Consider the following 127373-nt stretch of genomic DNA (forward strand, 5'->3'; position numbering starts at 1 on the left):
ATAGGGCTTCAGGGAGAAACAGAACACAGATGAACCTCTAAAGAAGGAGAAAGCTCTCGCAGAAGACTTATTCTTCTCCTTTTATGAGGTACAAACAGAAAACCAGATAAAACATAACCACCCGGATTACAGACTACAGGGGGTTTTTCATCACTAGACTTTTATGACGTTTTATGAATGATCCTTAACACAGCAGTCTTCCTACTGAGTTACCAGGAAATCATTTCGATAATACGGTTAAGGGCTTCCCTGGTGGCGCAGTGGTTGAGAGTCCACCCGCCGATGCAGGGGACGCGGGTTCGTGCCCCGGTCCGGGAAGATCCCACATGCTGCGGAGCGGCTGGGCCTGCGAGCCGTGGCCGCTGAGCCTGCGCGTCCGGAGCCTGCACTCCGCAACGGCAGAGGCCGCAACAGGGAGAGGCCCGCGTACCGCAAAAAAAATAATACGGTTAAAAAGTTCACCCCATTGTAATATCCAGATCAAGAGACCATCCCTCTTCTTTATTTTATGTATATAGTAACACAATCACGTCTCTCCAGACTCATGCCCAGCTGAAACTTTGATTCTAATGAAGAGACAGGACAGGAAGGAAAATTCTGGTACCATTTATTTTTCTATGACAGAAATAAAGCTGTTTCACAGCTTGAAAGATACACCGTAATCATTGTGTATCACAATAACTGCATAATGCTAAAGCAAGTGATCTTCCCCAGAAAACAAAACTCTCTGTTTTCCCTATGACTCCTTCCCCACCCTCAACTCAAAAATTACCGTATAATAATGTCCACCGAAAGTCAGGAAGCTTCCGATGCTGCATGTCGCACGTAAGCGGTGTGATCCAGCACAGCAGGACAATGCCAGTCTCTGCTTCTGTGTCCTGCCTGTGCCCACAGGCCACCATGCTTTATAACTCTTCTTTAAAGCCTTTTCGTGTCTCCTGCCTGGCTCTGTCTTCCTCACTGGGTGCCAACCATGTGAAATAGACCTTCACGGGATCGATGTTCCAGTGCTTGTGGAACGATATGGGAACTTGGTGAGATAGGTAGTCCTTAGGGTAATCCACAGGCCGAGCCTGCAGGAAGAACAGAGAATCCCGCGCTCTCACTCATCGAAAACAATTGTGCTTCAGAATAGCATTTAAATGCGTGAAACGATTGCTCTCCTTCAATATCTGATGTTTGGTTATGGGAATCTAAAAGCAAGAAGGAAAATCTTTTCCACTAAAATCTTCCCTCTACGTGTAGGCTCTTTGTTTCTGCATCTCCAATTACTTTTGTATCCCCAGTGCATCGCTTTTTGCTTCTAGGTTCCACAGTCATGCCTCTGGGATATTCCTCAACCATGGTAATAAGTGTGAAAAGTTTTCCTTGGTAAGTCATTTAAGTTACTATTATGACTTCTGCAAAGAGGCAGAAAAACTTATTTCCCAGGTCTAAAGAAACTTTGGCCATACATGGTTGTGTGGCGAGGTGGGGCGAGGAATTTTGGGCGTTCCCACTGCCTGTCCGCTGCTCTAACTTGGAATTAGGCATGTGTCTTTCAGAGTAGGGAAAGCCTAGAAAAGGAAACACTTTGGAGACAAAGCAAATCAGTGGTGTTCTGGGTCTGCGAATGGGGGTGGGGAATGAGTGCAGATTCACACAAGGGAATTTGGGGGGCATATCCTAGTGTTTTAAAACCGGGTTTGTGGTTGCCTAGCTCTGGAAATTTGCTAAAATTTTTCAACGTACCATTCACACCATTACTGTGTGTGAATTGTGTATGGTATGTAAATCATACCTCAGGTACAGCTGTAAAAAAAAAAAAGTGTGTCTAAAATACAATCAATCTCCATTTGTTACACTGTTCAGTGTGCTGTAATCTTTACACATAAGAAGGTTTACATTTTGCCCAATTTCTGTCCCTCTCATGCAGTTTAAGCCAGCGCTCTTTCCGTGTGTACAGCTTCCCACCCTGCTCCGCCTCTGCTCCCAGGTCCTCGTTCCTCACACTGACCCTGCCTGTCTGGGATTTCCTTTTGGCATTCTGGGCACAGAGGTTGATTATAGACTTCTCAGCATCACAGATGCCTCTTTGTATGCATTTTACTCTTCTAGTTTTGTCTTGTTCTTTTCCATGACCTCATTTATCAGAAATGATTAGCACATTCTAATGCTTAATAATCCAGCTCGTCACTTGCAGAGGTGACTCCTGAGAGGCAATTAATCACTTCTGGAATCTGCATTAATAAAGGCAGAAATATTATGGATTTATTTTTTCCTGTGTTACATCTATTTGTATCTCCAACAGTTCATTTTTAAGTGTGAAAAACAAGCAACAATTTTAATATATTGCTGGACTCAGTTTGCTAATATTTTATTATGGACTTTTGCATCTATGTTCAAGAGTAACACTGGCCTGTCCTTTACTTCTGTAATGTACCATTTTAATTCGTTAACTTTTTAGCTTTTTTTTTTTTTTTTAGTGATTTTCTTAGTGCTTGCTCTAGGGAAACAATGTACATCTCTGACATTTTAGGTTAATGTTGGCCTCATAAACTGAGTTAGGAAGCATTCTTGCTTCTGTAATTCAACTTCATCAATGTATTAAGTTTAAATACATTTTCTATTTCTTCTTGAGAAATAGCCTTGCTTAAAAAGTGTTATCTAGAAATTTCTCCATTTCATTTATTTTTTTATTTTTCAATTCATCATTAAAAAAATTTTTTAGTAGCTTTATTGGAGTATAATTGCTTTACAATGCTGTGTTAGATTCTGCTGTATAACAAAGTGAATCAGCTATATGTATACATATATCCCCATACCCGCTCCCTTTTGAGCCTCCCTCCCACCCTCCCTATCCCACCCCTCTAGGTGGTCCCAAAGCACGGAGCTGATCTCCCTGTGCTATGCAGCAGCTTCCTACTAGCCATCCTTTTTACATTTGGTAGTGTATATATGTCAGTGCTACTCTCTCACTTCGTCCCATATTCCCCTTACCCTCCTGTGTCCTCAAGTCTGTTCTCTACATCTGTGTCTTTATTCCTGCCCTGCCGCTAGGTTCATCAGTACCGTTTTTTTAGATCGCATATATGTGCATTAGCATACAGTATTTGTTTTCTCTGACTTACTTCACTCTGTATGACAGACTCTAGGTCCATGCACCTCACTACAAATGACTCAATTTTGTTTCTTTTTATGGCTGAGTAATATTCCATTGTATATATGTGCCACATCTTCTTTACCCATTCGTCTTTTGATGGACATTTAGGTTGCTTCCACGTCCTGGCTATTGTAAATACTGCTGCAATGAACATTGTGGTACACATCTCTTTTTGAATTATGGTTTTCTCAGGGTATATGCCCAGTAGTGGGATTGCTGGGTCATATGGTAGTGCTATTTTCAGTTTTTTAAGGAACTCCCCCTACTGTCCTCCATAGTGGCTGTATCTATTTACATTCCCACCAACTGTGCAAGAGGGTTCCCTTTTCTCCACACCCTCTCCAACATTTATTGTTTGTAAATCTTTTGATGATGGCCATGCTGACGGGTGTGAGGCGATACCTCACTGTGGTTTTGATTTGCATTTCTCTAATGATTAGTGATGTTGAGCCTCTTTTCATGTGTTTGTTGGCAATCTGTATGTCTATTTTGGAGAAACGTCTATCTCTATTTCATTTAAATTGTCTAATTTGTTGGCATAATTGTGGTAGGGTATATAATGACGCCCCTCCTTCATTTCTGATTTTGGCAATTTTTGTCTTCTCTCTCTTTCTCTTGGTCAAGCTAGCTAAAGGTTTACCAGATTAGAGCTAATTTTTGGCTTAATTGATTTTCTCTATTTTTCTGTTTTCTATTTCATTGATTTGTGCTCTGATCTTTAGTATTTCTTTTATTCCACATAGTTCAGATTTGATATTCTTTTGCTTCTCAATGTAGAAACTTAGATTATTGATTTAATATCTTTATTCCTTTCTAACATGTTTAAAACTGTAAATTTCCTTCTAACCACTATATAGCTGCACTCAAAGTTTTTGATATGTTGTGTTTTCATTTTCATTCCATTGAAGGTATTTTCTAATTTTCCTTATGATTTATTTTTTGACCCATGGGTTATTTCAAAGTGTGTTGTTTAATTTCCAAATATTGGGGGAATTTCCCCAATTTTTTTTCTCGATTTTTAATTTCATTCCATCGTTCTGGGAGGTGAGTCTTGTTTTATGACTTAGCATATGGCCTATCCTGGAGAATGTTCTCTATACATTTGCAAAGAATGTTCATTCAGTTGTTGTCGGTGAAATACTTTATATGTGACAGGTCACGTAGTTAATACTTGTCTATTTCTCTTTTCAATTCTGTCCCTTTATGTTTCATGTAATTTGAAGATCTGTTGTTAGCTGTATATATACATTTATAATTGTTTTATTCTCTTGATGTATTGACCTTTGTCATGAAATGGCCCACTTCCTGTCTAGTAATATTTCGGTTCTTAAAATCTATTGTTTTTAATATTACTATAGCCACTCAAACTCTCTGTGATCAACTGTTTACACAGTATATCTTTATTTAAATTTTTAAATTGAAGTATAGTTAATTTACAATGTTGTGTTAGTTTCAGGTGTACAACAGCAAAGTGATTCAGATTATATATATATATATATATATAAAATCTGAATATATATATATAATATATATATTTTATATATATATATTCTTTCCATTATAGATTACAAGATACTGAATATAGTTCCCTGAGCTACATACAGTAGGTCGTTGTTGTTTACATATACACACTACTATATATAAAAGAAACACCAAACTCCTAATTTATCCCCCAACCCCCACTATCTCTTTTGGTAACTATGTCTGAGAGTCTGTTTCTGTTTTGTAAATAAGTTCATTTATATCATTTTTTTAGATTCCACATACAAGTAGTGTCATATGATTTTTGTCTTTATCGGACTTAATATGATAACCTCTAGGTCCATCCATGTTGCTGAAAATGGCATTATTTCCTTCTTTTCTGTGGCTCAGTAATATTCCATTGTGTATATATATCACATCTTCTTTATCCATTCCTCTGTTGATGGACATTTAGGTTGCTTCCCTGTCTTGGCTATTGTAAACAGTGCTGCAGTGAACATTCGGGTGCATGTATCTTTTCAAATCATGGTTTTCTCTGGATATATGCCCAGGAGTGGGACTGCAGGATCATATGGTAACTCTATATTTAGTTTTTTAAGGAACCTCCATATTGTCCTCCATAGTGGTTGCACCAATTTACATTCCTCTCTATGATCAACTGTTTGCATGGTATATCTTTTCCTTTTATATTCAACCTGTTTGTGTCTATGAATCTAAAGTATACTTGACTCTTATAGACAACATATAGACAAATCATGCTTTTTATCCAGTCTGACAATCTCTGCCCTTTGGGGTATTTAGTCCATTCATATTTAATGTAACACTTGATATAGCTGTATTTTCATTAGCCATTTGCCATGTTATATGCCATTGTTTTTGTTTTTTTGATACCTTGTTTTTATTTCCTTTTGCTATATACCAGGATGTGGTATTGCTGCAGCATATGGTCCTATATTTAATTTTTTGAGCAACCTCTACAGTTTTTCTGTAGTGTATATGCCATTTTTTAATACATCTTTTTTGTCCATCTGTTCCTCCTTTATTGCCCTTCTTTATTAAAATCTTTTAGTGTACATTTAAGTCTCTTTTAAAATATAGCTAAAACATCAAAAAAGTTACTTTCTTAAAGGTTTCTCTAGGGATAACATGTATCTTTAACTTATCAGGTTAATACTGACTTAACTCCAACAAAATTAACCTTGCCCCAATAAAGCTCCACTTCTTTCCCCTGCCTTTGTTCCATTGTCATCATATATATTGCATTTATCTATGTTATAAAGTCAACAATATAGAGTTATATTGTTTTAAACAATCTTGTGAAAGAAATAAAGAGAAAAATATCTGTATATATACACATCCATATATTTTATGTTCATACGCACATTTTTTCCTCTTATATACACACATATGTGTATATATACACACAAACACGTATATACGTAGTCTTTCCAGTGTACTTAATTCCTTCCTATATATTCCAGGTACCACACAGTGCCATTTTCTTTCAGCCCAGAGAATTTTCTTTAGTTTTTTTAAGGGAAGGTCTGTTAGCAAAGAATTCTCTCACTTTTTGTTTATCTCGGAATGTCTTTATTTCCACTTCCATTTGGGAAGGATAGTTTTACTGGATATAGAACTTCTGGTTAACTTTCTTTTTTTCTTTCTGCCTTCAGGCCTCTTAGTTCTAATGAGCAATCAGCCAGTAACATTTTAATTTCCATTTTCATTAGGTTTTTTGTTGCTTTTAAGACTTTCCCTTTGTCATCGTTTTTCAATGATTTGACTATAACATGTTCATGTGTGATTCTTTTCCTGATTATCCTACTTGGGCCTTGTTGAGTTTCTCAGATCAATAGATTGTTTCTCATTACATTTTTGAGAAAATGTATTTCTTCAAAAAAAATTGTTTTTGTCCCTTTCTCTCTCCCTTCTCTTTTTAAAAAGGACCCCCATTAAATGTATGTTGGTATACTTTGTTTTACCACTTGTCTTTGAGGCCGTGTTCATTTTTGTCCGGTCTTTTTTCTGTTCTTTGGATTAGGTAATTTCTATTGATTGGCCTTCAAATTTACTGATTGTTTCTTTTGCCATCTCAAATCTACTGTTATGTCCATTTAGATAATTTCTCATTTCTCTTATTGGGTTTTACAACTATAGAATTTTCATTTGGTTCTTTATCATAGTTTCTATCGTTCTATTAAGACTTGCCATTTGTTGAGTTAACGTAATCATATTTTCCTTTGACTAGTTTCCTTTAATTCTGTGAATATAGTTTTTTTTTTTTTATTAGCTGCTTTGAAGTCTTTGTCTGTCTGTCAAACCCAACATCTGGTCCCGTTCAGAGTCCGTTTCTGTTGATCAGAGTCCATTTCCGTTGACTACATTTTTCCCCTGAGTTCAGTGTTTCTTTGCATGTTTCACAGTAATTGATTGGAAACTGGTTATTTTAAAATAATGTATTATAGCAACTCACAAATCTGTTTACTACTCTTTTTTAAAAACTAATTTGCCTGAACTTACACTGTGGAATCTTTTTCCCTAGAGTGTGTGGCTGCTAGTTTCTCAAGTTTTAGCTCTTATTTTTATTCTTTAGGATGACTTTCTAGAAGTCACTCCTGTGCCTGAATAACTCAGTAGTTAGTTTGTAATATAGGCAGAGATTGTGCTCAAACGTCTCAAGCCCATAAAGCTTCAATCTGTGTGTGGACTGGAAAGGACGTTCAAAGCTTCAGTGGGTTTTCAAACATGCCTTAGCTTGTTAATTACTTTCATCCACGGTCCCATGTGCATGCACATAGTTTCCCAGTGGACCAGAGAATTGTAGCCAGCTTCTCTAGCCCTACTATGCTCTCTTATTTCCAGGGTATTAGGTATTAAACTTCTGACCAGTAATCCCTTCACCATAACTGAGACTGCAACCTCAGGCCAGTGAAGATGCAGGTTTTTCTTATTTGTTTCCTACCCAAATTTGACAATTTTAGCTGACATACCTGTGGGTTTTCATCTCTCCCACAAATCAAGTCCACCCCCTCTGATAGCAAACCTGTTGTTTTTTTTCCAGCCAGGCCCATACTGGTGAAACTACTGCTGCTCTCTCCAACCAAGCTTGGATGGAAGGTAGGTAGGGTGGGGGGGTTTCAGGCAGAAAGGCCTCAGACTTTGTTGCTCTTACCCAGAACTACAGTAGTTTTTCAGGAATTAATGCTTCTCAGTGCTTTTTGGTTGACTTCCAGATTCCTGAAAGTTATTTTGACAATTTTGTGCAGAGGATTCACTGACCATTGCACACTGCCGTACCCATTAGTAGCATATAATTTTGGAAGAGCAGAAAACGACATGCTCTAGATACTTTGTTTTTAACAGAGGGATACACTAGACATTCCTTGAGGCTGCCTTCTGAACCTGTGATCTCACAGTAACCTTCCCTGACTAACAGGAGAAGAAATGTGGCCCAGGCAACTTTGTATCTGAGCTTGTTTCCAGATGCCTGCTCTAACCTACCAGGAACCCTAGGTTTTCTCTCTTTTTAATATGAACAAATACACTGTTTGGACCAGTGTTCAAACATTACAAATGGAAAGTAATGTCCAAATCGGAGCAAACTCTCTTAAAAGAGGCTTAAGAATTGGAAGATAAAGCAGTGTCTGTTGGGGAGGATACATTTTGAGCATACTTTATGACTTTGGAAAGGTTTAAAATTTATTATGTGAATTAGAGAAATCAAGAGTTCTAAAGTATGGGAAACAACAATTGAAAAAAATTTTTTTAATTATCTTCAAAGGACTTCTTTTACATAAGGAGAAAAGAAGGAAGGAAAATAATCCTTATCATTTAGTAATGTATTCCTCCCTAAGTGAAAAAGGCTGCTATGAAAACCTAAGACCGAGTCTTCCCTGGTGGCGCAGTGGTTAAGAATCCGCCTGCCAACACAGGGGACACGGGTTCAACCCTGGCCCGGAAAGATCCCACATGCCGCGGAGCAACTAAGCCCATGCGCCGCAACTGCTGAAGCCCACAGGCCTCGAGCCTGTGCTCCTCAACAAGAAAAGCCACTGCGATGAGAAGCCCGCGCACCACGACGAAGAGTAGCCCCCGCTCGCCGCAATTACAGAAAGCCTGCGCGCAGCAACGAAGACCCAACTCAGCCAGAAATAAATAAATAAATAATAAAATAAATAAAAACCTAAGACTATGATAGTAACAATGATAAATTATTTCCCTTATACACCAACAGTTTTAATTACCCTTCCTTTCTGTGAGTGCAACATTATGAGAGAGAGGGTAAGAGAGAATAACTTGCTTTTCTAAGTCCTATAATACCACACATAGGCTCAAGGTTTTAAAACATGGCAAAGTGCCTTCTGACTAGTACCAGGAGGGAGGTTTCTCATACATTTCTTATTAAGGTCTATCTTTATCTTTCCTTGCAGTCCTCAAGAATGCAGAAATGGATTCTGCCTTTCTTGGTAATGCAAGCACTTTCTTTGCCTCCTTCAAGTGATCTCCTATAGTGCTATTTCTGTCACGCCCAACTCTCTATATGGCTATAATAGCGCTTGCTACTGGTTACTAAGTAAAGCATGAAGACTATATTTTCAATGTAAGGGAGGGCACTTAAAATACCTATGCATTCAAATTTCAAAAAGCTTTGATTTCTTAAAGGAGAGCGTTAAGTGAATGTGGGCTCTGGTTATTTTTAGTACAGATATATCTGCTATTATTCTTACAGCATCAGGATAGTCACTGATCAGAATACTCACTAACCCAATTCTTCAAAAAAGAAACTACTAAAATGATTGCAAAAGGATTCCCTTCTTACCCCACACTGCAGGATGGTGAAACTATTAGCACCAACCACCTCTGGTAAACATCATCTCTTCTATAACCCCCAGAGTATATGCTTGTTGAGATACTATACTGAAATTTAATTAGGTTTAGTCTGTCAGTTTAATAGCAACCAAAGGGGAGAAAGCCCATTAGACAGTGTAAGGACTGAGGACAGTGTAGAACTGTAAACACTTGGTGGCTAGCGGGACAACATTAGGTCAGTCCTGTATATTTTTAAATAGCATCTGATAATTTTTAAATACCATCCATTTTTTTTTTTTAACTCAAAGTAAAAAAAAGAACAGCTTTTACCTGAGCCTACAGGCAAGGATGCTGGCCAAACACCATTTCATGTTTTAGATGTTTCTGCGTTCCATCTTCATGCTGTACCTGGTACAGCATCAACCCTCTGCACGAAGAGGTCTGTTAAGGATTTCCCCCTGGAGCCTGTCCACACAGTTCTTAAGACTGCTTCCAGAAGAACAGGGGAGGGGAAAGTAGTAGTACCTTCAAGTGAGAAGAAGCAGCCCCCTCTCTCCCTCTGAGGTAGGAATAAAAACATTTTTCTCACCTGATGGAAGAGAGGGCTGTGTGTCACAGGGACTCCTAACCCACTGAAGCACATCCCCAGGACCATATCATCTGGAGCGTCATTGCTGTAGCAGCGACACTTGCTGGCGAGAAGTCTCCTGATTGCCTCTCTGCTGAAGACCATCCTGGGGGAAGCCAGAGCAGACAGAGAAGGCGGTTAGCTCCTCACAACCGGTAATCTCAATAAGGAGACAGAGTTCAGAGCCACATTTCTGATAAAGATGTTGACATCAGCAGTGTTTTATATTTGTTATTCTGAGGAAAATGTTTCTGTGTTTCTATGAAAGGAAAAGCATTTTTAAATATGTCTGCCTATCTAATAGGCAATTTTATTTCTTTATATATACCCTATACACTAACACTTGGCAGTGTTCTTTTTCTAGTATGTCACTGGAAAATTAGAATAATTCTTAAGTTTACACACTCTCGATGAGATCAGTAACAAAATCCGCCAACATTCCCAGCAGGTAGATGGGCCCAGAAATACTAGGTACCTCAGTTATACAGGTGACGACTGACAATGAGAGCAAATCTAATTGAAAAAAACCATGCATGGTCCAAGTGATTCCAGTCCACAGAAGCTTCCTTTAGGTAATTTCGAGAAAGAGGGGGAAAAAAAGAGAGAGAGAGGGAGAAAGAGATTGATTTGCCTCAAATAGTGCTAAGACGCTGCTTGACCAGATACGTTGGGTACTTTCTGGTGGAACTCACAGCCATCCCCACCTTTCTGTGCTCTCCTCAGCACTGCAGGAGGCTAGAAACTCTACAGTATTTTCCAGACTCCCTGGCCAGATGGGTCCTGGCTTCATCCTGACGACAAAGGGCCCAGTACTGGGGGAGGCCGTCTGCTTCTGGCTCTGGTGGTCTCTGCGGCAGAGACAGGTGATGGGGCGTGGGTAGCCACAGGCTCCAGCACAGCCGGCACGGGATGGCAGAGCGTCGGTGATGGTCCCAAAGCAGCCGTGACCTGGAGCCCATCCCAGGTCTGCCCCAGATGCAGTGCTGTTAACCCGAGAGTAGCAGCGGCCACAGCAACCCACACCAATAGGCCCCAGAAACCAGCACCCTTTGCTCCTTCAGCCTCAGAGGCAACAGTGCTTCCTATAGTTGCTGAGCTCTGGGGAAAGCCACCTGCTCCCTCTTATTCCTCTGGCCCTTTCCAATACATTTGTACCAAGTTCCTGCAATAAATTCTCCTCTTTTAAAAAATATAGACTGGTTTCTGCTTTCCCTTCTGGTCCTAGAGTAGTAATGGATCTTCTCATATCATGAATAACCCAATAGCTCATAGGGCTGATACGGTTCACAAGTTCATTCCCAATAAGCAACAACTTTCTTGACGGCAAAACTATCTAGAATTTATCCATATATTCCCATAGCCAAATACAGGGTCTCACATACAGTAAGCCCTTAGTAAAAGTCTAATGATCCAACAAGTGAGAACAAAGCTGCCTCTGCAGAGCTCTTCCCCGGGGAGGGAGAGTTCTATGAATCAGTCTAGTCGGGAAGGAAAGAGGACAGAGCACGTGAGCACGATCCCTGACGCACACATGTCGATTCCTGCTCAGCTGGGCTCACAGTTCAGTGCCATGTAACTAACACCAGCGACCACGGCTGGTGATGCAGCGACACGGAAGTCACTCCCTGCCCGTGCTGAGATGTCAGAAGACGGGATGGAATATGACCAAACAGGAGGAAAAAGAAGCTCTTTGTTTAAGGTGATACAAGGAAATATGACCGTACAAGAAGAAAAAAAAAAGTGCTTATGACCTATACGACAGGGAAAACTGCAAGTTTGAAAACTCACCGTAAAATGCCTCTCTCTTAAAAATCTAGTGTCCTTCAGTGACTCAGGGCCTCACACCTACGTGCCGAGCCAAATTCCTGCTCTACTGACCAATCCCAGGAAAGAGCCTGTGTGAGGGGACGTGTGTTCACCCTAAACAGACATTTCCCTTAAAGTGTCTGCCTGATGCCGTCAAGGAAAGTTTCACAGGTAACTAATTGTCCCAGTCACAGCGGGCATCTCGTCCTCTCAAACCCTATTTGAATAAAAATGCTTCTCTTCTGCCAGCATCCAGTAGAACAAAAAAGAAAAGGAAAGCCTTTCACTTTGGCCTGCTCTACCCACCCCCCCCACCCCCAAAAAGAAAAATTACCAGTTACAGCACAGTATGTCTGTTCTGCCAACTTTTAAATATTAAAAAGATGTTGATCAATAAAACCAAGAGCTGGTTCTTCGAAAGGGTAAACACAATTGACAAACCTCTGGTCAGGCTCACCAAGAAGAAAAGAGACAGAAACCCAATAAAAAGAAATGAAAAAGGAGAAATCTCAATCGATACTACAGAAATACAAATAACCATAAGGGAATACTATGAACAATTATATGCCAACAAATTTGACAACCTAGAAGAAATGGACAACTTTCTAGAAACACACAGCCTACCAAAACTGAATCAAGAAGAAACAGATAATTCGAACAGACCTATCACTAGAAGTGAAATAGAATCTGTAATAAAAAAATAAATAAATTAAAAAAAAACTCCCTACAACCAAAAGTCCAGGACAAGATAGCGTCATGGGCAAATTATACCAAACACGCAAATAACTTATACCGATCCTTCTCAAACTCTTCCAAAACATTGCAGAGGCGAGAACATTCCCAAAGACATTCTATGAAGCCACCATCACCGTGATACCAAAACCAGACAGACACCACCAGAAAAGAAAATTACAGGCCAGTATCTTTGATGAATATAGATGCAAAAATTCTCAACAAAATGTTAGCAAACTGAATCCAACAACACATAAAAAAGATCATAGGGCTTCCCTGGTGGCGCAGTGGTTGAGAGTCCGCCTGCCGATGCAGGGGACACAGGTTCGTGCCCCGGTCCGGGAAGATCCCACATGCTGCGGAGTGGCTGGGCCCGTGAGCCATGGCCACTGAGCCTGTGCATCCGGAGCCTGTGCTCCGCAACGGGAGAGGCCACAGCAGTGAGAGGCCCACAGACCGCAAAAAAAAAAAAAAAAAAAAAAAGATCATACACCATGACCAAGTGGGATTCATCCCAAGTTCACAAGGATGGTTCAACATATGCAAATTAATCAGTGTAATACACCACATAAACAAAAGAAAAGTAAAAAACCACACGATCATCTCACTAGATGCAGAAAAAGCATTTGACAGAATTCAACATCCATTCATGATAAAAGCTCTTAGCAAAGTGGGTATAAAGGGAACATATCTCAACATAATAAAAGCCATTTATGACAAACCCACAGCCAATATAATACTCAACAGTGAAAAGCTGAAAGCCTTCCTGCTAAAATCTGGAACAAGACAAGGATGTCCACTCTTACCACTTCTATTCAACATAGTATTGGAAGTCCCAGCCACAGCTATCAGACAAGAAAAAGAAATAAAAGGTATCCATATTGGAAGGGAAGAGGTAAAACTGTCACTATATGCAAAGGACATCATACCATATATAGAAAACCCTAAAGACTCCACACAAATACAGCTAGATCTAATAAATGAATTCAGCAAAGTAGCAGGATACAAGATTAACATTCAGAAATTGGTTGCATTTCTTTAACAATGAAATATCAGGAAGGGAATGTAAAAAAAAAAAAACAATACCTTTTAAAATCACACCAAAAAAATAAAATACCTGGGAATAAACCTGACCAAGAAGGTGAAAGACTTATATGCTGAGAATTATAAAACATTAATAAAGGAAATTAAAGAGGATTCAAAGAAATGGAAAGATATCCCATGCTCTTAGATTGGAAGAATTAGTATTGTTAAAATGGCAATACTGCTCAAAGCAATCAACAGATTTAATGTAATCCCTATCAAATTACCCATGACATTTTTCACAGAACTAGAACAAATAATCCAAAAATTTACATAAAACCAAAAAGAAAAAGAAAAAACCAGAAATGCCAAAGCAATCCTGAGGGGGAAAAAACAAACCAGGAGGTATAACTCTCCCAGGCTTCAGACAATACTACAAAGCTACAGTAATCAAAACAGTGTGGTATTGGTACAAAAACAGACATACGGATCAATGGAACAGAATAGCGAGCCCAGAAATAAACCCACACACCTACAGTCAATTAATCTTCAACAAAAGAGACAAGAATATAAAATGGGAAAAACATATGAAAATGTGTTTCCCAGTCTCTTCAGCAAGTGAAGCTGGGAAAGTTGGACAGCTGCATGTAAATCACTGAAGTTATTAGAACACACCCTCACACCATGCACACACACAAAAAACAAACCTCAAAATGGCTTAAAGACTTAAAACATAAGACATGACACCATAAAAGTCCTAGAAGAAAACATAGGCAAAATATTCTCTAACATATATCGCACCAGTGTTTTCTTAGGTCAGTCTCCCAAGGCAATAGAAATAAAAGCAAAAATAAACAAATGAGACCTAGTCAAACTTACAAGCTTTTGCACAACAAAGGAAACCTTAAAAAAAATGAAAAGACAACCTACAGAATGGGAGAAAATATTTGCAAATGACGCAACCGATAAGGGCTTAATCTCCAAAATATACAGACAGCTCACACAACTCAACAACAAAAAAACAACCCAATCGAAAAATGGACAGAAGACCTTAATAGACATTCCTCCAAAGAAGACATATAGATGGCCAGTAGGCACAGGAGAAGATGCTCAACGTCACTAACTATTAGAGAAATGCAAATCAAAACTACAAAACTACAAATCAAAACCTCACACTGGTCGGAATGGCCATCATTAAAAAGTCTACAAATAACAAATGCTGGAGAGGGTGTGGAGAAAAGGGAACCCTCTTACACTGTTGGTGTGAATGTAAATTCACACCGTGGAAAACAGTTATGGAAGTTCCTCAGAAACTTAAAAATAGAGTTACCATATGACCCAGCAGTCCTACTCCTGGGCATATACCCAGACAAAACTGTAATTCAAAAAGATACATGCCCCCCTATGTTCACAGCAGCACTATTCACAATAGCCAAGACATGGAAACAACTAAAATGCCCATCGACAGAGGAATGGATAAAGAAGATGTGGTACATATATACAATGGAATACTACTCAGCCATAAAAAAACACAAAATAATACCATTTGTAGCAACATGAATGCAACTAGAGATTATCATACTAAGTGAAGTCAGAAAAAGAAAGACAAATACCGTATGATATCACTTATATGTGGAATCTAAAATATGGAACAAATGAACCTATCTACAAAACAGAAACAGACTCACAGACATAGAGAATAGACTTGTGTTTGCCAAGGGGGCGGGGGGAAGGAGAGGGATGGACTGGGAGTTTGGGATTAGCAGATGCAAACTCTTATATTTAGAATGGCTAAACAACAAGGTCCTCCTGTATAGCACAGGAACTATATCCAGTCTCCTGGGATAAACCATAATGGAAAAGAATATAAAAAAAGAATGTATATATGTGTATAGCTGAGTCACTCTGCTGTACAGCAGAAATTAGCACAACACTGTAAATCAACTATACATCAATTAAAAAAAATTAAAAGAATGTTAATAAAAAACAGATGTTGAAAGGCTGTAAGACTAATAATATGACTTCCTTTAATATACAATATACTAATTTTAAAAATAAGAAAAACTGAAATGAGAGGCAGGGATTTGCCCAAGGGAATACCTGCAAATCAAGAACAGCCATGCAGCGTAGCAACAAACACACAAACACACACCACGTACAGAAGATAAACTGCATCGTCAGAAACGGGCCTGCCCCCCTGGACTCCTAGCAGATGAACGCGGGTCACGGCCGCCTCTTTGGGCAACACTGCCAGGGCCTCTTCATCCTGACCACAGCTTCCTACCCAAATATATGTAAGGAAGTATTTTCAAAAAAGAAAACAGTTATTGAACTAATTGTTATTGAACTAATAGTTATTGAACTAATCCTCCAAATACCCAAACTTTCAAGAAGTAAGCAACAAAGCGGAAAACAGACACTTGGATTCAAATAGTACAAAGGTCTCATTTTCCAAACAATACAGAGTACCTACACATAAATCCCTGGAGTCCACACTCCTGGGTTAGCACTGATGAGTGGGGCTGAAGAGGGGTGGTTTAAGGCAATGGTTTTCAAAAACCTATTTGACTATAACACAGTGAGAAAACAAGAAACAGTTCATATGCAACCATTTGTGTTTTGTATATGTGTGTGTATGTGTATAAAAACTGGAAAAATATCACATAACAATAATACTCTTACTACATGTGATGTACACGATATATCTGTTATTCTATTCCATTCTGAATTTCATTATTTTTAAATGATGGTATGATCCATTAATTGGTTTTACCATCCATTAGTTGATCCTGACTTGCTGATTAAAAAAAAAAGCTGATTCTTAAGCTAGATGACCAGAAAAGTCTCTTGTAATATTAGAGAAACTCTTATGTCTGCAGCTTTTATCAATGGTAGATATAAGACAATCTCATGAAGAATGTTTCTGCATCTTTGTAAAGTGCTGCTAAGAACAGAATATTACACTGGTCAATGTTATGTAAAGATTAGTACCAGTGTTCACGCATCTATTTATTCATTTATCCCTTGTATCCTGTAAAAAATGAGTCCCCATGCTAGGAAGGGGGAATGGAATGGGAAAGGAGACTCAGGTGCTGCCTTCAAATAATTCATAATCTGGGTGGAAAACAGAAAAGTAAATAGGCAATTAGATGATAATGGTTTGTATAATATGCTATGAAGGTATATTAGAAAGGCATCAAACCCAGATTTCAGGGGCTGGACTAGGCCGAAGGCTTCCAGGAATAAGTAACTGATAGCGCTATCAAGTCCAAATGAAGGAGGATTGGCCAGGTGACAGGCAGAAGGCGGGGGTGAGGGACAGTGCGGTGTACAGACCAGCAGACGCCATATCTGAGCGGAGGAGTTAAAAAAATAGTGCCTCTGAGGAACTGAAACAGGTTCAGCACAAATTCTTTTAAGATGAGGGTGCAGATAAATGAGGCTAAGAAGCTAGAACAGCGTCTGCCGAGATCACAAGAGGCCTGGTGAGCCTCAGCGAGGAATTTGGACTTACCGTTCTGACGGCAACGAGAGGTTATAAAAGGATGTGAAAGACTTTAACTCCCCTGGTAACACAAAGAAAAATCCAAATAAAATAAAAATCACATTAACCTATGGAACTGTTGAAGAGATGGATGACATGAAGCCTAGGTGCTTCCAGGGAGGAGCCCTTCCCGGGGGAGCCCTTCCCGGGGGAGCCGCAAGCGGGCAAAGTGGGTCTGGGGGCGGGAAGGCGGAAGGGAAGACCCGCTAGAGACTCCAGCTCCACGGCCTCAGGAGCGCACCCGGGACGCTGGGAATTAGGCCAACAAGAGGTGGTTAAAATTGAGCCCTGACCCAGATCAACGTGACTCTGGTTGAAATCTGAACGATTATCTCCCAGTCAGATGACAAAAGTAGGAAAGAGTTCGCACTCAAATCCACGGGAAGGCAGCGCAGGCCCCCGAGTAGGGGAGCGAGAGGACCAGGTGCTTTCAGAGAAGCCGTGTGACCGCGGCGCGGAGAACGACGACGAGCAGGGAGACCAGGCGGCTGTGGCCGTTCCTTCCGGGTTCAAAGGATTAGCACCTTCCTGCTACAAAACGTACAACCCCCGGTACAAAGAACAGGGCCCTTTACAAAAGGGGAAAGCTCTGGCTTAATGGGCACCGGCGCCTCACCCGGGAAACTAATGCATCACCATAAGCCTGCAAAGAGCTGGAACCTTTTTTTTTTTTTAACGAGGATGAGCTCAATACGCCTTGGCTTTACGCTTTAGTCTCTTCTCAAAGGCCTCTGTGGACCTCTGTCTTCTATTGCTAATGGAGGATCAACCTTAGCACTGGATCAGCAAAGATCAGTACTCCTGCCCAGGCCTGGTCATCACTAGGAAAGGGTCACCTCAGTAACAATGCTGCAGTCACCACTGAACGGGCCAGAGCAAACCAGAACTCCTGGAATACGACCCCGCAGTAGCAGTCCTGCAGCAGGAATGGTTCTAATCTAGGAGATCGCAAGGTAAGAATATAAAGTCCTAGCCTTCAGAAGTCTACAATCCAGTGCCCAGAATGTTGCTCAGCACATAGTGGACATTCAACAAAAACCTGCTGAATAAATTTAAATCACTATAGTGGATAACAAGACTCTCCCTAAATACCCCAATAGCAAAGACTATAGAAATAATAGAACCGACTGACTGCTCGATTGATTTACTCACATAAATCAAATCAAAAATCTTTCCCCATAAGAGATTAGGCAGATGCTTATTTAAAAGCAGTGATGTTTAACTGTTATTTAAACCCTATAAATCCCACACAAATATCACTTAATTGCTTAAGTCTAAACTTCTGTACCACTCTTTTCCCACATGTGATTTATAAGCACCGGGTAATTAAAAAGTCTAATGACTTATTTTCTGAAATTAATATCCAAAACTTTTTGCATTTAGACTATCAAAACTAACTGGCTTCCTAGAAGCACTCACGACTGAAGGGACATTTCTACCAAGTTCCCTGACATACATTTATATCTCTTATGTCTCTTCAAGGAGTAAAATATTCTTCACTGTGGGTTCTTTTTAATGTTCACTTTCCTATTATAGTAGCAGCTCCCACTGACAGAACACCTGCATATCCGTATAGATCCCATGGCCACAGACCCATCTCTGCATCCTGGAAGCGGAAGTGTAATGGCGTGAGTGTCTGCAGAAAGCCATGCTCATAGTTACCCTCCTCCTCCTGTGACGTAGCTGTAGCCGCCGGTGCCCAGGCCGTAGCCGTAACGCTCTCCCAGAAACACGGGTTCACTGGCGTCGTAACAGCTCAGCAGGTGCTGGAGCCTGGAGATGCTAAGGTTCCCAAGGGAATAGAAGCGATAATCACTTAATTCAAATGCATTTTCAGAGTAAATATTTCATGGTTCTTACAGCCCACTGGTTATATTATGCAATACAATATGGAAGTCATTTAGAGATGAAATTCAAGAGATTTACAGAAGAAAGATTTTTTTTAAAAAAGAAAAAAAATTGAACACTGTGCATTACTGGAAACAGGAGAGGAACTGAGAAACAAGGGCCTCCTCTCCAGTGTTACCAAGCCCCTGCCGGGCGTGGCTGCCTCGTGTGGGTGGGCAGGGCGGCAGGTGTCCTGGCTCACTTCCACCAGTCCTGCTCACCACTGAGCGTGAACTAATCATCACACCTTTTCAAGTGCACTTGGTATTTTAAAATCTTCTTCATGGCTAAAAAAGGAACTTTTGAAGTATAGATGAGGTCCATGTCAGGCAGGGAGCCAGCAGGTAGGGAAGAGTGTGTGAGCAGCAGAGCTTTCCAGGAAACCTTCAGATTATGATGCACCACTGTGCTTCAATGAGCTTCCCTAATCTACGCTCTTTTGTGTCTATTTGTTTATACCTCTGGCCCCTATGCTTCTTTGTCGTGTCTTGCAAAGGGCCTTGAGAATATCCATGAGCTGCTCAGAAGAATGCCAGCAACTATGGCTGCTGCAAGGATGAGAAAAAAAGATTTCATAGGAAAATAAAATCTATAAATATTTTGTTTTAAGTGGAGACAAAGGTTGATGTTAAGAAAGGCTAGTTTTCCCATGTTTTAAGAACTTCTGTCACTTCCAAATGCCCTGTAAAGTCCTTCTACCGTTTCTTCTAATTTAGAGCTTCTCAGGTCATACACACCAAATCCTAGCTTCCCTCATGTTATTAATCAGCGTGCTTGAAAAAAGTTTTTCCATGGCCGACCTTGGATTAAATACTTTTTATGCATGAAGGAAATTCCAGTGTTTCTCAAACCTGTGACTCATGAGCATCGTGCATCTCTAAGAGCTCGATATGTCAAGCATTTCTCTCAATTACTAATCATGAATTCTTTTCTCAAGAGCAACATTAACATCTAGAACACTGCTGCTCTGGAGTCTCATTTTTCCTGTCTTTGAGAGGTACAGGAAGGGCCGTCTTTTCCATCTGTGCTTATGCATCTTACACCCAGCTAATAAAGCTGACGCTGAAAGAGAAGAAAACAAATTTGATGTATGAAAAAAAATTGCTTACAAGTGCGGTGCTCAGAGTCTCCAAGTTGACTGATCAGGTTTATATCTGCCTAAAGGTCAAGGGCTCTGATAATGGTGACAGTTTCTAAGTGGCCAGAAAGTGTTTGAAAACTACCCTGTTTTTGACACAGAAGTTAAACATTCTAGGCTCCTAGTTTGGAATCAGTATTCAGGAAGTCATCTAATAAATACCTCTGCAGGGGAAAGCAAGGAAGGGTGTGGACACCTAGTAAATCACCATTCGGTCATGGAGAGACAAAGATCTCTAAGGGAATCGCAGCCTCTGCTTGGTAAAAAGCTCCCTAAAAACCTCAGAGCCCCTTCTAGCAAATGCGTGAAGAAATGAGAAGTATTTCCCTCCTTCCTGCATATTGTAAAATTATCAATTAAGCCATAAACCCTCAATTTCTGAGGTTAAAATAACTAGGATTTAACATCTCATCTGGGTTTCTTTTCCTGGTAACATTAACCGTTTCCATATTTGCAAGATCATATTAAAGCTGAAGAGGCATAAGCTGAGCCTGACAACGATTACAACACTTCATATTTGGTAGAAACTGGAAATGTGGCCAAAGCAGGCAGATCTCCAGTTCAATCCAAGGGAACTGGCCACCGAACCAGGAAAAGAACTTCATTTAACAATCTGTTACCGTTTCGGGCAACCTGAGGCACAGAAATGAACAGAAACAGTATGGAAATGTTCAAGTGCAATCAAAATTGCATTAATACATTTTAGTGCTTTATCATTCTCACTCAGTCTCTCTCTCTCTATATATATACACACACACACACACACATATCTGTATTATGCCCCTTCCCCCCAGACACACCAATGTGTATATTCTAAGAACAGTGAAAGTCAGCCACCTCAGAAACTACCACTGACACAAGTTTCTTAAAAAGTTAACACACCTGTTATATGTCCCAACCATTCTGCTCCTCAGTATTTCGCCGAGATAAATGAGAGCAGATGACTATACAAAGACACGTACACAAAGGTTCACAGCAGCCTTAATTATAATCCAGAACTATGAACAGTGACACAGTGCTTGTATCTAAGCTAACACCCATTTTCCAATTTTATCGACTGACCCAGTAACATTCTTTATAGCAATTTTTCCCTCCAATACAGGATGGAGCCCAGGATCCTTTACTGCATTTATTTATGATTCACTTTATTCTCCTTTAATCTGGAACAGTTCCTCAGCTTTTTGTCTTTCATGACATTGGTATTTTAAAATAATAAATGCCCCCACACCCCCCTTTTTAATAGACTGATCTTCATCTTGGGTTCGTCTGATGTCTCCTCATAATAAAGGCAAGGTTACACATTCCCAGGTGCAGTATTATATAAGTGATGTTGTCTGGCATGTGGTGTCCACCTGTCCTCCAGTGGGAGTATCTATTTTGATCACACAGTGCTGCCTGGTGTCTCCCCTGGACACTTAGTTTTCCCTTTGCCATTTCTCAGGCTCCAGGCAGACACTTTAACAACCAGCAAATATACTGGTCCTCATCAAAATTCACCCCGAGTTTCGCATCCATTAGTGATTCTTGCGTGAATCCATCTTTACTATGCTGCTTACAAAGAGATGACTTTTCCAGCTCCATCATCACTCCACATTTATCAGTCAGAACCCCTCGTTAACCTGCTAGCTAGAGCCCGCCTGTTACGGACTGAATTATGTCCACAACCAAAATATTCATATATTGAAGCCTTAATCGGGGATGTGGCCGTATTTTGAGATGGGGTCTATAAGGAGGTAATGAAGGTTAAATGAGGTCGTAACGGTAGGACCCTGCCGTGACAGAATTAGTCTTTATAAGAAGAGACACCAGAGGGCGCTCTCTCCATGGCACGCAAAGAAGAGGTCACGTGAGCACACACCAGGCCGGCGGCCACCTTCACACCAGGAGAAGATGCCTCAGAAACCTCCCATGTCAGCACCTTGATCTTTGACTTTTCCAGCCTCCAAAACTGTGAGAAATAAATTTGTGTTGTTTAAGCCACCCAGTCTGTCATATTTGTTATGGTGCCTGATCTGCCTCATTTACTTACTTACCTATTTCTTTATCATAAGCATGGACTCCCTGATTCCTAATTTTAATGGTTGCTAATCCATTACCGTCCTTAATCATACTGATGCTCTTGTCCCAGATTCCGCCAAAGAGAACCTTTCCAAGCTCACTTCTGTGTCCTCTTGACATGCACTTTTTTTTTTTTCTAAGCACTTCCTTACTCTCTGGTATAAAAAGGAATGTTCCAAATATCTTCTTGTATCTTCCTTGCCTCAGCCTTTAAATCAGTGATTTCTCTGAGACTGGTGCCTTTTCGTAGGAAAGTAGCAATATCAGTTCCGGTCGTTAGTTGCTCAGGGCTACGGGGGTATCTTTGCTTCTGGTCTTCTTTGGTGAGAAGGACTAGGAAGGTGTGTGTGTGTGTGCGTGCGTGCGTGACACACACACACTTTGGCAATCATGAGTCTCACAGAAATTATGAATTCTTGCAGACTTCACCACTTCCAATCTTCCAGCCCTACCTTAGGCCTCTTCCTTGACCTGGCCCGTCCCATATCCTCCCACAGTGAGCACCACGGTTCCCAACCAACACTTACCTACTCAGCCCCACAGTGTACCTAAAATGCCTTCAGAGTTGCTTCACCCACACGGCGACTGAAAACTCAGGAGCTGTCTGACATGCCCCCCTCCTCCCACCCCTGACTGAAGGTGTGTCTCTAAATCCTGTCTTCAGCTGTATTTGCATTAGTTATACTTTCCCTGTAGTGTGATTACGTTTTCATTTGAAATGCAGTTGGGTTCACTTGGTTCAGCTTTCTCCTCATCCTTGTTGATTTTTCTTGTCCTTACAGATTTATTTTATTTTTCAATAGGTAAAATATTAGCATGCTTCCCAAAGTCAAAACTAAACTAAGAGATAAACTCAGCAAAGGGTCACACACACCCCCCACTCCATCTACCCGATCCTCCTGTCCACCCGTTTGGAAACTACTTCATGGTTTTCTGGCTTACCTGTCCATTTGTCTTTTGTACAGGTAAGTCTACATGGGTATGTTTTATTTCCCCCTCTTTCTTCCATACAGAGAAGCAAACTAAATACATTCTTGTGCAGTTGGCTTTTTCCATGTAATGGTATCTTCTGGAAATCGCTCAATACAATTTGATTTTTTTTTTAAAGGAACCAAAATGTTGGTTCATTAGTTTGATCCTCTGCTTTTTTGACCTCTACCTCATTATTTCTGCATTTATCTTCATTATTATTTTCTTGTTTTCGGGGGGTTGACTTTGTGATTCTTTTCCTAACTTGTTGAGTTGGGAATTGAATTTGTTTATCTTTATTGTTCCCATTGGCTTGGCAAACCTTATCCATCCCTTTATTGTTAGACTGCTTGAATGATTATGTATCTTTCATATAAAGCATAGAGTTAGGGTTTGTTTTATGAGCCAATGTGAAAAGTTTGTTCTTTTATTAGGGGATTGAAACCCACTCACATTTTGTGATATGACTGATGTTTGATTTCAACACTACAATTATTTTAGGTTTGAATTATTATACATATTATACTATATGTACTGTGTTTCTTACTAACATTCTGGATATTAGAAAGTTTTCCTTTCCTGGTATTTATGTTCTATTTAACTTTTCATGTCTTACCATGCTTTTTCTCTTACTTGGTCTGTCAGTTTTACATCGGTATCCTTTGAATTCCATCCATTACCTGTACAATAGGCCATGATCTTATCCTATTGTCCTTTTTCCTTTTTTTTTTTTTAAGTTGAATACTTTGTCAGAACATATAACATTTACATACTGTTATTTACCCATGTCCCTACCCCCGTTGTGCTTTTAGTTCTACAAGTTAAATACATGAAATGCTCACCATCAGTCGTTTTACCCAAATTTCATCTTAGTTGCATGAACTTCTTTCCCTAATATCAATATATTCCTTAGGAAGGGCACGTGTGTACACTAGTCCCTGAGTTTATGTGCTGAGAACCTTTTCTGTAGCCTCAATATTGAAGAACATCTTAACTGCGTATAAAATCCGTGAGTCACAATTTCTTTGTTGAAAATGTTCCTCCACTGTTACCATATTTCTTATGTTATTTTGAGAAGTCTGACACCAGTCTAATCTTCTTGGTCTTCAGAGTATTTCATCACTTTGCCTAGAGACTCAGAGGACTTTATGATCAAAATCTAACAGTTTTACTAGGATATGTGAAGAAGCTGATGATCCCAGGTCAGTTTTCCCCGGGACCTACTAGGCCCTTTCAAGATATAAATTAAGGTCTTCTTTTATTTCTGGTAATTTACATATTATTTCTGTTCTTTTGATTTTCGTCCATCAGGGACTCCAATTATACATGTGTTAGATTTCACTGCTTCCTCCATTTCAAACACAGACACTGTAAATGTTACTTTGTTGGGTGCTAGATGTTTTGTGTTTCTATAAATATTCTTGAGGTCTGTTCTTGGATGCAGGTCAATTACTTAGAAACCGTTTGGTCTTTGAGGGTCTTGCTTTAGTATTTGTTAGGTATGACCAAAGCACTGCTTAGTCTAGGGTTAGCTATTTCCCACTATTAAAGCAAGACCCTTCTACAAACTCTACCCAATACCTGTGAATCAAGGGTTTTCCAGTCTGGCTGGTGGGAAGAGGTACCATACTCAGCCCTCTGAGAGTGGTGGGCACCACTCCCTCTAATCACTCTGGTTGGTTCTTTCTCCAGCCTCCAGGAGTTTCCTCATACATATGCACTGACTAAACTCTACTGAATACTTAGGGCGCCCCTCCACAGGTCTGCAGTGTTCTCTTCCTATGCAGCTCTCTCCTTTCCAGTGCTCTGTCCTGCAAACTCTAACGGCCTTGGTCTCCCCAGACTCTCAGCATCATCACTTCAACTCAAGGGCTCAGCTGGATTCCACCTGGGTTCCCCTCCCTGAGCAGGGACGTGGAAACTCTCTATGACAGTTAGCTGGGGCAGTCATAGGACTCACCTCATTTGCTTCATGTGTCTCACTGATGACTGTCGTTTGTTGCCTAATATCAGTGTCTTAAAAACACTTATTTCATATATTGTGTCCTTTTTGGGGGTTGTTTCAGATGGGAGGGTAAATCCAGTCCCTGTTACTCCATCTTGGCCAGCGGCAGAAGTACCCATCACCGTTTCTGACTATGAATATATGTAGAATTTAAAGCCACCCTAGGACAGGGACGACTCCTTACCTTATTAATGTGTCATCATCCACAATGACTAACCATGCTATTCTGTCATAGCTGTGATTCAAAAATCTTTCCAAAATGGCAAATGTCTTTCCACAATGACCTAGGAAAGGTGAGAAGAAAACTTACAATGCATTATTTTCCTTAAAATATATATAATTCACTTGGAAACATTATTTTAGTTTTAAAGTGTTGTAAGTAAAAGTGTAAACACTGACATGCACCGTAAGAATTTGAAATTTTAAAAATTATCCTTTTCCAATTTCCATAGACATAGTGAACCAGGAAGAACATTAGAGATCTTGAAATCAAAGGCATTCATTTCACACATGAGGGACTGAAGACCTAGAGAGATGAGGGGAATTACACAAGGTCAAGTACAGGTAGGACTAGTATCTTCACGCCAGACATACAAGAAAATTGTAAGCCTCGAAGAAATTACAGGAGCCTGGCCATCTTTCCTTAGATCTACTTATTCTGAAGGGAAATATTAGAACCTCAAGCATCACAACCTTAGGGAAACAATGGTGCAAAAGTACAGTATTACACCTTCAATTATTTATTTTGTAAATATTTGCTATTAAGTTTCTAATATGCCAGACATGGTGGCCAGTTCTCAGATGTCACTAAAGATACAGTACTGAGTAAGACAGAGGCACAGTCCCTTAGATGCCAACGGATATCGAAGCTTTAATGGAAAATGCTGGGGCCAGGGTAGCAATAGAGTGCTTGGGAAGAGAACTCAAGTCGATAAAAAAGAATAAGCCCCTCTCTTCAACAAAGTATTTGGTGACACGATAGAGAATAAACCACTTGATTTAACCTTTATTTTCCTTATTCTTGATCTCTTTATGTATTTTTAACCATTATAGTATGTATTTTTGAAAGCCACCTCAAATTCCTTTTGGATAAAGTAGACTACAAATGTGAGCAATAATAAGGTCAGACTAAAAATAAATTAAGAAATCAAGTAAGGAGTGCACCAACAAATACGTGATTATTATAGTCAAAGTCTAAACAGCAAGGTTACAGAAACAAACAAACAAAAAAATTCAAACAAAAATCATTTTTCCAAAACAGACAGACTTAGTGATATGTTTACTAACCTTGTCAGAATAATTGATAACTACAGGAATGACGTATCTGATCTACACTGTACTTTTATCAATCAGGGCATATGAGCAACACTACCATAAAATAATCAAGATAAATTATAGAAGAAGATAATCAACTCACTTTTTTTTTTTTCTTTCATAAAAGGGTTTGGAGAAACCAGAAAACTAAAGAAAAAACATGGCAGGAACACTGGATAAAAATTAAGATGAACAGGGCTTCCCTGGTGGCGCAGCGGTTGAGAGTCCGCCTGCCGATGCAGGGGACACGGGTTCGTGCCCCGGTCCGGGAGGATCCCACGTGCCGCGGAGCAGCTGGGCCCGTGAGCCATGGCCGCTGAGCCTGCGCGTCCGGAGCCTGTGCTCCGCAACGGAAGAGGCCACAGCAGTGAGAGGCCCGCGTACCACAAAAAAAAAAAAAAAATTAAGATGAACAAAGAGCATCTGAAGGTGAGGTGGCCAAATTTCTACTTCCATTTTTTTTGGAATAAAAAATGTTTTGAATTAGAAAGCCTGCAATCTGAAGAGAAAAGCAGGTATACTTCCAACAATTTACTAATTAAAATATTAATATATATGGATACATATATGAGCTTATACTACATATAGCCCATGTAGAATGTGGTTAAGTGCTCTCAGAAGTACAAACAAAATGCATCCTAGACCATAACAGACCATAAGCTTCAGGAGGATGGAAACGGTCAGCTTCATTCCTGCTTCCCTCAGTATCTACCAATGGCTGGCATGCAGCAGTTGGGTAACAGTCCTGGCTGGATAAATGGCTAAAATTAAATGAGGAGATGCTTTGTATGGGAAGATGATAAATTAACTCTGGACACCCCATTATGGCCACAGTGATCTATGAAGGTACAAAGAAATCTATTATTAAACTCTATAATAACTGTCATATGCATAATTGTCATGTGTGTCAATCATATCAGTAGGACCGACTGAAAACTTGTAAACTTTGTTAGCACTAAAAGCACTTAAACTGCAAGAATTCATCCACATCCATGGGTAAAGATGTGAGGGAAGGAAAGAAAGAAACTTACATGTGGCAAAAATTATACTATTTATAAAATATTTCATTTTTATCTTAATTTACTATATTTACAGAGTGGACATTTTGCCTTTTTTGTTTTTTTTTTTTTTTGGTGGTGGGATGGTGGGTCGCCGCATGGCTTGCCGGATCTTAGTTCCCCAACTAGGGATTGAACCCGGGCCACGGCAGTGAAAGCACAGAGTCCAAACCTGGACTCTGGTGGACCGCCAGGGAATTCCCCAGAATGGACATTTTTCAATAAGAGTCGTCAGAACTAAGGACTCACCTCTCTCTGTATTAGGAATTCCCAGATCCACCGTCGGAACAGAACTGTCTGCGTAATCGCTGTAGTATTCGATGTGACCTGCCTGCCCCGCCCAAGTCTGCTTTACGATGGGGACTGAAAAAATGAGAGAGGGGACCGTCACTGGCACGGGCATCTAGGAAGCCTGGAATCTCAAAGTGGCGGGATAACCACCTATAAAGGAAGGGAAGCATTACTTGTTCTTCTTCAGGTGTCTCAAGACTAAGAGCTTGCTTTCTACCCTAAGAAATGCCAACAGCACAGGAATAAAATCCCCTTCTTGAGGCATTTTCACATATACTCCAGAGCCAAGCACTTCTCATTGCTGGTGATAAATACACTGCCTCCATATAAGGATAAATTTTCTAGTCTGATTATACTGTTGTGTTTACATTAATTTTAACTTTAATTAGTTTTTCTCTTTTCCCAATAGGCTGCTTCATTTAAAATTCACAACTGGACTTCTTAAATGCTTTTGAGGGGGGGAAATATAATTACTCCTAAAGATTGGAATATTGTACGTGGTTGTAGCTGAGATGTAAGCTTGCCTCCCTCACGGTGGAGGGGGGACCTTTTCAAACTGCACATATCTCTGCCCGAAGATTCTTACAGGACCACCCAACCCTATAAAGGGCAGGACCCTACCCCTGAGAATCACTGCACATGATGGCTGACGTTACTGAGCTGCACTTTCGGAAAATGTGGAAAAATAAGATCGAGAACCGTTGCAGATTCTAAAACTCTATCATGAACAGATAAATTATTTTAATACAGTGAACACGAACAGCAGAAAACTCTCCTGGTTTTCTGCATTTTAGGGCGAGATGCTCAAAGGTAGCTGTGTCTCCGCACCTGACACAGAAATCTGCTTGATCACTGTTTGATATTAATTCACTTGACCAACTATCCCGGTAATTATTTTCTTCTGTACTTTTTTTAAGTTACTATCTGCATCTCTAAATTTTAGGAAGGGGTTTCTGCTGTTATTTTAATAGAAAAGATCATCATATCTAGATTTTATATTCTGTTGACTTAAGAATCTCAACTCTGATGAACCACATCTTCAGTTAATATTTTGAGACTTTATCAGATCACTTATCTTTCCCTTTTTCCCAATCTAAATAAAAATAAAATATGCAAAAACTACCCATGCAATGCCAAATTTAAGTGTCTAGCTATGTTAGTCAGCAAACTGGGAGAGAAACTCAGACAGCCCTTACACAGAAAATACAAAATTGCACCATTTTATAGTGCCATTATTGACCAGCTTTTAAAAAAGAAAAAGACCGATGAGTTCTGGACATTTGCTATAGTCATCACCAAATTGTGTATTTTAAGCCACTAAATATTATTTTTATACATTAAAATGCAATTCTTCTGCAATCATAAAAAGGCAGATATAAAGATTTCTCCATACCAGAATGGACAAAGATGCAGTAAATAACAGATAAGATCGCTGAGGGGGAAAAAAAAAGAAAAGAAATCCTTACTCTGTCCAAATTCCAGCACAACAAAAACCAACCTTGGCCCTGCAGTGGCAGTTTGCTTTGCATATAATAAGCAGGACTTACCCAGACAAGGCTCCCCGCAGCCTGCAGCCGCTAGTGGTCGCACTCTTGGGTAAAATGTCCTCCACTGCATAACGGGAAGAAGCTGTGAGGAAAGGCCGAGAATTCCCCTGGGTCCCAGCACCGGGGTCCTGCAAATTCTGCTTGCACTTTCCTCAGCCTTTAGCCTTCAGATTCTGTTTGCTCTAAGAGCTTTAATAAACAGGACAGGCATTTCTTCTCAATCCTCTAATTTGAATGAAGTTAAAATCAAAATCAAGTGCGAGTTAGCTCTTCACTACACCTAACTACTTGCTTCCAGTTTTCGTTTGAAACAGATGAAACAGAAATGTCACTAAAGGTAAGAATTACTGTTAGACTCAGTGCCCAACACCCCGCACAGGGCCGGGGACATAGTAGGTGCTCAATAAATAGCAGACTGAGGACTGGGTTTTGTCAGAATTCCAACAAAAGGCCAAGGGCTCTTTTTGGAACTAGTCTAAAGGAAGGTTTTATTCTTATCAACGATTCACCCTTTGGTACAAGACTGGTACCACCATTACCAATCATTTGAAAATAGACAAACCATTTCAACACAGTAACGTGTTCTGAGACTCTAACACCAAAAGCATCCAGCAGTGTATCATCTGTCCCCTTATCACTGTAACACCTGTGCATCTGTAAAGCAAGGCTGTCTCCTACAACAGCAGGTGAAGACTATTTGCAACCAGAGTTGATTCGAAACTACTTAAAACTTTAACAATATTGGTCTATTTTATTGTGACTGTCTGAATCCTAAATTGAATTCATTCTATTACTTATAATATATTTCATATTGTATTGAGGCACTAGATTCCTAAAGATATTAAACTTGGAGAAAATACTTCAATATAGTTATGTGATCTACTATCTCATTTTCAATACAGAGAAGCATACTTTCTCCCACATAATAAAACAATAGTGAATGCCTCTTTCCAGAATGTTTGCCACAAGATAATTTAAAATTGGGGCAAAGTAAAAACTGTACTATTTAAAAAAACCCTCTGCCCAGATGGCATACGTCTTCCACATGGCTTTAAAGCCTGGAAGCAGGAGATGCATCTCCCTAAGAGGCACAGAACACACTTTTACTCCCAGTGAACTGACGTGCGAAACTGACTACAAGTGAAAATGAACTGACGCTTGAGCCCTGTACAACATCTGCCACCCAATTGTGCATGATCGTTTTGAGTTAAGGAGTCTACTGTTTTCAATTAACAAACGCACCTTTTGTCTCAGTATGACCACAAAGTAAAGCCCTGGGTTCTCTTCTCTTCTCAGGGAGAGACTTAGCGACAGCACCAAGCGTGTGCTCTGATTCCCGGGTTTAGAGATGAGGCATCTGGAAGACGGAAGAGCCCCCCCTCCTGGCTGACCTAACACAGCAGTTCAGGGCAGTCTGGCCCGTCTTCATCTGTGCAGCAGCCAGGGGAGAACCAAACTCTCCTTAATGACTCATGCACTCACTTCATCTAACACGGGGTGTGGCCTGCTAGCCGGCTGCATTTTCATTCAAACCCTCATGTTTTCAATGAGCAGACTGCGCCATGGTACCTACCACACGGAACACGGCTACCACACACTCTTCAGAGTAAGTGTGTTCAGACCTAGAGGAAAGATCACTACAGTGAAGATAGCAAACAGGGATTTTTTTAATTCTGAAAGGAGTAAAGTGTTTCTTTTTAGGAGCTCAGGAAGCTGTGAAAAGGAACTAAAGGCTGAGCAAATGGTAATTTAACCTCTTTAATGAGAGAAGACCGCAGGAGGAGAAACACCTCAACCCACCGCGAACAGAAACGGTGGCTGCCACGTGGTATCTGAGACCCGCGTGGGAACCGCGTGGCAGGAGGACACAGAGAAAATCCGTAACATTCACTGACAGCTCATGTCACACAAAGAAAAACACATAACCCAGGAGGAAGTGATCAGGCGGAACATTAAACTCCAGAGATCTTTTCCTTGCTTAAACATAACTTCACATGCTGTGGCAGTTCATCACTTTATGTAATACCTTCAAAGTTTCTTTAAAACCCTACCAACTGCTTGCATGTCAGCCAGCACTGCTGTTCCAATGCTGTCAATATGTATTTCTTTCTTAAGCCAAAAGATAGAGTATATTTTTGCTAACTGTGTCCTAAGTTGCTTTATTTCATCTAAATCAGAATCAAGACACAAGCAGTTATCAAAACGCTTGTTTCACTGTTGGGAAAAAAAAAAATTACAAGATGTAAAATCATTTTTTCTAATTTTGGAACTTGGCTTTATTATCAATTTTTCCAAAAGAGTATGAAAAATGAGTTCACTGTATATGTCCCCTTGCCTTGACTACAGCCTTAAACAGAATGTTTCATCCCTCACCCTCGTCCCTGGAGGAGCCAGGAGTAGGGGCCATGGCTAGGGTCCACCTACGCTCGGAACCAAGGGCAGCGCACACACAGTGAGAGCCTGCCTCCGGAGAAGTCACTGACTGTGTAGCCAGCTCTCAACTCCTCACAGATAAATACAGTCTTGTCTGTGTTTATTTTTTCCTTCACTGTCATTTGGTTTTTGTAACTTCAAGTGTTTCTACCAGAGTGCATACAGAAAGAAACAAGAAAACAAACCCCCCCAGTCCGTGTATTCTGCTTGAATAAAGCAGTAATATGCGAGGACAAGATGGGAATCTGAATTCCCAGCTCAACGTATATTTGAAATCATCTGCGGGTTTGAATTCCTGGTGACCCCTCCTGCTACTGAAAATAAAAAGCCTCCTGCCACAGCTTCTGGCCGCGTCAAAACTGACCCTGAGCACAGCAGAGCATCAACACAGCTATCAAATACTATTTATCAAGCATTAGATTTATAATACATCCACAGAGAGTGCAGCACAGCTCTCTGTGGCAGAAAGAATTGGGGATTTGGAGCCAGAAACCCTGAGCCCCAGCTCCCCTGTTCAGTCTACAAGATGCCAAGCTATTTGTGTCTCAACCCAAAGGCAGCTTTCTCTATGATATCAAGCGAATAAAAATAATGACCACATTGCAAGGACTGTCCACATGAAATCAGATGATAGAATACATGTGAAAAACACACGAGAAAATGTAAAAAAAGATTAGCAGTCAGAAGCAGCTACTGTGGCGTTCTCACTGAAACTAAAATGATTCCTGGGTAATTCTCTGGGCCAGCTGGTGACTGGACTAGATTTCCAAAACGAGGAGCAGAGCCCACTGGCCCGGGCAGGTTTCACTTCCATCAAGCAGAATGGACCTCAGAGCCCCTAAAATCCTGCTGCCTAGACTATCTTTTCAAACAAACAGGTCCAAGTTTAAAAATGGCCTGTCACAGCAGCTCGGCTGTGACATCCGCAAAATACCTCTTAGGTCTCGGGCTGCAGTGATCCCAGGTGCAAATTAAGAGCTGGTTTTGGGAGGCTTGGTTCTAATGCTCCTAACAGGCTTCGAAGATTTTATCATTTTTAAAGAACTTCGACTCAAAATTCAAATAATAAAAGCATTTGATAGATACCTGAAAGGATTATCACAACCTTATGCAAAGTTAAGCAAGCAATAAACTAGATTATTATAAATGACATTAAAATTAGCAAACTTTTTTTTTTCATTTCTGAAGAACATGAAAACTACAACAGGGATGGTCCCTAATTTTAGGGCTTTACTGTCAACTTGAAAAATGTGTTTCTAAAGAGAAAATACTACCACCCCCATTCCTAACACTGATATTGTACTCCAAGTGCAGCTTCAAGATCAAGCAGATCAATCTGAGCACTTCTGCTTCCTGTTTTTAAAAAAAAAAAAAAAAAAAGCAGCTAGTTCATTTCCCTTGACACTTTTTTTTAATTTTAACATCTTTATTGAAGTATAATTGCTTTACAGTGGTGTGTTAGTTTCTGCTTTATAACAAAGTGAATCAGTTATACATGTGTTCCCATATCTCTTCCCTCTTGCGTCTCCCTCCCTCCCACGCTCGCTATCCCACCCCTCTAGGTGGACACAAAGCACCGAGCTGATCTCCCTGTGCTATGCGGCTGCTTCCCACTAGCTATCTATTTTACGTTTGGTAGTGTATATACGTCCGTGCCACTCTCTCACTTCGTCCCAGCTTACCTTCCCCCTCCCCATGTCAAGTCCATTCTCTACATCTGAGTCTTTATTCCTGTCCTGCCCCTAGGTTCTTCAGAAGTTTTTTTTTTTTTTTTAGATTCCATATATATGTGTTAGCATATGGTATTTGTTTTTCTCTTTCTGACTTACTTCTCTCTGTATGACAGTCTATAGGTCCATCCACCTCACTACAAATAACTCAATTTTGTTTCTTTTTATGGCTGAGTAATATTCCATTGTATATATGTGCCACATCTTCTTTATCCATTCACCTGTTGATGGACACTTAGATTGCTTCCATGTCCTGACTATTGTAAATAGTGCTGCAATGAATATTGTGGTACATGACTCTTTCTAAATTATGGTTTTCTCTGGGAATATGCCAGGTAGTGGGATTGCTGGTTTGTATGGTAGTTCTATTTTTAGTTTTTTAAGGAACTTTCATACTGTTCTCCATAGTGGTATCAATTTACCTTCCCACCAACAGTGCAAGAGGGTTCCCTTTTCTCCACACCCTCTCCAGCATTTATTGTTTGTAGATTTTTTAATGATGCCCATTCTGACTGGTTTGAGGAGATACCTCATTGTAGTTTTGATTTGCATTTCTCTAAGGATTAGTGATGTTGAGCATCCTTTCATGTGTTTGTTGGCAATCTGTATGTCTTCTTTGGAGAAATGTCTATTTAGCCCTTCTGCCTGTTTCTGGATTGGGTTGTTTGCTTTTTTGATATTGAGCTGCATGAGCTGCTTGTGGAGATTACTCCTTTGTCAGTTGCTTCATTTGCAAATATTTTCTCCCATTCTGAGGGTTGTCCTTTCGTCTTGTTTATGGTTTCCTTTGATGTGCAAAAGCTTTTAAGTTTCATTAGGTCCCATTTGTTTATTTTTGTTTTTATTCCCATTTCTCTAGGAGGTGGGTCAAAAAGGATCTTGCTGTGATTTATGTCATAGAGTGTTCTGTTTATGTTTTTCTCTAAGAGTTTTATAGTGTCTGGCCTTACATTTAGGTCTTTAATCCATTTTGAGTTTATTTTTGTGTATGGTGTTAGGGAGTGTTCTAATTTCATTCTTTTACATGTAGCTCTCCAGTTATCCCAACACCACTTACTGAAGAGGCTGTTTTTCCTCCATTGTATATGCTTGCCTCCTTTATCAAAGATACAGTGACCATATGTGCGTGGGTTTATCTCTGGGCCTTCTATCCTGTTCCATTGACCTATATTTCTGTTTCTGTGCCAGTACCATACTCTCTTGATTACTGTAGCTTTGCAGTACAGTCTGAAGTCCAGGAACCTGATTCCTGCAGCTCCGTTTTTCTTTCTCAAGATTGCTTTGGCTATGTGGGGTCTCTTGTGTTTCCATAAAATTTGTGAAATTTTTTGTTCTAGTTCTGTGAAAAATGCCAGTGGTAGTTTGATAGGGATTGCATTGAATCTGTAGATTGCTTTGGGTAGTAGAGTCATTTTCACAATGTTGATTCTTCCAATCCAAGAACATGGTATATCTCTCCATCTGTTTGTATCGTCTTTAATTTCTTTCATCAGTGTCTTACAGTTTTCTGCATACAGGTCTTTTGTCTCCTTAGGTAGGTTTATTCCTAGGAATTTTATTCTTTTTGTTGCAATGGTAAATGGGAGTGTTTCCTTAATTTCTCTTTCAGATTTTTCATCATTAGTGTATAGGAATGCAAGAGATTTCTGTGCATTAATTTTGTATCCTGCTACTTTACCAAATTCATTGATTAGCTCTAGTAGTTTTCTGCTAGCATCTTTAGGATTCTCTACGTATAATATCATGTCATCTGCAAACAGTGACAGTTTTACTTCTTCTTTTCGGATTTGGATTCCTTTAACTTCTTTTTCTTCTCTGATTGCTGTGGCTAAAACTTCCAAAACTATGTTGAATAATAGTGGTGAGAGGGGCAACCTGTCTTGTTCCTGATCTTAGTGGAAATGCTTTCAGTTTTCCACCATTGAGAACAATGTTGGCTGTGGGCTTGTCATAAATGGCCTTGAGGTAAGTTCCCTCTATGCCTATTTTCTGCAGGGTTTTTATCATAAATGGGTGTTGAATTTTGTCAAAAGCTTTCTCTGCATCTACTGAGATGATCATATGGTTTTTCTCCTTCAATTTGTTAATATGGTTTATCACATTGACTGATTTGCATATATTGAAGAATCCTTGCATTCCTGGGATAAACACCACTTGATCGTGGTGTGTGATCCTTTTAATGTGCTGTTGGGATTCTGTTTGCTAGCATTTTGTTGAGGATTTTTGTATCTATGTTCATTAGTGCTACTGGCCTGTAGTTTTCTTCTTTTGTGACATCTTTGTCTGGTTTTGGTATCAGGTTGATGGTCACCTCATAGAATGAGTTTGAGAGTGTTCCTCCCTCTGCTATATTTTGGAAGAGTTTGAGAAGGATAGGTGTTAGCTCTTCTTTAAATGTTTGATAGAATTCGCCTGTGAAGCCATCTGGTCCTGGGCTTTTGTTTGTTGGAAGATTTTTAATCAAAGTTTCAATTTCAGTGCTCATGATTGGTCTGTTTTTATCTTCTTTTTCTTCCTGGTTCAGTCTTGGAAGGTTGTGATTTTCTCAGAATTTGTCCATTTCTTCCAGGTTGTCCATTTTTGGCATATAGTTGCTTGTAGTAATCTCTCATGATCCTTTGTATTTCTGCAGTGCCTTCACACTTTTTTAATGAAAAGTATTTGTCAAAAACCATCCTACACTGCCAATGCAGGGGGCACGGGTTCAACCCCTGGTCCAGGAAGATCCCACACAATGTGGAGCAACTAAGCCCATGCACCACAATTACTGAGCCTGTGCTCTAGAGCCCACGAGCCACAACTAATCAGCCTGCACGCTGCAACTACCAAGCCCACGTGCCACAACTGCTGGAGCCTGCGTGCTCTAGGGCCCCTGTGCTGCAACTGCTGAGCCCGCATGCTGCAACTACTGAAGTCCGCATGACTAGAGCCCGTGCTCCACAAGAGAAGCCACTGCAATGAGTAGCCCGCACACCGCAACAAAGAGTAGCCCCCCTCGCAGCAACTAGAGAAAGCCCACACACAGCAACAAAGACCCAAAATGCAGCCAAAAATATATATATAAATAAATAAAAGAAACTTAAAAAAAAAAAATCCTTCAGAGCCCTTACAGATTATGAAAAAGACAAAAGAATATTAAATCTAGGTTAAATTTATGATAAATGAAATTTTTAAGTGCTATATTGATTTTTGATAGTATTTTAGGACTCATATAATGAATGTATATGTTTATTTAGGCTGATTTAATAGGACTTAGCATTTATCATGACTATTTTAGGTAACCATGAAGGTTTATAGTAAATGTACTTTAAAGATAGTGTTGACTATAACAAGATTTGAATTTATGTCAGTGTCTAAAACACTTTAATCCCAAATTATAATTTTCTTTTATTTGGAAAATATGATCCCCTTTAAAATATAATTTTTAAATATATTATCACATAAATTATATAAATGAACTCCCCACATAGCTCTAATCCCACAAAAAAAGACAGCTGGTTTAGAAATCTCTCCTCTATAAATATCACACACTTGGTGAAATTGAGTCTGTTCATGGAAAAAATTAAAATATGTGCTAAAATTAGAAAATGCAAAAGACTGTCTAACCTTCAATTTCAGAAAAGTGCTGCTTGAAATAAGGTGAAAAAAGAGATAAATTATGTATTTATATTTAAGGTAGGCTTTTTAAAAAATAGTATCATAATAACTTAGTAGAATCCTGAAATGAAGCCAACAATTTGAATAAAAACAACATTCATCTATCAATACATGCAGGATTTCCTTAAGAAGGAACCATTGCTTGTAAGGCACATTTTTCCTTTTCTCTATATATCTACATGTGAGCAAATACATATCCTTACTTAAAAGTTCTGACGTGTGCATTTGAAATAAATATAAAAAGAAGGAACAGTGTTAGAAAAACATTCTTTTTGGCATTCTGTTACCCTGAAATCCCCTCATACTCATACAGCTCAGAGACTGCACTTGGACATAACAGGACATTGTTTTGCAAAATGGACTGTTATTCACTAACTGTCTCCTAGATTGCCACAGCTGAGCTTTTCCATTTCCAATTTAAAATACTGCTCTAATCAGTCCTTAGAAGGGCTATGACCACTCATGTTGCAATACAAAATTGTCTTTTCTAATTGATCTTGGTGATTGAAGTGGTATGATGAAGAATACTGATTAAATAACTGCTTTTACTTCAATGACATATTTGTCATTGTCCCTTTTATTTAGGTTGAGTTTATATCTGGTTTGTACTGTTGTTTTAAAGGCAGTTTGCATTTTTAAAGTTCAATAAAAATGAATAACCCAAAACATACTTCTGTCACCATGAAATTTCTTGCATGTCTTTACTGCAACAAAAATATCCTTCTTCTTCACTGGATTTCCCTAAAAAAAGAAAAAAATATATATGCATACATGAGTCAATGTGTCTTAACTGCACATCTCACATGCTCTCAAGTTCAAATTCACCAATGTCAGGGACATCACACTTGTCGCCAGGATTAAGTTTTAGGGGAAAAAAGGGACTGTAGCTCCGCTGACCACAAAGCCTTTGCTCAGCCAGACCGGCCCCAGGATCCCGGGTCAGCATTTCCACTCTGTCACCTGGACGAGTGTCCTCAGCTCTCTAAACTTCCATCTGCTCATTTAGGGAATTAGGATGATAACCAACCACCCGTACGGCTGCTTTTATTACTACTATTTATTAAGCGCATCACAGGTACCCAGTAAATGTTGGCTACCTTCCCTTTCCTTTTTCCAGCTGGTGAAGATTTTTGTCAACGGGAGAGAGAAGTAGGGGGATGTTTTAGTGTAAAATAAGAGATGACTCCCTTCTGGGGGCCCAGCCTTACTTTGATGTTAAAGTATTTTTATGGCCCTTTATCGTCTACCCAAATCTAGGCAACAGCGATGTTCTGTCCTCTGCCAAAGGCAGGATAACTTCCAACACTTTGGAGGAGCCTGGAGCCCTGCCCTGGTTCCAGCCCAGGCCGATCACGCAGATGAAGGAGCTCACAGAGGGGCTTGCGGACAACCCACACCCAGGCCGTGGGCACTTCACGGAGGGAGCTGGGTTGGGCGGCGTGTTCTGGCCCCTTTATCGCTGTCTTAGCTCTGCAGTGATACTCAATCCTAATTCTGCATCATTTGGGACTGGTTTATAGCAACACGTAACTGCAGTTTTGTCATGTCACTCAAGGCACTAGGAGGTCAACCCCTCCAGCTTGTCCAGGAGAACATTAAAGAACAAGCAAGCGTAATGTCTAAAAAGACATCTCCCCCTCAGGAACTGTGCCAACAGTACAGATTCTCTCCCACTGTTGCAGTGTGTGTGTGTCTGTGTGTACGTGTATTCCTCTTTGAAAATGCAACGCACAGACTTCTGTATCAATGACTTGAAAATAACAGACAACATCTGAGGTAGTGAATATATTTTTCATTATGAGGAAGGACTGTTAACCACCCAGCTGAGTCCCGGGGTCTTCAGGCCCATCCTGGGGACTGGTCCAAGGGTCTACCCTAACAAGTAGGTTCAATCTAAAAGTTTTGCACAGTCTCAGGTGAGATCAAAGTGAGGTCACTGGCTGAGAAAGTAAAGGGGGTGGGCTCGAGGAGAAGGCTTAGGAATAACGGGCAATGTCTGAGATTGCCTTGCTAGGAAACAGAACAGGAATTCCAACAGCTACACGCTACATCTTCAACAAAAGCAATGCCTCCAGGCCACACCTCCGTAGCTCTCAGCGCCACTCTGCTCTCTTCCCTTGTGCAAAACAGGGTAATGACAGTGCTCACCTTATAGGGCCAGGATCCCCGAAACATGATATATAGTTCTCACGTGGCACATGGCAGATGTTGGGGTTTTTTAGGATGGAAAGCGCTAGGACAACATTGTGCACAGCATGTATGTTTTCCTTTGACACACGAGGAAGCTGTCCTTTTATTACTTACGCAAAGTGGTAGAAAAGAATGAAATGTGGTGGCACAGGAAGAGTCCGCCCCGTCTGTACAGAACTCAGGCACAGGAGTGAGGGGCGGTCCATCACCTCGGTCCCAGATGTAGAGAGCGATCTGTCACACAGGAAACTGGCATGAATGAAAGCTCTTAACCAGCACCACAGGTCCACAAAGGTATGAAACATCTCAAGGGCAAGCAGACCTGACCTTCTCTAGAGAATGCTAAATTGAACCGCATCAATATGTCAGCATTCAACAGTTTTTTGGTTTTTGTTTTTTTTTTTTTGCGGTACGCGGGCCTCTCACTGTTGTGGCCCCTCCCGTGCGGAGCACAGGCTCCAGACGCGCAGGCCCAGCGGCCATGGCCGACGGGCCCAGCCGCTCCGTGGCATGTGGGATCCTCCCAGACCGGGGCACGAACCCGCGTCCCCCGCTTCGGCAGGCGAACTCTCAACCACTGCGCCACCAGGGAAGCCCTTTGGGGTTTTCTTACTTACAAAAGGAGTAATTCCATGTGGAGCAATCTAATCTTTTATTAACCGTAAACAATTAATTAAGAATCAGTATTCTGACCTCCAAAAAATTCCACATTGTCATAAGCAACTTTAGGGAAGCTATTTCAGGGATTCTAAAACATCACAGAGAAAGATAAAAGGAAATATCATGACTCTGGTTTCCTGCAGGATGCTAATTACATACCCTGAAAAACCGACTGGCTGCAAATATCTAAAAATATCGAGATAAAATATTTTTCAAAGCATTTTAAATGTATTGCTAACTTGGCACAAAAATGTGGAGCTTATGAGGACAAAAATGGAAAGTGAGAACCTGAGGAAAAAGGCCACTGAGGGTAGTTTTCCCCAGTAGGTATCAGCTGGGCTCTGAGGATGCCAAGGTTCTGATGCACGTTAAGAGAATAAAGCCCATGACCTGCCCAAGGTGGGGCGTGTCTAACAGCAAAGCCCCAAAACTGGCACTAGATGGAGGGAAAAATCATCTCCAGATATCCTGAGATTAGGTAACCAAAGGCAGGCCTCCCTCATTTGTCACCTACGTGTTCCAGAAACACCTCGGAGTAATTTAAAGTGGCCCTAAGTCAGCCTGAGCCTCTAGCAGCCGGCAAAAACTAATGCAAATCCTTACTGAGGAGCCCACAACCTTAATATAGGATGGGGGACGGCCACAGTTCCCAAGGAACTAAAGTACTCAGAAAAGTCACAAAAAGTAGTACAAAGAGACGAGATGATGGGCAAGAGCCAGCAGACACAGCTTGCTCAGGCCCAGAAGACTTTGGGGATTGGAATGATCAAGCACAGAATAGAAAATGACTGTTTCATGTATTTTTATAAAGAAAAGAAAAACTTTAAAACATGAGCAAAATTTCTGAAAGACTGTACAAGAGAGCAAATTTGAAAAAGAAACGTCTAGAACTTGTAGATGTGAAAAAATACAATGCTTAGGGCTTCCCTGGTGGTGCAGTGGTTGAGAGTCCGCCTGCCAATGCAGGGGACACGGGTTCGTGCCCCGGTGCAGGAGGATCTCACATGCCGTGGAGCGGCTGGGCCCGTGAGCCATGGCCGCTGAGCCTGTGCGTCCGGAGCCTGTGCAAAAAAATGAACATTTTAATGGTGGGGATAAACAGCATATTAGACACAGCTGAATAAAAACTAGGGAACTAAAAGATGAAGTCCTCCAAGTTATTTGAAATGTAGCCCAGCTAGAAACAGAGATGGGGAATGTAGAAGAGAAGTTCAAACCTCTAGCATATATCTAAAGTTCCAGAAGGAGATAACAGAGGGGATGAGAAAACAGCTGAAAAGACAATGGCTGAGAATTTTTTTAAAATGTAATTTAAAAAAAAATAGGATTGCTTAACAATCCTATTATAGAAAGGCCCAATGAATTCTAAGCAGGATTAGAAAAAGAAGAGTCTGCACCTAGACATATATATACCATAGTGAAACTGCAGAACACCAAAGACAAAGAACAATCTTAAAGGCAGCCAGAGAAACGGCAGATTACTGACAATGGAACCATGTAAGAGTGGCGGTTGATTTCCTAACACAACAGCAGTAACAGAAGCCAGAGCACAGGGGAACAACAGTATTGTGATGAGAGAAAATGTCTCACAACCTAGAATTGTACACACAATGCAACTATGTCTCAAGAACAAAACTGAAATAATTATTTTTTTAATTACTTATAGTCCCTATATATTTATTTATTTATTTATGGCTGTGTTGGATCTTCGTTTCTGTGCAAGGGCTTTCTCTAGTTGTGGCAAGCGGGGGCCGCTCTTCATCGCGGTGCACGGGCCTCTCACTATCGCGGCCTCTCTTGTTGCGGAGCACAGGCTCCAGACGCGCAGGCTCAGTCGTTGTGGCTCACGGGCCCAGTTGCTCCGTGGCATGTGGGATCTTCCCAGACCAGGGCTCGAACCAGTGTCCCCTGCATTGGCAGGCAGATTCTCAACCACTGTGCCACCAGGGAAGCCCCTGAGATAATTTATAAGGAAAAACAAACAAACAAAAAAAAACAAAACGGAGAATTTGCCACCTCACTAAAAAGGAAATTCTGAAGGATGTACTTCAGGAAGAATAAAAATGATCCCCGTTGGCAGGTCCAAGAAGCAAAACAGAATAGTGAGCACAGACACGGCAAATACAGGGTTAAGCTAATACAAATCATTTAACTGTATAAAGTAAGGAAGGACAATATCTGAGTTGCGGGGTTGAAAAAAAAAAAAAGAACAAAAATACTGGACAAAAGAGCATAAAACCTGGGAGAGGGATAATCAGAGTTATTATGCTCAGGCCCTTAGATTTTTAGGCTATTGATTAATCAGCCACTTACTGTACATGTTAAAGTACAGTAAGTCCCCTGTATATGAACAAGTTCCGTTCCAAGAGCGAGTTTGTAAGTCCAATTTTTTCCTAGGTCCAACAAAGTTAGCCTAGGTGCCCAACTAACACAATCGGCCATATAGTACTGCACTGTAACAGGTTTATAATACGTTTGCATCTTTGAGAGTTCGCAACTTGAAGGTTCGTATGTAGGGGACTTACTGTATTTAAAACAACCATTAAGGAACAGACATTGAGAATGAACTTCAAAAATAACAGAGGAGGGAAAAAAATGGAATAAAAATTTTAAAACTCTAAAAGAAAGCAAGGAAATTTTCAAAAGAAAAAAATGGGAGACAAAGGATAAAATAAAGTGTTAGTAAGCATGAAAAATGTAAATGTAAATTTGCTATATGGTTTGAAGATAAAGATTGTCAAACTGGGAGAAAAAAACAAGCACGTCCTCTTTAAGAGAGATGCATCAGAAGAGGACACAAAAGAATTGAAAGAAAAAAATGAAAAACAGTGATGAAGCAAACACCAAAAGAAAGCTAGTATAGAAGTGTTCCTATCAACAAAATAAACGCTAAGGCAAAGAGCATTACTAGAGATAAAGATACATTTACGGAGAGGAGGTAACAATTCTAAACTTGTACGCATCTAATTAACATAGCCTCAGAGTATAAATAGCAAGAGTTGGCAGTTCCACAAAGAGACACTGTCACCACTATCATGGAAGATTTTCACATTCCTCCCTTAGTAAATGCCGGATCAAGCAGACAAAACGAAAGCAGGAAAAGGGAGAGAGGGAGGAAATAAAATATGTGAAAAGCACAATAGATTAACTGATTAATCTATTTGTTCTTTAGTAGACATAAAGAGAATATTACACCACCCCCAAATCAGAGCACATACATCCTTTTCTCCATTTATGAAAAGTGAACATGAACTAGGCCATTAAGCAAACCTAAAAATATTTCAAATGACTGTTATATAGACCCATCATACTAAGTTAGAAATCAATAACAACACACAAATATACTGAGTCACAATGAAAAATGTATTTTTTAAAGTCGGTCACCGTCAAAAAACAGTTTAAAAGCTTCTGCCCTAGAGAAACTCTTGTAGAGGATCATCATGACACACGTCAAAAATATTCATAGAACTGGTGACCGCAACAGCAAAACCCAGTCGCAGCCCGGAGGCCCACTACCAGCAGACTGGGCAAATACACTGTGGTGTGGTCCTGGGAGAGACAGTTATACAAAGTGACGACAGTTCATTAAAGCCACATATATCAACACGGATGACTTTCAAATTAGAACATTATTCAGGGTACAGTTCTGTTTATATAAAGGCCAGAAGGATGCAAAACTATGTATTATTCAGAGATACATTCATATGTGATCAAATATGAAGAAAAGGGGGCCAGGGAGAGAATTCAAGAAAGTTGTTGACTCTCGTTAGAACGAAGGGGGACCCTCCTGGAGAGATACTTACAGGTAGCCTCCAAGCAACTGATCAAGTTCAATCTCTTAAGCATAGATATTCTGACTGATCTTTATACCTTTCATGTATGTTAGAGGGTTTTTTGGTATGTTATTCAATGTTTCATAGACTCCCAAACCTGGGTATCTATACCTGAGCTGACTTTTCATTAAAAATATCTAGACAGGGCTTCCCTGGTGGCGCAGTGGTTGAGAGTCCGCCTGCCGATGCAGGGTACGCGGGTTCGTGCCCCGGTCCGGGAAGATCCCACATGCCGCGGAGCGGCTGGGCCCGTGAGCCATGGCCGCTGAGCCTGCGCATCCAGAGCCTGTGCTCCGCAACGGGGGAGGCCACAACAGTGAGAGGCCCGCGTACCGCAAAAAAAAAAAAATCTAGACAGACCCTGGCTTTCAACTAGTCATTCTTTCCCTTCTGTGGAAAAGAATGATTTTTAACATGAATATTTCTCCTCAAATAACCTATTTCATCATTTAGAAATACTCCCCAAATTAAAATCTTGTGAGTGCCCTTTTCGCTCCTGGCAGGCTACCAGCACTGCTGGACTGAGTCACGATTGGCCCCAATGTCCTAAAATACAGATTCCTACAGAGGGAAAGGCAAGTCTGTTTCAGGCAGTCAGATGTACGCATGAAGAGACCTTCTTGATGATGATTCAGGAGAGATTAATGGATTAAGGACGGGACGCCCGCCACCTGCCTCCAGGATGACTGGTCACAGATGTCTACTAAATGCCAGGGTGCTGGGGGACCAGCTGGCCCAATTCTGCTCCACAGGGTCCAGCACAAGAGACATGTCGAAGACATATGTGCAACCAAAGCACAAAAAAAGACCAGAGGTATTTTACTGACATTTTTGCATGTTTTTAAAAATCCATCTCTGGACCCATCCACCTAGCTTAAAAACAAAGGATGAAGGATCACAGACACAACTGTTTTCTCCACCGTTCCTTCTCCACCTACGTGACCAAAATGGGCTTAAAGAAGAAAGCCCTCACAGACGGTAGCATGTGCAATTTCCTTGTTGGGAAAATATGGATGTGAATGGCAGAGGGGATGCACCTTTCAGGGAACACAAGACACCTTTTGTATCAAAAGACACGAATTCTTGATTACGAAGACTTTGAACCAAACAAATCATGACCTACCTCATATTTTAAATCTATTGTAAAGTCGGATTTCAGGGACTCGCTCTTCAATCTCTTGGTAAGCCTAGAAAATAGAGACAATTTGAGTTTTTTGAAAAAAACCAAAAAAGCATCAAACAAGAAGAACACATTCTTGAGACTTTCTAATGTTTGAAAACAAATAAAAATATAAATTTTAAGACAAAAATAAGAGTTTAATTTCCTTGAGGCAAAGGACTGTGAAAACACAATTATTTGTGGACCAGGACCGAATGCAAGGCTTGTTGCAAACGTAGTGTTCGTTATTCAACATCTGGAAAATAACATAAAACACAATGCGATACAATACATGTCTTTTAAAAAGCCACCGAGTGTGCTGACTCCTGATAATCCTTGACTAAATAATGACAGAGAAAGAAAAGGAAAAGAAAAAAGCCTGCCTGATAGAGAAACAGAAGTTGCTACTTTTCAGTCTCCTACTTTTAATGACCCTATGAATTACAGTTTGTGGAGTTTCCTGGGGGAGAGAGCATGTGGTTTCGGGAAAGAATAACAGTTTCAAGTCATTTTCTTGCTTCAGAAAAGCCGTAATGGCTCTTTTCAACACAGAAGAGAGGCCCAGACCCCTGGGCCCCAGCTCTAGAGCCCCCCGCTCCCCAGAGTGCACCAACCTCCCCCGAAGCGCGCTCCTGGCCACACGGCGGCCCAGTTCGCCCCGACCCAACCTCTACCTGGCAGCCTTTTCTCCAAGACCAAATTCAAGGGTGTCCAGACCTGCCCACGAGAATAAATGGAAACTTCCTTTGCCCCCAGAGTGGGAAGCACAGCCCCATTCATCACACACGGCGAGCCCCCTGCGACCCCTCCTGCTCTGCACCCCAAACAGCGCCCACCGCCCGGGCCCAAACGAGCACTCGGTGAGCGATCTGAAGGGATGAGGGCACATCGCAATACATTCCTCCATTTCAGGCTGAGTGAGGTAGAACGACATGCTTACCAAGACCACGGAACTGCCACAGGCTTTACGTTTAGTACAGGGCTACAGACGGGACCCTCGTTTCAATGACGAACCTCCTAACAAATATTTTAACTACAAAGAAACAATGGTAATCTGAAAAGGAAAACTAGTAATCAGTTTCAAAAGTCCTCCCTGAGTTTTTAGCCTGGTTGAGCCACAGACATTTCTCTAAAAACTTATCTCTAATCGGAGGAAAGATGAAGGAGGACACAGGTTATGATTTACGTGTAGTCAGGAAGCACCGGCCTCACGGGTGACGGGAACGTGGCTCGATGGTACACAGCTCGGAAGGAAGCCCCATGGAACCTCTGCTACACTCCTGCTCAGTACCTGCCCGCCGGCTCAGGGGCAGGAGTGGGTGAGGACACTGCATAGAGAGACTGCATTCTCAGAACATTCCTGACGTATATTAAGAGAAAACTCTGCCCTGGTGTGGAATCTTGTCCAACTCCAACTCTGCTTGGCTGGAGCCAGTTTTCATGAATAAACTCTTTTAAGGTAACTTGGGGATTTGGACTCATGCCAAGTGCCTTCAAAACCTGAGCCAACTACATTCAGACACCAAACACACACACACAAAGAAAAGTCACACCTGGGCTCATCGCCACGGACGAGGAACACAGAACTGCGATCAGCATCCAATGGCACGTGACATCCACTGTCAGGTGGCCACGCTGCCCACACCCGTTCTTAAGAGACAATCAACACCTCTGAACTGTTACCCTAAACATGCTCTCTACTCTTCCTGACTTTTTAAGTTTCTTTCGCATTCAATTCTTGTACATTTTTCTCTGAGGGAAACTAAGAACAATGTGACAGCCACTGATAGAATCTCTTTAAGAGGAAAGAATCTCTTTAAGATGAACACTGACTGACTGAAAACAAATCAGTATGTACACTGACATCTGTAAGTGGCTACGTTTAGCAGCCTGTGGAATCTGCCAGAACCAGTGATGGTTACCTCAATATTACGAACGTCGCGTGGATGAGTCAGCCTCATGGGACACCTGGGGCCTAACCCAGTCACGTTGCAAACAAGTCCCAGTTCTAAAAGTGTGCAGGGGGGCATTCACCGGACTTAAAAGGCCAGTCCTAGTGGTGGGAACTAGGTTTCATTTTTCTATACACCAAGCAAGGGCTATACCCAAGGGCTTTTCAAACGCTAATTTCAGGAACCAACAATGCCAAAAAAAACAAGGCCAGAAATCCCAACTACTTTGCGAAAATATTTCTTCATTAAATATTCAGTTCCTGGCAAGAGAATTTGACATTCAGCTTTCCTGTTTTTAGAAGGCACTAAGTTATGTCCTGATAACACAGTTCTAATGACACAACCAGCTAGACCGGAAACTTGCAACAAATATAGGGCTCCTTCAACTCCATACCAGGGAAACTTCCTGACTCTTCTAGTCCCACGTGCGAGACAGTCAACAGAGCAAGATATTGCAGGACATCTAGGTAAGGTTTTCTGATGGAAAAACAACAGGGGAAACCAGTAACAGTGTTCTGTAGTAACACCTATTTGAAGAAACCATCTTACTGAAAATCAATGAGCGTTTCTCCAAAGATGCAAGTATTTTTTTTTTTTTTTTTTACTGATGCTATCGTGAGGAGATCACGTAGCTAGAGCACCGGGAAATGTTGGGCAGTGTTAATTCAACACTCACTGATGCGGGACTGCTAGCCCCAAAAATATTTTCGGTGAGAAAGTCTAAGAAAGTGAGTGTCATGAAGTGTCTTTAAGTAACCAGTTTTTCTGGTGACTTGAGCAGAAGAAATACTTGAGTAACTATAAATCGTTGCCCTACCTACCAAGTGAGCCATAAGTCAAGGAAAGGAGACACAGTGAATCGACGTTCCCGTAGTGGGCACTGTTGCTTACCCACATGATACAGAGCCTCTCCTTCCTTCCTCTAGGAGAATTCTGATTTTGATCAATTATTCAGGCCAAAAAAGGGGCTCCAGGGTCAGAGTTAGTTTGATCCCAACCGATGCACTGACGTTCTGGCAGCTGTTAACGGTGCAGAGGATGGTAGAGGCCTGAAGTTGTCCCAACTGACTTTAATTGGACAGGATCCACCTAGAGACTGGGGATAAGTACTTTCATTCCGTGGTTAGAGGCTGTCTCCTGCTGTACATAAATAAGAAGTTCGTAGTCCTTAACTGCCTTGAAAGCACAAAGCAAACCAGATTTAGGGTGAAATGATGCTGTGCACTAAGCCGGAGAGACAGAGAGATCCAGCCTCCCCTCAATAACATTGCTGGGCCCCTGCACCAAACCACCACCCACCTCCGCTTCCAGTTCCAGCAACAATGTTCCCTTCATCCACTCTGCATCCTTTGCTGCTGCTTGCATCTACACTGGGAAGGAGCACTTCCTACACTACATTGTAAGGAACTTTCAGATGTCAAGGGAGCAGTCCAGAAGTTTCAGCAACCACAAGTGACAACCACAAATGACAAAGTATCTACTACCTTGTATTACTACAATGGGCTAAAAAGCTTTTCAGGACTCCAAACCCTAGAAACAGGACACTTACTGTAAGAAATAAGAGAAACATTTTCATCTTTGCAGATATAAAAACCGCAACTGCACTATCAACTTTCCATTCCCTAAAGAACAAAAACTCACGATCTGAACTATTTAGGTTAAGAGGACTGTCAACAGCCATGCTTCTCCTGAATTACGGCTTATCTTCCCCTTTCACATTGAAAACTGCATGACTGTGATTCTCACACCAAGAGCTAGGTATGCCTCCTGCCCAGCCCACGTTTAAACGCGTCTACACGTCCACGCACATAACCAGTCATCACCCCAACCCGAGGCGTGCTGCTGATTCACTTCCTTACTGACAACCAGAGTCATGCCTAGAGCTCACAACAGTGGCCACACCTCCGGGTACAGAGTCCTGAGCACTCGTGGGCCCTCCCCCGGCCTCACAGTTGATCATTCGCCTCATTTTACAGGTGAGTAAGAGGAAGGGCAGAGCGGCTGAGCGTGAGTCTGAGGGGATGAGTAAGTGACGGAGCCTGTGTCCAGCTCCTGCCGCGGGTCTCCCTGCACCACCACCCGCTGCCTCTGCTGAAAAGTTCGCTCAGCTCCATCAGCTGCAAGACTCGGCGAAATAAAAGTTGATTCATACACGAGACGCAACGAAAAGCAAGTCTCATAAATTCTTACTTGTTTACCAGTGGGATACTAAGGGCCCAGCCAGCAGCGAAGTCTGGGTACTTAAAAACTGTAGGATTTTCGGAAAAGGCATAATGGTGAATTATTGTAGATTCTTCGTCATGTAATGCTTTTCCTAAAAACCATTCCTGTTAAATAAAGATATAAAATTTTTTTAAAAAGCCATTTCATGCACGACCAAAAACAAATTGGTATCATTAGTTTTAGTTAAATATCCTGGGTGATAGAGAATAAGCACAGATTATATATTTCTAAAGAATTTTCACAAAAATCTAATTATTACTCATGTGATATGAATATAGCATAATCTTGGTCTATAAAGAAAGTAATTTAAGATCAGATCATCAGGATGAACAAAATGCTAGTCGTCATTATACTATAAACACATAAAAGTGGTATTTTATAGAATATTCCTTATCAAAATACTATTAATGTGAAGAAAACAGTGTTCCTTTATGTCCCACCGAGGTTTGCAAAGAAGAATTTGAAAAATTCCTTCCAGAATCAGTGCCTATTTTATTCAGTCATTCAATTAACATTTATTATCAGTTAACATTTATCCCACGCCAGGTGGGAACAGAGCTTACACAATAGTGGGGAGACAGAAAGAAAGCAAGTAAATAAAGTAAGTTCAGATAGTGCTATGATGAAAATAAAAGAGTGACGGGTGACCCTGGAAAGAGAGAGAAACCTCTTAGGAAGTAACAGTTGAACGGAGATTAAATAACATCAAGGAACCAGCTAAGTACACATCTGGGGAAGAAGAGGTGAGGCAGTTAATACAAAGTCCCTGAGGTGGGAAAAAGCTTGATATATTCTAACAAAAAATGAGTGCAGTGTGGCTGGAATATGGGAAACATGGTATGAAAGAGAAGCAGGAGATAGACCAGGGTTCAGATGTCACAACAGAACAGCCTGGATCAGACCGACTCTCCCACCAAGAACAAGTATAAAAGCTGGAGAAATTCTTAGAGCAAATGACTGAGGGCATCAAAACACAACGAAGGCAAATAGGATGTGAGAGAGAAGGGGAGCCCACCCATGGGAGCCCCATAGTCACCTCCTTTCACCCTCAAGGAATCTGCTGATTACCCGAGCAGAGGACAGCGCACCACCAAGGGCAGCAGCTGGGGACTCGTGCCATCTGGCTGCACTGCAGAGACAGAGGCTGGAGCTGCAAGCTGCCGAGATGGTAGAGATTCAAGGGGATCCCACAGGCGTGAGCCCCAAATTCTGCCTGCAAGCTTGCCTCAACTCCTAGGCTGCACAAAAACCAAGGGAAAACACAAGAACCAAGTGGGAAACAGCAGTGAAGTGGCTAAAATCTGAGCAGAGACTTCAGCAGTAGTTCTGGGAGCCCAAGGCTGGAGGGCAGGGTCTGCCGGGGGAAAAGGGTCTAGAAGTAAGGGCAGTCTGTGGCTAGACCTACCCAGACAAGGTCTACAACCCAGAAGAATATTAAATGCACAAGACCAGACCAATAACAGAGGAAAATGAGAAACAGAGACTCGCAGATAAACCAGGTTTTGCAGTTTAAAAAATATATAATTAATATGAAAACAGACGAAAAGATGATGATTTTTACCAAAGAACTAGAATCTATAAACAAGAGTCAAATGGAAATCCTAAAACCAAATAATGCAATAACTCAAGTTAGGAATTCAAGAGAATATTAGACATAACAGAAGAGAGGATAGTGACCTGGAAGGTAAGTCAGTAAAAAATTTCCACATTTATGCACAAAAAAGAAAACAAAGAGGAACATACAGAAAAGAGCTTAGGGGCAACACGGAACACAGTGCAAGGTCTAAAATACATGATGCTCAAACTAAGCGAAGTAAGTCAGAAAGAGAAAGACAAATACCATATGATATCACTTGTATGTGGAATCTAAAGCATGGCACAAATGAACCTATCTACAGAACAGAAACAGACTCACAGACACAGAGAACAGACGTGGTTGCCAAGGGAGAGGCGGGGATGGAGAGGGATGGACTGGGAATTTGGGGTTGGTAGATGCAAACTATTACATTTGGAATGGATAAACAACAAGGTCTTACTGTAGAGCACCGGAACGATATCCAATCTCCTGGCATACCATAATGGAAAAGAAAACTTAAAAAAAGAATGTATGTATGTGTAAAACGGAGTCACTGTGCTGTACAGCAGAGATTGGTACAACATTGTAAATCAACTATACTTCAATAAAAAAATAAATTAACTACATGATGTTCAAAACCCAGAACAGGAAGAGACAGACAATGGAACTCAATCAACATTTGAAGAAACACAGGCTTAGAATCTTCTTAAAAACTGACACAAGTCATCAAGCCATAGATTCAAGAAGCTCTATAAACTCTAATCAAGAGACATATAAAGAAAACCACATAGTCAAATGCTGGTTGAAAAACCTAAGATAGAGAAAATCTTAAAAGTAATTTTGGGGGAGAGGTGTACACATTTCTTTCAAAGGAGCAAAAATAAGACATACAGTTAACTTTTCAACAAAAACAAGAGAAGTTAAAGAATGGAGCCTCTTTACAGGGATAGAAAATTACTGCTGACCTGGAGTGCGACACCTCATGAAACTATCTTAGGTGCAGTGGGAAACCACAGGAGGGTTTTGAGCAGGTGAACAAGAAGATCTGAATTACAGAGCTACTGGATTATTGGGATGGCGAGAACAGAAACCAGGAGGGCAGCTAGGATGCTTAAATCATGGTCCAGGAAAGAGATGACGGTAGCCTGGACCACAGTAATAGTATTCAACACAGCGGGAAGATAGATGAGAGGTGTATCCTGGAGGGAGACTCCACTAAATGTGCCAGCATGAGGCTGAGGGGAAAGAGGAATCGATCACCAGCCCCAGGTGTTTTCATATGAGCAACTCAACAGACAGTGATGCCATTTCTGAGATGCAGGAGACTGAAGATGGAAGAGGTTAAAAAGGGGCATGAAGAGTTCAGTTCTGAACAAGTTGAGTTTGAGGCTCCTGGTAGACAAGTAGGCGGCTGGACATAGGAGTAGGGAGCACATAACTCCCTCCCTCGGTTCCTTCACGCTTGGCTCAAATGTGACCTGATCTGTGAGATTTTTCCTGAACACCCTCTAAAGAAAAGTAAGCCCATCCCAATCTATCCTTCATCCCTCTTATTTTGCTTTATTTTTCTCCATAACACTTATTACCATCTGACACATTGTTTCACATTTGCCTGTCTCCCCTGCAAGAGACTATCCCCCCCTTGTGACCAGGGATGTTGTCTATTTTGCTCACTGCTGTATCCCAGGATACCTAAATGTCCCAGGTGCCCCTAGTTTTGTGTTAAATGATGCAGCCAGCCCGGGAGAGCTTTCAAAGGCAACTATGAAAGAAATGTCAGCAGATAATTTAAGTCAAGTACCCTAAGTTCTAAAAGTTTTGTATATTTTCTCTCTTACCCAACCATCACCCCCTCACTCCCTATCCCTTATCAGAAAATAAAAGCAGGAGGAATACAGTGCTGTCTTCCCAGGGCCCTCTTCTGCTCATGGCTGTGTTCCAAATACCTCCCAGAGTCTTAGTTTGGGTCAATTCAGCAACAAGTCATAAATGAACATACGTGAAAGCCAGTAACACAACTGTGTGTCCAGGTCCATAGTTCCGCCCGAGGATTTCTTCCTGACATTTTATGGATATATACCACTGGGCAAGAGAAGTGATTATAAGGCAAATAGCCTTGGCTTGAGATAGAATATTCAACATCTTTTTAAAAAATCAAACTACTAAACATTAACCAAGATGAAAATCATCACACTTAACACACCACGTAAATACAGCTTGTTTAAAGAAAATAAACACTTCAGTATACGTTAGCACCTTTCTCAATAATCTTTCACTATTATAATCTCCTGTTCCAAACATAAATTTATGCAGAACATGTTTTTATGTTTCAACAACTAGTAGCAGTGTTCGGCTATTATCTAGTATATAAGGTTGTTTTTCAATATTTTGGGGGGATTATACTGTCAACTACTCTAAGGGAGAAATTAATACAGATTCTGTGAAGAGACACTGCCCCATCTTTCTTATTAATTTTCTTAATGCCTTCTTAATAAAGACGATTACAATCAAGACAGACCGTAAAAGAATAACTCAACGTTCTATTAGTGTGTTAGAATTACTCTTTGCCAGCACTGTCTCACCTCTATTAAAAATTAAAGACATTTCAGCAAATATACACGTTAAAAGCATACTGTGGGGAAAAAACAGAAAGACTTCAATAAGATATAGAAATTTATAGAAATCACCTAGAAAGGCAATTTAACAAAGATTAATTACTTTAATGAAGATTAAAGTTTTTCATTTAAAATATTGTGTAACAGCATAAATCTGCATTAGTAAGAATGACAAAATGATATTGAAGGGAAAAAATGTCAGAATCCAACGAAGTAACTGATACTCTAACACATTATTATGAGTTTAATGTCGTTTATCTCTGTCAGTATCAAAGCCAGGTTTGTCTTATACGTTTTTCCTAAAATTTCACATGGTAGGGGGGAAAAAAAACACACTGGTTTGAGCTAACTTCAACATTATGTAATTTTTATTCCCAAATGCTAGTTTCAAAAGAAACAAAGCATCCTAGATTTTTTTTCACGTGGTACTGCTCACAAAAGAAGAAGAGAGCATCTCATTTCACCTCTGGCTCTGTACTTGCTTTGCATGAACTTGCTTTGAACTTATTTGTCATTCCAATTTTCATTAAAAAGTACAGTGAGTCACCATCTTCTGTACAGAATTAGAGCTATGGATAATGGAAAAAATAATCTCCAGGTGAAACGAACACTAGGAGGAGATCAAAACTCCTACATGCTAAAAAAGATCTGGAGTTTTTCTCAAGTCAAAGGCAAACATAAAAGCCTAACAAATGTTTTACATAAAATACGGCACCGAGCACACAGCTGCTGCTCAGCCGTCATCTGAAAAGACTAGATGAGACACGTTCATAATTCTTTTCTCCTTTGAAGGAATTATTCTTTTAACCTAACAACCTTCTCATTCAATTACATCTGTACTTTCCCAGAAATCAAATGCATGAAGAGAAATCAGAATGGGCCCTCCCAGCATTTAAAAAACATCAAGACCAGTGGTTTTATTATAGTGACAAACTTTCCAGCGTTTGAGAAATCAACCTAATGATCACTGTTGCCCAACTCTGTGTGTCCCCATCAACAAACCAAGTGGGCACCCAGAAGCCACGGCTCCTTTTCCACATCCTCCTTAAATCTGACTCACTTCTGGAGTGGGTGTCAGAACAGGGGTGGGGCAGGTGTCCAGTGATCCCAGAAAGGACCCAGTTCCGCTTATTCCGTGTTTAAAGAATTCTGTTAAGTTGATCAGGGTGCAGCCTGGGCTGCTGGAAGAGAACTGAACGGCCTGATTTCCTCTCCACAAAACTCCAGGGCTGCCTCTAAACCTCCAGAGACACTGAATGTAGTCCAGCAGGACAGCTGACTTACAGAGTTATTCAGTCGTATGCAAATATTTATTGACCACCTACTAAGTGTTAAACACTGCTCAGTGCTCAGACAGAACTTAGAGGTAAACAAGATCCAGCTGCAACATCGTATCTGCACAGGATAAAAATGTTAAAATATGAAAGTAGCGGTGAACTTCTCACCCAAGATGCATACTGTCTCACCCCGAGACCTTCTCAAATATTGTTCCCTCTGCTTAGAGCACTCTCTCCTATTAACTCCTACTCATCCCATGGACTCAGATTAAATGTCACTTCCTGTCATGACCTTCCCAGATTCGGTCTGATACCCTGCTGTGTGCTTCTAACAGCGCCCAATGTTTGCCTTAAACGTCTCCCTTTTAAAGGTAATTGCTTTTTTTTCCCTTAACATCTTTATTGGAGTATAATTGCTTTACAATGGTGTGTTAGTTTCTGCTTTATAACAAAGTGAATCAGTTATACATATACATATGTTCCCATATCTCTTCCCTCTTGCATCTCCCTCCCTCCCACGCTCCCTATCCCACCCCTCTAGGTGGTCACAAAGCACCAAGCTGATCTCCCTGTGCTATGAGGCTGCTTCCCACTAGCTACCTATTTTACCTTTGGTAGTATATATAAGTCCATGCCACTCTCTCACTTTGCCACAGCTTACCCTTCCCCCTCCCCATGTCCTCAAGTCCATTCTCTAGTAGGTCTGTGTCTTTATTCCCGTCTTGCCCCTAGGTTCTTCATGATCTTTTTTTTTTTTCCTTAGATTCCATATATATGTGTTAGCACACGGTATTTGTTTTTCTTTCTGACTTACTTCAGTCTGTAGGACAGACTCTAGGTCCATCCAACTCACTACAAATAACTCAATTTCGTTTCTTTTTATGGCTGAGTAATATTACATTGTATATCTTCTTTATCTACCACATCTACCACATCTTCTTTATCCATTCATCAAATGATGGACACTTACGTTGCTTCCATGTCCTGGCTATTGTAAATAGAGCTGCAATGAACATTCTGGTACATGACTCTTTTTGAATTATGGTTTTCTCAGGGTATATGCCCAGTAGTGGGATTGCTAGGTCGTATGGTAATTCTATTTGTAGTTTTTTAAGGAACCTCCATACTGTTCTCCATAGTGGCTGTATCAATATATATTCCCACCAGCAGTGCAAGAGGGTTCCCTCTTCTCCACACCTTCTCCAGCATTTATTGTTTCTAGATTTTTTGATGATGGCCATTCTGACAGGTGTGAGATGATATCTCATTGTAGTTCTGACTTGCATTTCTCTAATGATTAATTATGTTGAGCATTCTATCATGTGCTTGTTGGCAATCTGTATATCTTCTTTGGAGAAATGTCTATGTAGGTCTTCTGCCCATTTTTGAATTGGGTTGTTTGTTTTTTTGTTATTGAGCTGCATGAGCTGCTTGTAAATTTTGGAGATTAATCCTTTGTCAGTTGCTTCATTTGCAAATATTTTCTCCCATTCTGAGGGTTGTCTTTTGGTCTTGTTTATGGTTTCCTTTGCTGTGCGAAAGCTTTGAAGATTCATTAGGTCCCATTTGTTTATTTTTGTTTATTTTGTTTATTTTCCATTTCTCTAGGAGGTGGGTCAGAAAGGATCTTGCTGTGATTTATGTCATAGAGTGTTCTGCCTATGTTTTCCTCTAAGAGTTTGATAATGTCTGGCCTTACATTTAGGTCTTTAATCCATTTTGAGCTTATTTTTGTGTATGGTGTTAGGGAGTGATCTAATCTTATACTTTTACATGTACCTGTCCAGTTTTCCCAGCACCACTTATTGAAGAGGCTGTCTTTTCTCCACTGTATATTCTTGCCTCCTTTATCAAAGATAAGGTGACCATATGTGCGTGGGTTTATCTCTGGGCTTTCTATCCTGTTCCATTGATCTATATTCCTGTTTTTGTGCCAGTACCATACTGTCTTGATTACTGTAGCACTGTAGTATAGTCTGAAGTCAAGCAGTCTGATTCCTCCAGCTCCGTTTTTCGTTCTCAAGGTTGCTATGGCTATTTGGGGTCTTCTGTGTTTCCATAAAATTTGTGAAATTTTTTGTTCTAGTTCTCTGAAAAATGCCAGTGGTAGTTTGATAGGGATTGCACTGAATCTGTAGATTGCTTTGGGTAGTATAGTCATTTTCACAATGTTGATTCTTCCAATCCAAGAACATGGTATATCTCTCCATCTATTTGTATAATCTTTAATTTCTTTCATCAGTGTCTTACAGTTTTCTGAGTACAGGTCTGTCTACTTAGGTAAGTTTATTCCTAGATATTTTACTCTTTTTGTTGGAACGGTAAATGGGAGTGTTTCCTTAATTTCACTTTCAGATTTTTCATCACTAGTGTATAAGAATGCCAGAGATTTCTGTGAATTACTTTTGTATCCTGCTACCTTACCAAATTCATTGATTAGCTCTAGCACTTTTTGGTAGCATCTTTAGGATTCTCTATGTATAGTATCATGTCATCTGCAAACAGTGACAGCTTTACTTCTTCTTTTCCAATTTGGATTCCTTTTATTTCTTTTTCTTCTCTGATTGCTGTGGCTAAAATTTCCAAAACTATGTTGAATAATTGTGGTGAGAGTGGGCAACCTTGTCTTCTTCCTGATCTTACTGGAAATGGTTTCAGTTTTTCACCATTGAGTATGACGTTGGCTGTGGGTTTGTCATATATGGCCTTTATTATGTTAAGGAAAGTTCCCTCTATGCCTACTTTCTGCAGGGTTTTATCATAAATGAGTGTTGAATTTTGTCGAAAGCTTTTTCTGCATCTATTGTGATGATCATATGGTTTTTCTCCTTCAATTTGTTAATATGGTGTATCACATTGATTGATTTGCATATATTGAAAAATCCTTGCATTCCTGGGATAAACCCCACTTGATCATGGTGTATGATCCTTTTAATGTGCTGTTGGATTCTGTTTGCTAGTATTTTGTTGAGGATTTTTGCATCTATGTTCATCAGTGATACTGGCCTCTAGTTTTCTTTCTTTTTGACATCTCTGTCTGGTTTTGGTTTCAGGGTGATGGTGGCCTCGTAGAATGAATTTGGGAGTGTTCCTCCTTCTGCTATAGTTTGGAAGAGTTTGAGAAGGATAGGTGTTAGATCTTCTATAAATGTTTGATAGAATTCGCCTGTGAAGCCATCTGGTCCTGGGCTTTTGTTTGTTGGAAGATTTTTAATCACAGTTTCAATTTCAGTGTTTGTGACTGATCTGTTCATATTTTCTATTTCTTCCTGGTTCAGTCTCAGCAGGTTGTGCATTTCTAAGAATTTGTCCATTTCTTCCAGGTTGTCCATTTTATTGGCATAGAGTTGCTTGCAGTAATCTCTCATGATCCTTTGTATTTCTGCAGTGTCAGTTGTTACTTCTCCTTTCTCATTTCGAATTCTATTGATTTGAGTCTTCTCCCTTTTTCTGTTGATGAGTCTGGCTAATGGTTTATCAATTTTGTTTATCTTCTCAAAGAATCAGCTTTTAATTTTATTGATCTTTGCTACTGTTTCCTTCATTTCTTTTTCATTTATTTCTGATCTGATCTTTATGATTTCTTTCCTTCTGCTAACTTTGGGGTTTTTTTGTTCTTCTTTCTCTAATTGCTTTAGGTGCAAGGTTAGGTTATTTATTTGTGATGTTTCCTGTTTCTTAAGGTAGGACTGTATTGCTATAAACTTCCCTCTTAGAACTGCTTTTGCTGCATCCCATAGATTTTGGGTCTTTGTGTCTCCATTGTCATTTGTTTCTAGGTTTTTGATTTCCTCTTTGATTTCTTCAGTGATCACTTCATTATTAAGTAGTGTATTGTTTAGCCTCCATGTGTTTGTATTTTTTACAGGTCTTTTCCTGTAATTGATATCTAGTCTCATAGCATTGTGGTTGGAAAAGATACTTGATACAATTTCAGTTTTCTTAAATTTACCAAAGCTTGATTTGTGACTCAAGATATGATCTATCCTGGAGAATGTTCCATGAGCACTTGAGAAAAATGTGTATTCTGTTGTTTTTGGATGGAATGTCCTATAAATATCAATTAAGTCCATCTTGTTTAATGTATCATTTAAAGCTTGTGTTTCCTTATTTATTTTCATTTTGGATGATATGTCTTTTGGTGAAAGTGTGGTGTTAACGTTCCCTACTATTATTGTTACTGTCAATTTCCCCTTTTATGGCTGTTAGTGCTTGCCTTATGTATTGAGGTGATCCTATGTTGGGTGCATAAATATTTACAATTGTTATATCTTCTTCTTGGATTGATCCCTTGATCATTATGTAGTGGCCTTCTTTGTCTTTTCTAACAGTCTTTATTTTAAAGTCTATTTTGTCTGATGTAAGAATTGGTACTCCAGCTTTCTTTTGATTTCCATTTGCATGGAATATCTTTTTCCATCCCCTCACTTTCAGTCTGTATGTGTCCTTAGGTGTGAAGTGGGTCTCTTGTAGACAGCATATAGATGGGTCTTGTTTTTGGATCCATTCAGCCAGTCTGTGTCTTTTAGTGGGAGCATTTAATCCATTTACATTTAAGGTAATTATCAATATGTATGTTCCTATTCCCATTTTCTTAATTGTTTTGGGTTCGTTACTGTAGGTCTTTTCCTTCTCTTGTGTTTCTTGCCTAGAGAAGTTCCTTTAGCATTTGTTGTAAAGCTCGTTTGGTGGTGCTGAACTCTCTCAGCTTTTGCTTGTCTGTAAAGGTTTTAATTTCTCCATCAAATCTGAATGAGATGCTTGCTGGGTAGAGTAATCTTGGTTGTAGGTTTTTCTCCTTCATCACTTTAAATATGTCCTGCCACTCCCTTCTGGCTTGCAGAGTTTCTGCTGAAAGAGCAGCTGTTAACCTTATGGGCATTCCCTTGTGTATTATTTGTTGTTTTTCCCTTGCTGCTTTTAATATGTTTTCTTTGTATTTAATTTTTTTTTTTTTTTTGCGGTACGGGGGCCTCTCACTGTTGTGGCCTCTCCCGTTGCAGAGCACAGGCTCCCGACGCGCAGGCTCAGTGGCCATGGCTCACAGGCCCAGCTGCTCCGCGGCATATGTGGGATCTTTCCAGACCGGGACACGAACCCGTGTCCCCTGCATGAGCAGGCGGACTCAACCACTGCGCCACTAGGGAAGCCCCTGTATTTAATTTTTGACAGTGTGATTAATATGTGTCTTGGTGTGTTTCTCCTTGGATTTATCCTGTATGGGACTCTCTGTGCTATCTGGACTTGATTAACTATTTCTTTTCCCATATTAGGGAAGTTTTCAACTATAATCTCTTCAAATATTTTCTCAGTCCCTTTCTTTTTCTCTTCTTCTTCTGGGACCCCTATAATTCGAATGTTGGTGCGTTTAATGTTGTCTCAGAGGTCTCTGAGACTGTCCTCAGTTCTTTTCATTCTTTTTTCTTTATTCTGCTCTGCAGTAGTTATTTCCACTATTTTACCTTCCAGGTCACTTATCCATTCTTCTGTCTCAGTTATTCTGCTATTGATCCCTTCTAGAGTATTTTTAATTTCATTTATTGTGCTGTTCATTGTTGCCTGTTTCCTCTTTAGTTCTTCTAGGTCCTTGTTAAATGTTTCTTGCATTTTCTCTATTCTATTTCCAAGATTTTGTATCATCTTTACTATCATTACTCTGAATTCTTTTTCAGGTAGACTGCCTATTTCCTCTTCATTTGTTAGGTCTGATGGGTTTTTACCTTGCTCCTTCATCTGCTGTGTGTTTTTCTGTCTTCTCATTTTGCTTATCTTACTGTGTTTGGGGCCTCCTTTATGCAGGCTGCAGGTTCGTAGTTCCCCTTGTTTTTGGTGTCTGTCCCCAGTGGCTAAGGTTGGTTCAGTGGGTTGTGTAGGTCCTGGTGGAGGGGACTAGTGCCTGTGTTCTGGTGGATGAGGCTGGATCTTGTCTTTCTGGTGGGCAGGTCCAAGTCTGGTGGTGTGTTTTGGGGTGCCTGTGGCCTTATTATGATTTTAGGCAGCCTCTCTGCTAATGGGTGGGGTTGTGTTCCTGTCTTGCTAGTTGTTTGGCATAGGGTGTGCAGCACTGTAGCTTGCTGGTCGTTGAGTGAAGCTGGGTGCTGGTGTTGAGATGGAGATCTCTGGGAGATTTTCACCATTTGATATTATGTGGAGCTGGGAGGTCTCTTGTGGACCAGTGTCCTGAGCTTGGCTCTCCCACCTCAGAGGTACAGCCCTGACGCCTGGCTGGAGCACCAAGAGCTTTCCATCCACACGGCTCAGAATAAAAGGGAGAAAAAGAGGAAGGAAAGAAGGGAGGGAGGCAGGGAGGGAGGGAGGGAGGGAGAGGATAAAATAAAATAAAATAAGATAAAATAAAATAAAGTTATTAAAATAAAATATATTAAGAAAAAAAATTTTTTTTAAGTGAAAAAAAACGGACGGACAGAACCCTAGGACAAATGGTGGAAGCAAAGCTATACAGACAAAATCTCACAAAGAAGCGTACACATACACACTCACAAAAAGAGGAAAAGGGTAAAAAATAATATATCTTGCTCTAAAGTCCACCTCCTCAATTTGGGATGACTCGTTGTCTATTCAGGTATTCCACAGATGCAGGTACATCAAGTTGATTGTGGAGATTTAATCCGCTGCTCCCGAAGCTGCTGGGAGAGATTTCCCTTTCTCTTCTTTGTTCGCACAGCTCCTGGGGTTCAGCTTTGGATTTGGCCCCGCCTCTGCATGTAGGTCGCTGAGGGCGTGTGTTCTTCGCTTAGACAGGACGGGGTTAAAGGAGCAGCTGATTCGGGGGCTCTGGCTCACTCAGGCCGGGGGGAGGGAGGGGTACGATGCGGGGCGAGCCTGCGGCGGAAGAGGCTGGCATGACATTGCACCAGCCTGAGGTGCGCCGTGCGTTCTTCCAGGGAAGTTGTCCCTGGATCCTGTGACCCTGGCAGTGGCGGGCTGCACAGCCTCCCCGGAAGGGAGGTGTGGAGAGTGACCTGTGCTCGCACACAGGCTTCTTGGTGGCTGCAGCAGCCTTAGCGTCTCATGCCCGTCTCTGGGGCCCGCGCTGAGAGCCGCGGCCTGCGCCCGTCTCTGGAGCTCCTTTAAGCAGCCCTCTTAATCCCCTCTCCTCGCGCACCAGGAAACAAAGAGGGAAGAAAAAGTCTCTTGCCTCTTCGGCAGTTCCAGACTTTTTCCGGGACTCCCTCCCAGCCTGGCTAGCCGTGGTGCACTAACCGCTTAAGGCTGTGTTCAGGCAGCCAACCCCAGTCCCCTCCCTCGGTAATTGTTTTCTTAATGGTCCCTCCTCTCCCTGCTACTCTGTACCATCCAGGCAGTCAGGACCCCTGTCTCTCTAGCCTCTGCTATCATAATGCTTGATACACAGTTGGTACTCAAAAAATATTTCTTGTGTAAAATAATGTGGTCATTGTTGATAAAGGGAAATAACCAATTTATTTCTTAACTCTAGGTTATATCAACAGTTTTTTAATTCTTCAAAATTGATAACCCATGTATTTTTTTCATTTAAAAATGGCTCATTTTAAGTTCCATCCTTCTGAAAGCTCCAAACGTCAAAGAGAAGTATTTAACATTGCTTCCAGATATTCAACTGTTATTTCATTCTTCAAGTGAAAGCAGGTTTTTTTGAGAGAGATACACGTTGCATAGACAGAATGTGCTCCGTTTCACAAGGCAAGAGCAGCCTATTTCATTCTTCTTAATCTTAAATTAAGTGTTTTTATTAGACTGAAAAACCTCTTAATCAAAATTAAACTTCTTTTAAGCATTTTCTCCAAAATAAAAATACTCGTATTGAAATTGTATTTACCTTTGATGGGTCATATCTTCTGAGTGCTTGTAAGAGTTGTGGAATTTGTATTCTTGTCTCTTCTTCACAGAAGAAAATCCATGATGAATTTCTGCTATATGTTACAGAAAAGCTGACAAAAACAAATAGGTTATAGTAATCACCTTTATAAAGTGAGTTTATAATAAGGTTTAAAACTGATCAACAGGAAATGGATGAAGGACATACAAAATGGCAAGAAATCTGGATTTTTTTTCCCATAATATTTTTCTTCCGTGTATAGTTTAAGCGTATAGGAAAGCCAGATACTATTGGTTTATGAAACAGCTAGACTTCTTAAAGTTAATTCTTTCTATGACAAACCCCAATTCAGAAGAGACATAATTCTCAAATATCAAATATATTGACATCATATCTTTTAAGAAAGAAACATATTTAAAAATAAAAGCTATTCATGATTAAGAATCAATCATCAATGCTTAAACTGTATGAATAATGCAGTTTGACTATAAACATATCTAATTTCTCTAATAGTAAGTTAAAGTAGTTCTAAAGACACATGGTACACTAGATATAAAAACAGGAGACTCAGAGAACTGAATCATTTTTGTAAAAAATCCAAGAAATAACTAATTAGTTTGAAGTAGTACTTATGATGTATAGCTTGGGAAGAATTGTTTTAGATACGAGACAAACAGTAAGGAGCTGGGGAATTACGGTCATTGTAGATTAATTCAAATAAAACCCACTGCCTAGTGAAACAGGAAAAAAAAAAGAATCAATCATCAAGAAATCCGATTACAGTAGTGGTCATGGAGTCCAAATGGACTTTACTTCCTGACTCTGAGGAAAAAACACCCTCTGAGTAAGAAAACTAGGGAGCCTACGAGCGTCAGGTAGAGATGCCAATAATGAGCACGTGTCACGTGAAACGTACTGCGGTAACAATGGAAGTATGGTCCACGCGCCTTCCTGCTGAGCCAGCTGGTGAAGGAGGAGGACTCTGGGGACTTCCTGAAGAAACAATCGTCAAAGCAGAGAAACAAATAAAAAACACAATATGACCGCAGCAATTTCTTCAGAAGACTCAAATTTAAAACCAGGTATTTTTAAAGATCTGACGCTTTGCTCTTCCTACTCGTCTCTTTTCTCTTCCCTTTGGAGCTACTAGAAGTGAAGGATTTTCGCTGAAGCCACACAGCCTCCTCAGCCCCCAGGCTCCGCATGGCGCAGAGGCCCTCCAGGAAGGGTCTCCAGTGACACCCGGAGCAGACCTGGAATTTGCAGGCGTGCAAAGGCGACTGGAAGGCAAGAGCCCAGGGGAAGTCAGGGCAAACTCAGAGGCATAAAGACAGCTTTCTCTGTGTACACAACAGAGGAAGCATGTGGAAAATAAAACACTTCGGGCTAAACAAGAGGATATAATAGCCAATTTACCTCAAGTGAAGAAAAAATTTTAGAGTGCCCTAAAAACACTAAAACACCATCATAATGAAGAGCTTTGGGTCTAAACACTAGAAATAGAATCCTCAAGTATTCAGGCAACAACAGTAATAGCGTAATGATGGAATATCAAAATTTATAAACTTAGGAGGAACTAAGATCCAGAAGTAGACACAACTACGGTTACATATACATACCTGCTCTACTATAGAGAGAGAAAGAGTCATATCTTTAAAGCTATCAATGTGAGCTTTGAAGTTAAGCACTATTTAATCTATTTCAAGTTGAGACAAGTCAAAACCCAGACACCTAATATGCTTGGACACCCCCCAACAAACTGTAGGATATTCTGTGTTTTGTAGTGCCTACAGCCTGGTAATTGTTACAAAAGACTTTAAGAATACATGCTTAACTATATGAAATATTACCACACTAAAGTAGATGCCATACCATTCTTTAAGTTCACATACGTTTATTATTTAAGAAGAAAAGAATGGTTTCCAATATAACTCTTCGGGCAATCAAATAAGCCTCATTTCTTCATCGCATGCAGTATTTTTTTTAACTGCCGTGGACAAATATGAAACGTAAAAACAGCAATCAAAGGTTAAATCACACTAACAATACGGCACGTCAGAGAGAAAAACTAAACTCCTAAAGGTTGAACTAGCAGCACCCCAATGTAATCTGGGCTTTCCTACTGTTGATTCTGAATAATGAAGTAATTTTCATTGTCTTCAAAAACTGCTATATGTATGTGTGTGTGTGTGTATATATATATATATATATATACACACACACATATATTGGCTATATGCTGTATACATGTATATGCCATACACATACATATATATGCCATATCTATACATATACATGCATATACAGCTATATGCTTATACATACATATGGCATACATATATACACATACATATATATCACACACATACATATTCATGAGGATTACATAAGAGCAAAAATCGTGTGTGAAGAAAACTAGTAACATTAATATTTGCATAAAACTTTCAGATAATTATGGGAGCATGCTAATATGAACTAGCTAGAAAAGAAACACAGCAAACACTAAAAGAAGTCTTACAAGAAAATAAGTGGCAAATGAGCTATTATATAGCAACTGAAATTATAACAATGAAGACATTATGACAATGGGAATGTCTTTCTGTCAAATGTTAAAACACATAATTCCAACCATGTAAAACAAAATCACAGATGAATAGAGACTGGAAAGGAGCCAGAATCAGAAGGATGAAATTACTACATATATGCTTTAAAATATATTTTAACTAAAACATTATTTTGAGCGAAAATAAATACGAAAATGTGGTTACCAAACAAGAACCACCCTTCCGAGTTTTAGGAACTATACAAGTGATGTCCACAAGTATTACACCCAGACGGGTAACCTCTGCAGAAAGGCTGTGAGGGTGCTTTCCTGGCAGAGGTGCAGAGGTAGGCCTACGAATACCTTCTGTCGCGTCAATCTGCAGGAGGCAAAGGCTCAGTCAGCGCAAAGGAGTTATATTCTAGACTACAATAAACTCTCTGGACTACTAGTGGGTTACAATCTGCCCTGTCTCCATTGCTTTCTGTTTACTAAATCACATGCCTGGATTTTGTATTTGCTTCAGGTGGTGAACACAAAAATGGCAAAGTTTTCTGCACCCCTGAATCTCCAAATAGAAACATTTCAAAAACTAGTATGCTATGTTGATAACTATCTCCAAATATGTGTGACTACCTTTGTCCTAAAAATATAAAATAGGTCCTCCCTTGATACTCAGAAACCTGGTCTTGATTAACTCTTGATTAAGCCAAAGCCATTCTACTTACACACTTTTGTCTACTAATCCTCAAAAAGGACCAAGAGCTTTTATTCTTGTTTTACATATATGGGTGCATATACATATGCATGTATGTCTGTCTGTGTGTATATATTGTGTGTGTGAATGCACACACAGACTTAGATACACACACACTCATATGTATTAGCACCTCTAAGATAAAATAATTTAAAAGGTCACAATAAAATTTTCCATCAAATGATCTTATCTCAGTTCTTACCACTCGGGATTGTAATAATTTATGTTCTTTATATCTACTGTCTGTTCTATCCACAAGAATGAAACCTCCTTAAAGATGCCACATCACCACCTGACAGCACTTTTAGATGAAAATAGAGTTTTTTAGTATGTAATTGCAGGGATGAATAAGGAAGAGTTTTCAAACGAAAAATCAAGGAAAAAGTAAGAAAATGTTCTATCAACAGAGCCCTTTGGAATAAAAGCGAAAAGCTATAACAAAGGCAGTCATGCCTGTCAGCCATCTAAATGATGCCTATTCACCAAACCATGATTGTATTTCAAACCTAAAAGTTGAAGGTAAAATTCTATCAAAAATGAGGTAACACCATAACAGAGGCAATCATAAAGGGACTAAAAATACAAATAATCAAATATGGGTAAATGACAGAAAAGGAAAAAAGAAAAAAGAAAAAGTTGATCACAGTAATTTAAACATCTTACGTTAACACTATTTGTCTTGTTGAACCAAAATCTACCTTTACTTCCATCACTGGCATCTACTGTTATCCTAATAAGCATTTTGAAGTCAGAAAGCCTACTGGACCTTCAGGCAGTACTTCCTTTGAACATTTCTTATCATGGCATATTCACATTTAATGCCATTAATAATTACTGAGAACCAACAAGTTCAGAACCCACACTCTACTTCAGTACCTGTTTCTCATACATATTCATCGTCGTCATTTGGGAGAGGGTTTGGATTGCATAGCTGCGTATTCTGAAAATGCTCTGAGAATGGAGAAAGCCCATATTCTTGATATGGAGGCAGAAATCATTAAAAATTTATATCTAGAATGAGTATGAATGAAAAAGCCAACATTGGAACATGGATCAAAGTAGATTAATATTTTAAATGTCATAAATAACTTTATCAGGCAAATTTGGTTTTGAACCACTTTAGTCTTTCTGCCTCTGTCTGGAAAAAGTTCAACTAATTTAACTCCATGATGCTGGCCTCTTCCCTTGTCAACAGACTATTTCCCAATATTCGTTACTTGTCCATACCTTAATTTAAGGACATGAGTTTATGGTCTAATTCGGTCTCATTATTCAGACCAAGCACTAAATTAGAAAGCAAAACCCAAGATATTTGTTCAGTATCGGGCAAAAGTTCTAAAGGACTGAATCCTGCTTTTAAGACTGATGCCAGTTCAACTGTATTTCCAAATTCCAACTATTACATAGTTCTTAGGCACTGAACTTTTAGACCAACAAATAAATCATGACAAAAATTAACATCTGTTTATTGTTATTTCTTCCATAAGAAGTAGGTCTATCTTATGAGGATATAATATCCTGTTTGGAACATACATCAGACAGATTTACTAGCCTTTAAAAACCCAGGATTCACATGTGGACCAGGAGATTACAGTGATGCTATAATGACAAACGCTCCAGGAATCTGAGCCTATGTTAAAATATATTTTTTTCCCCAGAAACCTGTCATTTCCTAACAAGAGAAAAATATTACCTCATCATTGATATAATTTCTCTTTATTAAATATTTACTTTGAAATGCATTACTATGTACATTTTTATAGCTCATATAACTCTATTTTAACGAATCATTCACTCCTTCATGAAAGGCAATAAAGCTTAGCATGTAGGGATCTGATTTCTGGAGGCAACGTGCTTGCATCAGAATCCTCGCTCCAGCTCTTCAGCCTTGAGCAAGTTCCCAGACCTGCCTGTGGTCTGTTTTCTCATCTCTAACATGGGGGTCACAACAGTCATGGGGTCAAGTGACTTAATACATGCCAAGCACTTGGCACAAGCTTGCATGTGATGGTTATTAATATTATTATGATTGTACAATATTTGTTGAGCAACTACTATGTGCCAGGTGCTGTTCTAGGAACATAGGAAACATCTGTGAAAAGACCGGGCAGAGTCTTGGATCTGACCTCTTGGATCTCAGGTTCTAATGCAGGATACAGGCAGTAAGCAAATATATCTAGAATATAATGCCAAGGATAAATGGTATTAAAAAAAAAAAAAAAAAGCCGGGTAAGGTGAGAGAGGGCACAGACCACTGTTTACAAACTGGTGTGGAATTCCTTGCACACAGCAGCGGCAGCGATCTGCCGCCTGGCCCCGTGATTAAGGCCCCACCTGTGTGTCAGCAGGCAGATCAGAACTGAGACGCAAGCCTGGCCGCACTGCTCGTTAGTGATGTGAGCTTGGGCAAGTCGCTCAACCCCTCTAAGCCCATTTCCTCTCTGCAAATGGGGAGAATTACAGAAACCACTTCATAGACTTAGATGAGCTGACGCTTGAAGGCGGCATAGTGTATTGACATGAGCGCGAGGTAAAGTAACGGCCATGGTGAGCATTCAGTGGACGTCCGCTGCGGGCACTATTATGGCTTCCAACCCTCCTCCAGGGTCCCTACTGCAGACCCCGGCGCCACGTGTTAGGTGTCTCACTAGTCCCTCCAAGCCCACCTCCCCAAATGTGAACTCATGGTAGTAGCTCACAGAGTAGCTGAGCCCTTTGCCAACACCCCGCGAGACCCAAGATTTCCCCTCTCCATCAGTGGGGGTCCTCACAGTCGCCCCGGCAAACTCTTCCTGTTTCTTCAAGGCTCAGTTCAAATGTCATGACAAAGCCTCCGCTGACCTCTCCCGGCAGGGCGGGCGGGCTGCTGCCTGGCCTGTGTTCTCATGGTGGCTGCTGATGCGGCTGCAGGAAGTGACATGCAGTGCCCCACCCCCCATCACGAGCCTCCCAGAGGGTGGCACAGGCAGGGCCCCCCTCCACAGTGACTCACCGGGAAAAGGTCGCCCTGCAGGGCATCACCCGCCCCAGAGCACTGGCCTCCTCCAACACGTGCACGCATGCATTGCCACCTCACTTGGTCCCCTGGGCACCGATGTCACCACCAGGAGAGTGAGATCTAAAGTGACCACTCGGGACTTCCCTGGTGGCACAGTGGTTAAGACTCTGCGCCCCCCCATGCAGGGGGCCCAGGTTCGATCCCTGGTCACGGAACTAAGATCCCACATGCATGCCGCAACTAAGAGTTTGCATGCCACAACTAAGGAGCTGGCAATCTGCAACTAAGGAGCCCATCTGCCACAACTAAGACCCAGCACAACCAAATGTAAATAAATAAAGTCAGTAAATAAATAAATAAACCACTTGTATGGGTCCCTAGCTCCAGACTCAGAATCCTGCGTGGCAACGTCCAGCTGGCCACCCTCCATGAGCTGGGGAGACCCCGAGTCTGGGCTCTGAGGTCCTGAGTGGGCCGAGCCCACTCCCACCAGATTCACACCAGGTAGAAATCTCCAGTAAGGGAAGGTGTCCAAATGCTGCGCGCCAACCAGAGACCCACATGCACGACATGGTGTGAAGAATTCATTACAGCTGAGCAAGCCCCAGAGGACGTGCACTCGGTCTCACTGCTCTGTTTTCTCCTGCAGCATCTCGCCCAGGCCCTTGCCTAAGTAATACTCCACAAAGATTTGGTAAACGGATGCATAAATTCTTACTCAACAGCAACGCAGTAAGAACTCCACTTTAATAAATAACTCAATGTGATTACTTAACACCTACCGATTACGACAGAAAACAAACTTTCACTAAGTAATTCAGCATCCGATTGCTCTCACCTAAAAAGGAAAGTGTTGTGAAAGCGACTTGATTCTCACAGCTAACCTTTTAATGAAGCACCTCAAGCTGTCTCCTTGCCAATATGATAACGTCTGAAACTAGAAAACACAAGGCCACTTTCTCAAGCTTCTTCACACTCCTCTGTGAAAGGCTTTGCTTCCAGCTTTCCTGCCTTATCGCATGGAAATGAGGTTTTTTAAACTAATGAGCCAAGACCTAGCTCTTCTTGAGAAAACAGTGACTTCCAAACCTTTCTGTGAATAAGCAGAATCATTTATTTGTAAGGTTGTGATTCTGCCAGCTTTTAAATAAAGTTCGTACCACAAAAGAAGGCAACAAAATTGGAACCGTCTGCTCTCTTCAGAAGCTATTTAGCTGTGGGAAGGGAGAGTATGGAGGTTTCTAAGCAGCTAGTCTGGCCCCTTTGGGCCTAAAACAGAAAATGTAATCCATTATTGCCATAAAATGAAATTTACAGGGGCACCATAACCCCCCTAAAAAGAAAACCTTATAAGCCTAACCCACTTCTGAATTTTCTTTTCTGTATTTGGAGGATGCCTTAAAAATGCGTCCATACGTAGATGTAGAGAATGGACTTGAGGACACGGGAAGGGGGAAGGGTAAGCTGGGACAAAGTGAGAGAGTGGCATGGACATATACACACTACCAAATGTAAAATAGATAGCTAGTGGGAAGCAGCCGCATAGCACCGGGAGATCAGCTCCTGCTTTGTGACCACCTAGAGGGGTGGGATAGGGAGGGTGGGAGGGAGACGCAAGAGGGAAGGGATATGGGGATAAATGTATACGTATAGCTGATTCACTCTGTTATACAGAAGAAGCTAACACACGATTGTAAAGCAATTATACTCCAATAAAGATGTTGAAAAAAAAAAGGGGTCCATAACTTATCCGTGGTTCTGCCCCTCCCTCAGGTCCTGCCTTCATTCTAAATCCAGCCTGTCCCCTCTCTCTGAGTAGTCACTCCTACAGGGGCTTATTCCCTGTCTCCCATTCAAAGTGGTTCCCCAACCACACATGACCTGTGCCTTGTGCTGAGATCAGACTTCAGAGTCTTCAAAATGTACATGAGTCTTTATTTTACTAGAACCTAGTTTTAAAAAAGCACAATGATGCTCTCTCCTCTCTCCTTTATTGCCTCCAATTTAATCTTATTTTGAAATTCCTTTGGCGAATATTAATGGCTTCTATAATTTTAAGCAAGTGTTGACACATTTCTGAAGGTGCAGTAAAAACTGTGTCAATCTAGGATCAGCCTTGGTTACCGGATCCCAGGTCCCAGAAGGGAAAAAATACTCTCATTTGACAGCCTCTCCATCACAACATAAACTCAAGCTTCTCCAACAGAGTCTTCGCCAGAGACCGAGCTGACTGCGCCCATTTCACATAACAAAAAAAAACAAGAATTTTCACACAAACACTGACTCAAGAAGGAATTTTTTCCAAGTTCAAAAAGCAGAAGTCAAATCACAATTGACACACAGATGCCACGCACATAACAGGTATTTAAAACAAAATACACTCAAGGGCCTGATTAATTCAGAGATTGTTGCACAAACTCTCCTTACGGGTTTCTGTTAGCCTTACCTCCACCTGGCTTTTGTTCACGCACCTCTTTGTATAGTCAATCTTTATAAGTTCACATTACCCTTCCATCTGTAACGCAGGGAGAAAACACTCAGGAAAAAAGGTAGCACTTCTTCCAAATCTGCATTCTTCTATCTGTACATGTACAGTTAGGAACCCTGTACTGGTCAACCACATTACCAGCTCTACTTTCCATCCATTTTGATCTAGAAAGATCACTATTCCTGCTAAAACACGCTTTACTCACCCCCCCGAACAAATCCTAGGTCCCCTGGCATCCCAAAAGCAAACCTTCCTGATGACTCATGTCTTCGTCTTCCAGATCTTGTTCCCTGTTCCAAACCAACATCCCTCCAGCTAATTTCCTGTCTCTCCTATCTGATCTGATAGAAATCTTCCTTCATGTGCTGTTTACATATCGCTCTACTTCCTAAACAACTTCATGACCACCGTCTTTCTCAAGGGCCCCAGGGACTGTCTAGAGGTGTCCTGTTACGTTCAAAAGTACCTAATGTAGCTACAGATGTGCAATGAATATTGTTGAATAGATATTTTAATAGATTTATTTCGGATTTCTAATTTCTACTTAATGATACAGTCATTTCTATTATGAGATCGTTACCATCTACCTTATAAGTAATTCAAAGAACTAGAGTATCTTTTCTAAATCCTCTCTAACTCGGCTCCACCACAATCCAGAATGGTTCTCTGTACACAGGAAGCACTTGGTAAAGTCTGCTAGCTTCCTGACTAGAAGAACTATATCATTATAGACTTCAAAACCATTATGACCTGCCTTATAAGCATCAAACCTGGAAATGGGAGTGACAACTCCCAATGACCCAGACTGTTTCAGAAAACAAGGGAAACAGCTTCACCACTCTGGTAACAACTCCGAGTACAGTGTCGTGTTTCAGATAGAAAGTTCGCTTAGGCTCCTGTTTTTATACTCAAATGAGAAGAATGAAAAACGTTTGTGTTTTCAATAAGACCACATTTTAGCACCTTGAGGCGAAACAGGCGTAGGCAATGACTTGCCAAAGCAAAAGAGAACAGCTAGAAGCAGATGCCTAACTGCGGAAACCATTAAATTTTTGCACCTTAATTTCTGGCAGATTTCGTAGTCAAGTGCAACCCGACAGGAGTAAGGAATAAATAAACAGCAGTTCTAGACATCTGGTGGCGTGGAAGAGATATTTTGGACTATCAGATAAATATTCAGATGGTAAAACTTGTGGCTGATTCCTCCCTCACTAAGCAACTGTGGTGAATGCTCATGGTGGGCAAATCGATGGAGAAAACCAAAACTGCAACCTGAAGACTTCATGATTCAGGTCGCAGGTGACATCCTGTCCCGTTAGAGGCGCAGCACATACCTGGCAAACCATGGGGCTGACCCCTCAGAGGAGCCAGCCTGCTTCTGCCGCAGCACTGGTGATGCCCTGACAACTCTGCCCCGGATTCAGCTGTCCTTGTCTTCCCCAGCTGACGACTAGGCTGTCAGTTCTTTTTCAAGAATATGTCAGTTTCTTAAACCAAGTTCCAGTCAAGTTGCAACTAGGGAGCCATTACCTGCCTCTCCAAGTGACTCTGCTGCCCTATAGTCTGTGCATCTCAGCACTTAATTCTCTGCAGTTAATCTTCTTTCTCTGTTTTCACGTAGTTCTAGGTCAGGGTAGCTCATCATTGCCCCAGGTATTGTCTACAGACCCGGTGCGAGCTTTTGACAATCTGTGGATCTCCAAGATGCTATTCGTGGAATAAATTCAACTTTAAATCACATACGTAACATAAAGAACTCTACACAGAGAAAAAAAATGAACCAGTATCATGTACAGATGCAAACTGTAATATCTTTCCAGCCATTTCAACTACCAAAAGACGTGTTAACCCAAATATGAAATTACCTGAGTTGTAACAGTACACCCTGGATCTTGTGAGCAAATTAAATCCAAGTGCTAAAATGAAATTCTGTCATAACTACTTCAGTACTCATAGCTGGCTTCCACGCTAGGAAAGAACTGAATAAGAAAAACAGACTATCTGATAATAAAGGGAGGTTTCCAATTGCTTTAGTCTAGACTCCATTTATTATCACGGAAATTAGATGCTGGGGGAGGGGTTTGCTTGGTGATACTGCTTTATTAGGTGTCTTTAAATGTAAAACCAATACTGCCACCTAGTGGCGATCTAAGTCACCAGCTAAACAGGTGGTCTAAATGGCAAACTGCAAATGCAAAGGACAATACAAATTAAGTAGAAGCACACTGAAACTAAACAGAGCGCAGAATAAACTGCTAGAAAAGCTCAACACTTTAGAGAAATAGAAATGTTTTCTAACCTTTCTAGGAAAGGTTACCACAAGCAGAACACTGATCATGGTTGAACCATATTACAGCGTGTAACCAGGATGTTACATTCTTATGTTTTATACTGACCTCAGAGAACTTTAGAAAAGAGAGACACAAGGGCTTCCCTGGTGGCACAGTGGTTAAGAATCCGCCTGCCAATGCAGGGGACACGGGTTCGAGCCCTGGTCTGGGAAGATCCCACATGCCGTGGAGCAACGAAGCCCACGCACCACAACTACTGAGCCTGCGCTCTAGAGCCCGTGAGCCACAACTACTGAGCCCTCGTGCCACAACTACTGAAGCCCACGCACCTGGAGCCTGTGCTCCGCAACAAGAGGAGCCACTGCGATGAGAAGCCCACGCACTGCAACGAAGAGTAGCCCCCTCTTGCCACAACTAGAGAAAGCCTGCGCACAGCAACGAAGACCCAACGCAGCCAAAAAATAAATAAATAAATTTATTTTAAAAAAATAAATAAAACACACATGAATCTGCCTCTACAAAAGGGAAGGTACTTCTGGGAACAAGGTACAGAGATATATGTGCCCTTAATTCATATATGAATTCAAACGATACATAACTCTGTCCTGACATCATCACTGCTTCACAGTTTGGGGTAACAGCCAAGGCCCAACTGAGCTAAATTCCATGAATGCTCACCTGAACCCCACTGAGGGACTATGTGGGGCCCTGCTCCCTGACCCCCGCACAGGCCTCTACCAGAGCCCACGGAGGAACCCCAGCCTGTCAAGGTTGCTGCAGGACTTCCTCTCTGATGGAATCTGAAAAGGTTTAGTAGAAGAAAATCTCCAAAGTTGGGTTTCCAGACAAAGGGGAACTTAAAACTCATCAAGCTGCTCCTATCTCCAAGTAACCCTCCCCCCCAAAAAAACAAAAAAACCAACCACCTGTCTATAGCCTGCAACACTTTCCTCTCCCTTGAGAAGGTATGAGGAACCGAGGGTCTGTCCTTGCGGGGACGTGGGGAGGGTGGATGAATTTCATACGTAAAGCATTTAAAGATGAAGCACAGTAAGCTTTACTGTGAGCAGTGCCTTAACCTTGAATACCATTTACAGTTGTTCATTTTTCCATTGATATCTCCAACCCTTTATTTCCCAGCTCCCACCAACAGAAAGAAGCTGTCTGTCAAACACACAGGTCTCTTGTCAGAGAGCGCTTGACGGCTTTTACCTGCAGACAGCACTTCTGTCTTGAAGGCCACAGCCACATAGTGGAGCGGGCTGGGAGGAATTTCTTTGCTTGGCTAAAAAAGAAAGCTCCTGTATGGCAGCACAAGAAGGTAGCTCTTCCTTTGCCCCAAACCTCCAGCATCATTCAGAACAGATTTAAACTCAGCTCACGCCTATTTCAAACATCATTAAAGTGTACCTGGACGTGTCAGTCTTTCTCTCCATAATCCTTCTTGGATATTACATTATAAATCAAATCAAAAGTTCAATTAATAAGATCCAATTTTAAAACGGATTAAGAAACTCACAGAAGCAGCACCGCACTAAGGTTAATGAAAGTGTTATTTCAACATAGAAATTCCCATAGAACTTGTTACCAAAATTTTGAACATTAATTATCTTTGCTATTTTAAGCTCTGCCTTTAAAAAGTTATTTCTTCCACTTTTTTCTATCATACTTTATGATGAAACCGTGATAGTCCTATACATTTATATAATTCTCTTAAAAAATATATATAATAATTTAGAATACGATGCTTTGAGCATTAGAAATTAACTAGAGCATTTTAAACAATATAGTCCATATTAAGCCAGCAAAACAAAAAACGAGGTATTTTATCTCAATAAAATTGATCATCTATGGACCAAGAGCTTTGGAAAACATAAATGCATCAAGAAATAAGTAAGTACTGACATTCCAAGTCACCTCTACGTACCTGGGTAAGATCTGCAGCTTGCTTTAAGATGCTTTGTTTTAACTGTTCTGCTTTCTTTGCATGAAAAGAATTACTTTGACTCTGGATGACAAATGCAATTCCTTTTAAATCTAGAACAACAACAACAAAAAGTTTTCAGGTATTTTTTTTAACAACAACTGAAATAAACTTGAAAACAAGTCAAAAAAAAAAAAACAACCACAAGGCAAGCCTTCAGGCAATAAACTCTTAGGGAAAAAAAAATCAATTTATATGTAATTCTAATAACACAATCTCCCTTTTTAAACTGATCTCTGCAACTTCCTTCCTAGAAGTTAGTAAGTAAATAAGCCCGCTGTACTAACCAAGTCTGTGGTAACAAACTGTGACGTTGCTCCTGCATCTGTCAGAAAGTATGCAAATGTTAATGTGGGAAAGAACAGTCACTTCCCTCATCACTGAAAATCCAATGTCTGCAAGAAGCCTTTTAACAATTCCCACATAACCCTACAGTGTGTCTACCTGTTAGGGGCTGCATTGTGTCCCCCAAACTTCATGTGTTGAAGTCCTCACCCCCAGCACCTCACAATGTGACCTAATTTGGAATTGGGTCTTTACAGAGGTGATCGAGTTAAAGTGAGGTTATTAGTATAGGTCCTAATCCGATATACAGTACTTGGCGTCTTTATAAAAAGAGGAAATCCGGGCAAGAGACACACGGAGGGAGGATGCTGTGAAGACACAGGGAGAGGACGGCCACCTGCAAGCCAAGGAGGGGGGCCTCTGAGGAAACCAACCCAGCCTCCAGAACCGGGAGACAAACTTCTGCTGAAGCCACGCGGTTTGTGGCACTTAGTTTCAGCAGCCCTAGCAAACTAACACTCTACCTCAAGCACATTCTGGACAGCCCTTCAAGGTGACGCTCAGCAATGACCTCACAAGGCACCTGGCCAGGATGCAGTGTTATCTCCAGGAAAACAGCCACGATTCCACACAGCAGGGCTGTGGCGGGAAGGGCTGCATAAAAGCCTGTCGGCAACAGTGGCCGTATCTGCCGCCAGCTAAGACTGGCTTCGGGGCAGCCGGTGTCTTGACAGGGTCCAGACCAGGGCAGACCACAGATGTCTCGCCGCAGAGGGGGCTGCTCAGGCCCCGCACCAGGGAAGCACATCAGGCCTGCCCAGGTTCGGAGCTCGTGATAAAGAAAAGGAACTGCCGTTGTGTCAGGACGCTGCCACCAGACAGGGGTGCTGGCCGGAGGCAGGTGTCACAGACTTTTAGCCTCCAAGCAACATGGATGGACCTGGAGATGATCATACTAAGTGAAGTAAGTCAGACAGAGAAAGACAAATACATGATATCACTTATATGTGGAATCTAATAAAAAAAAATGCAACTGAACTTTTTTACAAAACTGAAATAGACGCAGACTTAGAGAATGAACCCCTGGTTACCGGGTGGGGGGGCAGGGAGGGGAGGGTTGGGGGGAGGGACAGACTAGGAGTTTGGGGTTGACATGTACACGCTGCTATATTTAAAATGGATACCCAACAAGGAGTACTGTACAGCACAGGGAACTCTGTTCCAGTACTCTGCAATAACTTAGACGGGAAAAGAATTTGAAAAAGAATAGACATATGTATACGTAAAACTAAATCACTTTGCTGTACACCTGAAACTAACACAACACTGTTAATCAACTATACTCCAATATAAAATAAAATTTTTTTAAAAATTAAAAATTTAAAAAACTGTAGCCTCCAGCAGGCTGACAGTAGATGAATGTGAGGACCCTCCCCCCACCAGGAGCTTTTCACTTTAACCCCTCGACTCAGGGCCGCTAACTTGGTTTTAATTTATTCCATTAAATTTTATCGTTCTCACGTTCAGTTCTATAGTTCCATTCATTTATTCACTCAAATATTCATACAACAAATAGCTCCACAGTGAGCAGTCCAGATCCTAAAAATAATCCAAAATGCTCTCTGGTTAAAACTCAACAAAAAATTTAAAAGGAAATGCTGAACAACCTGCTGAATATGACCTCATTCTTCCTTTGTAGGAGTTTATATAAATACGAACCCTCCACATACCGATCTCCGTTTTAAATCAGTATAAATGAGACACACAGATACAGCTCAAACGGGTATCTTCTACTTCAACTGAAATGGAACCTTCGATCCACTACATCTGAAACACTAACGTAACTGACTTATCAAAATGAAAAGTATTTATTTTTTTAAGACTGGAGTCATTAAGCCTCAGAGAATAATTTTTGCAAAATTTAATAAAGTTGAAGGCGCACATGTGCAATGACCCAGAAACTCCAGCCTTATTAGTCATCCTTGAGAAACTCGCAATGCGTGTACAAGGGAGCGTAACAAGAGTGCTCACAGCAGCACTGTGTAAAAAGAAACAATTGGAAGCAAACCAGACACCCCCTAACAGGATACACAGATTGGACTACTACACAGCAATAAACATTAACTGACGCTACGTGGATCAAGCCAGATGGATACTGGAGATGAACCCTACAGACAGAATGCTGAAAAAAGCAAGGCACAAGGGAATAACCATACAGTATAAATCAATGGTTTACAAAAATATAAACACAAATATATAAAAAATGGATATATACCATATATATGCATGTACACATATCAAATATGGTGTGAAAGTATAAAAGACCACAGGAGAACGATAGACACCAAATCAAGATGATGGTTTAAATGCTACAGCTGTGTTAGGAATATTTTATTTCTTAATCTGAGTGGTAGATACACCATGTTACTCTTTGTAGCTTCCTGTATGTTCAAAATAATTCATAATAAATTTTTTTAAAAGAGCAGCTCGGACTTCCCTGGTGGCGCAGTGGTTAAGAATCCTCCTGCCAATGCAGGGGACACAGGTTCAAGTCCCGGTCCGGGAAGATCCCACATGCCACAGAGCAACTAAGCCCATGTGCCACAACTACTGAGCCTGCACTCTAGAGCCTGAGAGCCACAACTACTCAAGCCTGCGCACCTACAGCCCGTGCACCGCAGCAAAGAGTAGCCCCGCCTCGCCACAACTAGAGAAAGCCCGCACACAGTCATGAAGACCCAGCGCAGCCAAAAAATAAATTACATAAATAAAAAAAATTATTTTTAAAAGTTAAAAAAAAAAAGAGCAGCTCCATCTGTCAAAAGGTTAACCCTGCAGGAATCAACTCCCACCACCTCCTCTACCAGATCAGCAAAGTTCCCACTGTTGGCACAGAAGCAGCTCTTTGGTGTGGGGAAGAGGCTTGGGGAGAAGAAAAAAAGCGAATTCTTCCCCTTTTCGTATCTGGGTCCTGTGCTATTTCCTCTGCTCCTGAGAGATCCCCTTCCTTTATCAAGTGCTTGGATCTCGCATGCTGTGTGCACTCATTCAGCAAACATCTCCAAGCCTCTTCTAAGCACGAGGATCCAGGATACACAAAGGAGCAAGCGTGGCCCCAGCACGGGAGTCTAGCTCAGAAGACGCCATCACAGCACGAGGCCGCGGGTGTCACTGCAGAGCCAAGCGGGGACCCTGGGGGCACAGAGGAGGAGAGCCAGTGCAGGGAGAGCTTCTGGGGAGGGGTGCTTCCTGAGTTTCCTCTAAAATGCAGCAGTGGGACTTCCCTGGCGGTCCAGTGGTTAAGACTCCGCACTTCCACTGCAGGGGGCACAGGTTCAATCCCTAGTCGGGAACTAAGATCCCACACGTGCACAGTGAGGCCAAAAAAATAAAATATTAAAATTAAAAATTAACATAAAAAAATTAAAATGAAATAAACATTTAAAAAGTAAAAAAAAAATAAGACACAGTTTTCTACAGACTCAGGCACAAGGTAGCAGATCAGTGGCAGGAAGAAGAGAGTTATCACAGAGCCCACAGCCCACCTTATCTTGGGAGCAGCCCTGAGAGGTGACCAGGGAGTTTATCGGGCATTTCTGAGAAAAGGATGAAGGGAACAGTCAGTGATAAAGTTAGAGAGGAAGGCTGCGTCAGCCAGATCAGATCAGGAAGGATTTATGTGCCACGCAAAGAGGCCGGGTCTATAGATTAACAGCTTTCAAACTGGGGAAGGGCCCCAGAGCACTCTGGGACCCCAGATAGCAGAGCCTCCCCAGAGGATGTGATGAGGACACCAAGTCCTGGGGACACCCAGGGACGACTTTTCCAACAGAGAGAGCAGTGAAGGTTCGGGACAGCAAATGGAGTGTTGGGCCCTGACGTATTACAGTTAGGGGAGGCTGTACGGTGAGGTAAGGAACGGCATGCGTGTGCTGGCGTTTCCTGTATGAGGCAAAAGCGGAAGGGTGTACCCAGGTCCTACAACCCTGACACAATGAACGATGACCACGTTCAGCCCTATCCCCATTCCAGAAAAGAACCAGCATAGTACAGTTTGGTTCTTAGATTCCTGCTGTTCTTTATGTATCGGCACCAGGAAACGTTTCCTGACATACATCCTAAGCCCTCCTGGACTGCATCGCATTCTGGCCGAGTCTAGATCTCCGGGTTGTCTTCTCTGTTCATGCCGTTCAACCACGTGACTCTTAAGCTCTCACTGCCTGGTCAGTGGAACCAAATAAGACGATTCCGCTATTTTCCCATCCCTTTGCTGATATTTCCCTAAACCCACTGCAATGTGCCTTGAGCAAACACAGTCACAACTCAAGACAGACTGTCACTGTACCTCCTCCAGGAATGAGTGATAAATGGGTCACACACTAAGTGCCTGACAATAATGATGAGTGTGACGGGCGAGAAGGGAAGATAGTCAAGGATACAGCGAGGACCCACTCGGTGTTAAAGCCGACAGTAGCTGTAGAACTTTCAGGAAACAGGACCAGAGATGGCTACAGAGGGAGCCCTGTAGGAGGATTAACTCTTTTGTGAAGAGGAAAGCAATCAAAGGTGGGGACACACAGTTCTTTGAGGCAGAAGCCCAGTGTGTCTCCCTTTGCTAGCAAAGCAATAAAGCTATCCTTTTCTTTTTTTTTCCTTTTTATAAATTATTTAGTTTTAGCTGTGTTGGGTCTTCGTTGCTGTGCACAGGCTATCTCTGGTAGGGGCGAGCGGGGGCTACTCTTCATTGCCGTGTGCGGGCTTCTCATTGTGGTGGCTTTTGTTGTGCAGCGTGGGCTCTGGGCACACAGGCTTCAGTAGTTGTGGCACATGGGCTCAGTAGTTGTGGCACACAGGCTTAGTTGCTCCGTGGCATGTGGGATCTTCCAGGGCCAGGGCTCGAACCCGTGTGCCCTGCATTGGCAGGTGGATTCTTAACCACTGCGCCACCAGTCATTGGTTCAAGATGCTGGAGTAGAAGGACGTGCTCTCACTCCCTCTTGTGAGAGCACCGGAATCACAACTAACTGCTGAACAATCATCGACAGGAAGACACTGGAACTCACCAGAAAAGATACCCCACATCCAAAGACAAAGGAGAAGCCACAATGAGATGGTAGGAGGGGCGCTATCACAGTAAAATCAAATCCCATAACTGCTGGGTGGGTGACTCACAAACTGGAGAACACTTATACCACAGAAGTCCACCCACTAGAGTGAAGGTTCTGAGCCCCATGTCAGGCTTCTCAACCTGGGGGTCCGGCAACAGGAGGAGGAACTTCCAGAGAATGAGACGTTGAAGGCTAGTGGGAATTGATTGCAGGACTTCGACAGGACTGGGGGAAACAGAGACTCCACTCTTGGAGGACACACACAAAGTACTGTGCACATCAGGACTCAGGGGAAGGCGCAGTGACCCCATAGGAGACTGAACCAGACCTACCTGCTAGTGTTGGACGGTCTCCTGCAGAGGTGAGGGGTGGCTGTGTCTCACCGTGAGGACAAGGACACGGGCAGCAGAAGTTCTGGGCAGTACTCCTTGGCATGAGCCCTCCCAGAGTCCGCCATTAGCCCACCAAAGAGCCTGGGTAGGCTCCAGTGTTGGTTCGGCTCAGGCCAAACAACCAATAGGGAGGGAACCCAGCCCCACCCATCAGCAGACAATGAGATTAAAGTTTTACTGAGCTCTGCCCACCAGAGCAACAGCCAGCTCTATCCACCACCAGTCCCTCCCATCAAGCCCCTTAGACAGACTCATCCACCAGAGGGCAGGCAGCAGAAGAAGAACGACAACCCTGCAGCCTGTGGAACAAAAACCACATTCACAGGATGACAGACAAGATGAAAAGGCAGAGGGCTATGTACCAGATGAAGGAACAAGAAGAACCCTCAGAAAAACAACTAAATGAAGTGGAGATAGGCAACCTTCCAGAAAAAGAATTCAGAATAATGATAGTGAAGATGATCCAGGACCTCAGGAAATGAATGGAGGCAAAGATCGAGAAGATGCAAGAAATGTTTAACAAAGACCTAAAAGAATTAAAGAATGAACAAACAGAGATGAACAATACAATAACTGAAATGAAAACTACACTAGAAGGAATCAACAGCAGAATAACTGAGGCAGAAGAACAGATAAGTGACGTGGAAGACAAAATGGTGGAATTTACTGCTGCAGAACAGAATAAAGAAAAAAGAATGAAAAGAAATGAAGACAGCCTAAGAGACCTCTGGGAAACATTAAATGCAACAACTTTCAGATTATAGGGGTCCCAGAAGGAGAAGAGAGAGAGAAAGAACCCAAGAAAATATCTGAAGAGATTATAGTTGAAAACTTCCCTAACATGGGAAAGGAAATAGCCACCCAAGTCCAGGAAGTGAAGAGAATCCCAGGCAGGATAAAGCCAAGGAGAAACACACCGAGACACACGGTAATCAAATTGGCAAAAATTAAAGACAAAGAAAAATTATTGAAAGCAGCAAGGGGAAAATGACAAATAACATACAAGGGAACTCCAGTAAGGTTAACAGCTGATTTCTTAGCAGAAACTCTACAAGCCAAAAGGGAGTGGCATGATATACTTAAGGAAGCCAGAAGGGAGTGGCATGATATACTTAAGGTGATGAAAGGGAAGAACCAACCAAGATTACTCTACCCAACTCTACCCAGCAAGGATCTCATTCAGATTCCATGGAGAAATCAAAAGCTTTACAGATGAGCAAAAGCTAAGAGAATTCAGCACCGCAAAACCAGCTCTACAACAAATTGTAAAGGAACTTCTCTAAGTGGGAAACACAAGAGAAGAAAAGGACCTACAAAAACAAACCCAAAACAATTAAGAAAATGGAAATACAAACATACATATTGATAACTACCTTAAACGTGAATGGATTAAATGCTCCAACCAAAAGACACAGACTGGCTGAATGGATACAATAAAAAGATCCATCTATATGCTGTCTACAAGAGACCCACTTCAGACCTAGGGAGACATACAGACTGAAAGTGAGGGGATGGAAAAAGATATTCCACGCAAATGGAAATCAAAAGAAAGCTGGAGTAGCAATACTCATATTAGACAAAATAGACTTTAAAATAAAGAATGTTACAAGAGACAAGGAAGGACACTACGTAATGATCAAGGGATCAATCCAAGAAGAAGATATAACAATTATAAATATATATGCACCCAACATAGGAGCACCTCAATACATAAGGCAACTGCTAACAGCTATAAAAGAGGAAATCGACAGTAACACAATAATACTGGGGGAATTTAACACCTCACTTACACCAATGGACAGATCATCCAAACAGAAAATTAATAAGGAAACACAAGATTTAAATGACAAAACAGACCAGATAGATTTAATTGATATTTATAGGACATTCCATCCAAAAACAGCAGATTACACTTTCTTCTCAGGGCGCACGGAACATTCTCTAGGATAGATCACATCTGGGGACACAAATCAAACCTCAGTAAATTTAAGAAAATTGAAATCATATCAAGCATCTTTTCTGACCGCAACACTATGAGATCAGAAATAAATTATGGGGAAAAAAATGTAAAAAAGACAAACACATGGGGGCTAAACAATACGTTACTAAATAACCAAGAGATCACTGAAGAAATCAAAGAGGAAATCAAAACATACCTAGAGACAAATGACAATGAAAACACGACGATCCAAAACCTACGGGATGCAGCAAAAGCAGTTCTAAGAGGGAAGTTTATAGCAATACAATCCTACTTCAAGAAACAACAAACACCTCAGATAAACAATCTAACCTTACACCTAGAGGAACTAGAGAAAGAAGAACAAAACCCAAAGTTAGCAGAAGGAAAGAAATCATAAAGATCAGAGCAGAAATAAATGAAACAGAAACAAAGAAAACAATAGCAAAGATCAATAAAACTAAAAGCTGGTTCTTTGAGAAGATAAACAAAATTGATAAACCATTAACCAGACTCATCAAGAAAAAGAGGGAGAGGACACAAATCAATAAAATTAGAAATGAAAAAGGAGAAGTTACAACAGACACTCAGAAATACAAAGCATCCTAAGAGACTACTACAAGTGACTCTATGCCAATAAAATGGACAACCTGGAAGAAATGGACAAATTCTTAGAAAGGTATAACCTTCCAAGACTGAACCAGGAAGAAACAGAAAATATGAACAGACCAATCACAAGTAATGAAATTGAAACTGTGATTTAAAATCTTCCAACAAACAAAAGTCCAGGACCAGAGGGCTTCACAGGTGAATTCTATCAATCATTCAGAGAAGAGCTAACACCCAACCTTCTCAAAGTCTTCCAAAAAACTGCAGAGGAAGGAACACCCCCACACTCATTCTATGAGGCCACCATCACCCTGATACCAAAACCAGACAAAGATACTACAGAAAAAGAAAATTACAGACCACTATCACTGATGAATATAGATACAAAAATCCTCAACAAAATACTAGCAAACTGAACCCAACAACACATTAAAAGGATCATACACCACAATCAAGTGGGATTTATCCCAGGGATGCAAGGATTCTTCAATATATGCAAATCAATGTGATACACCATATTAACAAATTGAAGAAGAAAAACCATATGATCATCACAATAGATGCAGAAAAAGCTTTTGACAAAATTCAACACATATTTATGATAAAAACTCTCCATAAAGTGCTCACAGAGGGAAACTACCTCAACATAATAAAGGCCATATAGGACAAACCCACAGCAAACATCATTCTCAATGGTGAAAAACTGAAAGCATTTCCTCTAAGATCTGGAACAAGACAAGGATGTCCACGCTCACCACTATTATTCAACATAGTTTTGGAAGTCCTAGCCATGGCAATCAGAGAAGAAAAGGAAATAAAAGGAATACAAATCGGAAAAGAAGAAGTAAAGCTGTCAGTGTTTGCAGATGACATGATACTATACATAAAGAATTCTAAAGATGCCACCAGAAAACAACTAGAGCTAATCAATGAATTTGGTAAAGTTGCAGGATACAACATTAATGCACAGAAATCTCTTGCATTCCTATACACTAATGATGAAAAATCTCAAAGAGAAATTAAGGAAACACTCCCATTTACCACTGCAACAAAAAGAATAAAATACCTAGGACTAAACCTACCTAGGGAGACAAAAGACCTGTACTCAGAAAACTATAAGACACTGATGAAAGAAATTAAAGATGATACAAACAGACAGAGAGATATACCATGTTCTTGGATTGGAAGAATAAACACTGTGAAAATGACTATACTACCCAATGCAATCTACAGGTTCAATGCAATACCTATCAAATTACCAATGGCATTTTTACAGAACTAGAAAAAAAAATCTTAAAATTTGTATGGAGACACAAAAGACCCCGAATAGTCAAAGTGATCTTGAGGGAAAAAAACGGAGCTGGAGGAATCAGATTCCCTGACTTCAGACTATACTACAAAGCTACAGTAATCAAGACAATATGGTACTGGCACAAAAACAGAAATATAGATCAATGGCACAGGATAGAAAGCCCAGAGATAAACTCACACACCTATGGTCAACTAATCTATGACAAAGGAGGCAAGGATATACAATGGAGAAAAGACAGTCTCTTCAATAAGTGGTGCGGGGGAAACTGGACACCTACATGTAGAAGAATGAAATTAGAACACTCCCTAACACCATATACAAAAAATAAACTCCAAATGAATTAGAGACCTAAATGTAAGACCAATACTATAAAACTCTTAGGAGGAAAACATAGGAAGACATTCTTTGACATAAATCACAGCAAGATCTTTTTTGATCCACCTCCTAGAGTAATGGAAATAAAAACAAAAATAAACAAATGGGACCTAATGAAACTTAAAAGCTTTTGCACAGCAAAGGAAACTACAAACAAGACAAAAAGACAACCCTCAGAATTGAAGAAAATATTTGCAAACGAATCAACAGACAAAGGATTAATCTCCAAAATATATAAACAGCTCATGCAGCTCAATATTAAAAAAAACTAATAATCCAATCCAAAAATGGGCAGAAGACTTAAATAGACATTTCTCCAAAGCAGACATACAGATGACCTAGAAGCACATGACAAGCTGCTCAACATCACTAATTATTAGAGAAATGCAGATCAAAACTACAATGAGGGATCACCTCACACCAGTTAGAATGGGCAACATCAGAAAATCTACAAACAACAAATGCTGGAGAGGGTGGAGAAAAGGGAACCCTCTTGCACTGTTGGTGGGAATGTAAATTGATACAGCCGCTATGGAGAACAGTACGGAGCTTCCTTAGAAAACTAAAAATAGAACTACCATATGACCCAGCAATCTCACTACTGGGCATATACCCTGCGAAAACCATAATTCAAAATGACACGTGCGGGCTTCCCTGGTGGCGCAGTGGTTGAGAGTCCGCCTGCCGATGCAGGGGACACGGGTTCGTGCCCCGGTCTGGAAGGATCCCGCATGCCGCAGAGTGGCTGGGCCCGTGAGCCATGGCCGCTGAGCCTGCCCGTCCAGAGCCTGTGCTCCGCAGCGGGAGAGGCCACAGCAGTCAGAGGCCTGCGTACCACTAAAAAAAAAACAAAAAACAAGACACATGCACCCCAATGTTCATTGCAGCACTATTTACAATAGCCAGGTCATGGAAGCAACCTAAATGCCCATCGACAGATGAATGGATAAAGATGTGGTACATATATACAATGGAATATTACTCAGCCATAAAAAGGAACGAAATTGAGTCATTTGTAGAGACGTAGATGGATCTAGAGACTGTCATAGAGTGAAGTAAGTCAGAAAGAGGAAAACAAATATCGTATATTAACACGTATATGTGGAACCTAGAAAAATGGTACAGATGAACCGGTTTGCAGGGCAGAAATTGAGACACAGACGTAGAGAAGAAACGTATGGACACCAAGGGGGGAAAGCAGTTGGGGGGGGGCGGTGGGATGAACTGGTAGATTGGGATTGACATATATACACTAATTTGTATAAAATGGATAACTAGTAAGAACCTGCTGTACAAAAAAATAAATAAAATACAATTCAAAAATTCACAAAAAGAAAAAGCAATCAAAGGTTCTCTAATTCTCCCGTTTCTGAGTATATACCATGCACCAACCATTCCACTAAGTACTAATCTCTCCCGGTCGAAAATTATCTCACGCTGGTGTTTTTCCGATGTGAAATCAATGTGATGGTCTTCTGACAAAAGCTGCATAACAAGTGCCTGGGACTTCAGGCTGGGGGATGGACACACACACACACAGGAAGAGCCACTGGAGGGATGTCGTACTTGGTGAGAACCATGGTCCCCAGTGAATGTACTGATTAGGCAATGAGTCAAAAGAGGAAAAAAGACTGCCCCACGCTTGGAGTCGGTCACCCAGCCCTGAGCACCGTGAGACCAGGATCCAGGCACTGATTCTGCTGGGATGGCTGCTTTAGTAGCCCCACCGCCATCCCGGTCCTGTAGACTGACGTTAAGTAAATAAGCTCCCTGAGTCGTTTTTCAGATGAACTGATACCAAGTTCAGTTATCACTGGATTTGCCATTTGCAACTTGGAGACTGTAGATTCACTTGCTCAGGCAGCTCCCCAGGTACGTTCAAGACCACATTCCAGATCAGGGCCATTGTTCATTTAAGAACCACTTACTACGAGGAGGCCCACCAGCTCCCACGAAATCAACACACAGCCAAATGCCCAAATGCACAGGGGTTGGCCTCAGAGGAAAAATCTCCGAGGATTTTAAGTCTCCTCCCGTGAGTGGAGGCTCAGCCACACAGGGTGTTGTAATGCAGGGAAGGCAGAGCAATGAACCCCTGTGGCTCCCTAAACACTGCCGCTCTCAGATCCGAAGACTCCAGCCCACCCCCTGTGGTCCCCCCGCACACCCAGGCCCAGCACAGTCCATCCCACCCTGCCACCCGGAGGGGGGCCTCTCCTGCCTTCTAGACACCTCAGAACCCAGGCCCAGGCAAGGAGGGCCTAGGAAGGAAAGCGTCCCTTTCCCCCGTCCAAAGGCCCACCTCCCAGGTCTCCATGGCCCACCCTGGGATGACTGACAATGATCAAGTTCACACACTCTAGGAAGAGACCCAACACACAGAGGCGCGGCCCTGCCCTCCCATCAACACCCTGGGGCCCGCTGCCCACGGAATCCGAATCCGAACTCGTGGTCACACCCCTGAAGATGCTCACAATATGTGGGGAGAAAGATGTGTGTAAAAGGGAGCACAGACATGAGTGCCGATGGGCTGTGAGGCGGGTACCGTGTGTCTGCAAGGCAGCCAGGAGCGGCCTCGCCCCATGTTTTAACAGAAGACGCGGCTGCCAAGCTGACCCGAAGGGGACGGGCATGCTGCCTGCAGGTCAGCAGTGGCGACCCGGCTCCCAGCGGAGGGCACGTGAGCCAAGGCCACAGCTGACCCTTCGTCCCGCGAAGTGTGCCACAGCCTCTGTCTCATTGGCCTCTGCACCCTCACAGCGGCCCCCCGGCATGGGAATCTGTCCTCATTGGCCACTCAGTAAACTGTGGCCGAGGGAATTCAATCCAGCGTATTAGCTGTTACTTCCAATATGTCAATCTGAAAAGTGTTCCCCCTGTGTCTTCATGAGGGTAAACACCGGGCTGGGCCAAAGACGGCCTATTTGGACAACAATATTTATCCCATAAATAAAATCAGAAAGGAAAATTCACTTCACTGAAATATAATTTACAAGAAGTACACCTGAATACATACTCTTAAGTTAAAAAAGAAATCATTACTCACCTACGTCATTTTTCTCTGATATACCACTTTTCTCCAAATTCTGTATTTTAAATAAAAGAGAAAAAGATAAATCTCGTCACATAACAAAACTAGCAATACACCAAATACATATGTATGGTACATATTAACATTTGGAGGTAGACATTGAAAATGAGAGCTTGGAAATGCTTCCCTAAAGAAAGAGACCAAAATTAAGCGGGGGGGGGAGGGGGCAGCAACAACGTATCAATACTTCTGCATCACAGCAGAAGATTCCTATGGGGCCGTTCCTCTCTGATGTCATCCTGAGCACGTCACTGAATTGAGGTGAGGCTCGCTCTTCCTGAGTAAGATGGTTCATGATGCTCTTGGGAGGGTTAATTTTAAAAACTTGTAAATGCTAAGCATTACAAATATATCAGAGATAGTACCGATTCTAGTTGTGTGTTCCTCAGGTAAATGGGCTCTACTAATTATCGTATTTAACATTTTGGGGGCTCAGACGTATTGCCGTCAAGAATGACACCACCAGGACTTCCCTGGTGGTCCAGTGGTTAAGAATCCTCCTTCCAATGCAGGGGACGTGGGTTCGATCCCTGGTCGGGGAACTAAGATCCCACATGCCACAGGGCAACTGAGCCCGTGCATCACAACTAGAGAACCCCACGCGCCACAACGAAGATTCAGCGCAGCCAGAAAATAAATAAATAAATATTGTGCTTGCGTGGTACATCAAAAAAAAAAAGAAAAAAGAATGACACCACCGTGTTCTCTCCTACCTGAGAAGCAGCCCTGAGGGCCTGAGTAGGACCGTGGAGGGGGTCAGCCTCGGGCTCATGACATTTCATGAGCACAGAAGGGACGTCTCAGAGCTGCAGAGCTTCAGACGCAGAAATCTGGACGTGGGCACGTAAGCACAGAAGTACCTGATCCTGATTAAATCAGGGAGGAGCTCTTCAAAGACTTCTCTGACAAAGCACAGAGTGTCAGCAGCTAAATCTGCCACTTTCATTGTCTTCTCTGGAAGAAGGAATTTTCTCTCTAACTGCCCCTTTCCATTTGCAACGGTACATGCTATAATTATGATAAATGGACGGTGGCAAATACCCCTCCATCTTCTTCACAGACTGCAACGAGAAGTGCAGTTGTGAGCCTTTATCACCAAAACCGGAACAGCTTAAAAGCCAAGACGCTGCCACAGAGACGTGTCCTCTTAGGATGCAGGAGGGACCGTGACAGCAGATGAGGACAGGGGGAGGAACACAGGGGAGCAGCCACCTTCCGTAGCATTTTCTGAAATTATCTTTGTCTCAAGAACAGAAATACCACCGAGTCGAGAAGAACCTCAGAGTTACGTACTGATTTGCTGTACCTCGGGATCAAGTGACACTTTACCTAATCCTGATAAAACTCTTTTCAGAAGAGCCACTAAAGAGACTGGAGGGCTTCCCTGGTGGTGCAGTGGTTGAGAGTCCGCCTGCCGATGCAGGGGACACGGGTTCGTGCCCCGGTCCGGGAGGATCCCACATGCCGCGGAGCGGCTGGGCCCGTGAGCCATGGCCGCTGAGCCTGCGCGTCCGGAGCCTGTGCTCCGCAACGGGGGAGGCCCCAACAGTGAGAGGCCCGCGTATCACAAAAAAAAAAAAAAAAAAGAAGACTGGAAAGCTCAAGCCACTTCCCTACATGTGCTGAAGCAGAGCCAGGCTATTGTCCTAGGTTAGCGCGTGTGGACTCACTGCCCCTCTGGCCAGGAGCATTGCCTGCACTCGGGGACGGAACCCTCGGCTTCCCCTGGGGCCAGGCTGCCTTCTCCTTGCCAGGCCACAGCTTTGGCTGCCAGATGAGGATAACGGAAAATTGGAGATTTTCGATTTAAAAATAGCACTGGAATGGACGAAGAAAATGTGGTCCCTCCATACAACGGCCTTAGAAAGGAAGGGATTCTGACATCTGCTACGATATGGACGCACCTCGAGGACATTATGCTAAGTGAAATAGGCCAGTTATAAAGAGACAGAGACGGTATGACTCCATTTACATGAGGTACCTAGGACCACTGAATTCACAGAGATGGAAAGCAGGGTGGTGGGGGGCTGGGGGAGGAGGATGGAGAATTGTGGCTTACTGGGTGCAGAGGTTCAGTTTTGCAGGATGAAAAGAGTTCTGGAGACTGCTTGTGCAACAGTAGGAATATACTTAACACTACTGAACTGTACACTTAAAAATGGTTAAAATGGCTTCCCTGGTGGCGCAGTGTTGGGAGTCCGCCTGCCGATGCAGGGGACACGGGTTCGTGCCCCGGTCCGGGAAGATCCCACGTGCCGCGGAGCGGCTGGGCCCGTGAGCCATGGCCGCTGAGCCTGCGCGTCCGGAGCCTGTGCTCCGCAACGGGAGAAGCCACAGCAGTGAGAGGCCCGCGTACCGCAAAAAAAAAAAAAAAAAAAAAAAAGGTTAAAATGGTAAATTTTATGTTGTGTATTTTACCACAATTTTTTAAAAATAGCACGGGAGATGATCCAATCCAACACTCCCCTTTGCAAGTCAGGGAGGCTCAGAAAGATACAGGATTTGCCCAACCTCCAACAGCCATTCCAGCCACAGAGCCAGGATTAAAATCCAGGTCTCTGTCTCCTTTCCGGCGTTCTTTCCTTCCACCCACCGGTAACGCGTGCCCGGTCCTCGTCCAGAGGCGTTCTTCAGAAAATACGTGTCATTAGATGGAAATATATTTTGAGTGTACACTAAGAGCAATACCTACAATAAAAGTCACCTTTATCCACAAGTAGAACACAAAAACTATCCTGAACTCAGCGATTCCAGACTAAACAAGCTGGAACAGGAACTGGACTTTCTACCAGATGCCCTGCTAAAACCAAAGAAAATCAACCAAAATTCCACAGCTTTCTATCTGTTATTAAGCACTGCGGCTCCGACTGCCTGACACAATAGCTAGGACGTGTAAACTGTAAAAATAAAATATCCAAGAAATACTTGAATGAGGTGAACTGAAACGGAACCAGAATGGTCTTCAGTAATTTCCCCTTTGAGAAAGAAAATGAGACTAAATGAACGAATTGACAGAACATTTACAATTCTGTCTCCAGCTTCCCTCGTGAAAAGGCTTAGCTTTTCCCAAGAAGAAACACACGGTTTGTTTTATTATCCATGTTTCTGACACTGACTATCAATACCCATCAAAATGTGCTCACTGTCAAAGTTTTCTAAGTCAACGGGATTGCTACTCAGACAGGAAAGACATTTGCTACCAGGGCATCTACCCCCCCAGACAGCTCCTACCCTGGCCAGGAAAAGACAAATCCAAGTCACCCTTCCACGCAGGTTTAATTTTTAAGGCACGATAGATTTCAACACTTGCAATCCATATATGCGATGCTCAGTTTATAAATCCTTCATTAAAAGGAGATAAAACAACCTCAAAGAATTTGTTACGACATCTTTTAAGAAGAAAGAGACGTAAACTGGCATCTTCTACTCGGTCGCAAACAATCACCACCCCCTAGATCTCGAATAAAATGAATGAACCAGATGTGGTCATCATTACACTCAGCTGTAAGCTGGGCCCGTGCTCTAATTCTGCCTCTACCATGCACTAGTTCAGGGCTCGGTTTCAGTGAAATAGGAATCACAATTACAAGACCTACTTGCCAGGGTTGTTGTGAGGCTTTCGTTAGATGACGTAATGTCTGCCCAAAGCAAATGCTCAGTAATTATTAACTCCTGCTCTTTTTATCATCCTCATCATCCGCTTCATATGAAGTCAACAACCACCATAAAAGACATTTAACTGATAAAAGCAGGAAGGCCTATGGCTCCTCCGTTACTTTGATCTGTGTGGGTACCTCTTGAAAGGTTGCATAAGACATTTCTTGCTGTTAGAGCAGGTCAACATTTAAACAGGAACTGGCACTGCTCTAAGTGGTGGACACACACGGACACACACACCCACTTCATCTTCAAAACAGCTTTTTGAGGGCAGTCCTGTTACCCCGTCTTACAGACGAGGACGCTGAGCTTAGTGAGGTTTGCTGAGTCCCGCAGGGGTTCAGGGTTCTAGGAGGGCCGTGAACCACAGCAGTTTGGCTCCAGAGCCCGGCTCGAAGCCTACGTCCCACAGAGTCCAGGATCACAGACCAGCACAGAATGTAAGGCCGGGCAAAAGTGCAACTGGAAGACAGTCTGGTGGCCTGGCTGAGGTAGCAGCCTGAGCCCCAACCTGGGAGGGCAGGCTCCACGGAAAGCTGGGCTGGGTCAGAATCTGACAAGAGCCAGGGGCCAGGAGCCCAGGAGGGGAGCCTGGGCCAGAGGGCAAGCCCCGGGCAGGATGACAGGGCACTGGCAGCCTCGGGATTCTGGTACGAAGCCACCAGATGCCAACCAGCGAATCTGATCCGTCTGGGGAAGGACCCCAGCCCTGAGCAGGGCTGGCCTAGTTCTAGGGAACCAGAGCCCTTGACCAAAGCGAGCAGTGTGGTGAGCAGGACGGAAGGCAGCCTTCTGGGCAGCAGGGTCAGATCCCAGTCAGCTCTGCTGAGAGTGATAAACTAATGATGATCCCGGATTCCTGCGGTTATTGGAAAGAGCCTTAACTCCTATCTCAGGTTCATCTACAGATGACCTTGGACAAATTGATTCTCCTCCATCTCCCAGCCTTGGGTCTGGGCTACAGTGGACATTTTATCACTGCCGCTCCTCATGGGATTAATGGCTTTTCGGCTCTGTGCGGCCTAAGCACAGATGGGGTTGATGGCCTTTTTCAAGGGCTTTAATACTTTTGCATGAAACATGACACTAAGATATAGGACTCACCTTATCTCTATTCTATTTATATATGTATTTAAGGCCAAATATATATATTTATTTCCTCTTTTGAAAAGATTAGTAAAAACCTCCATTTGAAAGAATGGGCTATAATTTCTAAATTTATTACACAAAATTTTAATTCCCTATTAATAACCCTTAAGTTCATTATAAATGAGCCTCATCATTGCCAAACACACACGTGGCAATGCACGTGAGAATGTAATACAAAACTGCAGTGTGAAAAATTCAAGGAGTCTGAAAATTTGGATTCTAACTTCACCTTTTAACAGTCATGTGACCTCGATCAAATCACTAAACTTCTCCAAGGGCAAATTTTCTCTGCTCTCCATGCGAATGTCCGCTTTGCTTAGCAATAACGTGATCACTGAGAAAATCAAGTTAAATGAAATGCCTGAAAATGCTTTATTAATCACAAAGAATCTTAAAACCGTAAGGAATTATTATTCACATTTAGGGATCCCACGGCATAGTTAGCACAATCATACTCTGATGGTAAAAGAAACATGATATTTAAAAATGCTTTTATACTAAATTGCGAGGGAAAAAAATAGAGTCAACTGAGCCTTAATTAAAGTGACAAAAACAACTCATGGGCTTCCCTGGTGGCGCAGTGGTTGAGAGTCCGCCTGCTGATGCAGGGGACGTGGGTTCGTGCCCCGGTCCGGGAAGATCCCACAGGCCGCGTGGCGGCTGGGCCCGTGGGCCATGGCCGCTGCGCCTGCGCGTCCGGAGCCTGTGCTCCGCAACGGGAGAGGCCACAGCAGTGAGAGGCCCGTGTACCGCAAAAAAAAAAAAAAAAAAAAAAAAACTCACATTTTAAAAATATTCTCTCTCTCGTATGCTAAACTGATCTAACGCAACCCCAAATGGTAAAATTCAGATGCAGTCCTTGAATGTGACCAATGATGGCAAAGGAGCAGCTCTGAGATTTGGAAACGTGCTATCCCCTCTCCATGGGTCCCCCACGTCTTGGTTTCGGGTTCTGACTGTGCAAGGAGCCTGCCAGTCACCTTTGGGGTCTCTTGACCAGTCCCCAGGATGCCCGCTCAGACGGTGCCACCTTCAAGGTGAGGGATACTCAGGCTCTTGTGACCCTGACACAGCAGAATCCTTTCACAGGCTGGGAAAATTAAGGCCAAGGTTAAGACGCAGTAAGACTGGAGAAAACTACGGTATCCAAGCAAGACTTCTAAAATGTCTAGCTTCGTAACCAAGCACCTTTTTTCTTAAAATGAAATTTAAAACCAAGTGGATCTGCCTTAACGATAAAGGATTTTTTTTTTTTTAAAAGCAAACCTATCTGTAAGTTGCTGCTTGGGTTCAAAAATCTGTGTTAACCAACATTTCACTAATTCATTGAAAGATGAAATCATTACAGCTCCTATTAAAGAAAATACAGACAAATCTCAGGAGGAATAGATTTGACTTTACAATTCGTACCTTAGACTGTTTGACCTCCTTCTTCACATCTTTAGAAACCAAAGCAAAAGCTGGAAAAAGAGAGAAACATTTTTACATTAAAATCAGCAATAAGGGTTCATTCTCATAGTCAACAGTTTTACTTCAAATGGGGAAAAAAATCATAGTTCAACATGATCAATTTTGCTCATTTTTAAAAGCACCTGCAATTGCTACAAACTAGTACCGCAGGCTGCCTTTCTCCAGACTTAAGATTATCCATCGGTGTGAAGGCAACATGCTTAGGGAACCAGCTAAGGAAATACTACATCAAAGGAGATAGGATCTGAGTATACCATTCGTGTCTGTAGCTATAAACCACAAGATAGATGCATATGGAATACAACTTCTTAGAAACCTGGATTCTGGTGCCTTCTGAAGCAAAGGGGAATTGCTGAGAATCGAGCAGGAAGAAGTACAAATTCCTACTCTCACATCCCCGCCGGAGCCTGGCGGGCCGCAGAGCTAAATCTGTGGCAAGCTTTCCGTCTCAGCGGTTTCGGGTCAGCAGCACGCTGCATATACTGCTCCAGGCACGCAGGGGAGCGTTACCAGAACCCTGCTGAAGCCATGGGGCCAGGGGAGCGAGAGGAATTAGAATCATTCCCCATTTAGAATGATTTAATGTTTCGAGTCGGAGCATGTAAATAGACAAAGATATCCCTAGAGACACATCCAGGCTCCACATTAAAAATCATAATAATAGTAACCTGACAGTAACATGTGGAAAATAGAAAGCAAAATGATAAACCAAACGGTCAGGAAGGTTAACCAGACAAAGAATAGTGCCTTAATTTTACAGTGCACTTCTCCTGAAAAGCTAAGAGGAAAGCATTTCGTAGAGTTTGCTTTCTCCAATTAGCATTCCCAGGAAAAAAAACGAGCAATGCCATGGAGCAGGAAGGTACTGAAGGGCTGGCCAGGCAATTCCAAGGAGCAGTAATGCAGTGCAAGCCCCATGGGGGTTGGGGGTAGTCCCTGAGTAGCAGGAGGTCCTACTCAGAAGCAGGAGACAACGCCACCCATCCCGATACCTCTGATCCCTCCCACCCTATCCCCAGACATCCACTACCTCAAATTCTCTCTCAACTAACATTTGCTCAAAGGCGATAATCTAACACATATTCACGCTAAGAGGCAAACGACTCACGTGGTTTAATCATTCCCACCTCCAGGATGACATTTCAGAAGGCAGGGTGAAATACAAATGAACCTCTCTGTGGGAGCTGAGATGCCAGCAGGTGTTGTATGTGGCTCCGGAGAGAAAAGCCCACCACTGCCCCCGCCCTTGCCTCTGCTTTATTCTCCTCCAGAGCCCTTACCACCACTGACATAATATATACTTATTTGTTTACTGCTTGTCTTATATATTAGTTTAATGTAAGCCCCATGAAGGCAGGAATATGGGCTTTTCTTCCTTAGGAATGTGGTTTTATGTACTGTTTGCCCCCAAATCTAGAACACAGCCAGCACACAGAAGAAGGTCAATAAATATTTACCCACATGAGTGACTGAACGAATGAATGCAAGTCTTCCCAATCCGTCACTTCAGGGCTGTCTCCTCCTTACAGCGAACATGGCCAACCCAGCAGAACAAAAGAGCTTAGTGCCCCCATTTAATTTATGTTCACTAGGGTATGATCTGCTTTCTCACTTTTTATGCACACACGCACACACACACGCCAAGGCAAATGCAGAGCCCAAATCATTCATTAAGTTCTAAGAAGAGAGGAGAGATTTAACCTCAAACACCATTTAAATTCTGCTTCTGGGTATTTAATATTTTGTTTTTGTTTATCTCTAAACTAGCATGCACATTTAAAACCCTCAAGAAGGTCTCAAAAATAGAATTTTTTTTTTTTTTTTTTTTTTTTTTTTTTGCGGTACGCGGGCCTCTCACTGTTGTGGCCCCTTCCGTTGCGGAGCACAGGCTCCAGACATGCAGGCTCAGCGGCCATGGCTCACGGGCCCAGCCGCTCCACGGCATGTGGGGTCTTTCCGGACCGGGGCACGAACCCGTGTCCCCTGCATCGGCAGGCGGACTCTCAACCGCTGCGCCACCAGGGAAGCCCCCAAAATAGAATTATTAATAAACATCATACAGGGAGGTTGCAACACATCAACACCACTCAGCATCACAGAATTCCAGAAAACAGAACACTGCAGCAACTTGCGGGATATAAAAACTGAGGTCAATCTAATGTAGGACCTGATACTCAAAAATCCATCTTCCCCAAACCCATCGATGCCTTATTCCAAACATGGAGAGTCAAAGCTCTCTGGGTTAGAATTTCCTCTTTTATCAAGAAAAATAACTTTCCCAATTTAACAAGTTCAGTGACCCCTCAGCTAATAACCAGGGTTAGTCTTACCTCACTTTTTTGCCAAGCCAGGTAGCTATGTGAAAAAGAAGAGTATGTCAACACAAAAGCCCCTGCCCTTCAGAACACAGACTCTGTACTGAAGAAAAACTGTCTTTAGTTGGTGTTGGTTCTAAATATTACTAACACATAACCTTTCATAAATAAGCAACTAATATTAGTTGACAGTGTTACTGTTTAAAGTAGAAATTACAGAGAGGAAAGATGTTGCCCTGAAATCAAGTGAATTCCTCAAATCCTCCCTGTCTCTATGGAATAAAGACACCATACTTTTATTCAGACAAGGCTGCACTGAGGGAAGGGTAAACTAGATTTTAGTTCTCTCCAAAAATATACCGGCCTAATGGTAAAATATCTTTCTAAAAAAAGGGAAACAAAACATATTTCTCCCTATCACTCTGCTGTGAAATTAAGAACTCCTTTTTCCCACGATGGAAATAAATTATACAATATTTAAAGCAGTAACATAAGAAATACCGTTACTTTCAGGCAGAAGAGCAAATCATAATATGGCAAGATAATCCCCATTAGATGAATATTAAAAAAAAATACTAGCTGGTTTTATCTTTGCATTTCCATAATCTAAATAAAACAAAAGAAATCATCAAGGAACCAAATGCATTTTGAAGGCACAGAATATGCTACACCATTAACAAATCCAACTTGAAAATAATGAATCATTTACAGAATTCCTACCAACAGAATGCCAGCTTTTGCAGTTCGTGGAAATGAAGGAGAAATGGTGCTGACAGAGGAAAGTAAGAAAAATTAGCAAGTGAGGTAAGAAAGACCTGTCACCTTCAACAAGGCTAACAAGAGCACAGAGTAGGTATCTCACAGAGCGTGGCGGGGGCCGGGGAGGGGGGGCCCTGAGGCTCCGTGTTTGCTGTCTGGCTTCATAATTTCCAGGTTCAGTGGGGAAAAAAATTACTCCTGAAAGCTTGGCCTTGATGCGCAGTTGGAGTAATACTCGAAGGTAAATCAAGCTCTTCTATGCCAAACTTCTGTTTAAAAGTCATTTTCCCTTTTCTATTTTCAACATGAATTCCTGTGAGTCGCTGCAGGGAACTATATCTAAAGTGCAAATCAGGGCAGGCAACAGAAATAAGACCTTTCTCAGGAGAACTTTAAATGATTCAAGCCAGCTAATGTGCCTTAGCACACCTATCCCGAGAGATAAATCAAACTGTACAGCTCACCTGGGCCTAGGATTCATAGGCCAGCCCAGCCCTCGAGTGCGAGAAAACGGGAGAGGAATTCATTGCAATGACTTAAGCAACACTAACCTACGGGGTCTTCTGTTCCTGGGAGGGAAGAAGGGAGGGAGCAGGACCAGCCCAGGCAGGAAGGCGACTGCGCCTCCTAACTCCCGTTTCCTTCCTGTGCCGGACTTATCCTCCCAAGCTCTCCCGGTAACATTTATCAGAGAAACCAAATTAAACACCAAAATACGAAAGCAGTAAGACGTTAAATGACCCCCTCGGAGGAGAGCTGCCGGGATGAAGTGAGACGAGGCGGAAAGTGTCCAGCGAGGGCTAGGTATAGACTAAAGGCTCAGGAGGTGCTGGCGGTGGCCCTGCTGTAAGAGGAAACAAACGATCAACTGTGGTGGGGCCGGGTGGTCGTGGGTCCTCCACACAAGCCGGGAGGGAGGGATCTGAGCCAGGCCGGACAGATCGGAGCTCACCACACCCCTGGGAGCCCACGGCTGGAGGCCCGCCCGCCCCCCCTCCCGGCTCAGGGCTCCCCCCGGTCCGTTCTTCGCTGCGACCTACTTCACTGAACAGGTTTCAGCGGCACAGCCTTGCCCCCGGCGACTCAAGCTCCCTAGGGCTTCCAGGTTTAATCGCAGCTCCTCTGAAGGGGCCTGAAGCTCCAGGATGCAAGGTCTGCAGCCAATTTACTTTGCTCCAACTACCTGCTTTGAAGATAATCCCTGGCAGCAGAGGGAACAGAAACAAACGCGCTTGGTCCAGGAACTGGGGCAGGGCCTGCTTTCCTCATCCTCCTCTGACAAATCCACTGTCTCCAGGGTTGTGGACATGTCGGGGGGAGGAGGGGGCACCCAACCACAGGATGGAGGGCCCATCCCTACGCAGGGCCGAGGACAGAGGGCAGAACCAGCTGCCGGCAGCTGAGGATCCGGTGGTGAAGCCCATGCAGCGGGCCCAGAACGGGGCCTGGCACACGCTGAGGCTCTGGGTGTTAGCAGCTACTGTCACTATCATTATTCATCTATGCTATTGTTTGTTCAACAGAAAATCAAAGAGTGGCTGCATGTGTCACAGCCACGTGTCATGCCAGCAGCCGGGAGAAGATGAATGAGCAGCTCCCCAAGGAGCTGATGGTCTCACATGACAGACGAGTCTCTCCACCAACGACCAAGTGCAGATGGGCACCCTCTGATGGCAGCTGTTCTAATGGCACTGCCAAGGGAGCCCCTGAAGAGGGAGGTCAAAGGACCAAGCAGGGCAGCAAGCTCAACGCGGGGCTTGAGCAAGTAAACTCCAGACAGCAGAGACTTCCAGCACAGAGGAGGAGGCCTGGAAACAGGCTTCTGCACACCAAGCACATTACACAGCCCAGTGTGCCCAGACCATGGACAGCCGGGGGGAGGGGAGCGACCCGGGCGTGGACAGCTGGGGGGGAGGGTGTGACTGGGGCCAGAGGTGAGGCTGGGGATGACAGGGCCAACGGGAAAGGGGTTAGCGCTAGGGAGTCTGGTTTTGTTCTGAGTGCCATTAAAAGCTTTGAGACGCTTTTAAGGAGGGGAGTGCCATGTGGAAGTGTGTGCCCTAGACAAGTTTCCAGAGGCAGCGTGTGGGGTGGGCTGTGGAGGGACAAAGAAAGACACACACGCATGCCAGCTGGGAGGGTAACGGAGCCAGGCAATGAGAGGTCAGGGACTGAATTAAGACGAGGCAGCGCCTGCGCAGAGCGACGTGGGGACCGAGAGTGGAGCTGGAGATACTGAAGAGGCAGAATTTCCAGACCTTGAGACGGACCCTACAGGTGGATGAGAGCAGGGAAGGAGCGGGCAGAGAGACGAGTGTAGGTAATTCCGGGTTTCAGATCCGAGGGGCGGGCAGACTGGGGTGCCCGTCACACGCTGGAGTATAACGAGCGGTGAGCGGATTGTGGGAAAACTCAGTCTGGTTCCCAATCTCCCGAGGTGCTGCCGGGCACTCAAGTGGCCACACCGCATGGCAGCCTGGTCCCCAGGGGGCCGCGCGGCGCAGAGGCGTGAGGGGAGCCTCCGCGCTCAGTGTGTCCACGAGCCAGGGAACTGAGGGCGCAAGGCTGGACGGGGAGGACGGGGGCGGGGGAGCCCCGATATCTCAGGGGCAGAACTGCAAAGGAGACAAAAAGGCACGGCCAGGCAGAGAGGAGGAGGCAGGCGTGTAAGGCGTTTTCAAGGTGTCCTTTGAAGGAGCCCTCTCGTGAGAGCTCCACAGAACGAGGGAAGACGCCGCATTGCGGGGGTCCCGCGTGACCCCGAGGACGAGCGCAGCACCCTGTTCACACATGGAGTCTTAACTCCCACACCACGCGCCATCCAACCTGCCGCTGAGCAGCTCAGCAACGAGGCCTCTGGGAGCTTCTGCCTCCCTCCCTGTACAGGGGGAATTTAAACCGGGGAGGTCTAAGGCAATGCTTGCACACGTCCAGGGCCATGCCTGGCCTACGGGAAGAGCTGGAGCTGAGCCGTCTGCTCAGGTGCCAGGTACCAACAGCAAACTCTCAGGGAAAGAGATGTGCCGCTCTGGGGACAACGCCAGCACAATTCTGCCACCACAGCAGGTGGAGAGGTGGATGGCATTCCGTGTCGGGAACCCCTCTGCGGTGTTCCATGGGTTCACTTACAAAGGATGCAGCCAGTTGGGAGAAGTAACGAGAGGCGTGGCAGGGAGCACACAGCCCCGACACTCAGCCCACGGCTGCCCGCGCTTAGGCTCGCTCCGTCTGAAACACGTCCCCCGTTTCCTCATAGAAGTCAGGTGGGAAAGTGGAGCTTGGAATACAGATTTTTCCTCACTTGGAAACGACGTTTGCCAGGACCAATATATTCTATGTGCCAGAGGGTAAGCATATGCACAGGAAGGACAGTAAATGGGAGGGAGAAAAAGAAAAAGGAAATAACCATATATTTTAGGAAGGAAAAGATCTTTGGCTTCTTTGATTCGTATCTCATTTAAACAGATGATACGAAAACCCATATGCCGCTCAGGATCTGAAAACAAGAAAATTCTAACTCAGAGTTTGGGGAGAGATTCGTAAAGCACGTTCCACAGGCGGAGTCATGGGTGAGGGGCATCACACGGCCCATTCCAGAACACACACAAGGGCTCCGGGAGAGCAAATACACAAACCCAAGGGAGTCGGCACTCCGTCCAGTTCCTGTACACTGCTAGAGGACGCTCAGCAGTTAACTGTCAGGATCATGTATGCCTGACTTTTGGTATCTTAATTTTATAACGTAAAAAGCCGGTCCTAAAAAGCACCCCTGCTGGTGCCACTGAATCCGCGGCATCCGCAGCCTGAGATGTTCTAGCGCCTCTGGGAACTCACCTATTACCCAAAAATCTCTGCTCCAACAACGTACTGCTCCTGTTTTTGAGACTCGTGCTCCACGCACTACAGTCCCTCCAGCAGCATCTATAAATCTGCCAAACGAGGCCGGAACCAGAGGAAGACTTCTGAGTTCGAGTTCTGGGGTTTCTAGTTCCCTTTCCAAAGAGACAGAACACCTGACTGCCGAATATCAGGCCTCAGTTCCACGCTTGGCTTTCTCCGTAACAGCTCCTGACTTCAGCTTAAAGACAAAGCAACCAGCAATCACCTTTACATTCTACAGACTTGCAGGAAAATCGCCCAGTAACAGTCCCAGTTTACACCTGGGCCAGGGGGGCCTGAGAAGGGTTCTGCACCTGCCAGCACACACAACTCACCTGGCCTCTTATTAAAGCTGCAGACCATGGGGCCTCATTTTGGCTCTCTTGAATCCGAAAATTCTCAGGCTGGGACCCAGAAATCTGCATTTTAACAAAGGAGACCTTAACAAAGGGGACTCTTTAAGACCCTGAGGTGTTCCCATATGTGCTGGAGTCTGACAGGCACTGGGATGGACAGGGAGACTGGCACTCAAGGGGACGGAACAAGGCTTTTCTCCCGACAGGCTTTAGCCATTTATCTTCCTTTACTTCCTTCATTCCATAAATGAAAAGCAAACTCCTGCATATCCACCCTCGAGGATCCGGAGAAGATAAATTCAGCGTGATGTGCAAAGGGCCTTGAGCTTCTTATGGGAAGCAATGATGTAAACCAAAACACATCACCTCTTCAGATCATAAAATATTCCTTTATGAGTGGAAGCAAGTCGTATCCCTTGGAGAGACCAGCATTGCTATACTTGAGATGCATTCAAATCTTATTTGATGATACTTTAACTCATTTGTTTTGTCTAAACCTACAGCTTTACATCATATCAGCTTTACAGATAGACTGTTTGCTTCCCCAACTTCTTCCAAATCTTCAGTACACATACATTTTGAGTAAACGTTTAAATAAATTTATGTTGTCAATCAACGCTCTCTTCTTTAAGAAAGAAAACTAACAGGGCTTCCCTGGTGGTGCAGTGTTTGAGAGTCCGCCTGCCGATGCAGGGGACAAAGGTTCGTGCCCCGGTCCGGGAAGATCCCACATGCCGCGGAGCGGCTGGGCCCGTGAGCCATGGCTGCTGAGCCTGCGCGTCTGGAGCCTGTGCTCCACAACGGGAGAGGCCACAACAGTAAGAAGCTGGCGTACCGCAAAAAAAAGAAAAAAAAGAAAGAAAAATAACAAACAAAAAACTCAAATTTCCCCCAAATCTCTCTTGAGCTGACCTCTCCTCTGAGTTCCGGACCCGCAGAACTAACCGCCCACCAGACGTGGTACCTAAGCATCTCACATGCACCCCCAAACTCAACTTGACCAAATGGAACTCATCATCCTCAGCTCCCCTTAAAACTAAAAGTAAATTTTAGAAAACCATCTGGGTACTTAATGCCACAGAACTGTACATTTAAAAATGGTTCAAATGATTCATTTTATGTTGTATATATTTAACTACAATAAAAAATTTCTTCTTTTGATTAAATCTGGTCCCTCTCCATCAGTGCCTGTATCAGTAAACAGAGGCACTCTCCACCTACAGCTCAGAGCTAGAACCTATGACATCCCTGACCCTCCTCTCAGCCCACTGGACCAGTCAACCACCGCGCCCCAGACTCTTAATCAGCTCTCACGTGGCCTCCTCACTGGTCCCTCACGTCCACACGGGCCCCTCCCATCCTTGTTCTAACGAGCGTGAGCTTCTTAAAATGGAAGTCAAATCACTGTCACTCTCCTAAGACAACCCTGCAGTACCCACTACCACTCTCAGGACAAAGCCCAGAACTCCTCCCCTTGCCTTCACAGCCCTGCATAAGCGCCCCGACTGACCGTTCAGCCCCTCCCCTCTCCAGTCCTGTCTTTCTCCACCAGCTTCCTCCAGCACAGCTCTGCCCCTGCGGGCGTGCTCCCCTCCTCCCTCCCTCCCTCCAGGTACCTGATCTCTGCTTCCCCTTTGGGTCTGAGCTCTGATGCCCTTCCCTGAGAAACTCCAGAGTTCCCTGGTGGCCTAGTGGTTACAAGTCCGGGCTTTCAAGGTTGGGCCCTCTGGGTTCCATCCCTGGTCCGGGATCTCAGTTCCCACAAGCCGCACGATGTGGCAAAAAAAAAAAAAAAAAGAAAACAGGCAACTCCAAGGTTTCTCAGCCCAGCACTATTGATGATTTGACCGGATGATCGACTCTTTTGCAGTGGGAGCTGTCCCGTGCACTGCAGGCCACTCACCAGCTGTCCCGTGCACTGCAGGCCACTCACCAGCACTCCTGCCAAACCAGCCCCTACAAGCCATCTACAAGCGCTCCCTGGGGGGCAAGATGGCCCCCTGTTGGGAACCACTGCTCCAGACTCCAGGTAAAAAGCCACAACCGTCCCTGCAACACTTAGCACAGAGCCCTGGACACCGTCACCGCAGCACCGGGCAGGCTGCAATTCTACTCCTGTTCTACTCCAGTTCGTGTTCAAGGTCCCCTTCAAGACTGCGAGCTCCACGAGGGTAGGGACAGACTAGATGGGTCTCCTTCCTGCCCTGTCAACCCCAGGGCTTGACACATAGTAGACAGTACTCGACACTTTCGGAATAGATGAAGAAACTGTGAGTACAGCTCTTCCTTTTAATACTATTTAAGTTATTAACACGTTCCAGTAGTTCAAATCAGCACCTACACTGAATCTGTTTTCTTTGGGAGGAGCTTAGTGATCAGACGGTTGAAATGTGACATTAAGAGAGACTCTCGACCAATAAGAGGTTTGATAAGCCCCTGATACCCACCATCATTTTTCCTTTATATTTGGAAAGATGGAATTAGCACTCCTGTATATTGTTCTTCAGCAAGAATCTGCTCAACACCAGGATGGACTACCTGTAATGCTACAAGGAAGCAAAACGGGTAACAGTTGCAAATGAGGCTTGCTTTATGTTTCTAATGAAAAGCAAAACACCTGGCCCTTAATGGTCCAAATGAGATCAGTAATTATGACCTGCTCAAGTACTGAGCGCACAGTGTTTTCCTCAGAAGAAGTTAACAAGAGGGTCTGGACATCTCCTCCCCTCCCCCACCCCCACGTGAAACAGCTACTCTTCCTCCCTCCCCTTCCACCACCCGCCCCCCCCAGCCTGACTATTGGCCACCGGCCAACTCCCTTGGGTCAAGTCCACAAGCAAGCCGGCCATGCCAGCTTGGGGGGCCTGGACTACCTGGACAACAGAGAATCCATCCAGACGGTTAAAATCTGTGCCAGTAATATCTGAGTACTGCTGAGGAAATAAACGGAGGGCTTAAAAATCCAAACTAAAAAACACAAACCAACCTGGAGCCAGGTGTGACTCTTGGGGTCCTAAAATGTCTGGCTTACTGCAATGAAAAGAATCAGAGCGAGACCGGGCTCAGAATGAAAAATCATCCCTAATTTTGGCAGGTGGTAAGAGATATAATCCTGACTCAGAGTAGAAACAGGGATACGAAAGACAAACGTTAACATCTATTATTTGACCACTGGTTCAAATAAGCTTCTTCACAGATGCATCAATTAGAATTAGGTTTGGCTGCATGTAATAACCACCCCCCCCCCCCACCAACAACAACTGAGGCTTCAACAAGGCAGATTTTTTCTTTAATGCAATACAAGTGTGGAAATAGGCAATGCTGGCCTAGCACAGTGCCCCACATCCACCTTGCACCCAGGGGGTACCATCCTTTCTGCTCTACCATCCTTACTACTGGCTTCTGTCTTCAAGGTCACCTCGTGGTCACAAGATGGCCACTGTAGCTCCAGCCATTAGATTCACATAATAGGCCATGGGAAGGGGGAGGAAACAATGGCAGAGGACCTGTATCTCAGCTGGGTCAGCCACCTTTAATAAGCTTTACCAAGAGACGCACCCAAAGAGCTGTACAGATAGCTCACTGGCTACCGCTGTTTGCAAGGGCCAATGAAAAATGTTGTCCACTAGACACACTGCCACCACCACCACCACTACCACTCCTACACCCTTCCCCTTACCCCTGTATTATAGTTTGCTAGGGCTGCCATAATAGAAACCATAGACTGCGGGGCTTAAACAACAGAAATTTATTTCTCACAGTTCTAGAGGCTAGAAATCCAAGATCAAGGTGCCAGCTGGGTTGGTTTCTGCTGAGACCTCTCTCCTTGGCTTTTAGATGGATGTCTTCTCACTGTGTCCTCATACAACCTTTTTTCTCTGAGCCTGTCTGGCATCTCTTCCTCTTCTTATAAGGACACCAGTCCTATTGCATTAGGGCCCCACCCTTATGGCCTCTTTTAACCTTAATTACCTCCTTAAAGGCACCTCTCCAAATACAGTCATATTAGGGATCAAGGCTTCAACATAGGCATTTGAAGGACACAACTCAGTCCATAACAGTGCTGATTATCTAAGAGGTTTTTCATCCAGGAAAAGAAGGAACTAAGGGTTTTGGAGGGGCAGATAGCAGATTCTGCTACAATAGAATCAGTTAAAACTGTAAGATATGGCAAAGTTCTAGTATTTTATCTAGTCTATGCCTCCTGTTTTATATGAGAAAACTGAGACTCAAGGCAACGAGAAGCCACAGTGGCTGACCTAGAGGCATGAATAAATCTTCTGAGGCTAGTACTAGCTTTGGACTTCAGAACTGAAGTTGCAGTGGATTTTGTCTGTATAACCGTATGGGTGTAAGATAAATGTTCTATATTGACTTTTCTCTAAAAGCTCAAATGAATATACTACAATTTGTGGGAAAACTAAACTATATACAGTCAGCCCCCACCCTGCCCTTATAAGGGAATATTTAAGGTATCTTTACTCTGTCCAGATTGTTCACATGCCTTGGAACTCCTATCATGTTCTCTATTTCAGCAAGAGTCTAAGAACCCTGATTTCAAGATATAAAAAGACTGAGTACCACAGCTTTTTATTTCTTGGTGCCCCTCCACTACATCAAAGCAGAGCTCAATAAAAGGAACTCAAGATTTACTTCAGACCTAGAAGAATACAGTTTCCTCTCTGTACCAACCCATGAAAGCTAGTTCACAAAGCCAAATGTCTCCCGGGGAACTCTTAATAGGTTTTTATGTTTTACTTATTGTGCTTATCCTAAGACAACTTCACAAGGCTAACAGACATCTGTAAAAATATGTGGACATTTTAGTTCATTCTTTACGTCCTTTAATGTGTTACCAAGTGTGGAAAGTGCAGATACTCCCTTACACCAAGTGTAGACAGTGCAGATATTCCCTTACGTGCAGTGAAAAATACATACACATAGCAACACAAGTGTGCACTTCAGCCTGTATAGTGAATATATTATATACGTATATTATATCCCCAGTACATCTTACAAAGTGCAGGGCTATAAATAGAATACCAATTTCAGTTACCACCCACCCCATTTGGTGAGTTGCAAAACGTCTAGGCAGCAGGCCAACTGATGCAGCCAGGAGTCCCCTAGCCCCCGTCCCACCCCTCCAACCTCCCCTTCTCCCAGGGCTGCCCACCCCTCTCCCAAGCAATGCAACTCTTTCTTCCACTAAAGCAGATCCCCGCCAAGTTCAGTTGCTCCCCACCGTCAGTTATAGCCTTCTCTGCCCAAGGTGCCCAAACATTTTTAATTACATTGTTACTTACTTAATCATGCATCTGAACAATTACCAATTAATCTCACTCGATTTTCCCACACTTACTGAGCTCCTATAGACATGCCAGGGGTACACAGGTTAAAGTCCTTATTCAGAGAATTTAAGTCCAAATCAAAACGGCTGTCCGGTGGGCTACCAAAACAGCAGTGTACAATGACGCTATGTCTTTTTCTAAATTGCACCAGTCTGCCATATCTAAAAATCTGAAAATTACTGCCTCTTAACAGGCTGGAAACACAAAAGTCTGGGATAAAAGAGACAACAACCCTGAGAACACTGAAAAGGAATAATTTTTCCTCCAAACTTGAACACATCTCATCGTGAGTCAATTGCAATGATTTTTTAAAACAACTTTCATCACATTATTTTATGATAAAGGGGGGGAGCACGCTCTTGTGAGGAGCATGGAAGAAAAAACGGAAGGGGCATTACAGCAGCAGCAGACAAGCACCTTTTGCAGAAGTGTTCTCTAATTTTCCCCCATGAAGACGCAAGATTCGGGAAGGCTTCCCCACGGCCTCCCCAGAGGCACGACCGATACACGGAGGCCCAGCCGGACACCCGGTCCTCCCTTCCTGGTCAAGGAATCCGTAGAAGGGGCTGGTGCCTGGTGGGCATCCCAGCCGAGGGGGCCAGGGAAGGTCCGCGAGACCGCTCAGGAAGCCCCGGGGGCACCGCCGGTCGCCCTCGCGGGCCGGGCGGAGCGGAGCGCGCGGGGACCTGGGCCACGGAGCTCGCCCGCCTCCAGCCTCTGCCGCCAGCGCCAGGCGCGCTGGGGGCCGGGGGGGCCGGGGGGGCGCGGGCGGAAGGCAAGGGGGCGGACCCGCGGCCGCCGCTTCCCTCCATCCAAAGTTTCTCGCAGTTGCGTTCACTCCACGCTTCCTGTGGGGGTGGGCGCCGCGCCCTCGCGGGCCGGCCGGCCGCCGGCCGGCTCGCAGCGGAAGGAAGCGGGAAGACGCGAGTCGGCCGCGGCGGCGGCGGGACCCCGCGAGCCGAAAGGGGCCGGGAAGGAGCGCCCTTGGGTCCCAAGGTTCGGGGGAGCCGAGTCCGGCCGGGGCGCCGCGAGAGGGCGCTGCCGTGGGCGCGGCGGGGCGCGGGCGCCCGCGGGGCAGGGCTGGGCCGCCCGGCGTCTCCCTCGGCGCGGACGCGGGGCGCGGGCGGCTGCTCCCGGGGAGCCCGCGCCTCTCCCGTGCGCGCCCGGGCCGCCCGCTACTTACCCAGGGAGCAGGTGAGCAGCGAGAGCAGTGCCGGGAGCGCCAGACGGCGGCCGCGGCGGGCAGGCGGCCGCATCCCGGCGGCGGGGCTGCGCGCCCTGTCCGGACGCGGGGACGCGAGACGCGCGGAGAACGGAGCTGCGCCGCTGCCGCCGCCGCCCCTGCCGCCGCGGCTGACCCTCCTCCGCCGGCTCCCCTCTTCCCTCCCCCAGCTCTGCGCCGGCTCCGGACGCGCCCTCTGGCGGCCAGTATCGGGAGCGCCTGCCTGGCTCGCGGCCGGGGTGCGGGTCGAGGTGGCCGCTTCTCTGCGGGGACAGCGCCCTCCTTCCAGGCATCTGACCTTTGCTCCCTGCGGTCTCCACCCCTCCTTTTCCTTCCTCTCCCTCACCTAGGCCCCATCCTTTGCCTTCGTGCGCTCCCACCTTACTCCATCACCTCCCTTTCCGTGGTCGCCAGTAAGTCTCTAGTGCCCCTTCTTATCCCCAGAGTGAAGCGGTTGTGGGGGGGGGGGCGCGGGGAGGGAATGGGCGGCAGAGGAGGGGAAGGAGAATCACTTTTCTTCCCTGCTAATGTACCATCTGCTATATTAAAAAAATCAATAATTCAACTCAACATCGTTGGCACCAATGTTCTACTTTGATGAAGGTGCTTTTAATCAGCTCAACTAATTTACTTCATATTCTTTTTTTAATGGAATTTGGCCAATAGCTTAGGCCTGGAATTTGGCTTTTAATAGAAATTTGTGTAAACGTAATTCTGTATAAATTTAATTTTAAGTGTTCACCATAATGGAAGAGGGAAGGACTTTTATTCAAAAGTCTGATAAAAAATAAATTACATTAAAATGCAGAAGAGTGGAGGGACCACAGAAACCTCCTTTGGAAAGTCCCTCTTGTCCCCAGGTGACTGTCCCTCCCCAGCCGGGAAGATGGTGGCCTAAAAGGAAGCAATTACAGAGGAAGAACTGCAGCCCCCTCTGAGGGTCCTGCACCCGCTCTGCCTCCCCCAAGCCTTGACACACTTCTTTCTCCCAGGAAGGAGGCGGGACCAAATGCTAATGCTCACCTGAGTTTCGACCGTGACCTCCTGAAGGTCACATCAATGTTCTCATTCATACTTCGTCATATTTTTTGGATGCCCACTCTGTGCCCGGGAGTGTACCAGGCACCCCATGAACACCAGCATCTTCCACATGGACATGCAACGTTCACCCAGTTGCTAAACATTGCATGAAGACCAGTCCCAGGCCCTAGGGATACCAGTACAATGTGGGGAATATAGAGAAGCAGGTGCTGAATGAATATTTGCTGTTCTGAGACTAATAAACTTGAATGCTCACTGGGAGGTTTAACCTTGAACGCACGAGGCCAGTATGGTCATCTGTCCTTACAACAGCTGCTACAAGTATTTTAAAAGGAAGTCTGGAGACAGGGTTTTCTCTCTCTGGTTTATGTTGCCGTCTTAAAACTGGGAACTGAATAGTTTGTGTGTTTTCCATTTTATGTGAATGCAAATAGTGCCATTTGTTCCAGTCAGCCAAGGTTTGTGGCTCCATGTCAACACCATTGATCTGGGAGGGAAAAGAAATGTAAGACTGCTTCCTTGCCTTTTTTAGTGAAGGTTTGCAAATTTATGGTTGACTACAGTGATCCCTTCTATCCTGCTTTAAAACCCACCTGCCTGGTTTAGAGTTCTAGAAGTTTTCCAATTTCCAAAGCTGTTTAGCTTTCTTCCAAGAAGACATTCCTCACGTATATTAGATATTAAACACTAAAACAAGGTGTTTAAACAGACACAGAAGCCTAGAAATTAAGCAGCTTACTTACTGGGTATGTGTTCACACACCTACTCCATGTTTGGTAACAAGCAACTCTAGGTGCTCAATCAAAATTTTCATCCAGATTCATCATGTGGAGTAAAGGTGTGGGAAACAGCCCTAAATACAGCCGAGAGCACCGTCTAACTCATAAGCTTGCCCCAGTGTTCTTCCTTCCCACGGCAGACACAGATAAATGGTACATCACAAAGCTCCATAACTCACATTTTAAAAAGGATTACCTTTCACTTACTCTAATCACATGATAAATGGACTTGCCGGGAGCACTCCCTCCCGATCACGGGTTGGGAGTTTCCTGGAACCAAACGTGCGCGCGGGGACACTAACATTCCTGGTGATGCATGGCCTGCCTCGGCACCTGAAACACCAACTGTAAGGGGACACCTTTCAATAGAGAACAGTTAATCTCATGCCCTGTAAGACTGTGATAGGAAAAAAGGGCAGGTCACAGCTCTGCCTGCCTGGGTTTCACTCAGCTGAATTCCAGATGCCATCCCCACACTGGCCCTCAAAAGTATGCCCTTCCCCTGTGCAGGGGTAGAACAGGGTGTCACCTCTTTTGGGGGGCCCTATTGCATCATGATTAAAACAGACTGGTAATTTTGGGGGGGCACGGGTTTGATGCCTGGTCAGGGAACTGAGATCCCACATGCCTCGCAGCGCAGCCAAAAAAAAGAAAACAGACCGGTAATTTTTAAAAGAATTTTCTAAATACTAAAGGAGAACATAAAGATATATGCAGAAAACCATAGATAGCCAAATAATCTAATAAGTTCCAAACAGATGGTTTCTGATCTCATAATAACTATAGGCCCAAAAGACTGGACTACATTCATTCATTCAACTGGCGCTGAACGCCTTCTAGCTGGCACACCCATTGCTAGGCTCTGGGGAAGATACAAAGAAGCATAAAGCGTGGCCCTGGGCACAAGAACTCACAGTCCAGTGAGGGAGATAGAAACGTTCAGAAGTAATGTTCCTGCTGCAACGTTATGCTATAGCACAGGTGGAAACACTTTGGAACATACGGAGGCAAAAACAGAATCTATCAGCGCCTTGGGATTTGGTCAGAAAAGCAGAAGTGACTTTAGGGCAGGGTCTTAAAGGGGAAATAGGAGGTTCCCAGGCTGAGAAAAAGAGGAAGGGCATCCCAGGCAGAGGCACACACGCACAAAGCAAAACTCAAAGTTGTCTGGTGGGTTGGGGAGTGGCAATAAGGGCACAGGCGTCTTGCCCAGCCCCGCCCAGCTGGCTGCCTCTGTCCCATGACTGGGCATCCTGTCCTGAATCAGCAAAGGGACAGATTCCAACTCTCCATTTTCAGGGCCCTCTTACACGGCATCGGGAAGGCCATCCTCTTTGCACACTGAAAAGTGGCCTTAGGAACTATGAGTGCCCTTGGGGGTTATTTTCCAAACCTAAAATCCGGCCTGGCGTCTGACAGTGGACTAGAATGTCTAAAACTGGGTCTTTGTGATAACCAGACCCATGATTTAACCATCGGCTAACCATGCCTCATACCCCCGGAGTCGGTGCACACCTGGTCATGGGAGAGAAACCAGTCACTTCACCTGAGGCTTTAACCTTTAGGGAAGCAAGGGAATCTTTATCCCCTATGGGAGAAGAGACAGCAGAAACCTGCATGTCTTGGAGTAGACCCACTGGCCACAGCCTCTTCTGCAGCAGGCGCTCAGGAGGAACACTCTGATGACAATTAATATGGGGGTCTCTCCCACACCCTGGAGGAGCTTCTCCCTTTGCTTCCAAAGCTATTCCAAGATTATAAGCGAAACCACAATTTTTACCGTAAGAGGCTTAACCATGGGGTTCCTACAGACTATCAGCCCTGAACCAAGATCCAGGAAGCACAACAGAGGTTACCATCTCGGCAGGCCCCCAGGACAAGCCCCCAGGACAAGCCCCCAGGACAAGCCCCCAGGACAAGCCCAGAAATCCGACACTGTTGCCATTCTGGTTTTTGGGGGGGCTTTTTAAGATAGAAAAAGGTGTAAAGTCTTCTCTACCAAAAAGGGCTATCTCCTAGAAACTTCTGATCAGAAATAGATTAACCACTTGGCTCTTTTGTTCTCCTTTCTAGAATCACACAGCCTCAGTTCTCAGTAAAGATCAGGAATAGCTCCTGATAGGCTTATCAACACAGCACTAGGAAGTGTCTGCATCTAACTTTTTTCTTTTTGCAATTTAAGTATGTTTTATTTCCCCTCTATGATCCATTTTAAAAATTCAATTTATTTAAACTTAAAAAAATTCATCCATTTCTCTCATCCTCTACCCCCTACCTCTGGTAACCACCAATGAGCTTGGTGTGTGTATATATTAACTCCCACATATAAGGGAGATCATACAGCATCTGTCTTCCTCTGTCTGAGTTCACTTAGCATAACGCTCTCGAGGTTTATCCGTGTTGTCACAAATGGCAAGATTCTGTTCTTTTTTTTGGCTCAAAAATACCCCACCAAATATAGACCACAATTTCTTTATCTATTCATCCAACAGTGGACACTTAGGTCATTTCCATCTTTTGGCTATTGTAAATAATTCTGCAATGAATATGGGGTGCATATCTTTTCAAATTAGTGTTTTTGTTTTCATCAGATAAATACCCAGAACTGAAATTGCTGGATCTGGTAGTTCTATTTTTAAGTTTTTGAAGAAACTCCTTCTTACTTTCCATAGTGGCTTTACCTATTTACATTCCCACCAACAGTAGTGGGATCTGTGCTATTTGCAGATAACATGATATTATATACAGAAAACCCTAAAGATTTCATCAGAAAACTGTTAGAACTAATAAAGGAATTCAGTAAAAAATAAAAAAATCAGTACACAAAAATCTGTTGCATTTCTGTATACTAATAATGAACATCAGAAAGAAATTAAGAAAACAATCCCGTTTACAATTGCATCAAAAAGAATAAAATACCTAGGAATAAATTAACCAAGGAGGTGAAAAGCCTGTACACTGAAAACTGCAAGACTTAAATGAAAGAAAAAGACAAATAAATGGAAAGATATTCCATGCTCATGGATTGGAAGAATTTATACTGTATTGTTAAAATGTGCTAACGTGCACTGAACACTTGCCATAGGTAGATACTCTGCCAGTTACTTTCAAATATATTATTTGATTTAACCCTCACTAAAAAATATATAGGGCTTCCCTGGTGGTGCAGTGGTTGAGAGTCCGCCTGCCAATGCAGGGGACACGGGTTCGTGCCCTGGTCCAGGAAGATCCCACATGCTGCTGAGCGGCTGGGCCCGTGAGCCATGGCCGCTGAGCCTGTGCGTCCAGAGCCTGTGCTCCGCAACGGGAGAGGCCACAACAGTGAGAGGCCTGCATACAGCAAAAAAAAAAAAAAAAAAAAAAAAAATATATATATATATATATATATATATATATATATATATATATATATATATATATATAAGGACTACTGTTTTCCCACTTTACGGATTAGTAAACTGAGTCTCAGGCAGGTCAAATACCAACAGCCAGAACTGCCTTTAATGGAAGTTTCTTTCCACCAAATCATGCTCTGTAAGCAGGGTGGTAGCAGCAGGAATGGGAGAAAAGGGACCATTGTGAAGGTGTGACAGAGGTCACATCAACAGTACTTGTGAGTGAGTAGATATTGGCTGGAGTGAAGAAAGGGACCACAAAAGGAGACAGATGGAGCCAGTAACTAAAACGGAGATCTGCCAAAGGAATGAGTTTATGGAGAAAAATGATACAGTATGATCACTACTACTATTGTAAATGGTAGCTATACCCTCACAGTATCAATAGACTAATAGTAGTAGCAAACATTTAACAAACACTTATTATATACCAGGCACGATACTAAGTGCTCTCCATGCATTATTTCTTCTTAAATAATATTTTATTTAGTTCTCAAAACAGCTTTATTTCTATTTTAGAGAGGTCAGGTGACTTACATGAGGACAGCAATTCTCACGTGTGGTCGACGATACTCTCAGGGACCCCTAAGACTCCTTCAGGTACCCAGGTTCACAAGTCAAAACTTTTTATAACAGTACTAAATATTACAACATTACTTGGGGTTTTTTTCTGTGTTGAATTCCCACTAGTGGTGCAAAAGCATTCATGGGAAAAAGTATTATTGCCTTAGCGCTAATCAAGGCAGTGGCAACAACAACAAAAAAAGCCGAGTTCACTTAAGAGGATGCTTGCTAAAGCGGAATAAATTAATAATTTTATTAAACTACACCCTTGAGCACACAACGTTTTAACATTTTGTGGGGCAAGCTGAGGCGTAACATTAAAGTACTCCTGCTGTATATCAAACTAAGATGTTGTCTCAAGGAAAAGCACCTGGGTGATTGCTCAAGCTGCAAGCTAAACTAGTTGCTTTTTTCACAGAACATGGTTTTTAGTTGATAGACTGACAGGTAAACTATGGTTATTCAGCCTTAGGGACTGGGCAAACACGTTCTCAAAAATAAACAAAGTGAGCCTGCCAGTTCGAGGAGAACAACTGATGTTACTTGTGACAACTATAAGATTCAAGCTTTGACGTGAGACTTGAATTTTGGACTTGTTTCTGCTCCCGTGAGCTTCATAGCCTCCCCATCCGTAAAGACTTTTCAGTGTCAATGACAGTGTTAATAAATGTGATTTTTTGATACTGTATAACAACATGTGTCAACGTTTGGAAGTCCTGCAACTTCTGGGAAACAATATTTTCCAAACAACTTATGTAAGATGTTACAAACTCATGAATGGGCTTTTTAAAAGTTCCATTCAAAGTAAAAGGCCAATGTGTTTTTTTCTTTGTTTGTTTGTGGTACGCGGGCCTCTCACTGCTGTGGCCTCTCCCGTTGCGGAGCACAGGCTCCGGACGCGCAGGCTCAGCGGCCATGGCTCACGGGCCCAGCCGCTCCGCGGCATGTGGGATCTTCCCGGACTGGGGCACGAACCCGTGTCCTCTGCATCAGCAGGCGGACTCTCAACCACTGCGCCACCAGGGAAACCCCAGTGGGTTTTAATGTAACCTCGTACAAAAGTTCACTGATAGGGCTTCAGATTCATGTTACAACTAACCTTTAATAAACTCCTGATTGTCTCGAATTTTGGTGTAATATCAAAGAATGCCCACAATTTTATGGAAGGATTATTGAAAACCCTTCCATTTTCCAATTGTGTATCTGTGAACCTGGATTTTCTTCATTTACTTCATCCAAAACAATACATCCCAACAGATAAAATGAAGACACAAATATAAGAAGCCATCTTCTATTAAACAAGATATTAATGAATTTACAAGAATGGGGGCTTCCCTGGTGGTGCAGTGGTTAAGAATCCGCCTGCCAATGCAGGGGACACGGGTTCGAGCCCTGGTCCAGGAAGATCCCACATGCCGCGGAGCAGCTAAGCCCGTGCACCACAACTACTGAGCATGCGCTCTAGAGCCTGCAAGCCACAACTACTGAGCCCGCATGCCACAACTACTGAAGCCTGTGCCTAGAGCCCGTGCTCCGCAATGAGAAGCCATGGCAATGAGAAGCCTGCGTGCCACAACAAAGAGTAGCCCCTGCTCGCCACAACTAGAGAAAGCCTGCCCGCAGCAATGAAAACCCAATGCAGCCAAAAATAAATAAATAAATATTTTAAAAATTAAAAAAAAAAAAGGATTTACAAGAATGTAAATTAATGACAGTCTTCTAATTTGGGAGGAATATATAGTTATTTCTCATAAAAATATATTAACGTGATAGTTTAAGTATAGTTATTTTTAATGAATCACTGTTAAAAATCTTTGGTCTTATACCTAATATTGTACAACAAATATTGAGACATGACCCACATAAGCGAAAGTTCTTTGGGGTCCTCAATAATTTTTAAGAGTATAAAGGGGTCCTAAGACCAAAAAGCTTGCAGACTGCCAGTTCAGGGCATGTAACTTGTAAACTGTAGGAGCCAGGACTCAATCTCTGGTCAGTCTGACTCCAAAATGCTCCTTCTTACCCTGAATTCCTCCCCGTTTTGGTTTAGATTTGTTGCATTTAAGGTGCCAAATTTCCCAGAATCCCACTTAGCCTCTCAATTACCTATTTATACCCCTAATCACTAAGGATTTAAAATAACAAATATCAGTTAGATGGGCAACGTTATGCTATGGTAACAAACAACTTGAAAATTTCAGTGGCTTAAAGCTACCAAGGCTTTCTTGATCCTGCCAGGTCTGCTGCTGGCCCTGATGCACCTCCAGGCCAGCTGTTCTGCATCGTGGGTGACCTCCGGGCTACCTGCCATCTCAGCTCAAGTTCCCTTTCATGGCCATCATTGCAGCGGGGGCACGAGCACCAGCAGACAAATGCTTCTGCGACAGTCACCACTGCGCAGGTTTCATTGCAGGCTGGGGAAGGTGCAGTCCTCATAGCCAGATGAGAGGAGAGCTGGGTACTGCTGAGCCCGGTGCTACACACCACCTAGGCTTGCTCTGCACCTCCGTCCTGTAACATCCCAACATCTGCTCTGAGGATGGTATGCCAGGTGGTGTGAGGGGGCACCAACAAGGTTCAAGGTTTTCTTTTCTTTTTCTTTTTTTTTATTTTATTGGAGAATAGTTGATTTACAATGTCGTGTTAGTTTTAGATGTTCAGCACAATGATTCATATGTGTGTGTGTATATATATATATTTGAATATATATATTCTTTTTCAGGTTCTTTTCCCTTATAGGCTATTACAGAATATTGAAATATTGAGTATAGTTCCCTGTGCTATACAGTAGGTCCATGTTGGTTATCTATTTTATGTATAGTTTGTTTTCTATGTCTGTGGGTCTATTTCTGTTTTTAAGTAAGTTCATTTGTATTGTTTTTTTTTTTTTTTTTGGCTGCACTGCCAAAAAAAAATTTAAACAACTTGCAGGATCTCAGTTCCCCAACCAGGGAATCAAACCTGGGCCACGGCAGTGAAAGCCCAGCATCCTAACCACTAGGCAACCAGGGAACTCTATGTATCCCTTTTTTTGGGTGATATATATATATGTATATATATATATATATAAAATATATTATTCAGCCATAAAAAAGGATGAAATAATACCCTTTGCAGCAACATAGATGGACCTAGAGATTATCATACTACATGAAGTGAGTCAGAGAAAGGCAAATATCATATGACATCACTTATATGTGGAATCTAAAGGTTCAGTTTTAATATCTGGAAAGAAAAGATGAGACGACAAGTATGTCACCTTACCTGTGTACGGCTCCTCACTATGTACCAGGGAACCATACAAATAATCACACACAAGGCCGTTAGAGAAGAAATCTAGACGAACTGAGCAGTTATGAGTGTTCTTGGAAGAAAGAAAACTCTGCCTTGGATAATCAAGGATGGTTTCAGGGAGAAGGTGGGATTTGAATAGAGGTCACGAAATGGGGGAAGGACCCAAACTGGTACAAATGGAAAAAGGGGGGAAATGATGTAAAGACATAAAGTCAGTGAAGTAAGAGAAATACTTGCAGGAAGGCACATACACAGTGTGACCACAGTTCATCACATCAGGAAGTGTCTTCTAGCACACAGATGATTTCAGGGTGAGAAGACAGGAAAGCTGTCTGCAGGGGACAGTAGCAAGCCCAGGAGTGAGCACTGGCCCTGGTGAGGACACAAGTCCCTGGGAGGGGAGGGGGCACCTGACCAGGCCCAAGGAAGGAGGCCACGGGGCCCTGAGGACACCTCATTAATCCACGAGAGAAATGTTAGGCTTAGCGATACGGACATCATTTAACTGAAAATGCTAGTAGAACCAAAATGTGATTTATGTCTCTTTTCTTTTAAAAATATACTTCCTTTATAATTCCTTGACTTCAATAACAATAAAATAGCTATGGCATGATAATGTCTCCCACAATTGAAACACAATTTTCAGAAATAGCATTTTACTAGCTTTACAAGTGGATGTTGGAATCTCTGGCTTAAATGAAACTGTCATGTTCTTCGGCTTTTGAGAGGAGGCAAGTCCTAGTTTGGTGTTTCCCTGATTTGTACACTATCTACTTTGGGAGGGACAGAAGGGAAGGAGAAGAAAGGAGACCCCAAATCTTGAGATCCATTTATGCCTCTGCTCAGGGAAGCTGCCGTGACTCACTGAAGCACCCAGGGGTTGGTTGAGAATAGGGAGAAATTAAAGTGGGGCAGTGGTGTTGGAAGAGAAGAGAACATGGCAGGCACAGAATTTAAAGGACATCTCAATGTTTGCAATCAACATATTCTTTCTATAATCCCTTCGAGGTAGCATCCCTCAGTCTGCTTAAATGTTTGAGGTTAAATCACAGAATATATGAAGCTAGCACAGAGGAAAGAAGTTGAGGCAAGATGGTTGAGGCCTTGAATGGCGAGCTTACAAAGCTGTGCTTTCTTTGATGGTCAGTCGTGACCCTGTGTGTTGCTGAGAGACTGACTCTCAGCAAAGAAGTCTCTGGAGGGTGAATCTGGATGCACCAGAGTGTAGACAGACGACAGTCAGGTGGTTTGAAGACTGTTGTGATGGTCCAGGCATAAGTGGACAGGAGCTGAACTAGATCCGTGGCTGCAGAATTAGGAAAAGAAAGGGAATGTAGGAGTCATCGTGAAGGATAAATCGAAAAGACTGCGGATTAGCCACAAGGAATCAAGCGTGATTCTGAATTTGGAATCTGAGTGGCCAAGTACCGTGGTCAGAGGAGTGAGGGGAAAGGGCATGTTAAGTGTTTCTGTTTTCTGTATTAGACAAATGGCATTCGAGGTGAAGGTGGGCCAGCTACAAAGAAACATTCAGTAGGCAGATAGACACGAAGAATGAAACCAAGAAAAGGGTCAGTGACTGGAGCACAGATTCCAAGTGACCCACAAAAGAATTGGAAAAAAAGTTCACAGGAGTCATTAAGAGCAAAGAGAGTGGGAAATGGCAGAACACCAAGTTAGGGGCACCATCCTAAGGGCTGTTAGGTGTTTTCCTCTTGACACCAAATACTTTTCCAACACCCCATCTCCAGCTCTCTGACACCAGCTGGGGGTCCGACGATTCAATTCTGACACTATCTACCTGGACCTACTGTCAGATCCCACAAGTTAAAAGCCTCAGTCCCACAGACTGCCCCATTTCAGATGCCAGTTGCAAGCCCGCATCACCCATACTTCTGACCGAGGGGCTAAACATGTGGGGTTCCCACAACCTTCTGTTCAGGTTCAGTGATGTCCTACAACAGCTCACAGAGCTGAGGAAGTCACCTTAGGTTTATCAGTTTATTACAAAAGATGTATATGAACAACCAGTTGGAGAGGTACTTCGGGCAACGTCCGAAAGGGTCCCAAGCACGGAGCTTCTGCCCCCAGTGAATTGAGGTGCACCACCCTCCAGGCATATGGAAGTACTGGCCGACGTGAAAGCACTCCGAATGCCATCATTTACGGGGTTCTATGGCGGTTTCATTACATAGGCATGTTTGATTAAAGAATTGGTCATTGGTGATTAACTCAGTCTCCAGCCTCTAGCCTCAATCTCTCTCTTCCCTGGAGGTTGGGAGTGATGGAGGTGAGGGGAGCTGCAAGCTCCAAGCTTCTAATCAAGGCTCGGTCTTTCTGGCAACCAGCCCCACCCTGAAGTATCTAGGGGCCCACCTAGAGTCACTTCATTAAAACGAAAGAAACTCCAGGGTCAAGGGAAGGAAGAGAAGTGAGTGACAAAGCACTCCAACAGGTTGGGGGGAGCCAGACCAGGCATTTCAGAAGGAGGTAGAAAGTGAATGTGGAACTTTCCTTTTTTTGTCCTGGCTGCACCTCGCAGCTTATGAGATCTTAGTTCCCTGACCTGGGATTGAACCCGTGCCCTCGGCAGTGAGAGCATGGAATCCTAACCGCTGGACCGCCAGGGAATTCCTTTTGACTCTCCAGCACCTCAGCCCTTTGCTACATTGAGGGAATTCCTCACCTTACCGAGCAAAGCCTAATCACTTTCCCAGCCTCCCTTGCATCTAGGGAGGAAGTGGGGCATAACCTTGAGCCTGCCGATCAGACGCTCATGCCCCAGGCTCTGAACAAGCGGCTAGGGATGCTGCAGGGGACACTGCAGTGACAGGTGGCAGCAGCAACACGTCAGCCAGTGTTGGTGCCGCCAACAGTGTAAGCAGCAATGCCCAGGGCCAGTGGCAGATTCCATGGATCAATCTCCAGCAGGATTTAGGGACTTATTCTTGGTTCCCTGCCCCTCTGCCATGTCCACTCCCCAATCCCCCCAGATTATTTGAGCTACCCAGTACCCTTCTGTTCCTTTTCTCCTTAAATCAGCCTGAGCGATTTCTGCTACTTGCAACTAAGACCCAGAACTAGTACCAAAATGTTGCCAACAATATTAAGTACTGCAGACTGTTCAAGAGGGCATTTGGTTTCACAATTTGGTTATTTGTGATTTTAGGCAGGTATCTAGTAACACGATATTAGGAGTGGAAAAGACAGTGAGTACAAAGATAATGCTTATCTAACCCCATGTCTGAGATCAACACTGTGCTCACCAACAATATGGATTTGGCTGTAGACCGCTGGAGGACCATTATGGTCCAAGAGTTAAAAATCTGAGGCCCTCTCCTGCTCGGGGCTACATTTTAGAGGTTCGGTGAGGCAGGAGAGTTTTTTGATTCTCATTCCTTCTTCCTCCTGCAGAGATAGACCCACTCAGCATCACAACTAGGAAGAGGGTCCCACGGATTGGTCCAGTGGGGCAGTGGGAAGGTCTGATCAGCCGTCCTTCTCTTTCCTCCCCTCCAGTCCTTCACACGGGGTAAAACACAGGGCCAAGAACTTGGCAAACAAAGTCCTTCACAACCTGGTCTCGACCTTTCCACCACCTGGTCCGCCTCTCCTTCCCCTTGCCGATCCCAACACGGATGCAGGGCTCCCTCCAGCCTCCCCACATTTGGTAAAAGGGTCATACTCTTTCACACATGTGAAAAACACTGCGGTATTTTTCTTCTAACATGCTCCCTCCACTTTTCTGCCTGGCAAAATCACAGGCTTCCTGGGGCATTCAGATCCAATATTGCTTATTAGGGGATGCTATTCTCAGTCCTCCACACCTCAGATCACACCTCAATCAATTCCTGTTTCTGGTCTCATTTAGCAGTGTTCTCTAAACGACCAATTATACACCATAGCTACCTATGTCTGTTTATAAATTATATGTGTGTCACTGGACCAATGATGTCTATCTAAAAAATACAAAAATAGACAAATTTAAAGTGTGAGATAAAAAATATGCAGACAAGTTCTAATAGTTTTTTCCTGTCCCTCTCCACCCCCATCCCTGGAACCACACCCTTTGGGCATAATTCTATCATATTCATATCATCTCTCACATCCTATTATAATTCTGTTTCAATACCCTGTCTAATTTGCCTGTGTATCCACACAGTGCCTGACACAAAGTAGGTGCTTATAAATACCTGTTGAATTAACATATAACATTAGAAATCATTTATTATAAATACTTCAAGGTTCCCATAATTTCTCAGTAATGGCTGATTGCAGAAGTTGGTGCATTAAATGACTTACGGAAAAAAATGCAGTTTAAAACTCAAGCAGGGGCTTCCCTGGTGGCGCAGTGGTTGAGAGTCCGCCTGCCGATGCAGGGGACACGGGTTCGTACCCCGGTCCGGGAGGATCTCGCATGCCGCGGAGCGGCTGGGCCCGTGGGCCACGGCCGCTGGGCCTGTGCGGCCGGAGCCTGTGCTCCGCAGCGGGAGAGGCCACAACAGTGAGAGGCCCGTGTACCGCAAAAACAAACAAACAAACAAACAAACAAAAAAAACTCAAGCAAATTGCTCTCCTTCATTCAAACTGTCCCAACACTCCTGCTCACTTGGGTTTTCTCCTGTCAGTCTTGGATGTATGCCTTAGGGCACAAATGAACACAATCCAATCCCATGTCTGGGCTATTAAAAATTCTAGATCTGAGTTTGTTTTGAAATCAAGTATCTGGAGTAATATTACCATCTCAGCTAGGACTGGGTTATTAATTTGCAAGTGTGAAACTCTCCCCAAACAAGCCAAAAGCCCAGTTATTCACACAAGTTTTGAGTCGGAGAAAACAAACAAACAAACACTAGGAATATACTTTAAATAGTCACAATTCCCATTTCTGAAAATTCTATTCAGTTTGGGCATTCAAGGCTCAAACTTTTCTTATTTTTTTTTCTTTAATATGTATTTATTTTGGCTGCACCGGGTCTTAGTTGCGGCATTTGGGATCCTCGTTGCAGCATGCGGGATCTTTTAGTTTTGGCACTTGGACTTCTTAGCTGTGGCATGCACGATCAAGTTCCCCGCCAGGGACTGAACCCAGGCTGCCTGAATTGGAAGCACGGGGTCTTACCCACTGGACCACCAGAGAAGTCCCTCAGTGCTTTTTCTTATAAGAATTATCTGAGCGTGAACACTTGTTAAAAAATAGAATCTTTAAAAAAATACTCTTATGTTGTGGTCCTTCATGATGTTCATGCTAGTTGTTTAAATTATACGGCTGATGACCAAGCTAATCAGGCAACAATGTATTAACGTGCTAATAATTGTGTGAGTTCTCTGAGGAGAGCCTGAGCGCACCTGCCTGGAGGGGAGGTGCCTGGTGAGTGTTGATTCTGCATCAAGTTCTATAGCATCATTTCCCAGCATCCTGCAAATAAACCTCCAAAACATACCCTTTAGTTTTTGTTTTTTTTGTTGTTAAAAAGAAGCTAACTTGAAATAGGTCCATAAAGAGTCTTAACTGAGCACTTATTCTTTATTTTGTTCTCTGTTTACTTCTCCCTCAAGGCAACATTACATTTCTGTTAAGGGGTATTTGGAAACAATAATATGGGTGAGCCATCAGGAATGCTGCTTTTGTTTGGGAAACCCTACAGATAAGGAAATTAACATTAGATTGTATATGTTATTAAAGGAGCTGCTTAGGGTTTGAGGTGGCACTTAGGGTAATAGACCACTCATTCATCCTTCCCCCTTGGGATTGATTCCCAAGTGTCCTACACACAAGGAACAGTAGCCGAAGAACTAGAACATCAACCTCTACTGCTGAGCTGGAGTTAGGCTGCGTGCATATGGCTGAATGTGGTTGAGGCCAGGAGGCTAAGAGAAGCCTTTTGCTTCCAATCCTTCCCTTCCAAGTCTAAGGTGCCTGGGTCGGTAGAGCAGAGCAAATCCATTTGCCCAGACAATCAAATGGTGAGAAACGACAAGCAGGGCCCTGAGGGGGCAGAACATAAAAAAAAGGAGTAGGTCTTGTCAGTCTAGACTTTTAAGACCAACAACACAGCTCACTAGCAAAACCCAGGCTGGGGAATGTCTTGAATTCTAATCATTCAGATCATCAAGTTCTTCTTCTGCAGAAACACTACAGTGCTTGAGAATAAGGATAGATATGGGTTAAAGTATTCCATCCACTATGGGGAGGGAGGCTGAAAATGATGAGAAGGTCTGAAAATTCCTCTTCTCCAATAATGGTAATATTCAGTTCTGTGATTTACTGGTGTTTTTGAAATTTCATGGGTTTGAGGTTATGTATCTCTCAGGTTAGGCTGTGTTATACTGAAGTAACAAATGACCCCCAAACTCTCAGAGGCTTACATACTAAAGATTTATTTCTCTCTCATACTAAGTGTCTATCAAGGGTCAGCTGAAGTTCTACTCCACATCATTCTGATTCTAGGACCCAAGATGACAGAGCAGCCTATGCCTGGGACCTTGGCAGTTATACCAAAAGGAGAGAAAGATACAACAAATTACACATCGTTTTTGTTCACACCTCTTTGGGCCAAGGAAGTTGCGAAGCCACACATTAGGGAGGGGATGTGTCAACCTTTTTAGGAAAGGTTACCACAAGCAGAACACTGAACATGGTTGAACCATATTACAGCGTGTAACCAGGATGTTACATTCTTATGGGGTTTTTTTGTGGGTTTTTTTTTTGCGATACGCGGGCCTCTCACTGCTGTGGCCTCTCCCGTTGCAGAGCACAGGCTCCGGACGCGCAGGCTCAGCAGCCATGGCTCACGGGCCCAGCCGCTCCACGGCATGTGGGATCTTCCCAGACCGGGGCACGAACCCGCATCCCCTGAATCGGCAGGCGGACTCTCAACAACTGCGTCACCAGGGAAGCCCCATTCTTATGTTTTATACTGACCTCAGAGAAGTTTAGAAAAGAGAGACACAACAGAGACCTGGAAATGGAGAAATACAGCTATGGAAGTGTTCTAGCCTCAGATTTGCTTCACTGTCAAATAAAAAAAAAAAAAACCCACAAGAAACAAATATAGGCCTATTTTTGTGCACAACACATGTCCATATCAGGGCGTTCTGCTCTCTGGTGTCCTCACTCAGAGACACAAGTCTTCATGCCATCTCTGCCACACGGTGGACCCAGGGCAGGGAAAGAGAACATGGTCACGTACACACGCTGTCTCAAAGCCTTTCACCAAGAGGTAACACACGACACTCCTGCTCCCATTCTGTTGACCAAAATAGGTCACGTGGCCATGTCCAAATTTAAAGGGAAAGTTTTATCCCACAAGGTGCCTGGAAGGAGGAGAACCAAACTACAGGTGACCACCCCCCAGTGACACCCATGGGAGGTATTGAAGAGGTCACATCAGTTGAAGGTGGCCAAGGCTGAGCAATTGAATGAAGAATCCAGCACCTGTGACTGCTCGGGCCAGAGTTTCAAGAATAGGGGAAAAAAGAAAGCAAAATCCATCTTTTATTTGTCCCTTCAACTTTAATTTCTCTGTGGGGAAAAAAAATGAAGGGGTTAAATTGTTATATGTTGATGCAAAATTTGAGTTATCTTGGATACTAGCCCTGAGTTATCTAGGCTGGGTTCACACCTGATGCTCACTATGTGAAACTGAGGGAAACCCAGCTGGGCTTGGAAATCAATTATTGATGAGTTCTCGGCCTGTCGTTGAGTGTGACCCCGGCTATAGCAACGAACGTCTTGCCTCGAGCCAGCTTAGAGGCGGCTGCGTCATAAAGGTCTTGGGGGACTCAGATGCCCTTATCGATTCCTGTGGGAGGGAAGAGGGGGGAGGACGGAGAGGATAATTCTGTGAAGGGCCCAGGGTCAACTCCCACACTGGGCACAGGGGCGCGGTGTCTGGGGCCCACGGTTCTTTGAGGGGCCCAGGACAATGTTTTATGTTCTTTTAAAATCAGAAGAAAAAAATAACTTTAGGTCAAAGAAAATGTTTTAATATATAATATTAATAGACTCATCTTTTTACCAAGGGGTTAGTAAAATATAGTTTTTATTTTTGATGGGAAAAAGGGCTCATGAAGACAAAAGTGCCTAAGACCCATGAAAGTCATAATTTGGTGCTAGAAGGGGCACCCAGGATTGTCCCCTAACTCTCTCTCTGGAGAGCAGTAGAAATAGGGGTAGCTACCATATGATCCAGCAATCCCACTCCTGGGCATATATCTGGAAAAAACATAATTTGAAAAGATACACGCACCCCAATGTTCACTGCAGCACTATTTACAACAACCAAGACGTGGAAGCAACCTAAATGTCCATCAACCGAGGAATGGATAAAGATGTGGTACGTATATAGAATGGAATATTAGCCATAAAAATGAACAAAATAATGCCATTTGCAGCAACATGGATGGACCTAGAGATTGTCATACTGAGTAAAGTAAGTTAGAGAAAGACAAATATTATATGATATTGTTTATATGTGGAATCTCAAAAAAGGGTACAAATTAACTTATCTACAAAACAGAGACAGAGTTACCGATGTAGAAAACAAACTTGTTACCGGGAGGTTAGGAGAGAGCGGGAATAATTGGGAGACTGGGATTGACATATACACACCACTATATATAAAATAGATAACTAATAAGGACCTACTGCATAACACGGGGAGCTCTACTCCATATTCTGTAATGGCCTATATGGGAAAAGGATCTCAAAAAGAGCAGATATATGTATATGTATAACTGATTCACTTTGCTGTACACCTGAAACTAACAGAACATTGGAAATCAACTCGACTCCAATAAAAATTATTTAAAAAAAAAAGAAAGAGTAAAGAAAAATAAATAATACACATCCTGAACAGAATAAAAAGAAAGAAATACGGTTGACCCAACCAGACTATCGAATGCATTTGAGATTAACAAGCCAAGAACACAAATCAGGAAGTTCAGGCCTCAAAGGGAAAAGAAGAGTTTCCACCCACTCCCCGCCCCAGGGCACACTGTGTGGAAGAGTGCTGATAAGATGGTCAAGTGTCCATAGTAACCCGGGGCTTTCCTGGTGCTGGAGTGTCATGAGAATGGGATTACAGTGCTCAGCCAGAGCTGAAAGTCTCCTTTTGGAGTTTCCTCCTCCCACGTGAGGCCCTGGGTCGGGCCTGGAGTTGTTCCCAGCACGGCTCCCCCTCCTCCCTGCAGCGGGCAGGGGTGGGAGATTCAGCGAATTCTACCCTCTGCCTTAGGGAGCAGCTGGTATTTCTCTGGATCGCTCATCCCTGAGGTGCTTTTGCCCCCAGCCTCCTCTTTCCTCACCATTCTCTCTCATCTGCACCATCTCAAGAACATCCGACCTGGCGACCCTGTTTCCACCCTTGCCCCCTACAGTGTAGACCTGTGCTACCC

At 42.9% G+C, this 127373-nt stretch overlaps 1 protein-coding gene across 1 annotated transcript; it reads right to left on the minus strand.

Annotated features, from left to right (window-relative positions):
* Positions 1–590: 590 nt before the first annotated feature.
* Positions 591–109063, minus strand: B3GLCT (beta 3-glucosyltransferase). The gene is made up of 15 exons (XM_067713514.1): positions 108863–109063; positions 94963–95012; positions 88702–88741; positions 75561–75670; positions 63474–63550; positions 62558–62669; positions 49238–49374; positions 45060–45123; positions 39558–39677; positions 37925–37994; positions 27845–27958; positions 25408–25507; positions 18829–18948; positions 10023–10167; positions 591–1073 (listed from the first exon to the last, which is right to left on the minus strand). The coding sequence occupies exons 1-15, from the start codon at positions 108933–108935 to the stop codon at positions 906–908; spliced, it is 1500 nt and encodes a 499-aa protein (XP_067569615.1). The 5' UTR covers positions 108936–109063; the 3' UTR covers positions 591–905.
* Positions 109064–127373: the final 18310 nt, after the last annotated feature.

This window comes from Pseudorca crassidens, chromosome 18 (genome assembly GCF_039906515.1).
Source record: "Pseudorca crassidens isolate mPseCra1 chromosome 18, mPseCra1.hap1, whole genome shotgun sequence".
NCBI classification, from domain to species: Eukaryota; Metazoa; Chordata; class Mammalia; order Artiodactyla; family Delphinidae; genus Pseudorca; species Pseudorca crassidens.

Excerpts from the sequence above, each read along its gene's own strand:
- B3GLCT (XM_067713514.1), bottom strand. The coding sequence starts at position 108,935 with ATGCGGCCGCCTGCCCGCCGCGGCCGCCGTCTGGCGCTCCCGGCACTG. Across the intron at positions 75,671-88,701 it reads ATCAGAGAAAAATGACGTAG|ATTTAAAAGGAATTGCATTT; the intron begins GTGAGTAATGAT and ends TTGTTGTTCTAG. Across the intron at positions 1,074-10,022 it reads ACAGCCCTCTCTTCCATCAG|GCTCGGCCTGTGGATTACCC; the intron begins GTGAGAAAAATG and ends TTCTTCCTGCAG.